The sequence below is a fragment of the Engystomops pustulosus genome, unplaced genomic scaffold (genome assembly GCF_040894005.1).
Source record: "Engystomops pustulosus unplaced genomic scaffold, aEngPut4.maternal MAT_SCAFFOLD_117, whole genome shotgun sequence".
Lineage (NCBI taxonomy): Eukaryota > Metazoa > Chordata > Amphibia > Anura > Leptodactylidae > Engystomops > Engystomops pustulosus.
The window spans coordinates 206,823-351,001 of NW_027284998.1; the positions used below are offsets into that span (position 1 = coordinate 206,823).

At 55.8% G+C, this 144,179-nt stretch overlaps 5 protein-coding genes and 1 non-coding gene across 8 annotated transcripts; 4 read left to right on the forward strand and 2 right to left on the reverse strand.

Annotated features, from left to right (window-relative positions):
- Nucleotides 1-8,671: 8,671 nt before the first annotated feature.
- Nucleotides 8,672-13,107, forward strand: KPNA2 (karyopherin subunit alpha 2). Its single transcript, XM_072131657.1, has 11 exons — nucleotides 8,672-8,762; nucleotides 9,806-9,910; nucleotides 9,985-10,125; nucleotides 10,318-10,406; nucleotides 10,776-11,044; nucleotides 11,163-11,257; nucleotides 11,336-11,599; nucleotides 11,690-11,923; nucleotides 12,140-12,322; nucleotides 12,397-12,546; nucleotides 12,621-13,107. The coding sequence occupies exons 2-11, from the start codon at nucleotides 9,842-9,844 to the stop codon at nucleotides 12,711-12,713; spliced, it is 1,587 nt and encodes a 528-aa protein (XP_071987758.1). The 5' UTR covers nucleotides 8,672-8,762; nucleotides 9,806-9,841; the 3' UTR covers nucleotides 12,714-13,107.
- A 9,946-nt stretch (nucleotides 13,108-23,053) lies between these two features.
- LOC140107116 (E3 ubiquitin-protein ligase SMURF2-like) lies at nucleotides 23,054-61,210 on the forward strand. Its single transcript, XM_072131667.1, is given in 22 exon segments — nucleotides 23,054-23,313; nucleotides 46,797-46,835; nucleotides 47,002-47,110; nucleotides 48,205-48,338; nucleotides 48,419-48,484; nucleotides 48,575-48,659; nucleotides 49,089-49,172; nucleotides 49,262-49,464; nucleotides 49,542-49,626; nucleotides 54,985-55,143; nucleotides 56,572-56,576; nucleotides 56,658-56,756; nucleotides 56,759-56,841; nucleotides 56,843-56,884; nucleotides 56,983-57,086; nucleotides 57,686-57,800; nucleotides 57,885-58,063; nucleotides 58,142-58,279; nucleotides 58,382-58,502; nucleotides 58,604-58,805; nucleotides 58,943-59,018; nucleotides 59,595-61,210. Coding segments are annotated over 22 exon segments (2,280 nt in total). The 5' UTR covers nucleotides 23,054-23,261; the 3' UTR covers nucleotides 59,695-61,210.
- Nucleotides 61,163-79,986, reverse strand: CEP95 (centrosomal protein 95). Of its 3 annotated transcripts, XM_072131663.1 has the most exons (22): nucleotides 79,803-79,986; nucleotides 79,022-79,113; nucleotides 78,774-78,902; nucleotides 78,594-78,701; nucleotides 78,107-78,220; nucleotides 72,932-73,013; nucleotides 72,753-72,859; nucleotides 72,585-72,677; nucleotides 72,362-72,514; nucleotides 72,176-72,243; nucleotides 71,911-72,065; nucleotides 70,982-71,105; nucleotides 70,784-70,901; nucleotides 70,300-70,484; nucleotides 66,386-66,478; nucleotides 65,803-65,938; nucleotides 65,556-65,725; nucleotides 65,039-65,113; nucleotides 64,797-64,949; nucleotides 64,299-64,445; nucleotides 62,074-62,145; nucleotides 61,163-61,990 (listed from the first exon to the last, which is right to left on the reverse strand). In XM_072131663.1, exons 2-22 carry the CDS (start codon nucleotides 79,038-79,040, stop codon nucleotides 61,814-61,816), a joined length of 2,478 nt encoding a protein of 825 aa, XP_071987764.1. In that variant the 5' UTR covers nucleotides 79,041-79,113; nucleotides 79,803-79,986; the 3' UTR covers nucleotides 61,163-61,813. The 3 variants fall into 3 exon arrangements, with proteins under 3 accessions (XP_071987764.1, XP_071987765.1, XP_071987766.1); XM_072131664.1 differs by lacking the exon at nucleotides 79,803-79,986 and having other exon boundaries at nucleotides 72,932-73,010; nucleotides 79,022-79,187; XM_072131665.1 differs by lacking the exon at nucleotides 79,803-79,986 and having other exon boundaries at nucleotides 65,803-65,932; nucleotides 79,022-79,187.
- On the forward strand, nucleotides 79,971-97,543 carry LOC140107115 (uncharacterized). Its single transcript, XM_072131666.1, has 2 exons — nucleotides 79,971-80,125; nucleotides 96,291-97,543. The coding sequence occupies exons 1-2, from the start codon at nucleotides 79,971-79,973 to the stop codon at nucleotides 97,036-97,038; spliced, it is 903 nt and encodes a 300-aa protein (XP_071987767.1). The 3' UTR covers nucleotides 97,039-97,543.
- Nucleotides 97,544-109,350: 11,807 nt separating this feature from the next.
- On the reverse strand, nucleotides 109,351-109,692 carry LOC140107122 (small Cajal body-specific RNA 2). The gene has a single exon (XR_011851006.1). It is a non-coding gene; the product is annotated as a small Cajal body-specific RNA 2 (non-coding RNA).
- Nucleotides 109,693-110,019: 327 nt separating this feature from the next.
- On the forward strand, nucleotides 110,020-122,964 carry DDX5 (DEAD-box helicase 5). The gene is made up of 13 exons (XM_072131668.1): nucleotides 110,020-110,177; nucleotides 113,955-114,114; nucleotides 114,257-114,353; nucleotides 117,720-117,853; nucleotides 117,928-117,993; nucleotides 118,075-118,216; nucleotides 118,293-118,453; nucleotides 118,530-118,702; nucleotides 118,784-118,894; nucleotides 120,630-120,691; nucleotides 120,774-120,833; nucleotides 121,837-122,055; nucleotides 122,297-122,964. The coding sequence occupies exons 1-13, from the start codon at nucleotides 110,137-110,139 to the stop codon at nucleotides 122,665-122,667; spliced, it is 1,797 nt and encodes a 598-aa protein (XP_071987769.1). The 5' UTR covers nucleotides 110,020-110,136; the 3' UTR covers nucleotides 122,668-122,964.
- Nucleotides 122,965-144,179: the final 21,215 nt, after the last annotated feature.

Here is a 144,179-nt window from a genome sequence, read left to right on the forward strand (position 1 = left end):
CCGAATATTTCTGTTTTGCGCCGCTTGTACTTAAATTGCCCCGGGATTTTGGCGCACGCGATCGGATTGTGGCGCATCGGCGCTGGCATGCGCGCGACGGAAATCGGGGGGCGTGGCCGAACGAAAACCCGACGTATTCGGAAAAACCGCCGCATTTAAAAACCGAAAATGTGTCGCATAAGGACCGCTTACCTTCACCTGGTCCAGCTCGGTGCATTCCGGTGCGATGAGTTTACTTTCAGCGCAGCAGCGCCACCTGGTGGACGGCGGAAGAACTACCTTATTAAATCCCGGCCGGACCCGAATCCAGAGCGGAGAAGCCGCCGCTGGAACGCGAATGGGCCGGGTAAGTAAATTTGCCCCATTGTGACAGAATGCAGCAGTGATAGTGCAGGAATGGACGGCGATCAGTCAGGATCTGGTGCAGGAGGTGAGTGAGAGCTGCCAGGGGGAAGTGCAGAGGTCCTGAAGAAGAAGGAGAGGTCCTGCAGATCCTGACCCGCTGCAGTAACTCCTCCCACCTGACAATAAAAGCTTCTGCTCCCCATAATATGATTGCACTTGTATCTCTGTATGTGATACCCCTAGCAGTGATAGGAGGACACACTGCCCCCTGCTGGTGGGATGATGTGGGGGCCATGGTATAGGATAGTCACCCCTAGCAGTGATAGGAGGACACACTGCCCCCTGCTGGTGTGATGATGTGGGGCCATGGTATAGGACAGTCACCCCTAGTAGTGATAGGAGGACACACTGCCCCCTGGTGGTGTGATGATGTGGGGGCCATGGTATAGGACAGTCACCCCTAGTAGTGATAGGAGGACACACTGCCCCCTGCTGGTGTGATGATGTAGGGGCCATGGTATAGGACAGTCACCCCTAGAAGTGATAGGAGGACACTGCCCCCTGCTGGTGTGATGATGTGGGGGCCATGGTATAGGACAGTCACCCCTAGCAGTGATAGGAGGACACACTGCCCCCTGGTGGTGTGATGATGTGGGGGCCATGGTATAGGACAGTCACCCCTAGTAGTGATAGGAGGACACACTGCCCCCTGGTGGTGTGATGATGTGGGGGCCATGGTATAGGACAGTCACCCCTAGCAGTGATAGGAGGACACACTGCCCCCTGCTGGTGTGATGATGTGGGGGCCATGGTATAGGACAGTTACCCCTAGCAGGGATAGGAGGACACACTGCCCCCTGCTGGTGTGATGATGTGGGGACCATGGTATAGGACAGTCACCCCTAGCAGTGATAGGAGGACACTGCCCCCTGCTGGTGTGATGATGTGGGGGCATGGTATAGGACAGTCACCCCTAGTAGTGATAGGAGGACACACTACCCCCTGCTGGTGTGATGATGTGGGGGCATGGTATAGGACAGTCACACCTAGTAGTGATAGGAGGACACACTGCCCCCTGCTGGTGTGATGATGTGGGGCCATGGTATAGGACAGTCGCCCCTAGCAGTGATAGGAGGACACTCTGCCCCCTGCTGGTGTGATGATGTGGGGGCCGTGGTATAGGACAGTCACCCCTAGAAGTGATAGGAGGACACACTGCCCCCTGCTGGTCTGATGATGTGGGGGCCATGGTATAGGACAGTCACCCCTAGCAGTGATAGGAGGACACACTGCCCCCTGCTGGTGTGATGATGTGGGGACCATGGTATAGGACAGTTACCCCTAGCAGGGATAGGAGGACACACTGCCCCCTGCTGGTGTGATGATGTGGGGGTCATGGTATAGGACAGTCACCCCTAGAAGTGATAGGAGGACACACTGCCCCCTGCTGGTGTGATGATGTGGGGGCCATGGTATAGGACAGTCACCCCTAGCAGTGATAGGAGGACACACTGTCCCCTGCTGGTGTGATGATGTGGGGGCCATGGTAGAGGACAGTCACCCCTAGTAGTGATAGGAGGACACACTGCCCCTGCTGGTGTGATGATGTGGGGGCATGGTATAGGACAGTCACCCCTAGTAGTGATAGGAGGACACACTACCCCCTGCTGGTGTGATGATGTGGGGGCATGGCATAGGACAGTCACCCCTAGTAGTGATAGGAGGACACACTGCCCCCTGCTGGTGTGATGATGTGGGGCCATGGTATAGGACAGTCGCCCCTAGCAGTGATAGGAGGACACTCTGCCCCCTGCTGGTGTGATGATGTGGGGGCCGTGGTATAGGACAGTCACCCCTAGAAGTGATAGGAGGACACACTGCCCCCTGCTGGTCTGATGATGTGGGGCCATGGTATAGGACAGTCACCCCTAGCAGTGATAGGAGGACACACTGCCCCCTGGTGGTGTGATGATGTGGGGGCCATGGTATAGGACAGTCACCCCTAACAGTGATAGGAGGACACACTGCCCCCTGCTGGTGGGATGATGTGGGGGCCATGGTATAGGATAGTCACCCCTAGCAGTGATAGGAGGACACACTGCCCCCTGCTGGTGTGATGATGTGGGGGCCATGGTATAGGACAGTCACCCCTAGCAGTGATAGGAGGACACTCTGCCCCCTGCTGGTGTGATGATGTGGGGGCCATGGTATAGGACAGTCACCCCTAGTAGTGATAGGAGGACACACTGCCCCCTGCTGGTGTGATGATGTGGGGACCATGGTATAGGACAGTCACCCCTAGCAGGGATAGGAGGACACACTGTCCCCTGCTGGTGTGATGATGTGGGACCATGGTATAGGACAGTTACCCCTAGTAGTGATAGGAGGACACACTGCCCCCTGCTGGTGTGATGATGTGGGGGTCATGGTATAGGACAGTCACCCCTAGCAGTGATAGGAGGACACACTGCCCCCTGCTGGTGTGATGATGTGGGGGCCATGGTATAGGACAGTCACCCCTAGTAGTGATAGGAGGACACACTGTCCCCTGCTGTTGTGATGATGTGGGGGCCATGGTATAGGACAGTCACCCCTAGTAGTGATAGGAGGACACACTGCCCCCTGCTGGTGTGATGATGTGGGGACCATGGTATAGGACAGTCACCCCTAGCAGTGATAGGAGGACACACTGCCCCCTGCTGGTGTGATGATGTGGGGACCATGGTATAGGACAGTCACCCCTAGCAGTGATAGGAGGACACACTGCCCCCTGCTGGTGTGATGATGTGGGGACCATGGTATAGGACAGTTACCCCTAGCAGGGATAGGAGGACACACTGCCCCCTGCTGGTGTGATGATGTGGGGGCCATGGTATAGAACAGACACCCCTAGCAGTGATAGGAGGACACACTGCCCCCTGCTGGTGTGATGATGTGGGGGCCATGGTATAGGACAGTCACCCCTAGCAGTGATAGGAGGACACACTGCCCCCTGCTGGTGTGATGATGTGGGGACCATGGTATAGGACAGTTACCCCTAGCAGGGATAGGAGGACACACTGCCCCCTGCTGGTGTGATAATGTGGGGGCCATGACATAGGACAGTCACCCCTAGCAGTGATAGGAGGACACACTGCCCCCTGCTGGTGTGATGATGTGGGGCCATGGTATAGGACAGTCACCCCTAGCAGTGATAGGAGGACACACTGCCCCCTGCTGGTGTGATGATGTGGGGCCATGGTATAGGACAGTCACCCCTAGCAGTGATAGGAGGACACTGCCCCCTGCTGGTGTGATGATGTGGGGCCATGGTATAGGACAGTCACCCCTAGAAGTGATAGGAGGACACACTGCCCCCTGCTGGTGTGATGATGTGGGGGTCATGGTATAGGACAGTCACCCCTAGAAGTGATAGGAGGACACACTGCCCCCTGCTGGTGTGATGATGTGGGGACCATGGTATAGGACAGTTACCCCTAGCAGGGATAGGAGGACACACTGCCCCCTGCTGGTGTGATGATGTGGGGGTCATGGTATAGGACAGTCACCCCTAGAAGTGATAGGAGGACACACTGCCCCCTGCTGGTGTGATGATGTGGGGGCCATGGTATAGGACAGTCACCCCTAGCAGTGATAGGAGGACACACTGTCCCCTGCTGGTGTGATGATGTGGGGGCCATGGTATAGGACAGTCACCCCTAGTAGTGATAGGAGGACACACTGCCCCTGCTGGTGTGATGATGTGGGGGCATGGTATAGGACAGTCACCCCTAGTAGTGATAGGAGGACACACTACCCCCTGCTGGTGTGATGATGTGGGGGCATGGTATAGGACAGTCCCCCCTAGTAGTGATAGGAGGACACACTGCCCCCTGCTGGTGTGATGATGTGGGGCCATGGTATAGGACAGTCGCCCCTAGCAGTGATAGGAGGACACTCTGCCCCCTGCTGGTGTGATGATGTGGGGGCCGTGGTATAGGACAGTCACCCCTAGAAGTGATAGGAGGACACACTGCCCCCTGCTGGTCTGATGATGTGGGGCCATGGTATAGGACAGTCACCCCTAGCAGTGATAGGAGGACACACTGTCCCCTGCTGGTGTGATGATGTGGGGACCATGGTATAGGACAGTTACCCTAGCAGGGATAGGAGGACACACTGCCTCCTGCTGGTGTGATGATGTGGGGGTCATGGTATAGGACAGTCACCCCTAGAAGTGATAGGAGGACACACTGCCCCCTGCTGGTGTGATGATGTGGGGGCCATGGTATAGGACAGTCACCCCTAGAAGTGATAGGAGGACACACTGTCCCCTGCTGGTGTGATGATGTGGGGGCCATGGTATAGGACAGTCACCCCTAGTAGTGATAGGAGGACACACTGCCCCCTGCTGGTGTGATGATGTGGGGACCATGGTATAGGACAGTCACCCCTAGCAGTGATAGGAGGACACACTGCCCCCTGCTGGTGTGATGATGTGGGGGCCATGGTATAGGACAGTCACCCCTAGTAGTGATAGGAGGACACACTGCCCCCTGCTGGTGTGATGATGTGGGGGACATGGTATAGGTCAGTCACCCCTAGTAGTGATAGGAGGACACTGCCCCCTGCTGGTGTGATGATGTGGGGGCCATGGTATAGAACAGACACCCCTAGCAGTGATAGGAGGACACACTGCCCCCTGCTGGTGTGATGATGTGGGGGCCATGGTATAGGACAGTCACCCCTAGCAGTGATAGGAGGACACACTGCCCCCTGCTGGTGTGATGATGTGGGGACCATGGTATAGGACAGTCACCCCTAGAAGTGATAGGAGGACACACTGCCCCCTGCTGGTGTGATGATGTGGGGACCATGGTATAGGACAGTCACCCCTAGCAGTGATAGGAGGACACACTGCCCCCTGCTGGTGTGATGATGTGGGGGCCATGGTATAGGACAGTCACCCCTAGCAGTGATAGGAGGACACACTGCCCCCTGCTGATGTGATGATGCGGGGGCCATGGTATAGGACAGTCACCCCTAGAAGTGATAGGAGGACACACTGCCCCCTGCTGGTGTGATGATGTGGGGCCATGGTATAGGACAGTCACCCCTAGCAGTGATAGGAGGACACACTGCCCCCTGCTGGTGTGATGATGAGGGTGCTCATGGTATAGGACAGTCACCCCTAGAAGTGATAGGAGGACACACTGCCCCCTGCTGGTGTGATGATGTGGGGACCATGGTATAGGACTGTCACCCCTAGTAGTGATAGGAGGACACACTGCCCCCTGCTGGTGTGATGATGTGGGGCCATGGTATAGGACAGTCGCCCCTAGCAGTGATAGGAGGACACACTGCCCCCTGCTGGTGTGATGATGTGGGGCCATGGTATAGGACAGTCGCCCCTAGCAGTGATAGGAGGACACACTGCCCCCTGCTGGTGTGATGATGTGGGGGCCATGGTATAGGACAGTCACACCTAGCAGTGATAGGAGGACACACTGCCCCCTGCTGGTGTGATGATGTGGGGACCATGGTATAGGACAGTCACACCTAGCAGTGATAGGAGGACACACTGCCCCCTGCTGGTGTGATGATGTGGGGCCATGGTATAGGACAGTCGCCCCTAGGAGTGATAGGAGGACACACTGCCCCCTGCTGGTGTGATAATGTGGGGCCATGGTATAGGACAGTCACCCCTAGAAGTGATAGGAGGACACACTGCCCCCTGCTGGTGTGATAATGTGGGGACCATGGTATAGGACAGTCACCCCTAGCAGTGATAGGAGGACACACTGCCCCCTGCTGGTGTGATAATGTGGGGCCATGGTATAGCACAGTCACCCCTAGCAGTGATAGGAGGACACACTGCCCCCTGCTGGTGTGATGATGTGGGGGCCATGGTATAGGACAGTCACCCCTAGCAGTGATAGGAGGACACACTGCCCCCTGCTGGTGTGAGGATGTGGGGCCATGGTATAGCACAGTCACCCCTAGCAGTGATAGGAGGACACACTGCCCCCTGCTGGTGTGATGATGTGGGGGCCATGGTATAGGACAGTCACCCCTAGCAGTGATAGGAGGACAAACTGTCCCCTGCTGGTGTGATAATGTGGGGCCATGGTACAGCACAGTCACCCCTAGAAGTGATAGGAGGACACACTGTCCCCTGCTGGTGTGATGATGTGGGGGCCATGGTATAGGACAGTCACCCCTAGTAGTGATAGGAGGACACACTGCCCCCTGCTGGTGTGAGGATGTGGGGCCATGGTATAGCACAGTCACCCCTAGCAGTGATAGGAGGACACACTGCCCCCTGCTGGTGTGATGATGTGGGGGCCATGGTATAGGACAGTCACCCCTAGCAGTGATAGGAGGACAAACTGTCCCCTGCTGGTGTGATAATGTGGGGCCATGGTACAGCACAGTCACCCCTAGAAGTGATAGGAGGACACACTGTCCCCTGCTGGTGTGATGATGTGGGGGCCATGGTATAGGACAGTCACCCCTAGTAGTGATAGGAGGACACACTGCCCCCTGCTGGTGTGATGATGTGGGGCCATGGTATAGGACAGTCTCCCCTAGTAGTGATAGGACACACTGCCCCCTGCTGGTGTGATGATGTGGGGGCCATGGTATAGGACAGTCGCCCCTAGCAGTGATAGGAGGACACACTGCCCCCTGCTGGTGTGATGATGTGGGGGCCATGGTATAGGACAGTCACACCTAGCAGTGATAGGACACACTGCCCCCTGCTGGTGTGATGATGTGGGGCCATGGTATAGGACAGTCGCCCCTAGCAGTGATAGGAGGACACACTGCCCCCTGCTGGTGTGATGATGTGGGGGCCATGGTATAGGACAGTCACCCCTAGCAGTGATAGGAGGACACACTGCCCCCTGCTGGTGTGATGATGTGGGGCCATGGTATAGGACAGTCACCCCTAGAAGTGATAGGAGGACACACTGCCCCCTGCTGGTGTGATGATGTGGGGACCATGGTATAGGACAGTCACCCCTAGCAGTGATAGGAGGACACACTGCCCCCTGCTGGTGTGATGATGTGGGGACCATGGTATAGGACAGTCACCCCTAGTAGTGATAGGAGGACACACTGCCCCTTGCTGGTGTGATGATGTGGGGGCCATGGTATAGGACAGTCACACCTAGCAGTGATAGGACACACTGCCCCCAGCTGGTGTGATGATGTGGGGCCATGGTATAGGACAGTCACCCCTAGTAGTGATAGGAGGACACACTGCCCCCTGCTGGTGTGATGATGTGGGGGCCATGGTATAGGACAGTCACTCCTAGTAGTGATAGGAGGACACACTGCCCCTGCTGGTGTGATGATGTGGGGGCCATGGTATAGGACAGTCACCCCTAGTAGTGATAGGAGGACACTGCCCCCTGCTGGTGTGATGATGTGGGGGCCATGGTATAGGACAGTCGCCCCTAGCAGTGATAGGAGGACACACTGCCCCCTGCTGGTGTGATGATGTGGGGGCCATGGTATAGGACAGTCACCCCTAGCAGTGATAGGAGGACACACTGCCCCCTGCTGGTGTGATGATGTGGGGGTCATGGTATAGGACAGTCACCCCTAGAAGTGATAGGAGGACACACTGCCCCCTGCTGGTGTGATGATGTGGGGACCATGGTATAGGACAGTCACCCCTAGCAGTGATAGGAGGACACACTGCCCCCTGCTGGTGTGATGATGTGGGGGCATGGTATAGGACAGTCACCCCTAGCAGTGATAGGAGGACACACTGCCCCTGCTGGTGTGATGATGTGGGAGGCCATGGTATAGGACAGTCACCCCTAGTAGTGATAGGAGGACACACTGCCCCCTGCTGGTGTGATGATGTGGGGGCATGGTATAGGACAGTCACCCCTAGAAGTGATAGGAGGACACACTGCCCCCTGCTGGTGTGATGATGTGGGGCCATGGTATAGGACAGTCACCCCTAGAAGTGATAGGAGGACACACTGCCCCCTGCTGGTGTGATGATGTGGGGACCATGGTATAGGACAGTCACCCCTAGAAGTGATAGGAGGACACACTGCCCCCTGCTGGTGTGATGATGTGAATGCCACTGATTGTATGGTGATCAGACTCTAACACAGGAGCTGACAATCTGATTGTAGGGTGAGATACAAGAGGTGGATGTGATTGTGTGATGACTAGATAATCGGCTGACGATCTGCTCGTACGACGAGGTCACTTCCTTGTATGACAGTTAGCGCCGCGTGAGCTGCATTTTCGGCCGAGACTCGGGGGGTTAATCTCGCGGGACTCGGGCCGGCTTCTTTTGAAAGGACCAATGAGAGCGCTGCTATTCCACGAACCGTCCAATGAGCGCTCGGCTGCTCCGGACATTTAAACCGCGGTCGCCGGGAGCACGCGACACTCCGCACCGGGAAGAGAAGGTGAGAGGAGCGGCGGAGGTGTGCGGGGCGCCCCGGGGCCTGGAGCACTCCCGAGACCCCCGGGGGACCCCCTGTGCCTGGAGATATAGGGGGGAGATCTGTGGAGACTGGGGGACCCCCTGTGCCTGGAGATGTAGGGGGGGGGGGGGGATATGTGGAGACTGGGGGACCCCCTGTGCCTGGAGATGTAAGGGGGGGGGGGGGAAGCTGTGGAGACTGGGGGACCCCCTGTGCCTGGAGATGTAGGGGGGGGGGGAGCTGTGGAGACTGGGGGACCCCTGTGCCTGGAGATGTAGGGGGGGGAGCTGTGGAGACTGGGGGACCCCCTGTGCCTGGAGATGTAGGGGGGGGGAGATCTGTGGAGACTGGGGGACCCCCTGTGCCTGGAGATGTAGGGGGGGGAGCTGTGGAGACTGGGGGACCCCCTGTGCCTGGAGATGTAGGGGGGGGGGGAGCTGTGGAGACTGGGGGACCCCTGTGCCTGGAGATGTAGGGGGGGGGAGCTGTGGAGACTGGGGGACCCCCTGTGCCTGGAGATGTAGGGGGGGGGGAGCTGTGGAGACTGGGGGACCCCCTGTGCCTGGAGATGTAGGGGGGGGGGGAGCTGTGGAGACTGGGGGACCCCCTGTGCCTGGAGATATGGGGGGGTGGGTCCCTGTAGTTGGGGGATCCCCTGTGCCTGGAGATATGGGGGGGTTGGTCCCTGTAGTTGGGGGATCCCCTGTGGGTGTAGTAAGCCGCTCCACATGTCGTCCTCGCAGCGTCTTTGTGTTATGGGACGGGGAGGCGTCTGCTGATTCCTCCACCGCAGCAGGAAAGGGGGGGAGGTGGACGGTCATAGACTCCAACACTGCTTGCTGTCAGTGGACAGAGCAGTGTAAGGGACTGATCTCACTTCTGCAGCTGAGGGTTTGTTGCAGTGGCCTCCTCTGAGCTGGACACTTTGTGTAGCTTATGACGCTGTAATCTTCCTGGGGGGCAGTGTGCGCCCCTGTATGTCCACAGCTGAGGGTTCGTGTTGACGTCTCCTTCTCCCCTGACAGATCTGTTTCTTGTTGCTGTAACTTCACGCTGTGATCATGTCCAACAATGAGAATGCCGCAGCCGCTCACCTCAACCGCTTCAAGAACAAGGGCAAGGACTCTACGGTAAGTGGCCCCCGCCATGGCGGGTGGGTATGGGGGTCTCCCCGCACCAGGCCTGACTCTGATTCCCTCTCCAGGAGATGAGGCGGAGGAGGGTGGAGGTGAACGTGGAGCTGCGCAAGGCCAAGAAGGACGACCAACTGCTGAAGAGGAGGAACGTCAGCTCCTTCCCCGACGAACCGACGTCCCCCCTGCAGGAGAAGAACCAGAACGGGCAGGTGAGGACGGCTGCACTGACACACTGTACCACACTCCAGATGTGGACAGTCTGCTCCATCATAAGGGGCTGGGGGTCTAGTACACTGCTCTGCTGGGAGGTCAGGGGTCACAGGACCCATAGTGGGGAAATGACCTGGACAAGGGGCTCTGCAGATAAGTGGCTCCCGTCATGACCTGGCTCCTTCTTGCAGACCTCGTCCCAGTGGAGTGTGGAGGAGATTGTCCGCGGAGTGTCCAGTCCCAGCATCGAGGTCCAGCTGCAGGCCACCCAGGCTGCCAGGTGAGTCCAGACCCCTCCGGCCCGGGTTCTGGTGCCGCCCTGCATGTCCAGGGATATAACACCAGGATCCCAGAACTTCCAGATCGCTTAGATCCAGTCCCTGGTGCCACTGCTCCGATCTGATGGGGTAGGGGTCTCTGCCCAACTAATAGACCTTTCAAATCTTCACAACTAATGCTCTGCCCAATTGTGATAGACCCTCCCCCCCCCCCCCCAACCTTTTACTCGGAACTGATGGGGCTCTGCCCAATAGTAATTTTTGTACCTAGTGTGGACCCTCAGTAACTTTGTAGCCCCCCCATGTGGTGGTGCTCTGCTCACAAGGGGTTGATGCACTCCGTCACACTTGCCTATGGTTTCCTCTTGCAGGAAGCTTCTGTCCAGAGAGCGGGAGCCCCCCATTGACCGCATCATCCAGGCCGGCCTGGTCCCCAAGCTGGTGACCTTCCTGGGCATCGCAGACTGCAGCCCCATTCAGTTTGAGGCCTCGTGGGCTCTGACCAACATTGCGTCTGGAAACTCGGATCAGACCCGAGCGGTGGTGGACGGTGGCGCCATCCCAGCCTTCATCTCCCTGCTGGCCTCTCCTCATCTTCATATCAGCGAGCAGGCGCTATGGGCCCTGGGAAACATTGCAGGTGAGAGGTCCTGCTGCAGCGCCCCCACAGGGGATAAGCTGCGTTACACTTCATTCCCTGCACCCATGGGTGCACATGCTCATTCTCGGGGCCACTAACCCTCCTCTTCCTCCTGCAGGTGACGGTTCTGCCTACAGAGACCTGGTAATTAAGCATGGAGCGGTGGAGCCCCTGCTGGCGCTGCTCGCTATCCCGGACCTCTCCTCTCTGCCGGTAAGATTGTCTCCATGTATAGGACTGTAGCGATAAAGGAGACCCTTCCTGGTGTGACCCCTCTCCCTCCATTTATAGACCGGTTACCTGCGCAACGTCACCTGGACTCTGTCCAACCTGTGCCGCAACAAGAACCCCGCTCCCCCCCTGGACGCGGTGCAGCAGATCCTGCCCACCCTGGTCCGGCTTCTGCACTACGATGACCAGGAGGTCCTGGCCGACACCTGCTGGGCCGTCTCCTACCTCACCGATGGCGCCAATGACCGGATTGATGTGGTGGTGCAGACCGGGCTGGTCCCCAGGATTGTGCAGCTGCTGGGGTGCAAGGAACTGACCATTGTGGTAAGTACTGGGCACATCTGAAGGGGTGGGTGACCCCAATAAACACTGGACTGTTCCATCCATGGAGCTCATGGTGGCCTTTTCTTCCAGACTCCTTGTCTCAGGACCGTAGGGAACATTGTGACGGGCACAGACGAGCAGACCCAGGTGGTCCTCGAAGCTGGCGCCTTGTCTGTCTTCCCAGAGCTCCTCATCCACCACAAGAACAACATTCAGAAAGAAGCTGCCTGGACTCTGTCCAACATCACAGCCGGGCGCCAGGATCAGATCCAGGAGGTGGTCAACCACGGGCTGGTCCCCTACCTTGTGGACATCCTCAGGAAGGTGAGTCCTCCATGGCTTCTATAGGGAGGTTGGTGGTGGATCTCGGCTCTGCTGCTTCCATTAGTGGTTACTGTACCTGGATGTGTGTGAGATCCCTGGTGCCACCAGCAGGGGGAGCTCTACAGACCTAATGAAGTGTATGCAGTGAGCGCCCCCTAGTGGCAGCAGAAACAAGTGAATTTTACAAATTGTAACTTTTGGCCCTTTCTGCTTTAGGGTGACTACAAGACACAGAAGGAAGCGGTCTGGGCGGTCACTAACTACACCAGCGGGGGCACCATCGACCAGATCATCTACCTGGTGCAGTCTGGCATCATCGAGCCTCTGTGTAACCTGCTGTCAGCCAAGGACAGTAAGACGGTGCTGGTCATCCTCGACGCCTTCACCAATATCTTTTCGGTAAGGGCGGTGCTCCTTGTTCAAGGGGGGGTTCCCCAGTGGTGGGTCCTGATTAACCCTTCCTCTTCCTGCAGGCGGCCGAGAAGCTCGGGGAGACGGAGAAGCTGTGCGTCATGGTGGAGGAGTGCGGCGGCCTGGACCGCATTGAGGCCTTGCAGTCGCACGAGAACGAGCAGGTGTACAAGGCGTCGGCCGCGCTCATCGAGAAGTACTTTGCTGTGGAGGTAAGTGGCTTCCCACAATGCACTGCTGCCGTCCATGGGGTTAATGGCAGGTGGTAACTCTTTCTTCCTTGCAGGAGGATGAGGAGGAAGCTCTGGCCCCTGAAGTGACGGAGGAAGGCTACAACTTCCAGGTCCCCAGCGGCACGCACACCACATTCAACTTCTGAGCACTTTGCCCCTCGGACTCTGTACAGACTGTGAATCTCTGCGTCTCTGTAAATAACTTGTTATGTCTTTTTCTGAACCCCTCCCCTTTGTATATGTTCTTCCTATCAACCCCTCCCACTTATATTTGTTCTTGCAGACTCCTCCCCTCACACTACGTCTGCGCTCAATTTCGTCATTTTATAAACATTTCAGCCCCGCGCTGACCTCATCACTGAGGGGAATTGGAGCCATAACCCCCACGTTCCTCCTGTAGAGAGGAATGGGTTAATGGCTGGTCCTACTGACTGGGATCCTGACCCCTGGGTGCAGAGCTCTCAGGGGTCACTAAAGTTTACAATGTGACTTAAGGAAGTCCTTTATTAAACGTGAATAATAAAACATTTTGTAACTTAATCAGAATTGTGTCTTATCTGTGGGATGGGTCCTGGGATCAACCCAGATTACAGTGACTGAGCGCAGCTCCGGAGTATAATGCAGGATGTAACTCAGGATCAGTACAGGATAAGTAATGTCATGTATGTACACAGTGACTGCACCAGCAGCAGAATAGTGAGTGCAGCTCTGGAGTATAATACAGGATGTAACTCAGGATCAGTACAGGATAAGTAATGTCATGTATGTACACAGTGACTGCACCAGCAGCAGAATAGTGAGTGCAGCTCTGGGGTATAATAAAGGATGTAACTCAGGATCAGTACAGGATAAGTAATGTCATGTATGTACACAGTGACTGCACCAGCAGCAGAATAGTGAGTGCAGCTCTGGAGTATAATACAGGATGTAACTCAGGATCAGTACAGGATAAGTAATGTCATGTATGTACACAGTGACTGCACCAGCAGCAGAATAGTGAGTGCAGCTCTGGGGAATAATACAGGATGTAACTCAGGATCAGTACAGGATAAGTAATGTCATGTATGTACACAGTGACTACACCAGCAGCAGAATAGTGAGTGCAGCTCTGGAGTATAATACAGGATGTAACTCAGGATCAGTACAGGATAAGTAATGTCATGTATGTACACAGTGACTGCACCAGCAGCAGAATAGTGAGTGCAGCTCTGGGGTATAATACAGGATGTAACTCAGGATCAGTACAGGATAAGTAATGTCATGTATGTACACAGTGACTGCACCAGCAGCAGAATAGTGAGTGCAGCTCTGGGGTATAATACAGGATGTAACTCAGGATCAGTACAGGATAAGTAATGTCATGTATGTACACAGTGACTGCACCAGCAGCAGAATAGTGAGTGCAGCTCTGGGGTATAATACAGGATGTAACTCGGGATCAGTACAGGATAAGTAATGTCATGTATGTACACAGTGACTGCATCAGCAGCAGAATAGTGAGTGCAGCTCTGGGGTATAATACAGGATGTAACTCAGGATCAGTACAGGATAAGTAATGTCATGTATGTACACAGTGACTGCACCAGCAGCAGAATAGTGAGTGCAGCTCTGGAGTATAATACAGGATGTAACTCAGGATCAGTACAGGATAAGTAATGTCATGTATGTACACAGTGACTGCACCAGCAGCAGAGTAGTGAGTGCAGCTCTGGAGTATAATACAGGATGGTAATACCCCAGCAGCTACTATGGGTTGGGCACAATGTTGCAGGGTTAGGCTCTGGTGGAGTGTATCCTCGGGTGTTTGGGGCTGCACTCACTGCTTTGTGCTGTGTAAGAGCTAAAGCTCCAGTGAATGATTCAGCTGCAGGATGGTCATCAATACAACCTCCCCCAACATCTAGTCCAGCAGCCATACAGGCCATGTTACCTGTGCTGTGTGCAGCCAGCAGAGGGTGCTCCAGTCACATCGAGTACAGGTAGGTATGTGCAGTCCTTACACTCAGTGTGTCCCTGGCTCCATCCTGTGGAGTCACAGGTCGTCTCCTCCTCAGCTCATCAGTGTAATGGTCTGATAGAGGCAGGACGGAGCCCATGGTGGTGGGGACTGCACCCACAGGACGCAGCAGAGGGAAACTCCTCTAACTACTTTATATTGGAAGAAACAGTTTTATTATAGTTTTACAATGTGCACACTTCTCTATGGAGATGCTGAGGCTGATGACAGGTTCCCTTTGAAGCCCTGGTTGCCTCCACCTGTATAAGACTGTAGTGTGCACAACCCTTGTACAGTAGTAGGGATCGCTCCAATCCTCCTGGATAATGATGTGGCCACCGAGAACAAGGTTATAAATGAAATCTGGTTTGGGCCTCGGGCTCACACGCAGCGTTTGTGCCACAAGGAGAAGACCCCGGATAGGACATTGTGTGATTGGATCGAGGGTTATCCTGATTACAGAAGCCTCGAGGAATAGAAGAACTGAAGACAAACTAATTTCTTGGTGTCTTTCATGGAAACCGCAGCATCTGTAGAAGTCCTAGCGATGGCCGGGGGTCCCACACGTGTCACGGCTGAAGATCTCGTCTCCTTCCTGGGTAGTTGGTGACTTTGAGCATCTTCTTCCTTGTGTAGGACCCTGCGGTGCTGGGAGCAGTGGTACATCAGGACGGGCTGGACGTATCTTCTCCTCAGGAGATCCCGATGCCTCCTACATGGACGCCCAAGGACGATACATCCGGTTACTGGATGAGGAATCTGCGTTCCCGATGTGAATCCTTGGGACCGTTTCCCATCTCTTCTAGTACGAGGGAGCGAGAGATAATTCCCTACAAGAAGAGACTGCTAATTCCATCTAGAGAGGAGATGTCCTCCAGCCGGACCAGCGCACCCATTATACAGGGTCAGTGGAGTATTAACCCTTACCCCAAGACCTTAGACTTGTGGACAAGAACCTGTGGTCCTTCAATGTTCCCGGGATAACTCGAAGGTGAAGATTCAGAACTTCTCTGGAAGTGACAGTCATCAGGTCTGGAGCCATCAATGATCACTGTGTATAATCGGCCGATGTGAGGACCCCCAGGATTGTCCCAGATATCACACGGTGGGACCGGCGGTGCTGAAGCGCTTATCTTTTCTACATGTTCTGAATAAAGAGAATGATTTTGGACCCTGCTGCTGCTGGGCGAGAGCCGCCCTATCCTCTACAGTACAGGAGTCGCGGGGTTATGTACACCAGACGTTCCGGAGGTTTGTACTATATATTTTATAATTGTTACTCCAGTCAAATTTTTTTTTTTTGTCCCAGTGACAATTGGATTTTCAAAGTTTTTTTGCTGTAATGGGACCAAGGATTGTCAATAAAGCTTCATTACAGACACCTTACAGCTGATCACTGCAGCCTGGGAGCAGAGGGGTCTGTAACTAGGGGTCGTCTCTATGTTGGGGACCACCTGTATTTTGATTTGAGCCTTGCTGCCATTGCCTTTGAAGCTCAGATGACCACGACTTGTAGATGAGACTATCCTGCGCCTAGTTGGCTGATGTTTGTGTTGGGCCTATATTATTGTGATACGAGCGCTGTCCTGGGGGTAGGATGGAAATATGCGGATAGCCGTCTGGAAAGTCAATCCAGCGAGCAGATCACTGGTCGGGATGTGTATACTCCATGACTGAGGACATCCAGGACTATGATGAAGTCCATGGCCAACTAGAAGACGTCTTATGTCTAGTGCATCAGGACCTCTTGTCCTCATTCTGGAGCTGGTCCATAGAGCTCCATGGCTTCAGACGAGCTCTTGATGATGTTGATTAGGAATGTTACCCTGGAAGGTCCTCTAGGTGCGCCATAGTCTAAGCCGCCAGGACGCTTTACTGGAGGAGCAATGGTGAAAGGTCTCAGAGCTGCGTCTCCTTTAGGCCATCAGATCCCTTTCCCATGTGCCATATATTCTCCCTATAAATGGATAGTCCGCTGTAAGTGCTTCACATGCGTATCGAGAAAACGGTGGACAAGTCCCGCACATCAGGGGAAATTACTTAGTAAACGCAAACCTTCCACAAAAAGCTAAATCCTATAATTTCAGCACAATACACTTCACAAAAACCATCTCACACCCCCCGGCCGTCCCATAGTAGCGTCTGCAGACGCTTATAAATACTGGTACAGTGTATACCTATAGTATATATAACTAAAAATACTCCAAAAATCTTCTCTACTTGATACCACAGAATCCCCGGGGTCTTATCCTTGAGGCAAACAATGCGGCGCGTGAGCCCGAGGCCCAAACCAGATTTCATTTATAACCTTGTTCATCATCCAGGAGGATTGGAGCGATCCCTACTCTGCCCAGAATCACAGGAACTCGTCCTGACACATTTTTGGTCACTCTTGATGTTATTAGTCTCAAAGCCGGTGAACAATTATGACACAACCATGAGCAGCAGGGATCGGATTTTGTCGTGAACTTCTCCCCATTGTACTCACAGAATTTTTTTTTTCTATTCCAACAGGGGACAGCAATGGGGTGCAATGTAGCCCCTCCATATGTGAACTCATCCACGTCTTATTTCAGGGACAACTATGTATAGTGCAACAACCTTTACATTGTATCATGTGGAAACGTTACATAGATGATGTATTCTGCATGTGGGGGGCTCAGGAGACCCCCCCCCCCCCTCCTTGTGTTTCTCTCTGACCTCAATCCCATCCGGCAAGAACTACAATTCATGATAAAATACAGTCACAGGGAAATAGACTTTCGTGATACCAAGGAACAAGACGTCAGTGTATGGTCAGACACAGCCAGCGGCTAGAAACAATCCATCACAGGATCTATCATCCACACGCTGCGAGATATTCTCTCCCCACATAACAATAGAGAGAATTATAAGGGGGACGGAAAACCAAATCCTACTGCCCCAGCGACACCCCAAGAGAGACAATCAATTCCACCTGTGCCTGTGCACCATTACCATCCCTTACAGGAGGGGATTGCGGCCGAACACTACAATGAGGGGAATCATTCTGGACACGCACCTTACAAACCCCTCATCCGTATGGGATGAACCATGAACACAACACACAATGGGGCACATTTACTTACCCGGTCCTGTCATGATCCAGCGGCGCGTTCTCCGGTGCTGATTCGGGTCTTCCAGCAATTCACTAAGATTGTGCGCCCGATGTCCACCAGGTGTCGCTGCTGCGCCGAGGTCCGCCGGAGTTCACTATTCCTGGAGCATGTAAGTGCGTGTTAAGCGACACATCCCCAATTTCCGTCGCATGCAAGCCGGCGCCGATGCACCACAATCCGATCACGTGCACCAAAAACCCGGGGCTATTCGGCGCAAAACGGTAATTTTCGGGAGACCCGACGAAAATGAGCAATTCGGGCCCTTAGTTAATGAGCCCCATTGTTTTGTCATTTTGCTTTCTTGAGAAACAGTGATCCGAATTGTCTCCCGACCCGTGACCCGAATCCTCGGATGTTACAGTCCATCTCATCCCCTTCGGGTTTCTCCATTTACACTCATTTCCGTCTATCTATAGCGTGCTTATAGTACTTTCATGTGTATATCTACTGTGTCTCCATGATCTGACTTACTGGATCGCAGACACCAGCAGCTGCCTCTTCCCTGAATAGTTCTGCAGTTTGGAGCTTTGGGTCATTGTCTTTTTGTAAGATGAAATTGGCTCCAACCAGGTGCTGCCCACAGGGTACGGCCTGGCCCTGCGGAGGGATAGCCTTCTTTATCCATAATCCCTCTGACCTTGTACAGATCTCCCCCTTACCCCAGACTGTCACATGACCTCCTAATCACATGATCTCCCCCATCATTGGTTTTCCCCATAGAGACTGTAATGCACTTGTCTTGTTGCTTAGTCGTGCAGCGGGGCCTCTGCTTCTCTTTCTACTCTGGTTACAGCCGGCTTGTGCTCTCCTCTGATGGGAGCAGTACTCACCGTTGTAGGGAATCTTCAGTTTCTTGGTGATTTGTTGCATGGAATGGCCTTCAATTCTAAGAACAAATGTGATGCTCCAGATTCTCATCCAGCTCAAAGGAAGGTGAGTTTTATAGTTTCTCTAATCAGCCAAACTGTTTTCAGCTGTGCTAGCAAACTGGGACAAGGGTTTTCTAAATATCCATTAGCGTCTTACACAGAGAGCAAACACATTGGGGCAGATTTACTTACTCGGTCCAGTCGCGATCCAGCGGCGCGTTTTCCGATGCTGATTCGGGTTCTGCCGGGATTCACGAAGGTCGTGCGCCCGATGTCCACTAGGTATCGCTGCTGCGCTGAAGTCCGTCGGAATTTACCTCCTCTGTCTCGGTGCATGTGAGTGCTATTTTTGGGACACATTTTTTTTTTAAAATTCCGCAGTTTTTCCGAATCCGTCAGGTTTTCCGATGGCCACGCCCCCGATTTCTGACGTGTGAAAGCTAATGTGCCACAATCCGATCGCGTGCGCCAAAATGCCGGGCCAATTCAGAAAAACGCGATTCGGGCCCTTAGTAAATGACCCCCAGTGTACCATTATACCACTGGAGCGCTGGATGTTGGGGCCTATGTACATCTATATAGATATGGCATTAGAATCCAGACGTTTGCAGCTAGAATCGTCAGGCACCACATTATCAGTGTACAGAGGGGACTTGTCACCCCCCGCTCTCCTCCCGTACACCCGTCCATACACCCCCCGCTCTCCTCCTGTACACCCCCCACTCTCCTCCCGTACACCTGTCCATACACCCCCCCGCTCTCCTCCTGTACACCCCCCACTCTCCTCCCGTACACCTGTCCATACACCCCCCCGCTCTCCTCCCGTACACCCGTCCATAACACCCCGCGCTCCTCCTGTACACCCCCCGCTCTCCTCCTGTACACCTCCGCTCTCCTCCTGTACACCGCCCCGCTCTCCTCCCGTACACCCGTCCATAACACCCCGCGCTCCTCCTGTACACCCCCCGCTCTCCTCCCGTACACCCGTCCGTACACCCCCCGCTCTCCTCCCATACACCCATCCATACACCCCCCGCTCTCCTCCCGTACACCCATCCCTACACCCCCCCGCTCTCCTCCCGTACACCTCTCTCTCTCCTCCTGTACATCCCCCGCTCTCCTCCCGTACACCCGTCCATACACCCCCCGCTCTCCTCCCGTACACCCGTCCGTACACCCCCCGCTCTCCTCCCGTACACCCGTCCATAACCCCCCGCTCTCCTCCCGTACACCCGTCCATACACCCCCCGCTCTCCTCCCGTACACCCGTCCATACACCCCCCGCTCTCCTCCCGTACACCCGTCCATACACCCCCCGCTCTCCTCCCGTACACCCGTCCATACACCCCCCGCTCTCCTCCCGTACACCCGTCCATACACCCCCCGCTCTCCTCCCGTACACCCGTCCATACACCCCCCGCTCTCCTCCCGTACACCCGTCCATACACCCCCCGCTCTCCTCCCGTACACCCGTCCATACACCCCCCGCTCTTCTCCCGTACACCCGTCCATACACCCCCCGCTCTCCTCCTGTACACCCCCCGCTCTCCTCCCGTACACCCGTCCATAACCCCCCGCTCTCCTCCCGTACACCCGTCCGTACACCCCCCGCTCTCCTCCAGTACACCCGTCCGTACACCCCCCCGCTCTCCTCCCGTACACCCCCCGCTCTCCCCCCGTACACCCGTCCGTACACCCCCCGCTCTCCTCCCGTACACCCGTCCGTACACCCCCCGCACTCCTCCCGTACACCCGCCCATACACCCCCCGCTCTCCTCCCGTACACCCGTCCATACACCCCCCGCTCTCCTCCCGTACACCCGTCCATAACCCCCCGCTCTCCTCCCGTACACCCGTCCATACACCCCCCGCTCTCCTCCCGTACACCCGTCCATAACACCCCGCGCTCCTCCTGTACACCCCCCGCTCTCCTCCCGTACACCCGTCCGTACACCCCCCGCTCTCCTCCCATACACCCATCCATACACCCCCCGCTCTCCTCCCGTACACCCATCCCTACACCCCCCCGCTCTCCTCCCGTACACCTCTCTCTCTCCTCCTGTACATCCCCCGCTCTCCTCCCGTACACCCGTCCATACACCCCCCGCTCTCCTCCAGTACACCCGTCCGTACACCCCCCCGCTCTCCTCCCGTACACCCCCCGCTCTCCCCCCGTACACCCGTCCATACACCCCCCGCTCTCCTCCCGTACACCCGTCCATAACCCCCCGCTCTCCTCCCGTACACCCGTCCATACACCCCCCGCTCTCCTCCCGTACACCCGTCCATAACACCCCGCGCTCCTCCTGTACACCCCCCGCTCTCCTCCCGTACACCCGTCCGTACACCCCCCGCTCTCCTCCCATACACCCATCCATACACCCCCCGCTCTCCTCCCGTACACCCATCCCTACACCCCCCCGCTCTCCTCCCGTACACCTCTCTCTCTCCTCCTGTACATCCCCCGCTCTCCTCCCGTACACCCGTCCATACACCCCCCGCTCTCCTCCCGTACACCCGTCCGTACACCCCCCGCTCTCCTCCCGTACACCCGTCCATAACCCCCCGCTCTCCTCCCGTACACCCGTCCATACACCCCCCGCTCTCCTCCCGTACACCCGTCCATACACCCCCCCGCTCTCCTCCCGTACACCCGTCCATACACCCCCCGCTCTCCTCCCGTACACCCGTCCATACACCCCCCGCTCTCCTCCCGTACACCCGTCCATACACCCCCCGCTCTCCTCCCGTTCACCCGTCCATACACCCCCCGCTCTCCTCCCGTACACCCGTCCATACACCCCCCCGCTCTCCACCCGTCCATACACCCCCCGCTCTCCTCCCGTACACCCGTCCATACACCCCCCGCTCTCCTCCCGTACACCCGTCCATACACCCCCCGCTCTCCTCCCGTACACCCGTCCATACACCCCCCGCTCTCCTCCCGTACACCCGTCCATACACCCCCCGCTCTCCTCCCGTACACCAGTCCATACACCCCCCGCTCTCCTCCCGTACACCCGTCCATACACCCCCCGCTCTCCTCCCGTACACCCCCCGCTCTCCTCCCGTACACCCGTCCATACACCCCCCGCTCTCCTCCCGTACACCCGTCCATACACCCCCCGCTCTCCTCCCGTACACCCGTCCATACACCCCCCGCTCTCCTCCTGTACACCCGTCCATACACCCCCCGCTCTCCTCCCGTACACCCGTCCATACACCCCCCGCTCTCCTCCCGTACACCCCCCCGCTCTCCTCCTGTACACCCCCCGCTCTCCTCCTGTACACCCGTCCATACACCACCCCGCTCTCCTCCCGTACACCCGTCCATACACACCCCGCTCTCCTCCCGTACACCGGTCCATACACCCCCCCGCTCTCCTCCTGTACACCCCCCCGCTCTCCTCCTGTACACCCCCCGCTCTCCTCCCGTACACCCGTCCATACACCACCCCGCTCTCCTCCCGTACACCCGTCCATACACCCCCCTCGCTCTCCTCCCGTACACCCCCCGCTCTCCTCCCGTACACCCCCCGCTCTCCTCCCGTACACCCGTCCATACACCACCCCGCTCTCCTCCCGTACACCCGTCCATACACACCCCGCTCTCCTCCCGTACACCGGTCCATACACCCCCCCGCTCTCCTCCTGTACACCCCCCCGCTCTCCTCCCGTACACCCCCCGCTCTCCTCCCGTACACCCGTCCATACACCCCCCCGCTCTCCTCCCGTACACCCGTCCATACACCCCCCCGCTCTCCTCCCGTACACCCGTCCATACACCCCCCGCTCTCCTCCTGTACACCCCCCGCTCTCCTCCCATACACCCCCCCGCTCTCCTCCCGTACACCCCCCGCTCTCCTCCCGTACACCCGTCCATACACCCCCGCTCTCCTCCCGTACACCCCCCGCTCTCCTCCTGTACACCCGTCCATAACCCCCCGCTCTCCTCCCGTACACCCCCCGCTATCCTCCCGTACACCCGTCCGTACACCCCCCGCTCTCCTCCCGTACACCCGTCCATACACCCCCCCGCTCTCCTCCCGTACACCCCCCGCTCTCCTCCCGTACACCCGTCCATACACCCCCCGCTATCCTCCCGTACACCCCCCGCTCTCCTCCCGTACACCCGTCCGTACACCCCCCGCTCTCCTCCCGTACACCCGTCCATACACCCCCCGCTATCCTCCCGTACACCCGTCCGTACACCCCCCGCTCTCCTCCCGTACACCCGTCCATACACCCCCCGCTCTCCTCCCGTACACCCGTCCATACACCCCCCGCTCTCCTCCCGTACACCCGTCCATACACCCCCCGCTCTCCTCCCGTACACCCGTCCATACACCCCCCCGCTCTCCTCCCGTACACCTCTCTCTCTCTCTCTCTCTCTCTCTTCCCCGGGCTGTGTCCCGCCCTCAGCCCGCCTCCTCCCCCAGGCTCCTCCCCCGGCCGGGTGTCTCCTCCCTCTGCTTCCCTGTGCCCCGCCTCGGCGCTGGCTCCTCCCCCGGCCGGGTGTCTCCTCCCTCAGTCTGCTCCGTCTCCTCTCATGGCGCCGCTCTGGAGCTCCGGGCCTCGGGTCTGATTGTCGGCCGCTCCGCGCTCTTCTCCTGCCCGGCTCCTCCGCACTCCACACCGCGGCTCCGGCCCGGGCCTAGCGCCTGCCCCGGACTACAGCGCGGGCCCGGGGCCATGTCCAACCAGGGATCCCGGAGGAACGGACCCGTGAAGCTGCGCCTGACCGGTAAGAGGCCCGGGGACGGCGGGCGGGGGCTCCGGGGCCTGACTCACCCGCCCGGGCTCTCCGCCAGCACAGGCCGGGGCTCCGGGACAGACTAGGCCGCAGGGGCCCCACCGCCCGCCCGGGAAGTCCTGCAGGGGGAGGAGCCACGGGACACCCGAGCACTGATCACCCCTGGAATGTGTCCCCCGGATGTGGCCCTAGTGATGACCCGTGACCCCAGTAATCAGCTGGAATGTCTGACACCCGCAAATAGTCATCTCCCCAGTCACAGTGACCCCCTAAACCACTGTGTACCCCAATATACAGGTCACAGCTGACAGGAGACCCCCTAAACCACTGTGTACCCCAATATACTGGTCACAGCTGACAGGAGACCCCCTATACCACTGTGTACCCCAATATACTGGTCACAGCTGACAGGAGACCCCCTATACCACTGTGTACCCCAATATACTGGTCACAGCTGACAGGAGACCCCCTATACCACTGTGTACCCCAATATACTGGTCACAGCTGACAGGAGACCCCCTATACCACTGTGTACCCCAATATACAGGTCACAGCTGACAGGAGACCCCCTAAACCACTGTGTACCCCAATATACAGGGCACAGCTGGCAGGAGACCCCCCTATACCACTGTGTACCCCAATATACTGGGCACAACTGACAGGAGACCCCCTATACCACTGTGTACCCCAATATACAGGTCACAGCTGACAGGAGACCCCCTAAACCACTGTGTACCCCAATATACAGGTCACACCTGACAGGAGACTCCCTATACCACTGTGTACCCCAATATACAGGTCACAGCTGACAGGAGACCCCCTATACCACTGTGTACCCCATTATACAGGTCACAGCTGACAGGAGACCCCCTAAACCACTGTGTACCCCAATATTCAGGTCACAGCTGACAGGGAGACCCCCTATACCTCTGTGTACCCCAATATACAGGTCACAGCTGACAGGAGACCCCCTATACCTCTGTGTACCCCAATATACAGGTCACAACTGACAGGAGACCCCCTAAACCACTGTGTACCCCAATATACAGGTCACAGCTGACAGGAGACCCCCTATACCACTGTGTACCCCAATATACAGGTCACAGCTGACAGGGAGACCCCCTAAACCACTGTGTACCCCAATATACAGCTCACAGCTGACAGGAGACCCCCTATACCTCTGTGTACCCCAATATACTGGTCACAGCTGACAGGAGACCCCCTATACCTCTGTGTACCCCAATATACTGGTCACAGCTGACAGGAGACCCCCCTATACCACTGTGTACCCCAATATACAGGTCACAGCTGACAGGAGACCCCCCTATACCACTGTGTACCCCAATATACAGGTCACAGCTGACAGGGAGACCCCCTAAACCACTGTGTACCCCAATATACAGGTCACAGCTGACAGGAGACCCCCTATACCTCTGTGTACCCCAATATACTGGTCACAGCTGACAGGAGACCCCCCTATACCACTGTGTACCCCAATATACAGGTCACAGCTGACAGGAGACCCCCCTATACCGCTGTGTACCCCAATATACAGGTCACAGCTGACAGGAGACCCCCTATACCACTGTGTACCCCAATATACAGGTCACAGCTGACAGGAGACCCCCCTATACCACTGTGTACCCCAATATACTGGTCACAGCTGACAGGAGACCCCCCTATACCACTGTGTACCCCAATATACAGGTCACAGCTGACAGGAGACCTCCTATACCGCTGTGTACCCCAATATACAGGTCACAGCTGACAGGAGACCCCCTATACCACTGTGTACCCCAATATACAGGTCACAACTGACAGGAGACCCCCTATACCACTGTACCCCAATATACAGGTCACAGCTGACAGGAGACCCCCTATACCACTGTGTACCCCAATATACAGGTCACAGCTGACAGGAGACCCCCTATACCACTGTGTACCCCAATATACAGGTCACAACTGACAGGAGACCCCCTAAACCACTGTGTACCCCAATATACAGGTCACAGCTGACAGGAGACCCCCCTATACCACTGTGTACCCCAATATACAGGTCACAGCTGACAGGAGACCCCCTAAACCACTGTGTACCCCAATATACTGGGCACAACTGACAGGAGACCCCCCTATACCACTGTGTACCCCAATATACTGGTCACAGCTGACAGGAGACCCCCTATACCACTGTGTACCCCAATATACTGGGCACAACTGACAGGAGACCCCCTATACCACTGTGTACCCCAATATACTGGTCACAGCTGACAGGAGACCCCCTATACCACTGTGTACCCCAATATACAGGTCACAGCTGACAGGAGACCCCCTATACCACTGTGTACCCCAATATACAGGTCACAGCTGACAGGAGACCCCCCTATACCACTGTACCCCAATATACAGGTCACAGCTGACAGGAGACCCCCTATACCACTGTACCCCAATATACAGGTCACAGCTGGCAGGAGACCCCCCTATACCACTGTGTACCCCAATATACAGGTCACAGCTGGCAGGAGACCCCCCCCTATACCACTGTGTACCCCAATATACAGGTCACAGCTGGCAGGAGACCCCCCTATACCACTGTGTACCCCAATATACAGGTCACAGCTGGCAGGGAGACCCCCTAAACCACTGTGTACCCCAATATAGACATTGAATAGTGACCCCCCCCCCCCCCCCCCGTGTATTATACAGAGGTATGGGGACAGTATAGCATCACAGTGAAGCTACAATGTGGGGAACATTTGGGGTCACATGATTTGGGGGTGCGATGGTTGAGGTGTTGGGGGGTGATGGGTGCAGAGCGGGTGCTCTCTGGTGATGTAGGGGGGACACGTTGTGCAGCTGCGGACCGCCAATGTTATATCTGATTCTGGAAAAGCTGGGTGCTCCCCCACCTCTGCGGCTGCGCTGGTTATGGGGGTGACCCTCCGGGGCCCTGGCAGTGAGTGTGAGTGCAGGTGCTCCCCCCACCTCTGCGGCTGCACTGGTTATATGGGGGTGACCCTCCGGGGCCCTGACAGTGAGTGTGAGTGCAGGTGCTCCCCCACCTCTGCGGCTGCGCTGGTTATGGGGGTGACCCTCCGGGGCCCTGACAGTGAGTGTGAGTGCAGGTGCTCCCCCCACCTCTGCGGCTGCGCTGGTTATGGGGGTGACCGTCCGGGGCCCTGGCAGTGAGTGTGAGTGCAGGTGCTCCCCCCACCTCTGCGGCTGCACTGGTTATATGGGGGTGACCCTCCGGGGCCCTGACAGTGAGTGTGAGTGCAGGTGCTCCCCCACCTCTGCGGCTGCGCTGGTTATGGGGGTGACCCTCCGGGGCCCTGGCAGTGAGTGTGAGTGCAGGTGCTCCCCCCACCTCTGCGGCTGCACTGGTTATGGGGGTGACCCTCCGGGGCCCTGGCAGTGAGTGTGAGTGCAGGTGCTCCCCCCACCTCTGCGGCTGCACTGGTTATGGGGGTGACCCTCCGGGGCCCTGACAGTGAGTGTGAGTGCAGGTGCTCCCCCCACCTCTGCGGCTGCACTGGTTATATGGGGGTGACCCTCCGGGCCCTGACAGTGAGTGTGAGTGCAGGTGCTCCCCCACCTCTGCGGCTGCGCTGGTAATGGGGGTGACCCTCCGGGGCCCTGACAGTGAGTGTGAGTGCAGGTGCTCCCCCACCTCTGCGGCTGCACTGGTTATATGGGGGTGACCCTCCGGGCCCTGACAGTGAGTGTGAGTGCAGGTGCTCCCCCACCTCTGCGGCTGCACTGGTTATGGGGGTGACCCTCCGGGGCCCTGACAGTGAGTGTGAGTGCAGGTGCTCCCCCCACCTCTGCGGCTGCACTGGTTATATGGGGGTGACCCTCCGGGCCCTGACAGTGAGTGTGAGTGCAGGTGCTCCCCCACCTCTGCGGCTGCGCTGGTAATGGGGGTGACCCTCCGGGGCCCTGACAGTGAGTGTGAGTGCAGGTGCTCCCCCACCTCTGCGGCTGCACTGGTTATATGGGGGTGACCCTCCGGGGCCCTGGCAGTGAGTGTGAGTGCAGGTGCTCCCCCCACCTCTGCGGCTGCGCTGGTTATATGGGGGTGACCCTCCGGGGCCCTGACAGTGAGTGTGAGTGCAGGTGCTCCCCCACCTCTGCGGCTGCACTGGTTATATGGGGGTGACCCTCCGGGGCCCTGACAGTGAGTGTGAGTGCAGGTGCTCCCCCCACCTCTGCGGCTGCACTGATTATATGGGGGTGACCCTCCGGGGCCCTGACAGTGAGTGTGAGTGCAGGTGCTCCCCCACCTCTGCGGCTGCACTGGTTATATGGGGGTGACCCTCCGGGGCCCTGACAGTGAGTGCAGGTGCTCCCCCACCTCTGCGGCTGCGCTGGTTATGGGGGTGACCCTCCGGGGCCCTGGCAGTGAGTGTGAGTGCAGGTGCTCCCCCCACCTCTGCGGCTGCGCTGGTTATATGGGGGTGACCCTCCGGGCCCTGACAGTGAGTGTGAGTGCAGGTGCTCCCCCCACCTCTGCGGCTGTGCTGGTTATATGGGGGTGACCCTCCGGGGCCCTGACAGTGAGTGTGAGTGCAGGTGCTCCCCCCACCTCTGCGGCTGCGCTGGTTATATGGGGGTGACCCTCCGGGGCCCTGACAGTGAGTGTGAGTGCAGGTGCTCCCCCACCTCTGCGGCTGCGCTGGTTATGGGGGTGACCCTCCGGGGCCCTGACAGTGAGTGTGAGTGCAGGTGCTCCCCCCACCTCTGCGGCTGCGCTGGTTATATGGGGGTGACCCTCCGGGGCCCTGACAGTGAGTGTGAGTGCAGGTGCTCCCCCCACCTCTGCGGCTGCGCTGGTTATATGGGGGTGACCCTCCGGGCCCTGACAGTGAGTGTGAGTGCAGGTGCTCCCCCCACCTCTGCGGCTGCGCTGGTTATGGGGGTGACCCTCCGGGGCCCTGACAGTGAGTGTGAGTGCAGGTGCTCCCCCCACCTCTGCGGCTGCGCTGGTTATATGGGGGTGACCCTCCGGGCCCTGACAGTGAGTGTGAGTGCAGGTGCTCCCCCCACCTCTGCGGCTGCGCTGGTTATATGGGGGTGACCCTCCGGGGCCCTGACAGTGAGTGTGAGTGCAGGTGCTCCCCCCACCTCTGCGGCTGCGCTGGTTATATGGGGGTGACCCTCCGGGGCCCTGACAGTGAGTGTGAGTGCAGGTGCTCCCCCCACCTCTGCGGCTGCGCTGGTTATATGGGGGTGACCCTCCGGGGCCCTGGCAGTGAGTGTGAGTGCAGGTGCTCCCCCCACCTCTGCGGCTGCACTGATTATATGGGGGTGACCCTCCGGGGCCCTGACAGTGAGTGTGAGTGCAGGTGCTCCCCCACCTCTGCGGCTGCACTGGTTATATGGGGGTGACCCTCCGGGGCCCTGGCAGTGAGTGTGAGTGCAGGTGCTCCCCCCACCTCTGCGGCTGCACTGATTATATGGGGGTGACCCTCCGGGGCCCTGACAGTGAGTGTGAGTGCAGGTGCTCCCCCCACCTCTGCGGCTGCACTGATTATATGGGGGTGACCCTCCGGGGCCCTGACAGTGAGTGTGAGTGCAGGTGCTCCCCCACCTCTGCGGCTGCGCTGGTTATATGGGGGTGACCCTCCGGGGCCCTGACAGTGAGTGTGAGTGCAGGTGCTCCCCCACCTCTGCGGCTGCGCTGGTTATATGGGGGTGACCCTCCGGGGCCCTGACAGTGAGTGTGAGTGCAGGTGCTCCCCCCACCTCTGCGGCTGCGCTGGTTATATGGGGGTGACCCTCCGGGGCCCTGACAGTGAGTGTGAGTGCAGGTGCTCCCCCACCTCTGCGGCTGCGCTGGTTATATGGGGGTGACCCTCCGGGGCCCTGACAGTGAGTGTGAGTGCAGGTGCTCCCCCCACCTCTGCGGCTGCACTGGTTATATGGGGGTGACCCTCCGGGCCCTGACAGTGAGTGTGAGTGCAGGTGCTCCCCCACCTCTGCGGCTGTGCTGGTTATATGGGGGTGACCCTCCGGGGCCCTGACAGTGAGTGTGAGTGCAGGTGCTCCCCCACCTCTGCGGCTGCACTGGTTATATGGGGGTGACCCTCCGGGGCCCTGACAGTGAGTGTGAGTGCAGGTGCTCCCCCCACCTCTGTGGCTGCACTGGTTATATGGGGGTGACCCTCCGGGGCCCTGACAGTGAGTGTGAGTGCAGGTGCTCCCCCACCTCTGCGGCTGCGCTGGTTATATGGGGGTGACCCTCCGGGGCCCTGACAGTGAGTGTGAGTGCAGGTGCTCCCCCCACCTCTGCGGCTGCACTGGTTATGGGGGTGACCCTCCCGGGCCCTGGCACTGAGTGTGAGTGCAGGTGCTCCCCCCACCTCTGCGGCTGCGCTGGTTATGGGGGTGACCCTCCCGGGCCCTGGCACTGAGTGTGAGTGCAGGTGCTCCCCCACCTCTGCGGCTGCGCTGGTTATATGGGGGTGACCCTCCGGGGCCCTGACAGTGAGTGCAGGTGCTCCCCCCACCTCTGCGGCTGCACTGGTTATATGGGGGTGCCCCTCCGGGGCCCTGGCAGTGAGTGTGAGTGCAGGTGCTCCCCCACCTCTGCGGCTGCGCTGGTTATATGGGGGTGACCCTTCGGGGCCCTGGCAGTGAGTGTGAGTGCAGGTGCTCCCCCACCTCTGCGGCTGCGCTGGTTATGGGGGTGACCCTCCGGGCCCTGACAGTGAGTGTGAGTGCAGGTGCTCCCCCCACCTCTGCGGCTGCGCTGGTTATGGGGGTGACCCTCCGGGGCCCTGGCAGTGAGTGTGAGTGCAGGTGCTCCCCCACCTCTGCGGCTGTGCTGGTTATATGGGGGTGACCCTCTGGGGCCCTGACAGTGAGTGTGAGTGCAGGTGCTCCCCCACCTCTGCGGCTGCACTGGTTATATGGGGGTGACCCTCCGGGGCCCTGACAGTGAGTGTGAGTGCAGGTGCTCCCCCACCTCTGCGGCTGCGCTGGTTATATGGGGGTGACCCTCCGGGGCCCTGACAGTGAGTGTGAGTGCAGGTGCTCCCCCACCTCTGCGGCTGCACTGGTTATGGGGGTGACCCTCCGGGGCCCTGGCAGTGAGTGCAGGTGCTCCCCCACCTCTGCGGCTGCGCTGGTTATATGGGGGTGACCCTCCGGGGCCCTGACAGTGAGTGTGAGTGCAGGTGCTCCCCCCACCTCTGCGGCTGCGCTGGTTATGGGGGTGACCCTCCGGGGCCCTGGCAGTGAGTGCAGGTGCTCCCCCCACCTCTGCGGCTGCGCTGGTTATGGGGGTGACCCTCCGGGGCCCTGGCAGTGAGTGCAGGTGCTCCCCCACCTCTGCGGCTGCGCTGGTTATGGGGGTGACCCTCCGGGGCCCTGGCAGTGAGTGCAGGTGCTCCCCCCACCTCTGCGGCTGCGCTGGTTATGGGGGTGACCCTCCGGGCCCTGACAGTGAGTGTGAGTGCAGGTGCTCCCCCACCTCTGCGGCTGCGCTGGTTATATGGGGGTGACCCTCCGGGGCCCTGACAGTGAGTGTGAGTGCAGGTGCTCCCCCCACCTCTGCGGCTGCGCTGGTTATGGGGGTGACCCTCCGGGGCCCTGGCAGTGAGTGCAGGTGCTCCCCCCACCTCTGCGGCTGCGCTGGTTATGGGGGTGACCCTCCGGGGCCCTGACAGTGAGTGTGAGTGCAGGTGCTCCCCCCACCTCTGCGGCTGCGCTGGTTATGGGGGTGACCCTCCGGGGCCCTGGCAGTGAGTGCAGGTGCTCCCCCACCTCTGCGGCTGCGCTGGTTATGGGGGTGACCCTCCGGGGCCCTGGCAGTGAGTGCAGGTGCTCCCCCCACCTCTGCGGCTGCGCTGGTTATGGGGGTGACCCTCCGGGCCCTGACAGTGAGTGTGAGTGCAGGTGCTCCCCCCACCTCTGCGGCTGCGCTGGTTATGGGGGTGACCCTCCGGGCCCTGACAGTGAGTGTGAGTGCAGGTGCTCCCCCCACCTCTGCGGCTGCGCTGGTTATATGGGGGTGACCCTCCGGGCCCTGGCAGTGAGTGTGAGTGCAGGTGCTCCCCCCACCTCTGCGGCTGCGCTGGTTATATGGGGGTGACCCTCCGGGGCCCTGACAGTGAGTGTGAGTGCAGGTGCTCCCCCACCTCTGCGGCTGCGCTGGTTATATGGGGGTGACCCTCCGGGGCCCTGACAGTGAGTGTGAGTGCAGGTGCTCCCCCCACCTCTGCGGCTGTGCTGGTTATATGGGGGTGACTCTCCGGGGCCCTGACAGTGAGTGTGAGTGCAGGTGCTCCCCCCCACCTCTGCGGCTGCGCTGGTTATATGGGGGTGACCCTCCGGGCCCTGGCAGTGAGTGTGAGTGCAGGTGCTCCCCCCACCTCTGCGGCTGCGCTGGTTATATGGGGGTGACCCTCCGGGGCCCTGACAGTGAGTGTGAGTGCAGGTGCTCCCCCCACCTCTGCGGCTGCACTGGTTATGGGGGTGACCCTCCGGGGCCCTGACAGTGAGTGTGAGTGCAGGTGCTCCCCCCACCTCTGCGGCTGCACTGGTTATGGGGGTGACCCTCCGGGGCCCTGGCAGTGAGTGTGAGTGCAGGTGCTCCCCCCACCTCTGCGGCTGCGCTGGTTATATGGGGGTGACCCTCCGGGGCCCTGGCAGTGAGTGTGAGTGCAGGTGCTCCCCCACCTCTGCGGCTGCGCTGATTATGGGGGTGACCCTCCGGGGCCCTGACAGTGAGTGTGAGTGCAGGTGCTCCCCCCACCTCTGCGGCTGTGCTGGTTATATGGGGGTGACTCTCCGGGGCCCTGACAGTGAGTGTGAGTGCAGGTGCTCCCCCACCTCTGCGGCTGCGCTGGTTATATGGGGGTGACCCTCCGGGGCCCTGGCACTGAGTGTGAGTGCAGGTGCTCCCCCCACCTCTGCGGCTGCACTGGTTATATGGGGGTGACCCTCCGGGGCCCTGGCAGTGAGTGTGAGTGCAGGTGCTCCCCCACCTCTGCGGCTGCGCTGGTTATATGGGGGTGACCCTCCGGGGCCCTGGCACTGAGTGTGAGTGCAGGTGCTCCCCCCACCTCTGCGGCTGCACTGGTTATATGGGGGTGACCCTCCGGGGCCCTGACAGTGAGTGTGAGTGCAGGTGCTCCCCCCACCTCTGCGGCTGCACTGGTTATATGGGGGTGACCCTCCGGGGCCCTGACAGTGAGTGTGAGTGCAGGTGCTCCCCCACCTCTGCGGCTGCGCTGGTTATATGGGGGTGACTCTCCGGGGCCCTGACAGTGAGTGTGAGTGCAGGTGCTCCCCCCACCTCTGCGGCTGCACTGGTTATATGGGGGTGACCCTCCGGGGCCCTGACAGTCAGTGTGAGTGCAGGTGCTCCCCCACCTCTGCGGCTGCGCTGGTTATGGGGGTGACCCTCCGGGGCCCTGACAGTGAGTGTGAGTGCAGGTGCTCCCCCCACCTCTGCGGCTGCACTGGTTATATGGGGGTGACCCTCCGGGGCCCTGACAGTGAGTGCAGGTGCTCCCCCCACCTCTGCGGCTGCGCTGGTTATATGGGGGTGACCCTCCGGGGCCCTGACAGTGAGTGTGAGTGCAGGTGCTCCCCCCACCTCTGCGGCTGCGCTGGTTATGGGGGTGACCCTCCGGGGCCCTGGCAGTGAGTGTGAGTGCAGGTGCTCCCCCACCTCTGCGGCTGCGCTGGTTTTATGGGGGTGACCCTCCGGGGCCCTGGCAGTGAGTGTGAGTGCAGGTGCTCCCCCCACCTCTGCGGCTGCGCTGGTTATATGGGGGTGACCCTCCGGGGCCCTGGCACTGAGTGTGAGTGCAGGTGCTCCCCCCACCTCTGCGGCTGCGCTGGTTATATGGGGGTGACCCTCCGGGGCCCTGACAGTGAGTGTGAGTGCAGGTGCTCCCCCACCTCTGCGGCTGCACTGGTTATATGGGGGTGACCCTCCGGGGCCCTGGCAGTGAGTGTGAGTGCAGGTGCTCCCCCACCTCTGCGGCTGCACTGGTTATATGGGGGTGACCCTCCGGGGCCCTGGCAGTGAGTGTGAGTGCAGGTGCTCCCCCCACCTCTGCGGCTGCACTGGTTATATGGGGGTGACCCTCCGGGGCCCTGGCAGTGAGTGTGAGTGCAGGTGCTCCCCCAGGGATAATGTGTGCGGAGCTGTTACCCCGGGGTGAGTAATGAGGAGGCTGCGGTCACCCCAGATACCTGCCGCCTCCCAGGCCCTGGAATCTGTGCCGCCCGAGGTATGCGGCCGCTATGCGTCAGCTGAGAAAACAAGGGCTTTTGTTGTGGATTCCTCTGCCGCCCTGCAAGGGTTAACAGGAACTGCGGCCGACATTCCTGCTGCCCCCAGCGCCCGGGCAACATCTGGGCGGGAGCCTGGCAGCGCAGGGGTTAATGGCACCTTCTGGGGCTGGCGGGGGGCTCTGGCACGTGACGCGGCTCCTCTGATGGCGCGGGTGTAGATTTGGCGCTGTGGTGGTCCGGTCCAGTCCGGTTCTCCCTCTGCTGTCAGTGACTGATGTGAGGTCCTGCTGTTACACCTACAGTCACTGCTGAGGGTCTGTTACACTGTGTAGACTGGACTGATCAGGAGGCTCCTGTGTCTCTCCAGTGCTGCTGCTTTGTTACAGTGTGTCAGTGCAGATATGACCTAGTTCTCCTGAGATGCTACACTGTGACAGTCCTGCAGCTGTGTGGGTGTTGTGTAATGGGTGACGGGCAGACTGGTCCCGCAGGTTTCGGTGGCAGCTGATTGGTTTCCTCTTGTGTGATGATGTGCCAGGTCCGGTGTGCTGACTATGGGGGCTCTGCGGAGGACCCCCCATCACCAGTCCTCGCCCGCCAGTGTCCCCCTGAGATGTCCACATGGGGCCACGCGTGGCAATCACATCCCTGGCGTCCGTCTCCAGCGGGTGCCACGTATCCTGCCCATACAGCACATACAGGTTATGTGGCGCCCTGACCCCGGGTCTGGTGCTTGTGACCCGAGAGTCACCGCCCCCCCCCCCCCCCCCCTCGGCCTCTGCGGTTCCGTCCGGGGGTCCGTCCAGGCCGCTGCCAAGGGTGATATTTGCTGTTCTGCAGACCTTGGAAGGATCTAACTTGGCAGCCGCTTATGAGGATGAGGGGTTGTTGCTCTCTGTTGTCAGCCATGTTCCAGTAAGGTCCAGGTGTAATACACGGTCACATCCAGAGCTGCAGTCCTGTGGTGGAGCTTTGCAGCTTTAGGTGTGACTGGAGGAGGTCTTGATCCTGTGGCAGTGAGGGGGTTAATGGCTGCAGTGTGAAGGGTCTTGGATATTACCCCTCCCCCTAGACCCCCCTCATGTACACAGGACACCTGCACAGGACGTTGTCAGGTCTTCCCGTAGATTCTGTGGTCACTTCCATGTCCTTGTTACTGCAGAGATCACAGCCCCCAGGACCCCACTGTGCTCCGCCGAGCCCCCGTAGTCAGGACCCCCCTCCCTGTGCTCCGCCGAGCCCCCGTAGTCAGGACCCCCCCTGTGCTCCGCCGAGCCCCCATAGTCAGGACCCCCCCCTGTGCTCCGCCGAGCCCCCATAGTCGGGACCCCCCTGTGCTCCGTCGAGCCCCCATAGTCAGGACCCCGCTGTGCTCCGCCGAGCCCCCATAGTCGGGACCCCCCCCTGTGCTCCGCCGAGCCCCCATAGTCAGGACCCCCCCCTGTGCTCCGCCGAGCCCCCATAGTCAGGACCCCCCCCTGTGCTCCGCCGAGCCCCCATAGTCGGGACCCCGCTGTGCTCCGCCGAGCCCCCATAGTCAGGACCCCGCTGTGCTCTGCCGAGCCCCCATAGTCGGGACCCCCCCCTGTGCTCCGCCGAGCCCCCATAGTCGGGACCCCCCGCTGTGCTCCGCCGAGCCCCCGTAGTCAGGACCCCGCTGTGCTCCGCCGAGCCCCCGTAGTCAGGACCCCGCTGTGCTCCGCCGAGCCCCCGTAGTCAGGACCCCGCTGTGCTCCGCCGAGCCCCCGTAGTCAGGACCCCGCTGTGCTCCGCCGAGCCCCCGTAGTCAGGACCCCCCCTGTGCTCCGCCGAGCCCCCGTAGTCAGGACCCCCCCTGTGCTCCGCCGAGCCCCCGTAGTCAGGACCCCCCCTGTGCTCCGCCGAGCCCCCGTAGTCAGGACCCCGCTGTGCTCCGCCGAGCCCCCATAGTCGGGACCCCCCCTGTGCTCCGCCGAGCCCCCATAGTCGGGACCCCCCCCCCCCCCCCGTGCTCCGCCGAGCCTCCATAGTCGGGACCCCCCCCTGTGCTCCGCCGAGCCCCCATAGTCAGGACCCCCCTGTGCTCCGCCGAGCCCCCATAGTCAGGACCCCCCTGTGCTCCGCCGAGCCCCCATAGTCAGGACCCCCCTGTGCTCCGCCGAGCCCCCATAGTCAGGACCCCCCTGTGCTCCGCCGAGCCCCCATAGTCGGGACCCCCCCCCCCCCCGTGCTCCGCCGAGCCCCCATAGTCGGGACCCCCCCCTGTGCTCCGCCGAGCCCCCATAGTCAGGACCCCCCTGTGCTCCGCCGAGCCCCCATAGTCAGGACCCCCCTGTGCTCCGCCGAGCCCCCATAGTCGGGACCCCCCCCCCCCCCTGTGCTCCGCCGAGCCCCCATAGTCAGGACCCCCCCCTGTGCTCCGCCGAGCCCCCATAGTCGGGACCCCCCCCTGTGCTCCGCCGAGCCCCCATAGTCGGGACCCCCCCCTGTGCTCGGCCGAGCCCCCATAGTCAGGACCCCCCCCTGTGCTCGGCCGAGCCCCCATAGTCAGGACCCCCCCCCGTGCTCGGCCGAGCCCCCATAGTCAGGACCCCCCCCTGTGCTCGGCCGAGCCCCCATAGTCAGGACCCCCCCTGTGCTCCGCCGAGCCCCCATAGTCGGGACCCCCCCCCCCCCCCTGTGCTCCGCCGAGCCCCCATAGTCGGGACCCCCCCCCTGTGCTCCGCCGAGCCCCCATAGTCGGGACCCCCCCCCCCCTGTGCTCCGCCGAGCCCCCATAGTCGGGGACCCCCCTCCCTGTGCTCCGCCGAGCCCCCATAGTCGGGACCCCCCCTGTAGGCAGGACCCGGGCCAAATGGGAAATGATTCATCGTCTCTGAATGAGGAGAGAGCGGAGGGAGACGCTTCCTGCCCCACCAGACGCTGCCGCCTCCTGCTGCAAGGAGCGCTCTGCCGGACCCCCACGTAACCCGGACCCCTGCCCCACCAGACGCTGCCGCCTCCTGCTGCAAGGAGCGCTCTGCCGGACCCCCACGTAACCCGGACCCCCTACCCCACCAGACGCTGCCGCCTCCTGCTGCAAGGAGCGCTCTGCCGGACCCCCACGTAACCCACCAGACGCTGCCGCCTCCTGCTGCAAGGAGCGCTCTGCCGGACCCCCACGTAACCCGGACCCCTGCCCCACCAGACGCTGCCGCCTCCTGCTGCAAGGAGCGCTCTGCCGGACCCCCATGTAACCCGCACCCCTGCCCCACCAGACGTAGCCGCCTCCTGCTGCAAGGAGCGCTCTGCCGGACCCCCACGTAACCCGGACCCCCTGCCCCACCAGACGCTGCCGCCTCCCGCTGCAAGGAGCGCTCTGCCGGACCCCCACGTAACCCGGACCCCTGCCCCACCAGATGCTGCCGCCTGCCGCAAGGAGCGCTCTGCCGGACCCCCACGTAACCCGGACCCCTGCCCCACCAGACGCTGCCGCCTCCTGCTGCAAGGAGCGCTCTGCCGGACCCCCACGTAACCCGCACCCCCTGCCCCACCAGACGCTGCCGCCTGCCGCAAGGAGCGCTCTGCCGGACCCCCACGTAACCCGGACTCCTGCCCCACCAGACGCTGCCGCCTCCTGCTGCAAGGAGCGCTCTGCCGGACCCCCACGTAACCCGCACCCCCTGCCCCACCAGATGCTGCCGCCTGCCGCAAGGAGCGCTCTGCCGGACCCCCACGTAACCCGGACTCCTGCCCCACCAGACGCTGCCGCCTCCTGCTGCAAGGAGCGCTCTGCCGGACCCCCACGTAACCCGGACCCCTGCCCCACCAGACGCTGCCGCCTCCTGCTGCAAGGAGCGCTCTGCCGGACCCCCACGTAACCCGGACCCCTGCCCCACCAGATGCTGCCGCCTGCCGCAAGGAGCGCTCTGCCGGACCCCCACGTAACCCGGCCCCCCTACCCCATCAGACGCTGCCGCCTCCTGCTGCAAGGAGCGCTCTGCCGGACCCCCACGTAACCCGGACCCCTGCCCCACCAGACGCTGCCGCCTCCTGCTGCACGGAGCGCTCTGCCGGACCCCCACGTAACCCGGACCCCCTGCCCCGCCAGACGCTGCCGCGGCCTGCTGCAAGGAGCGCTCTGCCGGACCCCCACGTAACCCGGACTCCTGCCCCACCAGACGCTGCCGCCTCCTGCTGCAAGGAGCGCTCTGCCGGACCCCCACATAACACTGCCTCCTGCCCCACCAGACGCTGCCGCCTCCTGCTGCAAGGAGCGCTCTGCCGGACCCCCACGTAACCCGGACTCCTGCCCCACCAGACGCTGCCGCTTCCTGCTGCAAGGAGCGCTCTGCCGGACCCCCACGTAACCCGGACCCCTGCCCCACCAGACGCTGCCGCCTCCTGCTGCAAGGAGCGCTCTGCCGGACCCCCACGTAACCCGGACCCCTGCCCCACCAGATGCTGCCGCCTGCCGCAAGGAGCGCTCTGCCGGACCCCCACGTAACCCGGCCCCCCTACCCCATCAGACGCTGCCGCCTCCTGCTGCAAGGAGCGCTCTGCCGGACCCCCACGTAACCCGGACCCCTGCCCCACCAGACGCTGCCGCCTCCTGCTGCACGGAGCGCTCTGCCGGACCCCCACGTAACCCGGACCCCCTGCCCCGCCAGACGCTGCCGCGGCCTGCTGCAAGGAGCGCTCCTGCCGGACCCCCACGTAACCGGACTCCTGCCCCACCAGACGCTGCTGCCTCCTGCTGCAAGGAGCGCTCTGCCGGACCCCCACACAACCCGCACCCCCTGCCCCACCAGACGCTGCCGCCTCCTGCTGCAAGGAGCGCTCTGCCGGACCCCACGTAACCCGGACCCCTGCCCCACCAGACGCTGCCGCCTGCTGCTGCAGGGGCGCTCTGCCGGACCCCCACGTAACCCGGACCCCTGCCCCACCAGACGCTGCCGCCTCCTGCTGCAAGGAGCGCTCTGCCGGACCCCCACGTAACCCGGACCCCTGCCCCACCAGACGCTGCCGCCTCCTGCTGCAAGGAGCGCTCTGCCGGACCCCCACATAACCCGCACCCCTGCCCCGCCAGACGCTGCCGCCTCCTGCTGCAAGGAGCGCTCTGCCGGACCCCCACGTAACCCGGACCCCCTGCCCCGCCAGACGCTGCCGCGGCCTGCTGCAAGGAGCGCTCTGCCGGACCCCCACGTAACCCGGACTCCTGCCCCACCAGACGCTGCTGCCTCCTGCTGCAAGGAGCGCTCTGCCGGACCCCCACACAACCCGCACCCCCTGCCCCACCAGACGCTGCCGCCTCCTGCTGCAAGGAGCGCTCTGCCGGACCCCCACGTAACCCGGACCCCTGCCCCACCAGACGCTGCCGCCTGCTGCTGCAGGGGCGCTCTGCCGGACCCCCACGTAACCCGGACCCCTGCCCCACCAGACGCTGCCGCCTCCTGCTGCAAGGAGCGCTCTGCCGGACCCCCACGTAACCCGGACCCCTGCCCCACCAGACGCTGCCGCCTCCTGCTGCAAGGAGCGCTCTGCCGGACCCCCACATAACCCGCACCCCTGCCCCACCAGATGCTGCCGCCTGCCGCAAGGAGCGCTCTGCCGGACCCCACGTAACCCGGACCCCTGCCCCACCAGACGCTGCCGCCTCCTGCTGCAAGGAGCGCTCTGCCGGACCCCCACACAACCCGCACCCCCTGCCCCACCAGACGCTGCCGCCTCCTGCTGCAAGGAGCGCTCTGCCGGACCCCCACGTAACCCGGACCCCTGCCCCACCAGACGCTGCCGCCTGCTGCTGCAGGGGCGCTCTGCCGGACCCCCACGTAACCCGGACCCCTGCCCCACCAGACGCTGCCGCCTCCTGCTGCAAGGAGCGCTCTGCCGGACCCCCACGTAACCCGGACCCCTGCCCCACCAGACGCTGCCGCCTCCTGCTGCAAGGAGCGCTCTGCCGGACCCCCACATAACCCGCACCCCTGCCCCGCCAGACGCTGCCGCCTCCTGCTGCAAGGAGCGCTCTGCCGGACCCCCACGTAACCCGGACCCCTGCCCCACCATTCATGAACGCTGATGGGCCCCGGTTGCGCTGTGCGGTGCTGCTGCCGCTACTCTGCAGTCGCCTTCACCCTGAGACTCCGGAGGGGGCCCCCCACTTCCTCAGGCCCCAATGTCTCCTAAAAATGGGCCTACATGAAGGGTTAACTCTGTGCCCGGATGGAGGGGGATGGGCTGTCATCAGGACACATGACCCGGCGGCCGCCTCCCATCTGTCACCCTGTAACCAGAGCCGCCGTCATGTGCCTGACACCCCTCAATTATTCATGGGGTGTCATAAGCCACTCAGGACCCCAGGAAAGCTGAGTGTATGGAGAGACCTGCAAGATCCTGGGAAAGCTGAGTGTCATGTAGTACTGTGTATGGAGAGACCTGCAAGATCCTGGGAAAGCTGAGTGTCATGTAGTACTGTGTATGGAGAGACCTGCAAGATCCTGGGAAAGCTGAGTGTCATGTAGTACTGTGTATGGAGAGACCTGCAAGATCCTGGGAAAGCTGAGTGTCATGTAGTACTGTGTATGGAGAGACCTGCAAGATCCTGGGAAAGCTGAGTGTCATGTAGTACAGTGTGTAAGGGAGACCTGCAGGACTCGGGAAAGCTGAGTGTCCAGACAGGAACATCCGAGCCCCTGCTGTATCCGAGCCGGACTGTGTCATATAGGGTTATTGGGGGGGGGGGGCATATATAGCCCCCCATATATGAGGTTATGGGGTGTGAAGCTGCTGTATATAAGGTTATGGGGGGGCAGGCCCCTGTATATAAGGTTATTGGGGGGGGGGCAGGCCCCTGTATATAAGGTTATGGGGGGGGGCAGGCCCCTGTATATAAGGTTATTGGGGGGGGGGGCAGGCCCCTGTATATAAGGTTATTGGGGGGGGGGGCAGGCCCCTGTATATAAGGTTATTGGGGGGGGGGGCAGGCCCCTGTATATAAGGTTATTGGGGGGGGGGGCAGGCCCCTGTATATAAGGTTATTGGGGGGGGGGCAGGCCCCTGTATATAAGGTTATTGGGGGGGGGGGGGCAGGCCCCTGTATATAAGGTTATTGGGGGGGGGCAGGCCCCTGTATATAAGGTTATTGGGGGGGGGCAGGCCCCTGTATATAAGGTTATTGGGGGGGGCAGGCCCCTGTATATAAGGTTATTGGGGGGGGGGCAGGCCCCTGTATATAAGGTTATTGGGGGGGGGCAGGCCCCTGTATATAAGGTTATTGGGGGGGGGCAGGCCCCTGTATATAAGGTTATTGGGGGGGGGGCAGGCCCCTGTATATAAGGTTATTGGGGGGGGGGCAGGCCCCTGTATATAAGGTTATTGGGGGGGGGGCAGGCCCCTGTATATAAGGTTATTGGGGGGGGGGCAGGCCCCTGTATATAAGGTTATTGGGGGGGGGGCAGGCCCCTGTATATAAGGTTATTGGGGGGGGGGGCAGGCCCCTGTATATAAGGTTATTGGGGGGGGGGCAGGCCCCTGTATATAAGGTTATTGGGGGGGGGGGGGGCAGGCCCCTGTATATAAGGTTATTGGGGGGGGGGGGGGGGCAGGCCCCTGTATATAAGGTTATTGGGGGGGGGGGGGCAGGCCCCTGTATATAAGGTTATTGGGGGGGGGGGCAGGCCCCTGTATATAAGGTTATTGGGGGGGGGGGGCAGGCCCCTGTATATAAGGTTATTGGGGGGGGGGGGGCAGGCCCCTGTATATAAGGTTATTGGGGGGGGGGGGGCAGGCCCCTGTATATAAGGTTATTGGGGGGGGGGCAGGCCCCTGTATATAAGGTTATTGGGGGGGGGCAGGCCCCTGTATATAAGGTTATTGGGGGGGGGGCAGGCCCCTGTATATAAGGTTATTGGGGGGGAGGGCAGGCCCCTGTATATAAGGTTATTGGGGGGGGGGGCAGGCCCCTGTATATAAGGTTATTGGGGGGGGGGGGGCAGGCCCCTGTATATAAGGTTATGGGGGGGCAGGCCCCTGTATATAAGGTTATGGGGGGGGGCAGGCCCCTGTATATAAGGGGGGAGGGGGGCACCTGTATATAAGGGGGGGCTCCGTATACTGACGGTTTTCTCTTGTCTCCTCAGTTCTCTCCTGTATATAGGGGGGGGGGGGGCTCCTGTATATAGGGGGTGGGGCTCCTGTATATAAGGGGTGGGGGCTGTATATAGGGGAGGGGGGGCTCCGTATACTGACGGTTTCTCTTGTCTCCTCAGTTCTCTCCTGTATATAGGGGGGGGGGGCTCCTGTATATAAGGGGTGGGGGCTGTATATAGGGGAGGGGTGGGCTCCGTATACTGACGGTTTCTCTTGTCTCCTCAGTTCTCTCCTGTATATAAGGGGGTGGGGGGGCTCCTGTATATAGGGGGTGGGGGGCTCCTGTATATAGGGGGTGGGGGGGCTCCTGTATATAGGGGGTGGGGGGGCTCCTGTATATAGGGGGTGGGGGGGGGCTCCTGTATATAGGGGGTGGGGGGGGCTCCTGTATATAGGGGGTGGGGGGGCTCCTGTATATAGGGGGTGGGGGGGCTCCTGTATATAGGGGGGGGGGCTCCTGTATATAGGGGGGGGGGGCTCCTGTATATAAGGGGGGGGGCTCCTGTATATAAGGGGGGGGGCTCCTGTATATAAGGGGGGGGCTCCTGTATATAAGGGGGGGGGGGGCTCCTGTATATAAGGGGGGGGGGCTCCTGTATATAAGGGGGGGGGGCTCCTGTATATAAGGGGGGGGGGCTCCTGTATATAAGGGGGGGGCTCCTGTATATAAGGGGGGGGCTCCTCTGTATATAAGGGGGGGGGCTCCTGTATATAAGGGGGGGCTCCTGTATATAAGGGGGAGCGGCTGCTGACGGTTTCTGTTGTCTCCTCAGTTCTCTCCTGTATATACGGTTATAGGGGGGGGCTCCTGTATATAAGGGGTGGGGGCTGTATATAGGGGGAGGGGGGCTCCGTATACTGACTGTTTCTCTTGTCTCCTCAGTTCTCTCCTGTATATAGGGGGTGGGGGGGGCCTCCTGTATATAAGGTTATGGGGGGGTCCTGTATATTAGGGGGGCCTCCTGTATATTAGGGGGGGGGGTCCTGTATATAAGGGGGGGCTCCGTATACTGACGGTTTCTCTTGTCTCCTCAGTTCTTTCCTGTATATAGGGGGGGGGGGCTCCTGTATATAGGGGGGGGGCTCCTGTATATAGGGGGGGGGCTCCTGTATATAAGGGGGGCTCCGTATACTGACGGTTTCTCTTGTCTCCTCAGTTCTCTCCTGTATATAAGGGGGGGGGGCTCCTGTATATAAGGGGGGGCTCCGTATACTGACGGTTTCTCTTGTCTCCTCAGTTCTCTCCTGTATATAAGGGGGGGGGGCTCCTGTATATAAGGGGGGGGGGCTCCTGTATATAAGGGGGGGGGGCTCCTGTATATTAGGGGGGGGGGCCTCCTGTATATTAGGGGGGGGGGCTCCTGTATATAAGGGGGGGGGCTCCTGTATATAAGGGGGGGGGGCTCCTGTATATAAGGGGGGGGTTCCTGTATATAAGGGGGGGGGTTCCTGTATATAAGGGGGGGGCTCCTGTATATAAGGGGGGGGCTCCTGTATATAAGGGGGGGGGGCTCCTGTATATTAGGGGGGGCTCCGTATACTGACGGTTTCTCTTGTCTCCTCAGTTCTCTCCTATATATAAGGGGGGGCTCCTGTATATAGGGGGTGGGGGGGGGGGCTCCTGTATATAAGGGGGGCTCCTGTATATAAGGGGGGCTCAGTATACTGACGGTTTTCTCTTGTCTCCTCAGTTCTCTCCTGTATATAGGGGGGGGGCTCCTGTATATAGGGGGTGGGGGGGGGCTCTGTATATAAGGGGGGCTCCGTATACTGACGGTTTCTCTTGTCTCCTCAGTTCTCTCCTGTATATAAGGGGGGGCTCCTGTATATAAGGGGGGGCTCCTGTATATAGGGGTGTGGGGGGGGGGCTCCTGTATATAAGGGGGACTCCTGTATATAAGGGGGGCTCAGTATACTGACGGTTTCTCTTGTCTCCTCAGTTCTCTCCTGTATATAGGGGGGGGGGGCTCCTGTATATAGGGGGTGGGGGGGGCTCCTGTATATAAGGGGGACTCCTGTATATAAGGGGGGGCTCCGTATACTGACGGTTTCTTTGTCTCCTCAGTTCTCTCCTGTATATAGGGGGGTGGGGGGGGGCTCCTGTATATAAGGGGGGGGGGGCTCCTGTATATAAGGGGGGGGGGCTCCTGTATATAAGGTTATGGGGGGGGATCCTGTATATAAGGGGGGATCCTGTATATAGGGGGAGGGGGGCTCCTGTATATAAGGGGGGGGGGCTCCTGTATATAAGGGGGGGGGCTCCTGTATATAAGGTTATGGGGGGGGATCCTGTATATAAGGTTATGGGGGGGGATCCTGTATATAAGGGGGGATCCTGTATATAAGGGGTGGGGGCTGTATATAGGGGGTGGGGGGGGCTCCGTATACTGACGGTTTCTCTTGTCTCCTCAGTTCTCTCCTGTATATAAAGGGGGGGGGGGCTCCTGTATATAAGGGGAGGGGGGGGCTCCTGTATATTAGGGGGGGGGGCTCCTGTATATTAGGGGGGGGGGCTCCTGTATACTGACTGTTTCTCTTGTCTCCTCAGTTCTCTCCTGTATATAGGGGGTGGGGGGGGCTCCTGTATATAAGGGGGGGGGGGCTCCTGTATATAAGGGGGGGCTCCGTATACTGACTGTTTCTCTTGTCTCCTCAGTTCTCTCCTGTATATAGGGGGTGGGGGGGCTCCTGTATATAAGGGGGGGGGGCTCCTGTATATAAGGTTATGGGGGGGGATCCTGTATATAAGGGGGGATCCTGTATATAGGGGAGGGGGGCTCCTGTATATAAGGGGGGGCTCCTGTATATAAGGTTATGGGGGGGGGCTCCTGTATATAAGGGGGGGGGGCTCCTGTATATAAGGGGGGGCTCCGTATACTGACTGTTTCTCTTGTCTCCTCAGTTCTCTCCTGTATATAGGGGGGGGGGGGGGCTCCTGTATATAGGGGGTGGGGGGGGGCTCCTGTATATAAGGGGGGGGCTCCTGTATATAAGGTTATGGGGGGGGATCCTGTATATAAGGGGGGATCCTGTATATAGGGGGAGGGGGGCTCCTGTATATAAGGGGGGGGGCTCCTGTATATAAGGTTATGGGGGGGGATCCTGTATATAAGGGGTGGGGGCTGTATATAGGGGGAGGGGGGCTCCGTATACTGACGGTTTCTCTTGTCTCCTCAGTTCTCTCCTGTATATTAGGGGGGGGGGGCTCCTGTATATTAGGGGGGGGGCTCCTGTATATAAGGGGTGGGGGGGCTCCGTATACTGACGGTTTCTCTTGTCTCCTCAGTTCTCTCCTGTATATAGGGGGGGGGGGCTCCTGTATATAAGGGGTGGGGGCTGTATATAGGGGAGGGGGGGCTCCTGTATATAAGGGGGGGCTCCTGTATATAAGGGTGGGGGCTGTATATAGGGGAGGGGGGGCTCCGTATACTGACGGTTTCTCTTGTCTCCTCAGTTCTCTCCTGTATATTAGGGGGGGGGGGGGGGCTCCTGTATATTAGGGGGGGGGCTCCTGTATATAAGGGGTGGGGGGGCTCCGTATACTGACGGTTTCTCTTGTCTCCTCAGTTCTCTCCTGTATATAGGGGGTGGGGCTCCTGTATATAAGGGGGGGGGCTGTATATAGGGGGAGGGGGGCTCCTGTATATAAGGGGGGGCTCCTGTATATAAGGGGTGGGGGCTGTATATAGGGGGTGGTCGGGCTCCTGTATATAAGGGGTGGGGGCTGTATATAAGGGGAGGGGGGCTCCGTATACTGACGGTTTCTCTTGTCTCCTCAGTTCTCTCCTGTATATAGGGGGGGGGGGGGATCCTGTATATAAGGGGGGCTCCTGTATATAAGGGGTGGGGGCTCCGTATACTGACGGTTTCTCTTGTCTCCTCAGTTCTCTCCTGTATATAGGGGGTGGGGGGCTCCTGTATATAAGGGGGGGGGCTCCTGTATATTAGGGGGGGCTCCTGTATATAAGGGGTGGGGGCTGTATATAGGGGGTGGGGGGCTCCGTATACTGACGGTTTCTCTTGTCTCCTCAGTTCTCTCCTGTATATAGGGGGTGGGGGTGGGGATCCTGTATATAAGGGGGGGCTCCTGTATATAAGGGGTGGGGGCTGTATATAGGGGGAGGGGGGGCTCCGTATACTGACGGTTTCTCTTGTCTCCTCAGTTCTCTCCTGTATATAGGGGGTGGGGGTTGGGATCCTGTATATTAGGGGGGCCTCCTGTATATAAGGGGGTGGGGATCCTGTATATTAGGGGGGCCTCCTGTATATAGGGGGTGGGGGGGGCTCCGTATACTGACGGTTTCTCTTGTCTCCTCAGTTCTCTCCTGTATATAAGGGGTGGGGGCTGTATATAGGGGGTGGGGGGGGCTCCGTATACTGACGGTTTCTCTTGTCTCCTCAGTTCTCTCCTGTATATAGGGGGTGGGGGTTGGGATCCTGTATATTAGGGGGGCCTCCTGTATATAAGGGGGTGGGGATCCTGTATATTAGGGGGGCCTCCTGTATATAGGGGGTGGGGGGGGCTCCGTATACTGACGGTTTCTCTTGTCTCCTCAGTTCTCTCCTGTATATAAGGGGTGGGGGCTGTATATAGGGGGTGGGGGGGCTCCGTATACTGACGGTTTCTCTTGTCTCCTCAGTTCTCTCCTGTATATAGGGGGTGGGGATCCTGTATATAAAGGGGGGCTCCTGTATATAAGGGGTGGGGGCTCCTGTATATAGGGGGGGGGGCTCCTGTATATAGGGGAGGGGGGGCTCCGTATACTGACGGTTTCTCTTGTCTCCTCAGTTCTCTCCTGTATATAGGGGGGGGGCTCCTGTATATAAGGGGGGAGGGGCTCCTGTATATAAGGGGGGGGGTCCTGTATATAGGGGGGGGGCTCCTGTATATAAGGGGGGGCTCCTGTGTATAAGGGGTGGGGGCTGTATATAGGGGGGGGGCTCCGTATACTGACGGTTTCTCTTGTCTCCTCAGTTCTCTCCTGTATATAAGGGGGGGGGTCCTGTATATAGGGGGGGGGCTCCTGTATATAAGGGGGGGCTCCTGTGTATAAGGGGTGGGGGCTGTATATAGGGGGTGGGGGGGCTCCGTATACTGACGGTTTCTCTTGTCTCCTCAGTTCTCTGCGCTAAGAATCTGGTGAAGAAGGATTTTTTCAGTGAGTATTACTGGAGAATGTGTGTGATCCCTGCTCCAGTCACATCCAGAGCTGCGGAGGCGCTGGCAGGGGGCAGCTCTGGCTGTGGCTGGAGTACAGGCTCCAGGACGGGGCCCCGGGGCCCGGAGGCGGCTGCGTTATCTCTTGTGTTTTGCCACAACTGCAGGACTCCCGGATCCCTTTGCCAAGGTGGTGGTGGACGGGTCCGGGCAATGTCACTCCACAGACACGGTGAAGAACACGCTGGACCCCAAGTGGAACCAACACTATGACCTGTGAGTGATACGCCGTATCTAAGCCTGTGTATCTAAGCCTGCGTGTCCCCACCGCTGGGTATCTAAGCCTGCGTGTCCCCACCGCTGGGTATCTAAGCCTGCGTGTCCCCACCGCTGGGTATCTAAGCCTGCGTGTCCCCACCGCTGGGTATCTAAGCCTGCGTGTCCCCACCGCTGGGTATCTAAGCCTGCGTGTCCCCACCGCTGGGTATCTAAGCCTGCGTGTCCCCACCGCTGGGTATCTAAGCCTGCGTGTCCCCACCGCTGGGTATCTAAGCCTGCGTGTCCCCACCGCTGGGTATCTAAGCCTGCGTGTCCCCACCGCTGGGTATCTAAGCCTGCGTGTCCCCACCGCTGGGTATCTAAGCCTGCGTGTCCCCACCGCTGGGTATCTAAGCCTGCGTGTCCCCACCGCTGGGTATCTAAGCCTGCGTGTCCCCACCGCTGGGTATCTAAGCCTGCGTGTCCCCACCGCTGGGTATCTAAGCCTGCGTGTCCCCACCGCTGGGTATCTAAGCCTGCGTGTCCCCACCGCTGGGTATCTAAGCCTGCGTGTCCCCACCGCTGGGTATCTAAGCCTGCGTGTCCCCACCGCTGGGTATCTAAGCCTGCGTGTCCCCACCGCTGGGTATCTAAGCCTGCGTGTCCCCACCGCTGGGTATCTAAGCCTGCGTGTCCCCACCGCTGGGTATCTAAGCCTGCCTTGTGGGGATACGGTCTGTGCTCATGTCCGCTGCTGTGTTAGGTTTGTGCACAGGATTGTTATGAGCAGAACCTCCCAGCTCCGTAACCCTGCAGCAACCCATAACTGATGAGTATATTTCTAGGAGCGCAGTGTGGGCCGACCACACAGCCGGTGACTATAATGCTAGGAGCGCGGTGTGGGCCGACCACACAGCCGGTGACTATAATGCTAGGAGCGCGGTGTGGGCCGACCACACAGCCGGTGACTATAATGCTAGGAGCGCGGTGTGGGCCGACCACACAGCCGGTGACTATAATGCTAGGAGCGCAGTGTGGACCGACCACACAGCCGGTGACTATAATGCTAGGAGCGCAGTGTGGGCTGACACTGATAATTTCCTACTCCACAGATACATTGGGAAGTCGGACTCCATCACCATCAGTGTGTGGAACCACAAGAAGATCCACAAAAAGCAGGGGGCGGGTTTCCTGGGCTGCGTCCGCCTCCTGTCCAACGCCATCAACCGCCTGAAGGACACGGGCTGTGAGTACAGGCTCCGCCTCCCAGCCCCCTATAATGTATCCCCCTCCCCTATACAGACCCTCTCCCCCTCTCTCCTGCAGACCAGCGCCTGGACCTATGCAAGCTCGGCCCGAACGACAATGACACTGTGCGGGGGCAGATAGTAGGTAAGTGACCCCAGCTTCCTCAGCCAGCGCCATGGGGTGGGGGTATGGAAGGTGACATCCGTCGTTAACCCTTTCCCTTCCGCTCTGCAGTCAGCCTCCAGTCCCGGGATCGGATCGGCACCGGGGGGCAGGTGGTGGACTGCAGCCGACTGTTTGACAACGACTTACCAGATGGGTGAGAGAAACGCGCTGGGCGTGGCCTTGCTGTGTTCCATCTATGAGCCCCCCCATAACACCTTGTACATCTTCTGGGGTGACGGGGGTCGCGGCCCCCGTCACCCCCACCCTGTGTCCTCCCCCTAACCCTGCGCTCTGTCTGCTGCACGTTGTGTCGTCTTGTGTTCTCAGCTTCTGTGTTGATGAAGGTCAGAGGTCAGAGTACGAGTACAGTCCCCTGTAACCTCGCTATAAGGGGTCACCGGTGGGGTGTAGGGTCGGCGGCTCTGACCTCTGACCTTCCAGCCGAGCGGCGCCCCCCGTCTACTCGTGTGATTCATACTCGGCTACTTATTCTCTCCCCTGTCTTGCGGCCACATATAAGGCCGGGCCTCGGGTTCCTGGAAATAGCACTGACTGCTTTATCTCTCCCGTGTCTGGACCGTAGCTGGGAGGAGAGGAGGACGGCCTCGGGGCGCATCCAATACCTCAACCACATCACCCGGACCACCCAGTGGGAGCGGCCCACCCGGTAAGGACCCCTGATACCAGACGGTTACAGTGTAACAAAGCACCAGCGAGCTGCAGCACTGACTCCCCCGTACCCCACTTCTCCTCCAGACCCGCCTCTGAGTACTCCAGTCCTGGGCGGCCTCTCAGCTGCTTCGTAGATGAGAACACGCCCATCACGGGAAGCAATGGCGCCAGCAGCGGGCAGACCTCGGACCCCCGGCTCGCAGAGAGGAGGGTCCGCTCACAGCGCCACAGGAACTACATGAGCAGAACACATCTACACACCCCACCCGACCTACCCGAGGGATATGGTGAGTACCGCTGTACCTCAGGGGTGGGGCCACGGATCAGGGGGTGGAGATTAACTTTCCTCTCTTCCCGCCCACAGAGCAGAGGACCACACAGCAGGGGCAGGTCTACTTCCTCCACACACAGACTGGCGTCAGCACCTGGCACGATCCCAGGGTGCCCAGGTAAGACAGAGAGAAGGCCGTGCACAGCACTATAGTGAGCGCAGCTCTGGGGTATAATACAGCACTATAGTGAGTGCAGCTCTGGGGTATAATACAGCAGAATAGTGAGTGCAGCTCTGGGGTATAATACAGCAGAATAGTGAGTGCAGCTCTGGGGTATAATACAGGATGTAACTCAGGATCAGTACAGGATAAGTAATGTCATGTATGTACACAGTGACTGCACCAGCGGCAGAATAGTGAGTGCAGCTCTGGAGTATAATACAGGATGTAACTCAGGATCAGTACAGGATAAGTAATGTCATGTATGTACACAGTGACTACACCAGCAGCAGAATAGTGAGTGCAGCTCTGGGGTATAATACAGGATGTAACTCAGGATCAGTACAGGATAAGTAATGTCATGTATGTACACAGTGACTGCACCAGCAGCAGAATAGTGAGTGCAGCTCTGGAGAATAATACAGGATGTAACTCAGGATCAGTACAGGATAAGTAATGTCATGTATGTACAGTGACTGCACCAGCAGCAGAATAGTGAGTGCAGCTCCGGAGTATAATACAGGATGTAACTCAGGATCAGTACAGGATAAGTAATGTCATGTATGTACACAGTGACTGCACCAGCAGCAGAATAGTGAGTGCAGCTCTGGAGTATAATACAGGATGTAACTCAGGATCAGTACAGGATAAGTAATGTCATGTATGTACACAGTGACTGCACCAGCGGCAGAATAGTGAGTGCAGCTCTGGAGTATAATACAGGATGTAACTCAGGATCAGTACAGGATAAGTAATGTCATGTATGTACACAGTGACTGCACCAGCAGCAGAATAGTGAGTGCAGCTCTGGGGTATAATACAGGATGTAACTCAGGATCAGTACAGGATAAGTAATGTCATGTATGTACACAGTGACGGCACCAGCAGTAGAATAGTGAGTGCAGCTCTGGGGTATAATACAGGATGTAACTCAGGATCAGTACAGGATAAGTAATGTCATGTATGTACACAGTGACTGCACCAGCAGCAGAATAGTGAGTGCAGCTCTGAGGTATAATACAGGATGTAACTCAGGATCAGTACAGGATAAGTAATGTCATGTATGTACACAGTGACTGCACCAGCAGCAGAATAGTGAGTGCAGCTCTGGAGTATAATACAGGATGTAACTCAGGATCAGTACAGGATAAGTAATGTCATGTATGTACACAGTGACTGCACCAGCAGCAGAATAGTGAGTGCAGCTCTGGGGTATAATACAGGATGTAACTCAGGATCAGTACAGGATAAGTAATGTCATATATGTACACAGTGACTGCACCAGCAGCAGAATAGTGAGTGCAGCTCTGGGGTATAATACAGGATGTAACTCAGGATCAGTACAGGATAAGTAATGTCATGTATGTACACAGTGACTGCACCAGCAGCAGAATAGTGAGTGCAGCTCTGGGGTATAATACAGGATGTAACTCAGGATCAGTACAGGATAAGTAATGTCATGTATGTACACAGTGACTGCACCAGCAGCAGAATAGTGAGTGCAGCTCTGGAGTATAATACAGGATGTAACTCAGGATCAGTACATGATAAGTAATGTCATGTATGTACACAGTGACTGCACCAGCGGCAGAATAGTGAGTGCAGCTCTGGAGTATAATACAGGATGTAACTCAGGATCAGTACATGATAAGTAATGTCATGTATGTACACAGTGACTGCACCAGCAGCAGAATAGTGAGTGCAGCTCTGGAGTATAATACAGGATGTAACTCAGGATCAGGACAGGATAAGTAATGTCATGTATGTACACAGTGACTGCACCAGCAGCAGAATAGTGAGTGCAGCTCTGGAGTATAATACAGGATGTAACTCAGGATCAGTACAGGATAAGTAATGTCATGTATGTACACAGTGACTGCACCAGCAGCAGAATAGTGAGTGCAGCTCTGGTGTATAATACAGGATGTAACTCAGGATCAGTACAGGATAAGTAATGTCATGTATGTACACAGTGACTGCACCAGCAGCAGAATAGTGAGTGCAGCTCTGGAGTATAATACAGGATGTAACTCAGGATCAGTACAGGATAAGTAATGTCATGTATGTACACAGTGACTGCACCAGCAGCAGAATAGTGAGTGCAGCTCTGGAGTATAATACAGGATGTAACTCAGGATCAGTACAGGATAAGTAATGTCATGTATGTACAGTGACTGCACCAGCAGCAGAATAGTGAGTGGAGCTCTGGGGTATAATACAGGCTGTAACTCAGGATCAGTACAGAATAAGTAATGTCATGTATGTACACAGTGACTGCACCAGCAGCAGAATAGTGAGTGCAGCTCTGGGGTATAATACAGGATGTAACTCAGGATCAGTACAGGATAAGTAATGTCATGTATGTACACAGTGACTGCACCAGCAGCAGAATAGTGAGTGCAGCTCTGGGGTATAATACAGGATGTAACTCAGGATCAGTGCAGGATAAGTAATGTCATGTATGTACACAGTGACTGCACCAGCAGCAGAATAGTGAGTGCAGCTCTGGGGTATAATACAGGATGTAACTCAGGATCAGTACAGGATAAGTAATGTCATGTATGTACACAGTGACTGCACCAGCAGCAGAATAGTGAGTGCAGCTCTGGGGTATAATACAGGATGTAACTCAGGATCAGTACAGGATAAGTAATGTCATGTATGTACACAGTGACTGCACCAGCAGCAGAATAGTGAGTGCAGCTCTGGAGTATAATACAGGATGTAACTCAGGATCAGTACAGGATAAGTAATGTCATGTATGTACACAGTGACTGCACCAGCAGCAGAATAGTGAGTGCAGCTCTGGAGTATAATACAGGATGTAACTCAGGATCAGTACAGGATAAGTAATGTCATGTATGTACACAGTGACTGCACCAGCAGCAGAATAGTGAGTGCAGCTCTGGGGTATAATACAGGATGTAACTCAGGATCAGTACAGGATAAGTAATGTCATGTATGTACACAGTGACTGTACCAGCAGCAGAATAGTGAGTGCAGCTCTGGGGTATAATACAGGATGTAACTCAGGATCAGTACAGGATAAGTAATGTCATGTATGTACAGTGACTGCACCAGCAGCAGAATAGTGAGTGCAGCTCTGGGGTATAATACAGGATGTAACTCAGGATCAGTACAGGATAAGTAATGTCATGTATGTACACAGTGACTGCACCAGCAGCAGAATAGTGAGTGCAGCTCTGGAGTATAATACAGCAGAATAGTGAGTACAGCTCTGGGGTATAATACAGCAGAATAGTGAGTGCAGCTCTGGAGTATAATACAGGATGTAACTCAGGATCAGTACAGGATAAGTAATGTCATGTATGTACACAGTGACTGCACCAGCAGCAGAATAGTGAGTGCAGCTCTGGAGTATAATACAGGATGTAACTCAGGATCAGTACAGGATAAGTAATGTCATGTATGTACACAGTGACTGCACCAGCAGCAGAATAGTGAGTGCAGCTCTGGGGTATAATACAGGATGTAACTCAGGATCAGTACAGGATAAGTAATGTCATGTATGTACACAGTGACTGCACCAGCAGCAGAATAGTGAGTGCAGCTCTGGAGTATAATACAGGATGTAACTCAGGATCAGTACAGGATAAGTAATGTCATGTATGTACACAGTGACTGCACCAGCAGCAGAATAGTGAGTGCAGCTCTGGAGTATAATACAGGATGCAACTCAGGATCAGTACAGGATAAGTAATGTCATGTATGTACACAGTGACTGCACCAGCAGCAGAATAGTGAGTGCAGCTCTGGAGTATAATACAGGATGTAACTCAGGATCAGTACAGGATAAGTAATGTCATGTATGTACACAGTGACTGCACCATCAGCAGAATAGTGAGTGCAGCTCTGGGGTATAATACAGGATGTAACTCAGGATCAGTACAGGATAAGTAATGTCATGTATGTACACAGTGACTGCACCAGCAGCAGAATAGTGAGTGCAGCTCTGGGGTATAATACAGGATGTAACTCAGGATCAGTACAGGATAAGTAATGTCATGTATGTACACAGTGACTGCACCAGCAGCAGAATAGTGAGTGCAGCTCTGGGGTATAATACAGGATGTAACTCAGGATCAGTACAGGATAAGTAATGTCATGTATGTACACAGTGACTGCACCAGCAGCAGAATAGTGAGTGCAGCTCTGGGGTATAATACAGGATGTAACTCAGGATCAGTACAGGATAAGTAATGTCATGTATGTACACAGTGACTGCACCAGCGGCAGAATAGTGAGTGCAGCTCTGGAGTATAATACAGGATGTAACTCAGGATCAGTACAGGATAAGTAATGTCATGTATGTACACAGTGACTGCACCAGCAGCAGAATAGTGAGTGCAGCTCTGGGGTATAATACAGGATGTAACTCAGGATCAGTACAGGATAAGTAATGTCATGTATGTACACAGTGACTGCACCAGCAGCAGAATAGTGAGTGCAGCTCTGGAGTATAATACAGCAGAATAGTGAGTACAGCTCTGGGGTATAATACAGCAGAATAGTGAGTGCAGCTCTGGAGTATAATACAGGATGTAACTCAGGATCAGTACAGGATAAGTAATGTCATGTATGTACAGTGACTGCACCAGCAGCAGAATAGTGAGTGCAGCTCTGGAGTATAATACAGGATGTAACTCAGGATCAGTACAGGATAAGTAATGTCATGTATGTACACAGTGACTGCACCAGCAGCAGAATAGTGAGTGCAGCTCTGGAGTATAATACAGGATGTAACTCAGGATCAGTACAGGATAAGTAATGTCATGTATGTACACAGTGACTGCACCAGCAGCAGAATAGTGAGTGCAGCTCTGGAGTATAATACAGGATGTAACTCAGGATCAGTACAGGATAAGTAATGTCATGTATGTACACAGTGACTGCACCAGCAGCAGAATAGTGAGTGCAGCTCTGGGGTATAATACAGGATGTAACTCAGGATCAGTACAGGATAAGTAATGTCATGTATGTACACAGTGACTGCACCAGCAGTAGAATAGTGAGTGCTGCTCTGGGGTATAATACAGGATGTAACTCAGGATCAGTACAGGATAAGTAATGTCATGTATGTACACAGTGACTGCACCATCAGCAGAATAGTGAGTGCAGCTCTGGGGTATAATACAGGATGTAACTCAGGATCAGTACAGGATAAGTAATGTCATGTATGTACACAGTGACTGCACCAGCAGCAGAATAGTGAGTGCAGCTCTGGGGTATAATGCAGGCGGTGTCTCCGCCCTCCTGTCTTGTGGCTCCTCCCCTTATGTTTCTTATTGCTTTCAGGGATCTCAGTAACATTAATTGTGAGGAGTTGGGGCCCCTCCCTCCGGGCTGGGAGATCCGTAATACGGCTACGGGGAGGGTCTACTTTGTGGATCACAATAACCGGACCACGCAGTTTACTGACCCCCGGCTGTCGGCCAACCTTCACCTCGTACTCAAGTAAGTAATGGGGGGGGGGGGATTCTGTGGCGGCAGAGCGTGGCGGGGCTCATTCACATATTTTCTGAAACGCTTTTTCCTGGATATGAGACGCGCAGGACTGCAGCTCCTGCAGATAATCCGTATCCAGGGCGGTTTCTATGCGGATTTGTCTATTTCGTGTTGCGTTGTGTGTTATGCGCATCAATTTACACTGAGCGACTTTTGCATGAAAACCGCGGCTTTACTTTAACGCCGCAAGATCTGCGCCTATCCGTGTGCAATCCACAACGTGCGACAGAAGACCCCAAACACTCAGGCGATTCTCACGCTCCAGTCTTATTGGATGGTACATGGTGCAGGGTCTGCAGGACTCCAGGTTGTAGGACCAGGTGTTATACAGTGACCTGGAGTCCTGCTCCTCCCCCCTGACCCTGCACCAGGTGTTATACAGTGACCTGGAGTCCTGCTCCTCCCCCCTGACCCTGCACCAGGTGTTATACAGTGACCTGGAGTCCTGCTCCTCCCCCCTGACCCTGCACCAGGTGTTATACAGTGACCGGGAGTCCTGCTCCTCCCCCCTGACCCTGCACCAGGTGTTATACAGTTACCAGGAGTCCTGCTCCTCCCCCCCAGACCCTGCACCAGGTGTTATACAGTGACCGGGAGTCCTGCTCCTCCCCCCTGACCCTGCACCAGGTGTTATACAGTGACCGGGAGTCCTGCTCCTCCCCCCTGACCCTGCACCAGGTGTTATACAGTTACCAGGAGTCCTGCTCCTCCCCCCCAGACCCTGCACCAGGTGTTATACAGTGACCGGGAGTCCTGCTCCTCCCCCCAGACCCTGCACGAGGTGTTATACAGTGACCGGGAGTCCTGCTCCTCCCCCCAGACCCTGCACCAGGTGTTATACAGTGACCGGGAGTCCTGCTCCTCCCCCCAGACCCTGCACGAGGTGTTATACAGTGACCGGGAGTCCTGCTCCTCCCCCCAGACCCTGCACCAGGTGTTATACAGTGACCGGGAGTCCTGCTCCTCCCCCCTGACCCTGCACCAGGTGTTATACAGTGACCGGGAGTCCTGCTCCTCCCCCCAGACCCTGCACGAGGTGTTATACAGTGACCGGGAGTCCTGCTCCTCCCCCCAGACCCTGCACCAGGTGTTATACAGTGACCGGGAGTCCTGCTCCTCCCCCCTGACCCTGCACCAGGTGTTATACAGTGACCGGGAGTCCTGCTCCTCCCCCCTGACCCTGCACCAGGTGTTATACAGTGACCGGGAGTCCTGCTCCTCCCCCCTGACCCTGCACCAGGTGTTACTTATATATGTATTACTTCCCGGCGTCGCTCTGCACCGGGGTTACTTGGGGATCTCGGCGTCGCTCTGCATTAGGGTTACTAGGGATCCCGGCATCGCTCTGCACCAGGGCCACTCGAGGATCCCTTTAAGCCGTCGTCTGATCTTTACCTCTTGCTGTGATCAGTTTTTCTGTAGACTTTGCTCATTGAGGGTCTTGTCTCCTGTGCAGCCGCCAGAACAGCTAAAAGACCACCAGCAGCAACAACAACAACAGCTGCAGCAGCCGCCCCCACCCCCGGTGGTGCCCCTGTGCCAGCTCCCCGACGACGTGGACTGCTGACCGTCCCCCGATACAAGAGGGACCTGGTGCAGAAACTGAAGATCCTGCGGCAGGAGCTCTCCCAGCAACAGCCGCAGGCCGGGGCACTGCCGCATAGAGGTGTCACGAGAGGAGATCTTTGAGGTACCTCCCCTTTGTCACCTCCAGCCACACCCCTCTGTCCATCTGTATGCATCGTCACTGCCCCAACAATGACAAATCCTTTGTTTTCTATCCCTCAGGAATCCTACCGGCAGGTGATGAAGATGAGGCCGAAGGATCTGTGGAAGAGGCTGATGATCAAATTTCGCGGAGAGGAAGGGTTGGACTATGGAGGAGTCGCCAGGTAATAACTTGTATCATCAGACTGTCCGGGGCCCCACATACTCTCTGTACATGGCTGCAGTCTGGAAAGATGATGGCCCATACATTGCCGCCTTATCCGACTGAGATAAATGCATTTACAGCTCCTCGGGGGTGGGATCAGATGATGTGAAGGAGGTTCAGAGGCGTGGCTTAATATGCAGAGGAAGTTTGGATGATACATATTAACTACTCGGAATTTCCAAATTTGAAAGGGATGGTTTAAATTTTGGAAGGGTGAAGGAAATGTAACTATATGCAACTGTGTAAGACCCTTGGGGGCGGGGACTTGGTGATAAAGCTGCTGGTGTGGGCTGGGTAATAGGATGTGACATTTACAGATCCTTGGGGGTGGGGATAAAGCTGCTGGGTAATAGGATGTGGACTGTTTTTATGATGGATTATTAGGAATTTACAGATCCTCGGGGCGGGCTTTGTGTGTGATGCAGGGGTGGATGAAGCTTCGGGGGTGGGATCTGATATGTTGTGGAAAGTTTTTCACTGTTCGACCTACGTTGTTGGTTCAATATTAGTCCTACGTGATGATACAAGCCCCTCCCCCTTGTCGGTTTCCTCCTCCAGGGAGTGGCTTTACCTGTTGTCTCATGAGATGTTGAATCCATATTACGGCCTCTTCCAATATTCGCGTGATGACATCTACACACTACAGATTAACCCCGACTCTGCCGTCAACCCGGTAGGTGCCTGCGCTGGTGTCATGGCGGAGGGTGTCCTGCGTGTGGCGCAGTTTCTCTCCTCCTAACCTGCGGCTTTCCTATAGGAACACCTCTCGTACTTCCACTTTGTGGGGCGGATCATGGGGATGGCGGTATTTCACGGCCACTACATAGACGGAGGCTTCACCCTCCCCTTCTACAAGCAGCTGCTGGGGAAGCCCATCACCCTGGACGACATGGAGTCTGTGGACCCCGACCTCCACAACAGCCTCGTCTGGATCCTGTGAGTCCTGGGGGAGGAGTTAGTAGTAGACCCTGGGGGTGTGGCCTCACTCTTATGACTCCACCCACTTGTTTGCAGAGAGAATGACATCACGGCGGTGCTGGACCACACGTTCTGCGTGGAGCACAGCGCGTATGGAGAACTCATCCAGCACGAGCTGAAACCCAACGGCAAGACCATCCCCGTCACCGAGGAGACCAAAAAGGAGTATGTCAGGTGCGTCACAGCTGAGGGTTTGTCACTGTATCCACACCAGGCTGATACATTGTAACAGGAGACTGGATTCTGCCCGCTCCTCATTGCTGTCTTTGGCTTCAGGCTTTACGTGAACTGGAGGTTCCTGCGAGGCATCGAGGCGCAGTTCCTGGCCCTGCAGAAGGGGTTCAATGAGGTCATCCCCCAACATCTGCTCAAGACGTTTGACGAGAAGGAGCTGGAGGTGAGTGAGGTCCCCGGTCACATGACTGTGCAGGGGGAGTGTACTACTGTGCAGCCAGAGCCTCCTGGTACCTGCTCATCCCAGGTGTCCTGTATTTCCAGCTCATAGTCTGTGGACTGGGGAAGATCGACGTGAACGACTGGAAGTCCAATACGCGGTTAAAGCACTGCACCGCCGACAGTAACATCGTCAAGTGGTTCTGGAAAGCCGTGGAGTCGTTCGATGAGGAGCGGAGGGCGCGGCTGCTGCAGTTTGTCACCGGATCCTCTAGGGTTCCCCTGCAAGGCTTCAAGGCGCTGCAAGGTGAGGGGCGCAGTACCTGCCCGCTGCACTGGGGGGCGCCATTACAAGCTGTGCCATTAGCTCACAATCCATGTGTACAGCACCGTGTGTGTATGTATGTATATGTGTGAGCACATCCCGTGTCTCTCTCTCCCCAGGTGCTGCCGGACCTCGGCTCTTCACCATCCATCAGATCGACGCAAACACCAACAACCTGCCCAAGGCGCACACCTGGTGAGTCTCTCCTCTCCACCCTCCTCCTCGTCTTGCCTCTGCCCTGCCTCCTCCCCCTCCTCCTTTTCCTCCTGCCTCTGCTTCGCCTCCTTTTCTTCCTCTTTTTCTTGCTTCTGCCCCGCCTCCTCTTCCTCTTTTTTTTGCTTCTGCCCCGCCTCCTCTTCCTCTTTTTTCTTGCCTCTGCCCCGCCTCCTCTTTTTCTTGCCCCGCCTCTTATTTCCTCACGTTTTTCCTCGCCTCTTGCCCTGCCTCCTTTTCCTGCCCCGCCTCCTCTTCTTGCCTCTGCCCCACCTCCTCTACCTCCTCCTCTTCTTGCCCCGCCTCTTATTTCCTCACGTTTTTCCTCGCCTCTTGCCCCGCCTCCTCTTCCTCCTCTTCTTGCCTCTGCCCCACCTCCTCTACCACCTCCTCTTCTTGCTCCGCCTCTTATTTCCTCCCGTTTTTCCTCGCCTCTTGCCCCGCCTCCTCTTCTTGCCTCTGCCCCGCCTCCTCTTCCTCCTCTTCTTGCCTCTGCCCCGCCTCCTCTTCCTCCTCTTCTTGCTCCGCCTCTTATTTCCTCCCGTTTTTCCTCCTCAGCTTTAACCGCATAGACATCCCTCCCTACGAGAGCTACGAGAAACTCTCTGAGAAGCTCCTGACGGCCATCGAGGAGACGTGCGGTTTTGCGGTGGAATGAGGCTCGGAGCTCGGACTCTTGTCATTGATCCCTTGGACCCTCCTTCCAGTGTCGGAGCCGGCGCTGCGCACCAGGAGGATAACGGACACTTTGGATTCTATAAATATTATATATAAATATATTTTTTTCCATTATGAAGAAGTCGTCCGCCGCTCGCGACTTTAGCTGCTATTTAAAGAAATACAAAGTATCTTGAACGTTGGACGGAGCCGCGACCTTCCTGCGACCGCGGCGTCCGGCCATTATATAAAGACTACTATTATTTTTATACAGAAAGGGTTAACGATTACATTCCCTCTTCCCGGATCTCACAGCGAGAAGCAAAAGATTCAGCCACGGCCGGCGCCGCCAGGGGGAGGGGCTCTGTTACCGCGGTCGCCATGTTACGCTCCACATCCCGTCTACGCCACTTATTTTATTTAATATTCGCCTTTTTTACGTTCCGCTCGTCACCGTTCAGGTGTCTGCGTCTTCATCACTTCATCATCCGGGAGCTTAGCGGTGGCGGCCATTGTGGGTGGAGACAAGATGGCCGCCACCATCGCGCTGGAGGATTTCGGGAACATTTTATCGCTACGTCCGGTCCACAAGTGACATTTGTAGATCTTTCTCCATAAACCTGATGTCAAACCACTGTCTCCGCCCTCTTATGTCTCCGCCCACCCCGGCGCCATGTTTTTACTATTTCGGCATTACCCCCCCCACCCCACCCCCTCCTCTCGTCTCCCAGTTTTCATCTGTAAATAGAATAAAGTAAAAAAAAGGGAATTTTCTGTGAAAATTCTTTGCCTCCCGTGGCGGCCGTGGTTTTCGTGTTGAGGCTTTTTATCTATTTTTCTGTGGACCTGAATCTCATCAGGGAAAGGACACGGAGCGTTGGGCGGAGAATGTGTCCTGCTGCAGCAGGAAAAGGTGGATCTTACTAAGTGTGGGTGGGGCCAGGGGAGGAGCCTCACACAGTGACCCGCCCTGCAGGAACATTGGTGCTCTCTAGATGCTTCATGCAGGGTCTCAGCTGTTTGTAGGGGACCCCTGGGTTGTCTGATCGTTAGCAGTCGCCCCCTAGTGTTCACCCCCCCACAAGCCTCCGGCCTCTATTTCCGGTGCTTCTAGGGTTTTTTTAATGATGGGAAGGGCCGACGCTCAAGTGTTGATCCATTAGACTGTAGTTACCACCTGTGACCACTGGGGGAGTGGCGCATCATGTAGCAGATTATCCTTGTAACTGTCCCTGCCCTCTAAGGATCTTATTGGTTACATTCAGCAGGGGGTGCCCCCCCCCCCTACACTAACAGTTTTGGCCCCTTTTCCTGCTGCAACTTTGAGGCTTCTGTTACTGTATAGAGAGGTAAGCTTCCCCTCCCCCGCCTGAGGGTGACCCAGCTCCTTAGTGCCTGTCCCGGGGGGTGGTCTGTGACCCAACGCTCCCCCCATCACTAACTCCGGCACCAGCATGTTACCCGACATAATATTTGCTTCAATTTATAGCTGATCATTAAAAGGAAAAGTATTTTCAGATCTTGTTGTGTCTTTCCTTTATCTGGGGGGAGGGGCTTATGGTTCTGGCTCTAGTCACACCCAAAGCTGCCCGCACTGAGGCTCTGCCCTGTGCTGTCCAGGCCGGTCACTTGTAATATTCATGAGCTGCAGGGTCAGGCTCCCATACATCAAATACACAAGTGTCCAGCGCGGGGAGGTTCTGCACATACATGGACCCGGCCCGATCTACGCAGGTAGGTGGCCTGTAATAGTTACCTGCAGTTTCTACAGATCAGGTCCAGACCCCTTTGAGTAATCATGGACCTGTCCCTCTGGGGTGGGGCCAGGGGCAGGACCTCCCCTGAGCTGCTCTCCTGGAGCTCCACATGACTCACACACATGACCCTGCTGCAGGACGGCTCTGAGCTGCACCGGGGAGGTAAATTATCAGTCACTTACATGACAAAGGATTTTTACTTTTCATTTTTCAAAATAAAAAAATTAAAAATTAAATAAGTTAAAAACCCAATAAATAATCATGAGAATCGCTCGTCATTGGTGGGGGAGGGGTAAGGCACAGGCTCTTGGCACAGCAGTTATACATTCAGGGTGGTCAGTGTCGCCCCCCGGTGGCCGCGGATCACAGGCAGTGGCTCTTGCTGTACTGGAAGGAGGCCAGGTGCAGTCTCCTCTTGAGGCGCTCGGCCTCCAGCTCCCTGAAGAAGGCGTCCTCATCCGTGCGGAGGATCAGCTCCTGCAGATCCTGGATCTCCTTCTCCATCTTGGCTCGCAGCTCTCGCTTTACCTTCTGCAGAGTCTGGGGGGAGGAGGAGATGCTGGCTGTTACCTGACTACACGACTACACAGCCGGGGGGGAGGGGGGATGTGAGGGACACTCACCTTGGCCTGAGTCTTCTCCCGCACTTGGATCTCCTGTTGCTCTTGGCTCACAGCTTCAGCCAACATGGAGAACTAGGGGGAGGAGTGAGATTAGGGGAGTAGTACTGCATGATGGGAGTGACTTACCTGCTCCTGGTATAGTATCACGAGGAGCAGGGCTCTGGCTGAGCACTTGCCTGCTCCTGGTATAGTATCGCGAGGAGCAGGGCTCTGGCTGAGCACTTGCCTGCTCCTGGTATAGTATCGCGAGGAGCAGGGCTCTGGCTGAGCACTTGCCTGCTCCTGGTATAGTATCACGAGGAGCAGGGCTCTGGCTGAGCACTTGCCTGCTCCTGGTATAGTATCACGAGGAGCAGGGCTCTGGCTGAGCACTTGCCTGCTCCTGGTATAGTATCACGAGGAGCAGGGCTCTGGCTGAGCACTTGCCTGCTCCTGGTATAGTATCACGAGGAGCAGGGCTCTGGCTGAGCACTTGCCTGCTCCTGGTATAGTATCACGAGGAGCAGGGCTCTGGCTGAGCACTTGCCTGCTCCTGGTATAGTATCGCGAGGAGCAGGGCTCTGGCTGAGCACTTGCCTGCTCCTGGTATAGTATCGCGAGGAGCAGGGCTCTGGCTGAGCACTTGCCTGCTCCTGGTATAGTATCGCGAGGAGCAGGGCTCTGGCTGAGCACTTGCCTGCTCCTGGTATAGTATCGCGAGGAGCAGGGCTCTGGCTGAGCACTTGCCTGCTCCTGGTATAGTATCGCGAGGAGCAGGGCTCTGGCTGAGCACTTGCCTGCTCCTGGTATAGTATCGCGAGGAGCAGGGCTCTGGCTGAGCACTTGCCTGCTCCTGGTATAGTATCGCGAGGAGCAGGGCTCTGGCTGAGCACTTGCCTGCTCCTGGTATAGTATCGCGAGGAGCAGGGCTCTGGCTGAGCACTTGCCTGCTCCTGGTATAGTATCGCGAGGAGCAGGGCTCTGGCTGAGCACTTGCCTGCTCCTGGTATAGTATCGCGAGGAGCAGGGCTCTGGCTGAGCACTTGCCTGCTCCTGGTATAGTATCGCGAGGAGCAGGGCTCTGGCTGAGCACTTGCCTGCTCCTGGTATAGTATCACGAGGAGCAGGGCTCTGGCTGAGCACTTGCCTGCTCCTGGTATAGTATCACGAGGAGCAGGGCTCTGGCTGAGCACTTGCCTGCTCCTGGTATAGTATCACGAGGAGCAGGGCTCTGGCTGAGCACTTGCCTGCTCCTGGTATAGTATCACGAGGAGCAGGGCTGTGGCTGAGCACTTACCTGCTCCTGGTATAGTATCACGAGGAGCAGGCTGTGGCTGAGCACTTACCTGCTCCTGGTATAGTATCACGAGGAGCAGGGCTCTGGCTGAGCACTTACCTGCTCCTGGTATTGTATCACGAGGAGCAGGGCTCTGGCTGAGCACTTGCCTGCTCCTGGTATAGTATCACGAGGAGCAGGGCTCTGGCTGAGCACTTGCCTGCTCCTGGTATAGTATCACGAGGAGCAGGGCTCTGGCTGAGCACTTGCCTGCTCCTGGTATAGTATCACGAGGAGCAGGGCTCTGGCTGAGCACTTGCCTGCTCCTGGTATAGTATCACGAGGAGCAGGGCTCTGGCTGAGCACTTGCCTGCTCCTGGTATAGTATCACGAGGAGCAGGGCTCTGGCTGAGCACTTGCCTGCTCCTGGTATAGTATCACGAGGAGCAGGGCTCTGGCTGAGCACCTACCTGCTCCTGGTATAGTATCACGAGGAGCAGGGCTGTGGCTGAGCACTTACCTGCTCCTGGTATTGTATCACGAGGAGCAGGGCTCTGGCTGAGCACTTGCCTGCTCCTGGTATAGTATCACGAGGAGCAGGGCTCTGGCTGAGCACTTACCTGCTCCTGGTATAGTATCACGAGGAGCAGGGCTCTGGCTGAGCACTTGCCTGCTCCTGGTATAGTATCACGAGGAGCAGGGCTCTGGCTGAGCACTTGCCTGCTCCTGGTATAGTATCACGAGGAGCAGGGCTCTGGCTGAGCACTTGCCTGCTCCTGGTATAGTATCAGGAGGAGCAGGGCTCTGGCTGAGCACTTGCCTGCTCCTGGTATAGTATCAGGAGGAGCAGGGCTCTGGCTGAGCACTTGCCTGCTCCTGGTATAGTATCACGAGGAGCAGGGCTGTGGCTGAGCACTTGCCTGCTCCTGGTATAGTATCACGAGGAGCAGGGCTGTGGCTGAGCACTTACCTGGTCCTTGTAGTAGTTCTCCATGGACTCCAGCTCGTCCTTGTGCCTCTTCCTCTGCTCCTCGCGCTGCTCCTTGGCGTAGGATCTCATCTCCTGCAGCCGCTGCTTCTGCAGGTCCAGTCCCTCCTCAAACAAGTTCTTGAAGATCTAGAGCAGAAGGAAGAAAGCCTGAAACCCCTGGACCCTGCGCACAGCTGAGGCTTTGTTGCAATGCTTCAGTGTAGTTTATTCTTTTTGATACCATCACTGTCCCCGAGTGTAAGAAAAACGTATTTTTTTTTTTTTTTTTTAACAGTTTTAGGGAAAGATCTCTGCTGCCTGTCAGTAACACAGCTGAAGATTTGTTACAGTTGCATTGTTGGTTACTTTCTCTGCACTGATACGTCTCATAGCTGACCGCTTGTTACATTGTATCAGACCAGCGAGACCTGCGAGTAGTATTGGCGGGGCTGAGGGGAGGGACCAGTCCATAAACCCCGCCTCCTCCCTGTCACTCACCCTCTCCTCCCGGGTTCTCGCCCTCATCAGTTTGGCGCGGAGCTGCACGTGGTAGTCGTCGTAGTATCTCTTTGCTCGGGCCGCCTGCTGTCGGGTCTCTCGCATCCGGTTCTGTGCCGATTTCTGGAGACGGATCCGGTCCTTAAAGTCTTTCTGGAAAAGATGAGGATCCGGAGAGGTGAATGATGATACGATGTAACGAGCCCGCAGAGGAGTGATGCATGATGGGAAGTGCTGCTCACCAGCCGCTGCTTGTGGTTCTGCTCGCGCTGGATCAGCTGCACCAGGAGATCGCGCTTCCTATGCGCCTCCTCCACCTGCAGAGACAGCGACTCAAGGGTTAAAGGACATCACCACATTACTGGGGGTAGAGTCCCCAAACACAAGGGGGGGGGCTCCTGGATCTGCTTGCCCCCCGCTGCCGGCCGGTGACGTCAGAGCCTGGGCGTGGAGCCATGTGCTGACAGTGTGCTTAGATTAGCAGGGTCCAGGGTTATATACACTCTCATTCCCCAGTATGACACATAGATGGACACTGTCAGCACTGCTACATCTCTCTTCTCACCATGTGATGTGTACGGGCTGGCAGCGAGGACCCTGCAGGGAGCAGCAGCAGACAGAAAAGCAAGATGTCTGCCCGGACCCAAGTCACAGCTCCAGGGGCTGATGGGTCGGTGGGATTATACCCGGATTACCAGCAGTGAATTAGAGATTACAGACTGCAGTGCTGTGGTGGTAGATGTCCCCTCAGTGTCTCACCTCCTTCTGGAGATGGCGCTGGCTCCGCTCGTCTTCCTGGCTAGACCTGGCGAGCTGCTCCACCTGCGCCATCTGCCCCTTCCACATGGAGCGCAGCGCGTGGGGCGACACCTGGAGGTGCGGGAAATCCTCCAATAGGAGCGGCAGCAGCTCGTTCTCCTTCACCGTCACTGCAGGGAGACACAACCAGACGTGTGTGAGGGGCCCGGGCCGGCGGCTCAGGAGGGGGCACCATCCTGGGACTTACCTCTGCTGCTCTTCTGTAGGGTGGGGGTCCACTGCGCGGGTTTAGGGGGCGGCCGCGCCGGCTTCCTCCCGTAAACCTTCTCTGGGTGAGATTTTTTTGGAACATTTTTGAAGATATTCTCCTTAAATTCCTGCTCCTGCAAGAGAACAAAAAATGACAACATAAATCGTGTGGGTCACAGCGCCCCCCCCCCCGGCAGAGCACAAGCAGCGGCACCGCGCCGCCCCCCCCCCCCCAGCAGAGCACAAGCAGCGGCACCGCCCCCCCCCCCCCAGCAGAGCACAAGCAGCGGCTCCGCCCCCCCCAGCAGAGCACAAGCAGCGCTACACCCCCCCCCCCCCCAGCAGAGCACAAGCAGCGCTACTACACCCCCCCCCCCCCCAGCAGAGCACAAGCAGCGCTACTACACCCCCCCCCCCCCCCCAGCAGAGCACAAGCAGCGCTACTACACCCCCCCCCCCCCCAGCAGAGCACAAGCAGCGCTACTACACCCCCCCCCCCCCCCAGCAGAGCACAAGCAGCGGCACCGCGCTACACCCCCCGCCCCCAATATAAACCAGCCGAGACCCCAACCCCCCCTCACCTCCTCCCGCAGCTTTTCCTTCATCTTCACCAGTTTCTGTTTCTCTGTTTCCTCAAGGTCCTTAAATTCTTCCTCATAAGCGCAAAACAGGAGCTGAGGAGAGAGAGGTGAGAGCTACTGCTCCCTGGTATCAGCCATTACATCCCGGGAGAGGAGACTGTACAGAGGGGGGGATACAATCTATTACTCTCTGTTATCAGCCATTACACCCCGGGGAGAGGAGACTGTACAGGGGGATACAATCTATTACTCTCTGTTATCAGCCATTACATCCCGGGGAGAGGAGACTGTACAGGGGGGATACAATCTATTACTCTCTGTTATCAGCCATTACACCCCGGGGAGAGGAGACTGTACAGGGGGGATACAATCTATTACTCTCTGTTATCAGCCATTACATCCCGGGGAGAGGAGACTGTACAGGGGGGATACAATCTATTACTCTCTGTTATCAGCCATTACATCCCGGGGAGAGGAGACTGTACAGGGGAGGATACAATCTATTACTCTCTGTTATCAGCCATTACACCCCGGGGAGAGGAGACTGTACAGGGGGGGATACAATCTATTACTCTCTGTTATCAGCCATTACACCCCGGGGAGAGGAGACTGTACAGGGGGGGATACAATCTATTACTCTCTGTTATCAGCCATTACACCCCGGGGAGAGGAGACTGTGCAGGGGGATACAATCTATTACTCTCTGTTATCAGCCATTACACCCCGGGGAGAGGAGACTGTACAGGGGGGATACAATCTATTACTCTCTGTTATCAGCCATTACACCCCGGGGAGAGGAGACTGTACAGGGGGGATACAATCTATTACTCTCTGTTATCAGCCACTACATCCCGGGGAGAGGAGACTGTACAGGGGGATACAATCTATTACTCTCTGTTATCAGCCATTACATCCCGGGGAGAGGAGACTGTACAGGGGGGATACAATCTATTACTCTCTGTTATCAGCCATTACACCCCGGGGAGAGGAGACTGTACAGGGGGGATACAATCTATTACTCTCTGTTATCAGCCATTACACCCCGGGGAGAGGAGACTGTACAGGGGGGATACAATCTATTACTCTCTGTTATCAGCCATTACATCCCGGGGAGAGGAGACTGTACAGGGGGGGGATACAATCTATTACTCTCTGTTATCAGCCATTACACCCCAGGGAGAGGAGACTGTACAGGGGGGATACAATCTATTACTCTCTGTTATCAGCCATTACACCCCGGGGAGAGGAGACTGTACAGGGGGGGATACAATCTATTACTCTCTGTTATCAGCCATTACACCATGGGGAGAGGAGACTGTACAGGGGGGATACAATCTATTACTCTCTGTTATCAGCCATTACACCCCGGGGAGAGGAGACTGTACAGGGGGGATACAATCTATTACTCTCTGTTATCAGCCATTACACCCCGGGGAGAGGAGACTGTACAGGGGGGATACAATCTATTACTCTCTGTTATCAGCCATTACACCATGGGGAGAGGAGACTGTACAGGGGGGATACAATCTATTACTCTCTGTTATCAGCCATTACACCCCGGGGAGAGGAGACTGTACAGGGGGATACAATCTATTACTCTCTGTTATCAGCCATTACACCCCAGGGAGAGGAGACTGTACAGGGGGGGGGGGGGGGGGATACAATCTATTACTCTCTGTTATCAGCCATTACACCCCGGGGAGAGGAGACTGTACAGGGGGGGATACAATCTATTACTCTCTGTTATCAGCCATTACACCCCGGGGGAGAGGAGACTGTACAGGGGGGGGGGGGGGGATACAATCTATTACTCTCTGTTATCAGCCATTACATCCCGGGGAGAGGAGACTGTACAGGGGAGGATACAATCTATTACTCTCTGTTATCAGCCATTACACCCCAGGGAGAGGAGACTGTACAGGGGGGATACAATCTATTACTCTCTGTTATCAGCCATTACACCCCGGGGAGAGGAGACTGTACAGGGGGGATACAATCTATTACTCTCTGTTATCAGCCATTACATCCCGGGGAGAGGAGACTGTACAGGGGGGGGATACAATCTATTACTCTCTGTTATCAGCCATTACATCCCGGGGAGAGGAGACTGTACAGGGGGGATACAATCTATTACTCTCTGTTATCAGCCATTACACCCCGGGGAGAGGAGACTGTACAGGGGGGGATACAATCTATTACTCTCTGTTATCAGCCATTACATCCCGGGGAGAGGAGACTGTACAGGGGGGATACAATCTATTACTCTCTGTTATCAGCCATTACATCCCGGGAGAGGAGACTGTACAGGGGGGGATACAATCTATTACTCTCTGTTATCAGCCATTACATCCCGGGGAGAGGAGACTGTACAGGGGGGGATACAATCTATTACTCTCTGTTATCAGCCATTACACCCCGGGGAGAGGAGACTGTACAGGGGGGATACAATCTATTACTCTCTGTTATCAGCCACTACACCCCGGGGGGAGGAGACTGTACAGGGGGGATACAATCTATTACTCTCTGTTATCAGCCACTACACCCCGGGGAGAGGAGACTGTACAGGTACAATCTATTACTCTCTGTTATCAGCCATTACATCCCGGGGAGAGGAGACTGTACAGGGGTGATACAATCTATTACTCTCTGTTATCAGCCATTACACCCCGGGGAGAGGAGACTGTACAGGGGGGATACAATCTATTACTCTCTGTTATCAGCCATTACATCCCGGGGAGAGGAGACTGTACAGGGGGATACAATCTATTACTCTCTGTTATCAGCCATTACATCCCGGGGAGAGGAGACTGTACAGGGGGATACAATCTATTACTCTCTGTTATCAGCCATTACACCCCGGGGAGAGGAGACTGTACAGGGGGATACAATCTATTACTCTCTGTTATCAGCCATTACATCCCGGGGAGAGGAGACTGTACAGGGGGATACAATCTATTACTCTCTGTTATCAGCCATTACACCCCGGGGAGAGGAGACTGTACAGGGGGGGGATACAATCTATTACTCTCTGTTATCAGCCATTACACCCCGGGGAGAGGAGACTGTACAGGGGGATACAATCTATTACTCTCTGTTATCAGCCATTACATCCCGGGGAGAGGAGACTGTACAGGGGGGGATACAATCTATTACTCTCTGTTATCAGCCATTACACCCCGGGGAGAGGAGACTGTACAGGGGGGATACAATCTATTACTCTCTGTTATCAGCCATTACACCCCGGGGAGAGGAGACTGTACAGGGGGGGATACAATCTATTACTCTCTGTTATCAGCCATTACACCCCGGGGAGAGGAGACTGTACAGGGGGGATACAATCTATTACTCTCTGTTATCAGCCATTACATCCCGGGGAGAGGAGACTGTACAGGGGGGATACAATCTATTACTCTCTGTTATCAGCCATTACATCCCGGGGAGAGGAGACTGTACAGGGGGGATACAATCTATTACTCTCTGTTATCAGCCATTACATCCCGGGGAGAGGAGACTGTACAGGGGGGATATAATCTATTACTCTCTGTTATCAGCCATTACACCCCGGGGAGAGGAGACTGTACAGGGGGGATACAATCTATTACTCTCTGTTATCAGCCATTACATCCCGGGGAGAGGAGACTGTACAGGGGGGAGAAACAATTACTCTCTGTTATCAGCCATTACATCCTGGGGAGAGGAGACTGTACAGGGGGGGGATACAATCTATTACTCTCTGTTATCAGCCATTACACCCCGGGGAGAGGAGACTGTACAGGGGGGATACAATCTATTACTCTCTGTTATCAGCCATTACATCCCGGGGAGAGGAGACTGTACAGGGGGGAGAAACAATTACTCTCTGTTATCAGCCATTACACCCTAGGGCAGTAGCTTTCAGCATAACCCAGACATACCTGAGACTTGAGCCTCTGAAGGTCCAGTTCCTTCTGCAGGTCTCTGCGGATCTTCCCGATGTCTCCTTTCGCCTCCTTGTTCAGGAGGTCCTCAAACTGAGCCGAGAGCGTCCGTCCAGTAGGGGGCAGCGGGGAGGAGGAGAGGGAGCGCGGCCGGGCACTGGGGGGCTTTGTGTGTTGGGGGGCTGCAGGGTGGAAGGGGAGGTTATATGGTGTCTGTACAGCAGGCGTCCATCTTGTTGGACCCCTAGAACCTGTAATGCGGAGGAACCTGAAATATTTTATTAATCTAACAATCCCTTAATCTCCGGTGACTTTATGATGACAGGTCGTTCCCCTGTAAGAAGCCGGAGCCTCTCCCTGCGTCGTGCATTTATGATGCAGAGTGAATCACTTGTCAGTATTACCAGTGCAGCTCCGGGTGTGACTAGAGTACATAGGCTGAGTAGAGGGGTGCGCTCTGTACTGCCCCCCATGTTCTCACCGTGCTGCCGCGTCTTCCGGCGGATCTCCATGATGCTGTCGCTGTGCTGGGAGAGTTTGTCGTCCTCCTTGGTCTCGCTGCTGCTCCGGGTCTGATCCCCCAGCGCCTTCTTCAGCATCTGTAGGTGTATGACAAGAGGTGAGTGACAGGACTGTACCCCAGGGGGCGCTAGACTCTACACTGCACCCCCAAACTCACCCGGTCCAGCTCATCCAGCCGGCGGGACAGCTTCTCCGACATCTCCTGCAGCTCCAGCTCCGACAGGCGATTGCGGGCTCTCTGTACCGACAGGGGCTCATCCACCAGCGACCGGGGCTGGGAGCTGCCAAATCAAGCGTGCATTGTGGGTAAGAGTGGAACTCACCGATAGCGGTGCACCCCGCGCCCCCTGAGCACACAGCACCCCTGGCACGCACACACGCCTCTCCCCGCACCCCCTGAGCACAGCCCCCCCCCCCCCCTGGCCACACACACACACACACACACACACACCTCCCCCCGCACCCCCTGAGCACAGCCCCCCCCAGGCCACACACACACACACACACACCTCCCCCCGCACCCCCTGAGCACGCAGCACCCCCGGCACACACACACACACAACTCCCCCCGCACCCCCTGAGCACGCAGCACCCCCGGCACACACACACACACCTCCCCCGCACCCCCTGAGCACAGCCCCCCCCAGGCCACACACACACACACACACACACACACACACACCTCCCCCCGCACCCCCTGAGCACACAGCACCCCCGGCACACACACACACACCTCCCCCGCACCCCCTGAGCACAGCCCCCCCCAGGCCACACACACACACACACCTCCCCCCGCACCCCCTGAGCACGCAGCACCCCCGGCACACACACACACCTCCCCCCGCACCCCCTGAGCACAGCCCCCCCCAGGCCACACACACACACACCTCCCCCCGCACCCCCTGAGCACACAGCACCCCCTGAGCACACAGCACCCCCTGAGCACACAGCACCCCCCGCACCCCCTGAGCACACCGTGCCTCCTCTGTACACCAGGGCTGGCTGCCACCAGTACGGACCATCCTACAATCAGAGGAAGGCTGTGGCTGGTCCTACGCTGCCTGCACCATCCTCACACATACTCACCCCAGCAGTGAATACTCTCTCCCTCCAGAGCTGCGCTCATCTATCTCTGCTGCCGTCTCCTTGCTGCAGGTCGCTGACCCATTGCTCCAGGTCTCCAGCGAGTTCTGCTGCGTCATCAGCCTCACATCCGGCAACGTGCGGAACGCAACTTTCTTCTGTCATAAAGAAAATCCAGATACATTCACCAGATAAGCCCCGACAGTTCTATGCGCCCCCCCCCCAATACTTCCCACAGCCCCCCCTACCGCCGCCCGTCAGCACTCGCCTCCTTTGGGCTCCTCCTCTCCGGTGACTTCACCGATTTTGATCCCCCATGGAGAATGTCTGACGTTACTATAGAAAGGTAATGAAGCATTATGGGTACGCGGCAGCATCAGAGGAGGGACGGGCAGAACTATGATGGAAGCTCCGCAGTGAGGGTACGCTGAATAATCGTATGGTAAGACCTCACCTCCATGTGTGCTGCGGGGTGCGGGGGAGCGCGCCTCTCTGGTCACAGCACGCGGCTGGTACGGGGGTTTTAGAAGAACGGCGGTCGGGGTCTGCTGCAGGATCGGGGTCCCTTCCCGCTCATCTACTGGATGACCCTCCACTACAAGGGTGCCTGCAAAAAAACAGCTGCACTGAGCGCCAATGCCACAGGGACCACAGCGGCCCCTGGTGGAGACTCTTACCATTGTCTCCTGTGACAGCAGAAACCAGCGTCTCCTCCTCCTCTGCGGGCCGGGGGGTCACTGTCCGCCCCCGCAGGGTCTCCACGTCCAGACCTGAAAGGACACATGACATTAGGAACCATGAAAAATCCTGGAGAGCTGCAGACAGGACGAAGCCCCCACAGTCACCTCTCAGCGTGAAGGTGTGCGCCGTGTCCCCCAGCCGGATCAGCTCTGCCGTGGATTCTGATCCATCTACTCCCAAAGACGGAGGGTGAAGGTCCGAGGAGAGAGACCTGAGGAGGAGTCATGTGATCAGCGCCAGAAACATGTCTAGACCCCCCCCCCCACCGGTGACTGTAACTTACCCTATAGATGGAGGCGGTCGCAGGCAGGGGGGGGCTTCCACGTGTAGCCCCCTCACATGTGCTTCCTTATATTCCAAGTCTTCTAGAAAGGAGAAGAGACTTATACTCCAGAGCTGCACTCACTATTCTGCTGCTGGTGCAGTCACTGTGTACATACATGACATTACTTATCCTGTACTGATCCTGAGTTACATCCTGTATTATACTCCAGAGCTGCACTCACTATTCTGCTGCTGGTGCAGTCACTGTGTACATACATGACATTACTTATCCTGTACTGATCCTGAGTTACATCCTGTATTATACCCCAGAGCTACACTCACTATTCTGCTGCTGGTGCAGTCACTGTGTACATATATGACATTACTTATCCTGTACTGATCCTGAGTTACATCCTGTATTATACTCCAGAGCTGCACTCACTATTCTGCTGCTGGTGCAGTCACTGTGTACATACATGACATTACTTATCCTGTACTGATCCTGAGTTACATCCTGTATTATACTCCAGAGCTGCACTCACTATTCTGCTGCTGGTGCAGTCACTGTGTACATACATGACATTACTTATCCTGTACTGATCCTGAGTTACATCCTGTATTATACTCCAGAGCTGCACTCACTATTCTGCTGCTGGTGCAGTCACTGTGTACATACATGACATTACTTATCCTGTACTGATCCTGAGTTACATCCTGTATTATACCCCAGAGCTGCACTCACTATTCTGCTGCTGGTGCAGTCACTGTGTACATACATGACATTACTTATCCTGTACTGATCCTGAGTTACATCCTGTATTATACCCCAGAGCTGCACTCACTATTCTGCTGCTGGTGCAGTCACTGTGTACATACATGACATTACTTATCCTGTACTGATCCTGAGTTACATCCTGTATTATACACCAGAGCTGCACTCACTATTCTGCTGCTGGTGCAGTCACTGTACATACATGACATTACTGATCCTGAGTTACATCCTGTATTATACTCCAGAGCTGCACTCACTATTCTGCTGCTGGTGCAGTCACTGTGTACATACATGACATTACTTATCCTGTACTGATCCTGAGTTACATCCTGTATTATACCCCAGAGCTGCACTCACTATTCTGCTGCTGGTGCAGTCACTGTGTACATACATGACATTACTTATCCTGTACTGATCCTGAGTTACATCCTGTATTATACCCCAGAGCTGCACTCACTATTCTGCTGCTGGTGCAGTCACTGTGTACATACATGACATTACTTATCCTGTACTGATCCTGAGTTACATCCTGTATTATACACCAGAGCTGCACTCACTATTCTGCTGCTGGTGCAGTCACTGTGTACATACATGACATTACTTATCCTGAGTTACATCCTGTATTATACTCCAGAGCTGCACTCACTATTCTGCTGCTGGTGCAGTCACTGTGTACATACATGACATTACTTATCCTGTACTGATCCTGAGTTACATCCTGTATTATACTCCAGAGCTGCACTCACTATTCTGCTGCTGGTGCAGTCACTGTGTACATACATGACATTACTTATCCTGTACTGATCCTGAGTTACATCCTGTATTATACTCCAGAGCTGCACTCACTATTCTGCTGCTGGTGCAGTCACTGTGTACATACATGACATTACTTATCCTGTACTGATCCTGAGTTACATCCTGTATTATACTCCAGAGCTGCACTCACTATTCTGCTGCTGGTGCAGTCACTGTGTACATACATGACATTACTTCTCCTGTACTGATCCTGAGTTACATCCTGTATTATACCCCAGAGCTGCACTCACTATTCTGCTGCTGGTGCAGTCACTGTGTACATACATGACATTACTTATCCTGTACTGATCCTGAGTTACATCCTGTATTATACCCCAGAGCTGCACTCACTATTCTGCTGCTGGTGCAGTCACTGTGTACATACATGACATTACTTATCCTGTACTGATCCTGAGTTACATCCTGTATTATACTCCAGAGCTGCACTCACTATTCTGCTGCTGGTGCAGTCACTGTGTACATACATGACATTACTTCTCCTGTACTGATCCTGAGTTACATCCTGTATTATACCCCAGAGCTGCACTCACTATTCTGCTGCTGGTGCAGTCACTGTGTACATACATGACATTACTTATCCTGTACTGATCCTGAGTTACATCCTGTATTATACACAGAGCTGCACTCACTATTCTGCTGCTGGTGCAGTCACTGTGTACATACATGACATTACTTATCCTGCACTGATCCTGAGTTACATCCTGTATTATACTCCAGAGCTGCACTCACTATTCTGCTGCTGGTGCAGTCACTGTGTACATACATGACATTACTTATCCTGTACTGATCCTGAGTTACATCCTGTATTATACTCCAGAGCTGCACTCACTATTCTGCTGCTGGTGCTGTCACTGTGTACATACATGACATTACTTATCCTGTACTGATCCTGAGTTACATCCTGTATTATACCCCAGAGCTGCACTCACTATTCTGCTGCTGGTGCAGTCACTGTGTACATACATGACATTACTTATCCTGTACTGATCCTGAGTTACATCCTGTATTATACCCCAGAGCTGCACTCACTATTCTGCTGCTGGTGCAGTCACTGTGTACATACATGACATTACTTATCCTGTACTGATCCTGAGTTACATCCTGTATTATACCCCAGAGCTGCACTCACTATTCTGCTGCTGGTGCAGTCACTGTGTACATACATGACATTACTTATCCTGTACTGATCCTGAGTTACATCCTGTATTATACCCCAGAGCTGCACTCACTATTCTGCTGCTGGTGCAGTCACTGTGTACATACAAGACATTACTTATCCTGTACTGATCCTGAGTTACATCCTGTATTATACACCAGAGCTGCACTCACTATTCTGCTGCTGGTGCAGTCACTGTACATACATGACATTACTGATCCTGAGTTACATCCTGTATTATACTCCAGAGCTGCACTCACTATTCTGCTGCTGGTGCAGTCACTGTGTACATACATGACATTACTTATCCTGTACTGATCCTGAGTTACATCCTGTATTATACCCCAGAGCTGCACTCACTATTCTGCTGCTGGTGCAGTCACTGTGTACATACATGACATTACTTATCCTGTACTGATCCTGAGTTACATCCTGTATTATACACCAGAGCTGCACTCACTATTCTGCTGCTGGTGCAGTCACTGTGTACATACATGACATTACTTATCCTGAGTTACATCCTGTATTATACTCCAGAGCTGCACTCACTATTCTGCTGCTGGTGCAGTCACTGTGTACATACATGACATTACTTATCCTGTACTGATCCTGAGTTACATCCTGTATTATACTCCAGAGCTGCACTCACTATTCTGCTGCTGGTGCAGTCACTGTGTACATATATGACATTACTTATCCTGTACTGATCCTGAGTTACATCCTGTATTATACCCCAGAGCTGCACTCACTATTCTGCTGCTGGTGCAGTCACTGTGTACATACATGACATTACTTATCCTGTACTGATCCTGAGTTACATCCTGTATTATACCCCAGAGCTGCACTCACTATTCTGCTGCTGGTGCAGTCACTGTGTACATACATGACATTACTTATCCTGTACTGATCCTGAGTTACATCCTGTATTATACTCCAGAGCTGCACTCACTATTCTGCTGCTGGTGCAGTCACTGTGTACATACATGACATTACTTCTCCTGTACTGATCCTGAGTTACATCCTGTATTATACCCCAGAGCTGCACTCACTATTCTGCTGCTGGTGCAGTCACTGTGTACATACATGACATTACTTATCCTGTACTGATCCTGAGTTACATCCTGTATTATACACAGAGCTGCACTCACTATTCTGCTGCTGGTGCAGTCACTGTGTACATACATGACATTACTTATCCTGCACTGATCCTGAGTTACATCCTGTATTATACTCCAGAGCTGCACTCACTATTCTGCTGCTGGTGCAGTCACTGTGTACATACATGACATTACTTATCCTGTACTGATCCTGAGTTACATCCTGTATTATACTCCAGAGCTGCACTCACTATTCTGCTGCTGGTGCTGTCACTGTGTACATACATGACATTACTTATCCTGTACTGATCCTGAGTTACATCCTGTATTATACCCCAGAGCTGCACTCACTATTCTGCTGCTGGTGCAGTCACTGTGTACATACATGACATTACTTATCCTGTACTGATCCTGAGTTACATCCTGTATTATACTCCAGAGCTGCACTCACTATTCTGCTGCTGGTGCAGTCACTGTGTACATACATGACATTACTTATCCTGTACTGATCCTGAGTTACATCCTGTATTATACTCCAGAGCTGCACTCACTATTCTGCTGCTGGTGCAGTCACTGTGTACATACATGACATTACTTATCCTGTACTGATCCTGAGTTACATCCTGTATTATACTCCAGAGCTGCACTCACTATTCTGCTGCTGGTGCAGTCACTGTGTACATACATGACATTACTTATCCTGTACTGATCCTGAGTTACATCCTGTATTATACTCCAGAGCTGCACTCACTATTCTGCTGCTGGTGCAGTCACTGTGTACATACATGACATTACTTCTCCTGTACTGATCCTGAGTTACATCCTGTATTATACCCCAGAGCTGCACTCACTATTCTGCTGCTGGTGCAGTCACTGTGTACATACATGACATTACTTATCCTGTACTGATCCTGAGTTACATCCTGTATTATACTCCAGAGCTGCACTCACTATTCTGCTGCTGGTGCAGTCACTGTGTACATACATGACATCACTTATCCTGTACTGATCCTGAGTTACATCCTGTATTATACCCCAGAGCTGCACTCACTATTCTGCTGCTGGTGCAGTCACTGTGTACATACATGGCATTACTTATCCTGTACTGATCCTGAGTTACATCCTGTATTATACCCCAGAGCTGCACTCACTATTCTGCTGCTGGTGCAGTCACTGTGTACATACATGACATTACTTATCCTGTACTCATCCTGAGTTACATCCTGTATTATACCCCAGAGCTGCACTCACTATTCTGCTGCTGGTGCAGTCACTGTGTACATACATGACATTACTTATCCTGTACTGATCCTGAGTTACATCCTGTATTATACCCCAGAGCTGCACTCCTACCTCCGTTCTGTGATGACGCCTCACTGATTTGCTCTGTCAGATACTCCAGTAATCCGTCGAATATCTCCAGGAGGTTCCTGATGGACTCTGTGTCTCCTCGGACCACGTTCTCTCCTGTGGAGAAGGATGCAGGAGGGGGTGACCCTGGGGGCATTGGCAGGCCCGAAGGAGAACGCGGGAGGAGGAAGTGGTTGGGGGAGATGACCCCGGGGGCGGGGGCAGGATGGAGGTGACCCCAGGGGCGGGGGCAGGATGGAGGTGACCCCGGGGGCGGGGGCAGGATGGAGGTGACCCCGGGGGCGGGGGCAGGATGGAGGTGACCCCGGGGGCGGGGGCAGGATGGAGGTGACCCCGGGGGCGGGGGCAGGATGGAGGTGACCCCGGGGGCGGGGGCAGGATGGAGGTGACCCCGGGGGCGGGGGCAGGATGGAGGTGACCCCGGGGGCGGGGGCAGGATGGGGCGCTCTCTCTCTTCCTGTGATCTCACCTGTGATATGGGACAGGCTGACTTGCAGATAATCCAGGGCCAGCGAGTCGATGACAGATTGCACATTGTGGGCGTCGTCCTCGGCTGTGTGTGAATCGGTGATGTAATCTGTGGGGAGGGGCATGTACATTATTGGGGGCACGCTATCATGTGATGTGGCGCCCCCCGCTGGCTACATACCTGGCACCTTTTCTCCTAGAATGGCTTCATACAGGGCGGAAAAGAAGCGGGCGTCACATTGCGTCAGGTCGCTGACCAGGAGGGACACGTGGCACCTGCTCAGCAGGGAGTTGGCAACGGTCACCCAGTCTGTAAGGAAAGAGGGTGAAACACAGCGCCACCTCTGGAGGGTACACACAGGCATGGGGGGTAGTGAGGAAGTATTACCCCCAGGAGGGGCAGATTACAGATCTAACACATATACTGACCCGTTTCCTGCGTACCCATCACCTCTTCTGGTCTGTCCGCAGTCACCCCCAGGTCCTGGTGGGATGGAGCAACCTCTAGTTACCCCCGGGTCCTGGTGGGATGGAGCAACCTCTAGTTACCCCCGGGTCCTGGTGGGATGGAGCAACCTCTAGTTACCCCCGGGTCCTGGTGGGAAAGAGCCGCCTCTAGTTACCCCCGGGTCCTGGTGGGATGGAGCCGCCTCTAGTTACCCCCAGGTCCTGGTGGGATGGAGCAACCTCTAGTTACCCCCGGGTTCTGGTGGGACAGAGCCGCCTCTAGTTACCCCAGGGTCCTGGTGGGACAGAGCCGCCTCTAGTTACCCCAGGGTCCTGGTGGGACAGAGCCGCCTCTAGTTACCCCAGGGTCCTGGTGGGATGGAGCTGTCTCTAGTTACCCCCGGGTCCTGGTGGGATGGAGCCGCCTCTAGTTACCCCAGGGTCCTGGTGGGATGGAGCTGTCTCTAGTTACCCCCGGGTCCTGGTTGAATGGAGCAACCTCTAGTTACCCCAGGGTCCTGGTGGGATGGAGCCGCCTCTAGTTACCCCCGGGTCCTGGTGGGATGGAGCAACCTCTAGTTACCCCCGGGTTCTGGTGGGACAGAGCCGCCTCTAGTTACCCCAGGGTCCTGGTGGGATGGAGCTGTCTCTAGTTACCCCCGGGTCCTGGTGGGATGGAGCCGCCTCTAGTTACCCCCGGGTCCTGGTGGGATCTGTAGTTGCCCCCCGGTCCTCTAGTTTTACCCCCGGCTCCTCTAGTTACCGCAGCTCCAGCACTCAGTTTCTCAGGAGTTTGGGGCATTTAAACCGCCACTGCGCTCTGATTGGTCGCCGCGGACCCGGCTGTAGCTTCCGGATATGACGTCACTCCTCTAGTTGATTACGATATAATTATATTTGGCTTCTGTGGCTCCGGGCCCGGAACTGACCAATGAAACCCGAACCGGCACCGCGCAGGGAAATAACACCGGGAACCGAGATCAGAGCCGCGCGCATCCGCCGCCATGTAGTCCCGGCAGTGACGTCACCAGCGGGCGGGGCCGGAAGTGCTCAACCCTCCTGTTACCATGGAAATAGACGGAAAGTGTACGGAGAACAACGGCCAAACCGCATCCGTATCGCAAGAGGCTTAGATACAGCGGGGAGTATCACACAGGAGAGGATGAGATACAGCGCAGAGGATTAGATACAGCGGGGAGTATCACACAAGAGAGGATGAGATACAGCGGGGAGTATCACACAGGAGAGGATTAGATACAGCGGGGAGTATCACACAGGAGAGGATTAGATACAGCGAGGAGTATCACAGCGGAGAGGATTAGATACAGCGAGGAGTATCACAGCGGAGAGGATTAGATACAGCGAGGAGTATCACACAGGAGAGGATGAGATACAGCAAGGAGTATCACACAGGAGAGGATTAGATACAGCAAGGAGTATCACACAGGAGAGGATTAGATACAGCGGGGAGTATCACACAGGAGAGGATTACATACAGCGAGGAGTATCACACAGGAGAGGATGAGATACAGCAAGGAGTATCACACAGGAGAGGATTAGATACAGCGAGGAGTATCACACAGGAGAGGATTAGATACAGCGGGGAGTATCACACAGGAGAGGATTAGATACAGCGGGGAGTATCACACAGGAGAGGATGAGATACAGCGCAGAGGATTAGATACAGCGGGGAGTATCACACAAGAGAGGATGAGATACAGCGGGGAGTATCACACAGGAGAGGATTAGATACAGCGGGGAGTATCACACAGGAGAGGATGAGATACAGCGGGGAGTATCACAGCGGAGAGGATTAGATACAGCGGGGAGTATCACACAGGAGAGGATTAGATACAGCGGGGAGTATCACACAGGAGAGGATTAGATACAGCGGGGAGTATCACACAGGAGAGGATTAGATACAGCGGGGAGTATCACACAGGAGAGGATTAGATACAGCGAGGAGTATCACAGCGGAGAGGATTAGATACAGCGGGGAGTATCACACAGGAGAGGATTACATACAGCGAGGAGTATCACACAGGAGAGGATTACATACAGCGGGGAGTATCACACAGGGGAGGATTAGATACAGCGGGGAGTATCACACAGGGGAGGATTAGATACAGCGGGGAGTATCACACAGGAGAGGATTACATACAGCGAGGAGTATCACACAGGAGAGGATTACATACAGCGGGGAGTATCACACAGGGGAGGATTAGATACAGCGGGGAGTATCACACAGGAGAGGATTACATACAGCGAGGAGTATCACACAGGAGAGGATTACATACAGCGGGGAGTATCACTAGGAGAGGATTAGATACAGCGAGGAGTATCACACAGGAGAGGATTACATACAGCGGGGAGTATCACACAGGAGAGGATTACATACAGCGAGGAGTATCACACAGGAGAGGATTACATACAGCGCAGAGGATTAGATACAGCGGGGAGTATCACACAGGAGAGGATGAGATACAGCGCAGAGGATTAGATACAGCGGGGAGTATCACAAAGGAGAGGATTAGATACAGCGCAGAGGATTAGATACAGCGGGGAGTATCACACAGAAAAGGATTAGATACAGCAGGGAGGATTAGATACAGCGGGGAGTATCACAAAGGAGAGGATTAGATACAGCGGGGAGTATCACACAGGAGAGGATTAGATACAGCGGGGAGTATCACACAGGAGAGGATTACATACAGCGAGGAGTATCACACAGGAGAGGATTACATACAGCGGGGAGTATCACACAGGAGAGGATTAGATACAGCGGGGAGTATCACACAGGAGAGGATTACATACAGCGGGGAGTATCACACAGGAGAGGATTACATACAGCGGGGAGTATCACAAAGGAGAGGATTAGATACAGCGGGGAGTATCACACAGGAGAGGATTAGATACAGCGGGGAGTATCACACAGGAGAGGATTACATACAGCGAGGAGTATCACACAGGAGAGGATTACATACAGCGGGGAGTATCACACAGGAGAGGATTAGATACAGCGGGGAGTATCACACAGGAGAGGATTACATACAGCGGGGAGTATCACACAGGAGAGGATTACATACAGCGAGGAGTATCACACAGGAGAGGATTACATACAGCGCAGAGGATTAGATACAGCGGGGAGTATCACACAGGAGAGGATGAGATACAGCGCAGAGGATTAGATACAGCGGGGAGTATCACAAAGGAGAGGATTAGATACAGCGCAGAGGATTAGATACAGCGGGGAGTATCACACAGAAAAGGATTAGATACAGCAGGGAGGATTAGATACAGCGGGGAGTATCACAAAGGAGAGGATTAGATACAGCGGGGAGTATCACACAGGAGAGGATTAGATACAGCGGGGAGTATCACACAGGAGAGGATGAGATACAGCGCAGAGGATTAGATACAGCGGGGAGTATCACACAAGAGAGGATGAGATACAGCGGGGAGTATCACACAGGAGAGGATTAGATACAGCGGGGAGTATCACACAGGAGAGGATGAGATACAGCGGGGAGTATCACACAGGAGAGGATTAGATACAGCGGGGAGTATCACACAGGAGAGGATTAGATACAGCGGGGAGTATCACACAGGAGAGGATTAGATACAGCGGGGAGTATCACACAGGAGAGGATTAGATACAGCGGGGAGTATCACACAGGAGAGGATGAGATACAGCGCAGAGGATTAGATACAGCGGGGAGTATCACACAGAAAAGGATTAGATACAGCAGGGAGGATTAGATACAGCGGGGAGTATCACAAAGGGGAGGATTAGATACAGCGGGGAGTATCACAAAGGAGAGGATTAGATACAGCGGGGAGTATCACACAGGAGAGGATTAGATACAGCGGGGAGTATCACACAGGAGAGGATGAGAAACAGCGCAGAGGATTAGATACAGCGGGGAGTATCACACAGAAGAGGATTAGATACAGCAGGGAGGATTAGATACAACGCAGAGGATTAGATACAGCGGGGAGTATCACACAGTGAGGATGACATACAGCGGGGAGTAGCACAGCGGAGAGGATTAGATACAGCGAGGAGTATCACACAGGAGAGGATTAGATACAGCGAGGAGTATCACACAGGAGAGGATTAGATACAGCGAGGAGTATCACAGTGGAGAGGATTAGATACAGCGAGGGGTATCACACAGGAGAGGATTAGATACAGCGGGGAGTATCACAGCGGAGAGGATTAGATACAGTGAGGAGTATCACACAGGAGAGGATTAGATACAGCGGGGAGTAGCACAGCGGAGAGGATTAGATACAGCGAGGAGTATCACACAGGAGAGGATTAGATACAGCGGGGAGTAGCACAGCGGAGAGGATTAGATACAGCGAGGAGTATCACACGAGAGGTTGACATACAGCGGGGAGTATCACACAGGGGAGGATTAGATACAGCGAGGAGTATCACAGCGGAGAGGATTAGATACAGCGGGGAGTATCACACAGGAGAGGATTAGATACAGCGAGAAGTATCACAGCGGAGAGGATTAGATACAGCGAGGAGTATCACAGCAGAGAGGATTAGATACAGCGAGGAGTATCACACAGGAGAGGATTAGATACAGCGGGGAGTATCACACAGGAGAGGATTAGATACAGCGAGGAGTATCACACAGGAGAGGATTAGATACAGCGAGGAGTATCACACAGGAGAGTATTAGATACAGCGAGGAGTATCACAGCGGAGAGGATGAGATACAGCAAGGAGTATCACACAGGAGAGGATTGGATACAGCGGGGAGTATCACAGCAGAGAGGATTAGATACAGCGGGGAGTATCACACAGAAGAGGATTAGATACAGCGGGGAGTATCACACAGAAGAGGATTAGATACAGCGGGGAGTATCACACAGGAGAGGATTAGATACAGCGGGGAGTATCACACAGGAGAGGATTAGATACAGCGAGGAGTATCACACAGGAGAGGATTAGATACAGCGGGGAGTATCACACAGGAGAGGATTAGATACAGCGAGGAGTATCACAGCGGACAGGATGACATACAGCGGGGAGTATCACACAAGGGAGGATTAGATACAGCGGGGAGTATCACACAGGAGAGGATTAGATACATCAAGCAGTATCACACAGGAGAGGATTAGATACAGCGAGGAGTATCACACAGGAGAGGATTAGATACAGCGGGGAGTATCAAACAGGAGATGATTAGATACAGCGGGGAGTATCACAGCGGATAGGATGACATACAGCGGGGAGTATCACACAGGAGAGGATTAGATACAGCGAGGAGTATCACAGCGGAGAGGATTAGATACAGCGGGGAGTATCACAGCGGAGAGGATTAGATACAGCGGGGAGTATCACACAGGAGAGGATTAGATACAGCGGGGAGTATCACACAGGAGAGGATTAGATACAGCGGGGAGTATCACAGCGGAGAGGATTAGATACAGCGGGGAGTATCACACAGGAGAGGATTAGATACAGCGGGGAGTATCACACAGTAGAGGATTAGATACAGCGGGGAGTATCACACAAGAGAGGATTAGATACAGCGGGGAGTATCACACAGGAGAGGATTAGATACAGCGGGGAGTATCACACAGGAGAGGATTAGATACAGCGGGGAGTATCACACAGGAGAGGATTAGATACAGCGGGGAGTATCACACAGGAGAGGATTAGATACAGCGGGGAGTATCACACAGTAGAGGATTAGATACAGCGGGGAGTATCACACAAGAGAGGATTAGATAGAGCGAGGAGTATCACACAAGAGAGGATTAGATAGAGCGAGGAGTATCACAGCGGATAGGATGACATACAGCGGGGAGTATCACACAGGGGAGGAATAGATACATCAAGGAGTATCACACAGGAGAGGATTAGATACAGCGGGGAGTATCACACAGGAGAGGATTAGATACAGCGGGGAGTAACACACAGTAGAGGATTAGATACAGCGAGGAGGATCGCACAGGAGAGGATTAGATACAGCGGGGAGTATCACACAAGAGAGGATTAGATACAGCGGGAAGTATCACACAGGAGAGGATGAGATACAGCGGGGAGTATCACACAGGAGAGGATTAGATACAGCGGGGAGTATCACGCAGAACAGGATTAGATACAGTATGTAGTATTACGGAGAAGATTAGATACAGCAGGGGTATCACAAATGAGAGGATTAGATACAGCGGGGAGTATCACACAGGAGAGGATGAGATACAGCAAGGAGTATCACACAGGAGAGGATTAGATACACAGCTCAGCAGACTGTATCACACAGGATGGGATTAGATACACAGCTCAGCAGACAGTATCACACAGGACAGGATTAGATACACAGCTCAGCAGGCAGTATCACACAGGACAGGATTAGATACACAGCTCAGCAGACAGTATCACACAGGACAGGATTAGATACACGGCTCAGCAGTCAGTATCACACAGGACAGGATTAGATACACAGCTCAGCAGACTGTATCACACAGGATGGGATTAGATACACAGCTCAGCAGACAGTATCACACAGGACAGGATTAGATACACAGCTCAGCAGGCAGTATCACACAGGAGAGGATTAGATACAGCGGGGAGTATCACAGCGGAGAGGATTAGATACAGCGGGGAGTATCACACAGGAGAGGATTAGATACAGCGGGGAGTATCACACAGGAGAGGATTAGATACAGCGGGGAGTATCACAGCGGAGAGGATTAGATACAGCGGGGAGTATCACACAGGAGAGGATTAGATACAGCGGGGAGTATCACACAGTAGAGGATTAGATACAGCGGGGAGTATCACACAAGAGAGGATTAGATACAGCGGGGAGTATCACACAGGAGAGGATTAGATACAGCGGGGAGTATCACACAGGAGAGGATTAGATACAGCGGGGAGTATCACACAGGAGAGGATTAGATACAGCGGGGAGTATCACACAGTAGAGGATTAGATACAGCGGGGAGTATCACACAAGAGAGGATTAGATAGAGCGAGGAGTATCACACAAGAGAGGATTAGATAGAGCGAGGAGTATCACAGCGGATAGGATGACATACAGCGGGGAGTATCACACAGGGGAGGAATAGATACAGCGGGGAGTATCACACAGGAGAGGATTAGATACAGCGGGGAGTATCACACAGGAGAGGATTAGATACAGCAGGGAGTATCACAGCGGAGAAGATTGCACAGGGGAGGATGAGATACAGCGGGAGTATCACACAGGAGAGGATTAGATACAGCGCAGAGGATTAGATACATCAAGGAGTATCACACAGGAGAGGATTAGATACAGCGGGGAGTATCACACAGGAGAGGATTAGATACAGCGGGGAGTAACACACAGTAGAGGATTAGATACAGCGAGGAGGATCGCACAGGAGAGGATTAGATACAGCGGGGAGTATCACACAAGAGAGGATTAGATACAGCGGGAAGTATCACACAGGAGAGGATGAGATACAGCGGGGAGTATCACACAGGAGAGGATTAGATACAGCGGGGAGTATCACGCAGAACAGGATTAGATACAGTATGTAGTATTACGGAGAAGATTAGATACAGCAGGGGTATCACAAATGAGAGGATTAGATACAGCGGGGAGTATCACACAGGAGAGGATGAGATACAGCAAGGAGTATCACACAGGAGAGGATTAGATACACAGCTCAGCAGACTGTATCACACAGGATGGGATTAGATACACAGCTCAGCAGACAGTATCACACAGGACAGGATTAGATACACAGCTCAGCAGGCAGTATCACACAGGACAGGATTAGATACACAGCTCAGCAGACAGTATCACACAGGACAGGATTAGATACACGGCTCAGCAGTCAGTATCACACAGGACAGGATTAGATACACAGCTCAGCAGACTGTATCACACAGGATGGGATTAGATACACAGCTCAGCAGACAGTATCACACAGGACAGGATTAGATACACAGCTCAGCAGGCAGTATCACACAGGACAGGATTAGATACACAGCTCAGCAGACAGTATCACACAGGACAGGATTAGATACACGGCTCAGCAGGCAGTATCACACACCATGGGATGAGATACACTGCTCAGCAGTCAGTATCACACAAGATAGGATTAGATACACAGCTCAACAGATTGTATCACACTGGAGAGGATTAGATACACTGCTCAGCAGACAGTATCACACAGGAGAGGATTAGATACAGCTCAGCAGACAGTATCACACAGGAGAGGATGAGATACACAGCTCAGCAGACAGTATCACACAGCATAGGATTAGATACACAGCTCAGAAGACAGTATCACACAGGAGAGGATTAGATACACAGCTCAGCAGACTGTATCACACAGCATAGGATTAGATACACAGCTCAGAAGACAGTATCACACAGGAAAGGATTAGATACACAGCTCAGCAGTCAGTATCTCGCAGGATAGGATTAGATACACAGCTCAGCAGACAGAATCACACAGGAGAGGATTAGATACATGGCTCAGCAGACAGTATCACACAGGAGAGGATGAGATACACAGCTCAGCAGACAGTATCACACAGGAAAGGATTAGATACACAGCTCAGCAGACAGTATCACACAGGATAGGATTAGATACACTGCTCAGCAGACAGTATCACAGAGGATAGGATTAGATACACAGCTCAGCAGACAGTATCACACAGGACAGGATTAGATACACGGCTCAGCAGGCAGTATCACACACCATGGGATGAGATACACTGCTCAGCAGTCAGTATCACACAAGATAGGATTAGATACACAGCTCAACAGATTGTATCACACTGGAGAGGATTAGATACACTGCTCAGCAGACAGTATCACACAGGAGAGGATTAGATACAGCTCAGCAGACAGTATCACACAGGAGAGGATGAGATACACAGCTCAGCAGACAGTATCACACAGCATAGGATTAGATACACAGCTCAGAAGACAGTATCACACAGGAGAGGATTAGATACACAGCTCAGCAGACTGTATCACACAGCATAGGATTAGATAAACAGCTCAGAAGACAGTATCACACAGGAAAGGATTAGATACACAGCTCAGCAGTCAGTATCTCGCAGGATAGGATTAGATACACAGCTCAGCAGACAGAATCACACAGGAGAGGATTAGATACATGGCTCAGCAGACAGTATCACACAGGAGAGGATGAGATACACAGCTCAGCAGACAGTATCACACAGGAAAGGATTAGATACACAGCTCAGCAGACAGTATCACACAGGATAGGATTAGATACACTGCTCAGCAGACAGTATCACACAGGAGAGGATTAGATAGAGCTCAGCAGACAGTATCACACAGGAGAGGATTAGATACACAGCTCAGCATCCAGTATCACACAGGAGGATTAGATACACAGCTCAGCAGACAGTATCACACAGGATAGGATTAGATACACAGCTCAGCAGTCAGTATCACACAGGAGAGGATGAGATACACAGCTCAGCAGTCAGTATCACACAGGAGAGGATTAGATACACAGCTCAGCAGTCAGTATCACACAGGATAGGATTAGATACACAGCTCAGTAGAGAGTATCACACAGGATAGGATTAGATACACAGCTCAGCAGGCAGTATCACACAGGGGAGGATTAGATACACAGCTCAGCAGACAGTATCACACAGGATAGGATTAGATACACAGCTCAGCAGTCTGTATCACACAGGAGAGGATGAGATACACAGCTCAGCAGTCAGTATAACACAGGAGAGGATTAGATACACAGCTCAGCAGACTCTATCACACAGGATAGGATTAGATACACAGCTCAGCAGACTCTATCACACAGGAGAGGATTAGATACACAGCTCAGCAGACAGTATCACACAGGAGAGGATTAGATACACAGCTCAGCAGACTGTATCACACAGGATAGGATGAGATACACAGCTCAGCAGACAGTATCACACAGCATAGGATTAGATACACTGCTCAGCAGACAGTATCACACAGGAGAGGATTAGATACACAGCTCAGCAGACAGTATCACACAGGATAGGATTAGATACACAGCTCAGCAGACAGTATCACACAGGAAAGGATTAGATACACAGCTCAGCAGACAGTATCACACAGGATAGGATTAGATACACTGCTCAGCAGACAGTATCACACAGGAAAGGATTAGATACACAGCTCAGCAGACTATCATACAGGAGAGGATTAGATACACAGCTCAGCAGTCAGTATCACACAGGAAAGGATTAGATACACAGCTCAGCAGGCAGTATCACCCAGGAGAGGATTAGATACACAGCTCAGCAGGCAGTATCACACAGGATAGGATTAGATACACAGCTCAGCTGACAGTATCACACAGGATTAGATACACAGCTCAGCAGGCAGTATCACACAGGATGGGATTAGATACACAGCTCAGCAGACAGAATCACACAGGAGAGGATTAGATACACTGCTCAGCAGTCAGTATCACACAGGAGAGGATTAGATACACAGCTCAGCAGTCAGTATCACACAGGAGAGGGCTAGATACACAGCTCAGCAGACAGTATCACACAGGAAAGGATTAGATACACAGCTCAGCAGACAGAATCACACAGGAGAGGATTAGATACACTGCTCAGCAGTCAGTATCACACAGGAGAGGATTAGATACACAGCTCAGCAGACAGTATCACACAGGATAGGATTAGATACACTGCTCAGCAGACTGTATCACACAGGATGGGATTAGATACACAGCTCAGCAGACAGTATCACACAGGATAGGATTAGATACACAGCTCAGCAGACAGTATCACACAGGAGAGGATTAGATACACGGCTCAGCAGGCAGTATCACACAGGATAGGATTAGATACACAGCTCAGCAGGCAGTATCACACAGGATAGGATTAGATACACAGCTCAGCAGGCAGTATCACACAGGAGAGGATTAGATACACTGCTCAGCAGGCAGGATCACACAGGAGAGGATTAGATACACAGCTCAGCAGACAGTATCACACAGGATAGGATGAGATACACTGCTCAGCAGACAGTATCACACAGGATAGGATTAGATACACAGCTCAGCAGACTGTATCACACAGGAGAGGATTAGATACACAGCTCAGCAGACAGTATCACACAGGATAGGATGAGATACACTACTCAGCAGACAGTATCACACAGGATAGGATTAGATACACAGCTCAGCATTCAGTATCACACAGGAGAGGATTAGATATACAGCTCAGCAGACTATCACACAGGATAGGATTAGATACACTGCTCAGCAGACAGTATCACACAGGATAGGATTAGATACACAGCTCAGCAGACTGTATCATACAGGAAAGGATTTAATACACTGCTCAGCAGACAGTATCACACAGGATAGGATTAGATACACAGCTCAGCAGACTGTATCACACAGGAGAGGATTAGATACACAGCTCAGCAGTCAGTATCACACAGGATAGGATTAGATACACAGCTCAGCAGTCAGTATCACACAGGATAGGATTAGATACACAGCTCAGCAGACTGTATCACACAGGATAGGATTAGATACACTGCTCAGCAGACAGTATCACACAGGATAGGATTAGATACACAGCTCAGCAGACTGTATCATACAGGAAAGGATTAGATACACAGCTCAGCAGTCAGTATCACACAGGAAAGGATTAGATACACAGCAGTCAGTATCACACAGGAGAGGATTAGATACATAGCAGTCAGTATCACACAGGAGAGGATTAGATACACAGCTCAGCAGACAGTATCACACAGGAGAGGATGAGATACACAGCAGGCAGTATCACACAGCATGGGCTTAGATACACAGCAGTCGGTATCACACAGGATAGTATTAGATACACAGCAGTCAGTATCACACAGGGGAGGATTAGATACACAACAGTCAGTATCACACAGGACAGGATGAGATACACAGCAGACAGTATCACACAGGAAAGGATTAGATACTTAGCAGTCAGTATCACACAGGAGAGGATTAGATACTTAGCAGTCAGTATCACACAGGAGAGGATTAGATACTTAGCAGTCAGTATCACACAGGAGAGGATTAGATACACAGCAGTCAGTATCACACAGGAGAGGATTAGATACACAGCAGTCAATATCATACAGGATAGGATTAGATACACAGCAGTCAGTATCACACAGGAGAGGATGAGATACACAGCAGACAGTATCACACAGGAGAGGATTAGATACTTAGCAGTCAGTATCACACAGGAGAGGATAAGATACACATCAGTCAGTATCACACAGGAGAGGATTAGATACACAGCAGTCAGTATCACACAGGAGATGATTAGATACACAGCAGGCAGTATCACACAGGAGAGGATGAGATACACAGCAGTCAGTATCACACAGGAGAGGATTAGATACACAGCAGTCAGTATCACACAGGAGAGGATTAGATACACAGCAGTCAGTATCACACAGGAGAGGATTAGATACGCAGCAGTCAGTATCACACAGGATAGGATTAGATACACAGCAGACAGTATCACACAGGATAAGATTAGATACACAGCAGTCAGTATCACACAGGAGAGGATGAGATACACAGCAGACAGTATCACACAGGAGAGGATTAGATACTTAGCAGTCAGTATCACACAGGAGATGATTAGATACACAGCAGGCAGTATCACACAGGAGAGGATGAGATACACAGCAGTCAGTATCACACAGGAGAGGATTAGATACACAGCAGTCAGTATCACACAGGAGAGGATTAGATACACAGCAGTCAGTATCACACAGGAGAGGATTAGATACGCAGCAGTCAGTATCACACAGGATAGGATTAGATACACAGCAGACAGTATCACACAGGATAAGATTAGATACACAGCAGTCAGTATCACACAGGAGAGGATGAGATACACAGCAGACAGTATCACACAGGAGAGGATTAGATACTTAGCAGTCAGTATCACACAGGAGATGATTAGATACACAGCAGGCAGTATCACACAGGAGAGGATTAGATACACAGCAGTCAGTATCACACAGGAGATGATTAGATACGCAGCAGTCAGTATCACACAGGAGAGGATTAGATACACAGCAGGCATAATCACACAGGAGAGGATGAGATACACAGCAGGCAGTATCACACAGCATGGGCTTAGATACACAGCAGTCGTTATCACACAGGATAGTATTAGATACACAGCAGTCAATATCACACAGGAGAGGATTAGATACACAGCAAACAGTATCACACAGGAGAGGATGAGATACACAGCAGACAGTATCACACAGGAGAGGATTAGATACTTAGCAGTCAGTATCACACAGGAGAGGATTGGATACACAGCAGTCAGTATCACACAGGAGAGGATTAGATACACAGCAGGCAGTATCACACAGGGGAGGATTAGATACACAGCAGTCAGTATCACACAGGAGAGGATTAGATACACAGCAGTCAGTATCACACAGGAGAGGATTAGATACACAGCAGTCAGTATCACACAGGAGAGGATTAGATACACAGCAGTCAGTATCACACAGGAGAGGATTAGATACACAGCAGGCAGTATCACACAGGAGAGGATTAGATACACAGCAGACAGTATCACACAGGAGAGGATTAGATACTTAGCAGTCAGTATCACACAGGAGAGGATTGGATACACAGCAGTCAGTATCACACAGGAGAGGATTAGATACTTAGCAGTCAGTATCACACAGGAGAGGATTGGATACACAGCAGTCAGTATCACACAGGATAGGATTGGATACACAGCAGTCAGTATCACACAGGAGAGGATGAGATACACAGCAGGCAGTATCACACAGGAGAGGATTAGATACACAGCAAACAGTATCACACAGGAGAGGATTAGATACACAGCAGTCAGTATCATACAGGATAAGATTAGATACACAGCAGTCAGTATCACACAGGAGAGGATGAGATACACAGCAGTCAGTATCATACAGGAGAGGATTAGATACACAGCAGTCAGTATCACACAGGAGAGGATTAGATACTTAGCAGTCAGTATCACACATGAGAGGATTAGATACACAGCAGTCAGTATCACACAGGAGAGGATTAGATACGCAGCAGTCAGTATCACACAGGATAGGATTAGATACACAGCAGACAGTATCACACAGGATAAGATTAGATACACAGCAGTCAGTATCACACAGGAGAGGATGAGATACACAGCAGTCAGTATCACACAGGAGAGGATTAGATACTTAGCAGTCAGTATCACACAGGAGATGATTAGATACACAGCAGGCAGTATCACACAGGAGAGGATGAGATACACAGCAGTCAGTATCACACAGGAGAGGATTAGATACACAGCAGTCAGTATCACACAGGAGAGGATTAGATACGCAGCAGTCAGTATCACACAGGATAGGATTAGATACACAGCAGACAGTATCACACAGGATAAGATTAGATACACAGCAGTCAGTATCACACAGGAGAGGATGAGATACACAGCAGACAGTATCACACAGGAGAGGATTAGATACTTAGCAGTCAGTATCACACAGGAGATGATTAGATACACAGCAGGCAGTATCACACAGGAGAGGATTAGATACACAGCAGTCAGTATCACACAGGAGAGGATTAGATACACAGCAGTCAGTATCACACAGGAGAGGATTAGATACACAGCAGGCAGTATCACACAGGAGAGGATTAGATACACAGCAGACAGTATCACACAGGAGAGGATTAGATACTTAGCAGTCAGTATCACACAGGAGAGGATTGGATACACAGCAGTCAGTATCACACAGGAGAGGATTAGATACTTAGCAGTCAGTATCACACAGGAGAGGATTGGATACACAGCAGTCAGTATCACACAGGATAGGATTGGATACACAGCAGTCAGTATCACACAGGAGAGGATGAGATACACAGCAGGCAGTATCACACAGGAGAGGATTAGATACACAGCAAACAGTATCACACAGGAGAGGATTAGATACACAGCAGTCAGTATCATACAGGATAAGATTAGATACACAGCAGTCAGTATCACACAGGAGAGGATGAGATACACAGCAGTCAGTATCATACAGGAGAGGATTAGATACACAGCAGTCAGTATCACACAGGAGAGGATTAGATACTTAGCAGTCAGTATCACACATGAGAGGATTAGATACACAGCAGTCAGTATCACACAGGAGAGGATGAGATACACAGCAGGCAGTATCACACAGGAGAGGATTAGATACTTAGCAGTCAGTATCACACAGGAGAGGATTAGATACTTAGCAGTCAGTATCACACAGGAGAGGATTAGATACACAGCAGTCAGTATCACACAGGAGAGGATTAGATACACAGCTCAGCAGTCAGTATCACACAGGAGAGGATTAGATACACAGCAGTCAGTATCATACAGGATAAGATTAGATACACAGCAGTCAGTATCACACAGGAGAGGATGAGATACACAGCAGACAGTATCACACAGGAGAGGATTAGATACTTAGCAGTCAGTATCACACAGGAGAGGATTAGATACACAGCAGTCAGTATCACACAGGAGAGGATTAGATACACAGCAGTCAGTATCACACAGGAGAGGATTAGATACACAGCAGTCAGTATCATACAGGATAGGATTAGATACACAGCAGTCAGTATCATACAGGATAAGATTAGATACACAGCAGTCAGTATCACACAGGAGAGGATGAGATACACAGCAGACAGTATCACACAGGAGAGGATTAGATACTTAGCAGTCAGTATCACACAGGAGAGGATTAGATACACATCAGTCAGTATCACACAGGAGAGGATTAGATACGCAGCAGTCAGTATCACACAGGAGAGGATTAGATACACAGCAGTCAGTATCACACAGGAGAGGATTAGATACACAGCAGGCAGTATCACACAGGAGAGGATGAGATACACAGCAGGCAGTATCACACAGGAGAGGATTAGATACTTAGCAGTCAGTATCACACAGGAGAGGATTAGATACTTAGCAGTCAGTATCACACAGGAGAGGATTAGATACGCAGCAGTCAGTATCACACAGGAGAGGATTAGATACACAGCAGGCAGTATCACACAGGAGAGGATGAGATACACAGCAGGCAGTATCACACAGCATGGGCTTAGATACACAGCAGTCGTTATCACACAGGATAGTATTAGATACACAGCAGTCAGTATCACACAGGGGAGGATTAGATACACAGCAGTCAATATCACACAGGAGAGGATGAGATACACAACAGACAGTATCACACAGGAGAGGATTAGATACTTAGCAGTCAGTATCACACAGGAGAGGATTAGATACACAGAAGTCAGTATCACACAGGAGAGGATGAGATACACAGCAGACAGTATCACACAGGAGAGGATTAGATACTTAGCAGTCAGTATCACACAGGAGAGGATTGGATACACAGCAGTCAGTATCACACAGGAGAGGATGAGATACACAGCAGGCAGTATCACACAGGAGAGGATTAGATACACAGCAGTCAGTATCACACAGGAGAGGATTAGATACTTAGCAGTCAGTATCACACAGGAGAGGATTAGATACACAGCAGTCAGTATCACACAGGAGAGGATGAGATACACAGCAGGCAGTATTACACAGGAGAGGATTAGATAGTTAGCAGTCAGTATCACACAGGAGAGGATTAGATACACAGCAGGCAGTATCACACAGGAGAGGATGAGATACACGGCTCAGATACATGTATCAGTAGTGCAGTCTGTAGGGCAGTAATGGCGAACCTTTTAGAGACCGAGTGTCCAAACTACAACAAAGACCCGCTTATTTATCACAAAGTGCCAGCACAGAAATGTAATTTGTGATTTATACTCCCTTCTCTGTCACTGTTTTATTGATATCAGCCCCTGAGGCACCAATAAAGCAGAAAATAGTCCCAGGTAGCGCTGTCACTTTATAATACCTCTGTGCACAGCAAGTCCTGGGCTGTCTGGGACTGCAGGAAGATACCTGGAGTCATCTCTGGTGATGCCTGAGTGCCCACAGAAAGGGCTCTGAGTGCCACCTCTGGCACCAGTGCCATAGGTTAGCCATCACTGCTGTAGGGTGTGTAGGGGTATCTGGCGCCTCCTGCTGCTCGGGTTGTGGCGCTGTGTATTTTTGCTGCGCTGTTGATGCTGCAGGGTCAGTAATAAATGTGGCGCGGGGTCGGACTAAGAGGTCACAGCCGCTTTATGTGACACTATTTTGTTTTGTCAGACACCGGAGAAGCCGCGACACAAAACTGGCGCAGACACTTTATAAATACAAGATCCAAAGACGTCCTGTGCAGCGCACAGTACCAGAGAACTGGCGCAGACAAGATCCAAAGACGTCCTGTGCAGCGCACAGTACCAGAGAACTGGCGCAGACAAGATCCAAAGACGTCCTGTGCAGCGCACAGTACCAGAGAACTGGCGCAGACAAGATCCAAAGACGTCCTGTGCAGCGCACAGTACCAGAGAACTGGCGCAGACAAGATCCAAAGACGTCCTGTGCAGCGCACAGTACCAGAGAACTGGCGCAGACAAGATCCAAAGACGTCCTGTGCAGCGCACAGTACCAGAGAACTGGCGCAGACAAGATCCAAAGACGTCCTGTGCAGCGCACAGTACCAGAGAACTGGCGCAGACAAGATCCAAAGACGTCCTGTGCAGCGCACAGTACCAGAGAACTGGCGCAGACAAGATCCAAAGACGTCCTGTGCAGCGCACAGTACCAGAGAACTGGCGCAGACAAGATCCAAAGACGTCCTGTGCAGCGCACAGTACCAGAGAACTGGCGCAGACAAGATCCAAAGACGTCCTGTGCAGCGCACAGTACCAGAGAACTGGCGCAGACAAGATCCAAAGACGTCCTGTGCAGCGCACAGTACCAGAGAACTGGCGCAGGCGCAGTGATAGATCTGGGCCTTGGCGTCACTTCTCTGTGTTTCTTTTCAGTAACTTTCTCCAGATTTATCATGTGAAGAGGGAAGTCCCAAATTTAGGTGGTGTGGTCAGCGCCCGTGTCCTGCAGACAGACACAGATGTGACCGGCCACGGCCCAGTGCCTTCTGATTCTGTTACAGAACCGAACCGCGAACACGTGACAGCACCAGAGTTTGCCGTGCGGCGCCTGATTTGCCTGTAAGAGTTGCAAACTTTTGCGCCAATGACCTTCAGTCTGGAGCAGGCGGAGGTCATAGGTCATAGAAGTCTGAGCAGGTGAAACTTTCCTAACAAAAGTCTCATTAAACCGACAGACGCATAACAATAGGACAAATCAGACCCTAAACAATACAAAAGACCCCAAAAGATAGACGCTCCTTCCCAGACTAATAATATCCTGTCCCAGGTATCAGGTGTAATACACTCCCAGCATCAGCACCGCACCCAGGTATTATAATGCTAAAGAGCGCCCCCTGTGTGCACTGTCACATGCGGGACCCACCCCGCCCGAAATACACATCCACAGTGCCCCCCAGTGTGATACCGGCTGCTGTATCTCATCTCCCCAGTGTGATACCGGCTGCTGTATCTCATCTCCCCTGTGTGATACCGGCTGCTGTATCTCATCTCCCCGGTGTGATACCGGCTGCTGTATCTCATCCCCCAGTGTGATAGCGGCTGCTGTATCTCATCTCCCCTGTGTGATACCGGCTGCTGTATCTCATCTCCCCTGTGTGATACCGGCTGCTGTATCTCATCTCCCCGGTGTGATACCGGCTGCTGTATCTCATCTCCCCTGTGTGATACCGGCTGCTGTATCTCATCTCCCCTGTGTGATACCGGCTGCTGTATCTCATCTCCCCTGTGTGATACCGGCTGCTGTATCTCATCTCCCCTGTGTGATACCGGCTGCTGTATCTCATCTCCCCTGTGTGATACCGGCTGCTGTATCTCATCTCCCCGGTGTGATACCGGCTGCTGTATCTCATCCCCCCTGTGTGATACCGGCTGCTGTATCTCATCCCCCCTGTGTGATACCGGCTGCTGTATCTCATCCCCCCAGTGTGATACTGGCTGCTGTATCTCATCCCCCCTGTGTGATACCGACTGCTGTATCTCATCCCCCCAGTGTGATACCGGCTGCTGTATCTCATCCCCCCTGTGTGATACCGGCTGCTGTATCTCATCTCCCCTGTGTGATACCGGCTGCTGTATCTCATCTCCCCTGTGTGATACCGGCTGCTGTATCTCATCTCCCCTGTGTGATACCGGCTCCTGTATCTCATCTCCCCTGTGTGATACCGGCTGCTGTATCTCATCCCCCCGGTGTGATACCGGCTGCTGTATCTCATCACCCCTGTGTGATACCGGCTGCTGTATCTCATCCCCCCTGTGTGATACCGGCTGCTGTATCTCATCCCCCCTGTGTGATACCGGCTGCTGTATCTCATCTCCCCTGTGTGATACCGACTGCTGTATCTCATCCCCCCTGTGTGATACCGGCTGCTGTATCTCATCCCCCCTGTGTGATACCGACTGCTGTATCTCATCCCCCCTGTGTGATTCCGGCTGCTGTATCTCATCTCCCCTGTGTGATACCGGCTGCTGTATCTAATCTCCCCAGTGTGATACCGGCTGCTGTATCTCATCCCCCCAGTGTGATACCGGCTGCTGTATCTCATCCCCCTTGTGTGATACCGGCTGCTGTATCTCATCCCCCCTGTGTGATACCGGCTGCTGTATCTCATCCCCCCTGTGTGATACCGGCTGCTGTATCTCATCCCCCCGGTGTGATACCGGCTGCTGTATCTCATCTCCCCTGTGTGATACCGACTGCTGTATCTCATCCCCCCTGTGTGATACCGGCTCCTGTATCTCATCCCCCCTGTATGATACCGGCTCCTGTATCTCATCCCCCCTGTGTGATACCGGCTGCTGTATCTCATCCCCCCTGTGTGATACCGGCTGCTGTATCTCATCTCCCTGGTGTGATACCGGCTGCTGTATCTCATCTCCCCTGTGTGTTACCGGCTGCTGTATCTCATCTCCCCTGTGTGATACCGGCTGCTGTATCTCATCTCCCCTGTGTGATACCGGCTGCTGTATCTCATCCCCCCGGTGTGATACCGGCTGCTGTATCTCATCTCCCCGGTGTGATACCGGCTGCTGTATCTCATCACCCCTGTGTGATACCGGCTGCTGTATCTCATCTCCCCGGTGTGATACCGGCTGCTGTATCTCATCTCCCCTGTGTGATACCGGCTCCTGTATCTCATCCCCCCGGTGTGATACCGGCTGCTGTATCTCATCACCCCTGTGTGATACCGGCTGCTGTATCTCATCCCCCCTGTGTGATACCGGCTGCTGTATCTCATCTCCCCTGTGTGATACCGGCTGCTGTATCTCATCTCCCCTGTGTGATACCGGCTGCTGTATCTCATCCCCCAGTGTGATACCGGCTCCTGTATCTCATCCCCCCTGTGTGATACCGGCTGCTGTATCTCATCCCCCCTGTGTGATACCGGCTGCTGTATCTCATCCCCCCTGTGTGATACCGGCTGCTGTATCTCATCCCCCCTGTGTGATACCGGCTGCTGTATCTCATCACCCCTGTGTGATACCGGCTGCTGTATCTCATCCCCCCTGTGTGATACCGGCTGCTGTATCTCATCCCCCCTGTGTGATACCGGCTGCTGTATCTCATCTCCCCTGTGTGATACCGACTGCTGTATCTCATCCCCCCTGTGTGATACCGGCTGCTGTATCTCATCCCCCCTGTGTGATACCGGCTGCTGTATCTCATCACCCCTGTGTGATACCGGCTGCTGTATCTCATCCCCCCTGTGTGATACCGGCTGCTGTATCTCATCTCCCCTGTGTGATACCGGCTGCTGTATCTCATCCCCCAGTGTGATACCGGCTCCTGTATCTCATCCCCCCTGTGTGATACCGGCTGCTGTATCTCATCCCCCCTGTGTGATACCGGCTGCTGTATCTCATCCCCCCTGTGTGATACCGGCTGCTGTATCTCATCCCCCCTGTGTGATACCGGCTGCTGTATCTCATCCCCCCTGTGTGATACCGGCTGCTGTATCTCATCTCCCCTGTGTGATACCGGCTGCTGTATCTCATCTCCCCTGTGTGATACCGGCTGCTGTATCTCATCTCCCCTGTGTGATACCGGCTCCTGTATCTCATCCCCCCTGTGTGATACCGGCTGCTGTATCTCATCCCCCCTGTGTGATACCGGCTGCTGTATCTCATCCCCCCTGTGTGATACCGCCTGCTGTATCCAATCCCCCCGGGGTGATACAGCCTCCTGTATCTAATCCTCTCCTGTGTGATACTCCACGCTGTATCTAATCCTCTCCTGTGTGATACAGCCTCCTGTATCTAATCCTCTGGTGTGTGATACTCCACGCTGTATCTAATCCTCTGGTGTGTGATACTGACTGCTAAGTATCTAATCCTCTGGTGTGTGATACAGCCTCCTGTATCTAATCCTCTCCTGTGTGATACTCCACGCTGTATCTAATCCTCTGGTGTGTGATACACGTCCCGGCTCGCAGTTATGGCTGTGAGGAGCGGTTACATACAGACAATGGCCGCTCTCGCCCTCCTCCGGTCTCCATCATCAATCGCTCGGCTTTATGAGGTAACTGCCGTGACAGGAAGTGGAGCCCAAAAGCCACCAATAGCAGCGCAGCTTTCATGCTCAGACTCGCTGTCAATCCATGTAAGCTGCTCTGTGATTGGTTGTCCATCATGAACCTACTGCCATGGTGTAACTACAGGAGCAACGTGCTGCAGATACACCGGGGCCCCAGGAGGGATGTGCTGCAGATACACCGGGGCCTCAGGAGGGATGTGCTGCAGATACACCGGGGCCCCAGGAGGGATGTGCTGCAGATACACCGGGGCCTCAGGAGGGATGTGCTGCAGATACACCGGGGCCCTCAGGAGGGATGTGCTGCAGATACACCGGGGCCCTGAGGAGGGATGTGCTGCAGATACACCGGGGCCTCAGGAGGGATGTGCTGCAGATACACCGGGGCCCTCAGGAGGGATGTGCTGCAGATACACCAGGGCCTCAGGAGGGATGTGCTGCAGATACACCGGGGCCCTCAGGAGGGATGTGCTGCAGATACACCGGGGCCCTCAGGAGGGATGTGCTGCAGATACACCGGGGCCCCAGGAGGGATGTGCTGCAGATACACCAGGGCCCTGAGGAGGGATGTGCTGCAGATACACCAGGGCCTCAGGAGGGATGTGCTGCAGATACACCGGGGCCCCAGGAGGGATGTGCTGCAGATACACCGGGGCCTCAGGAGGGATGCGCTGCAGATACACCGGGGCCCTCAGGAGGGATGTGCTGCAGATACACCGGGGCCTCAGGAGGGATGTGCTGCAGATACACCGGGGCCCTCGGGAGGGATGTGCTGCAGATACACCGGGGCCCTCAGGAGGGATGTGCTGCAGATACACCGGGGCCCCAGGAGGGATGTGCTGCAGATACACCGGGGCCTCAGGAGGGATGTGCTGCAGATACACCGGGGCCCTCGGGAGGGATGTGCTGCAGATACACCGGGCCCTCGGGAGGGATGTGCTGCAGATACACCGGGGCCTCGGGAGGGATGTGCTGCACATACACCGGGGCCCTCGGGAGGGATGTGCTGCACATACACCGGGGCCCTCAGGAGGGATGTGCTGCAGATACACCGGGGCCCTGAGGAGGGATGTGCTGCAGATACACCGGGGCCCCAGGAGGGATGTGCTGCAGATACACCGGGCCCTCAGGAGGGATGTGCTGCAGATACACCGGGGCCTCAGGAGGGATGTGCTGCAGATACACCGGGGCCCCAGGAGGGATGTGCTGCAGATACACCGGGGCCCTGAGGAGGGATGTGCTGCAGATACACCGGGGGCCTCAGGAGGGATGTGCTGCAGATACACCGGGGCCTCAGGAGGGATGTGCTGCAGATACACCGGGGCCCTCAGGAGGGATGTGCTGCAGATACACCGGGGTCCTGAGGAGGGTTGTGCTGCAGATACACCGGGGCCTCAGGAGGGATGTGCTGCAGATACACCGGGGCCCTGAGGAGGGATGTGCTGCAGATACACCGGGGCCCTCAGGAGGGATGTGCTGCAGATACACCGGGGCCCCAGGAGGGATGTGCTGCAGATACACCGGGGCCCCTGGAGGGATGTGCTGCAGATACACCGGGGCCCTCAGGAGGGATGTGCTGCAGATACACCGGGGCCTCGGGAGGGATGTGCTGCAGATACACCGGGGCCCTGAGGAGGGATGTGCTGCAGATACACCGGGGCCCTCAGGAGGGATGTGCTGCAGATACACCGGGGCCCCAGGAGGGATGTGCTGCAGATACACCAGGGCCCTGAGGAGGGATGTGCTGCAGATACACCAGGGCCTCAGGAGGGATGTGCTGCAGATACACCGGGGCCCTGAGGAGGGATGTGCTGCAGATACACCGGGGCCCCAGGAGGGATGTGCTGCAGATACACCGGGGCCCTGAGGAGGGATGTGCTGCAGATACACCGGGGCCTCAGGAGCAACGTGCTGCAGATACACCGGGGCCCTCAGGAGGGATGTGCTGCAGATACTCCGGGGCCTCAGGAGGGATGTGCTGCAGATACACCGGGGCCCTGAGGAGGGATGTGCTGCAGATACACCGGGGCCTCAGGAGGGATGTGCTGCAGATACACCGGGGCCCTCAGGAGGGATGTGCTGCAGATACACCAGGGCCTCAGGAGGGATGTGCTGCAGATACACCGGGGCCCCAGGAGGGATGTGCTGCAGATACACCGGGGCCCCAGGAGGGATGTGCTGCAGATACACCGGGGCCCTCAGGAGGGATGTGCTGCAGATACACCGGGGCCCTCGGGAGGGATGTGCTGCAGATACACCGGGGCCTCAGGAGGGATGTGCTGCAGATACACCGGGGCCTCAGGAGGGATGTGCTGCAGATACACCGGGGCCTCAGGAGGGATGTGCTGCAGATACACCGGGGCCCTGAGGAGGGATGTGCTGCAGATACACCGGGCCCTCGGGAGGGATGTGCTGCAGATACACCGGGGCCTCAGGAGGGATGTGCTGCACATACACCGGGGCCCCAGGAGGGATGTGCTGCAGATACACCGGGGCCCTCAGGAGGGATGTGCTGCAGATACACCGGGGCCCTCAGGAGGGATGTGCTGCAGATACACCGGGGCCCTCAGGAGGGATGTGCTGCAGATACACCGGGGCCCTGAGGAGGGATGTGCTGCAGATACACCGGGGCCCTGAGGAGGGATGTGCTGCAGATACACCGGGGCCTCAGGAGGGATGTGCTGCAGATACACCGGGGCCTCAGGAGGGATGTGCTGCAGATACACCGGGGCCCTCAGGAGGGATGTGCTGCAGATACACCGGGGCCTCAGGAGGGATGTGCTGCAGATACACCGGGGCCCCGGGAGGGATGTGCTGCAGATACACCGGGGCCTCGGGAGGGATGTGCTGCAGATACACCGGGGCCCTGAGGAGGGATGTGCTGCAGATACACCGGGGCCCTCAGGAGGGATGTGCTGCAGATACACCGGGGCCCTCAGGAGGGATGTGCTGCAGATACACCGGGGCCTCAGGAGGGATGTGCTGCAGATACACCGGGGCCTCAGGAGGGATGTGCTGCAGATACACCGGGGCCCTCAGGAGGGATGTGCTGCAGATACACCGGGGCCCTCAGGAGGGATGTGCTGCAGATACACCGGGGCCTCAGGAGGGATGTGCTGCAGATACACCGGGGCCCCAGGAGGGATGTGCTGCAGATACACCGGGGCCTCAGGAGGGATGTGCTGCAGATACACCGGGGCCCTCAGGAGGGATGTGCTGCACATACACCGGGGCCCCAGGAGGGATGTGCTGCAGATACACCGGGGCCTCAGGAGGGATGTGCTGCAGATACACCGGGGCCCTCAGGAGGGATGTGCTGCAGATACACCGGGGCCTCAGGAGGGATGTGCTGCAGATACACCGGGGCCCTGAGGAGGGATGTGCTGCAGATGCACCGGGGCCCTCAGGAGGGATGTGCTGCAGATACACCGGGGCCCTCGGGAGGGATGTGCTGCAGATACACCGGGGCCTCAGGAGGGATGTGCTGCAGATACACCGGGGCCCTCAGGAGGGATGTGCTGCAGATACACCGGGGCCCTCAGGAGGGATGTGCTGCAGATACACCGGGGCCCTCAGGAGGGATGTGCTGCAGATACACCGGGGCCTCAGGAGGGATGTGCTGCAGATACACCGGGGCCCCAGGAGGGATGTGCTGCAGATACACCGGGTCCTCAGGAGGGATGTGCTGCAGATACACCGGGGCCTCAGGAGGGATGTGCTGCACATACACCGGGGCCCCAGGAGGGATGTGCTGCAGATACACCGGGGCCCTCAGGAGGGATGTGCTGCAGATACACCGGGGCCCTCAGGAGGGATGTGCTGCAGATACACCGGGAACTTCAGGAGGGATGTGCTGCAGATACACCGGGGCCCTGAGGAGGGATGTGCTGCAGATACACCGGGGCCCTGAGGAGGGATGTGCTGCAGATACACCGGGGCCCTCAGGAGGGATGTGCTGCAGATACACCGGGGCCCCAGGAGGGATGTGCTGCAGATACACCGGGGCCCTCAGGAGGGATGCGCTGCAGATACACCGGGGCCTCAGGAGGGATGCGCTGCAGATACACCGGGGCCCCAGGAGGGATGTGCTGCAGATACACCGGGGCCCTGAGGAGGGATGTGCTGCAGATACACCGGGGCCCTGAGGAGGGATGTGCTGCAGATACACCGGGGCCCTCAGGAGGGATGTGCTGCAGATACACCGGGCCCTCAGGAGGGATGTGCTGCAGATACACCGGGGCCCTCAGGAGGGATGCGCTGCAGATACACCGGGGCCCTCAGGAGGGATGTGCTGCAGATACACCGGGGCCTCAGGAGGGATGTGCTGCAGATACATCGGGGCCCTCAGGAGGGATGTGCTGCAGATACACCGGGGCCCTCAGGAGGGATGTGCTGCAGATACACTGGGGCCCTCAGGAGGGATGTGCTGCAGATACACCGGGGCCCCAGGAGGGATGTGCTGCAGATACACCGGGCCCTCAGGAGGGATGTGCTGCAGATACACCGGGGCCCTCAGGAGGGATGCGCTGCAGATACACCGGGGCCTCAGGAGGGATGCGCTGCAGATACACCGGGGCCCCAGGAGGGATGTGCTGCAGATACACTGGGGCCCTGAGGAGGGATGTGCTGCAGATACACCGGGGCCCTGAGGAGGGATGTGCTGCAGATACACCGGGGCCCTGAGGAGGGATGTGCTGCAGATACACCGGGGCCCTGAGGAGGGATGTGCTGCAGATACACCGGGGCCCTGAGGAGGGATGTGCTGCAGATACACCGGGCCCTCAGGAGGGATGTGCTGCAGATATACCGGGGCCCTCAGGAGGGATGCGCTGCAGATACACCGGGGCCTCAGGAGGGATGTGCTGCAGATACACCGGGGCCTCAGGAGGGATGTGCTGCAGATACAACGGGGCCTCAGGAGGGATGTGCTGCAGATACACCGGGGCCTCAGGAGGGATGTGCTGCAGATACACCGGGGCCCTCGGGAGGGATGTGCTGCAGATACATCGGGGCCCCAGGAGGGATGTGCTGCAGATACACCGGGGCCCTCAGGAGGGATGTGCTGCAGATACACCGGGGCCTCAGGAGGGATGTGCTGCAGATACACCGGGGCCCTCAGGAGGGATGTGCTGCAGATACACCGGGGCCCTCAGGAGGGATGTGCTGCAGATACACCGGGGCCCTCAGGAGGGATGTGCTGCAGATACACCGGGGCCTCAGGAGGGATGTGCTGCAGATACACCGGGGCCTCAGGAGGGATGTGCTGCAGATACACCGGGGCCCTCAGGAGGGATGTGCTGCAGATACACCGGGGCCCTCAGGAGGGATGTGCTGCAGATACACCGGGGCCCTGAGGAGGGATGTGCTGCAGATACACCGGGGCCTCAGGAGGGATGTGCTGCAGATACACCGGGGCCCTCAGGAGGGATGTGCTGCACATACACCGGGGCCCTGAGGAGGGATATGCTGCAGATACACCGGGGCCCTGAGGAGGGATGTGCTGCAGATACACCGGGGCCCTCAGGAGGGATGTGCTGCAGATACACCGGGGCCTCAGGAGGGATGTGCTGCAGATACACCGGGGCCTCAGGAGGGATGTGCTGCAGATACACCGGGGCCCTCAGGAGGGATGTGCTGCAGATACACCGGGGCCCTCAGGAGGGATGTGCTGCAGATACACCGGGGCCCTGAGGAGGGATGTGCTGCAGATACACCGGGGCCTCAGGAGGGATGTGCTGCAGATACACCGGGGCCCTCAGGAGGGATGTGCTGCACATACACCGGGGCCCTGAGGAGGGATATGCTGCAGATACACCGGGGCCCCAGGAGGGATGTGCTGCAGATACACCGGGGCCCCAGGAGGGATGTGCTGCAGATACACCGGGGCCCTCGGGAGGGATGTGCTGCAGATACACCGGGGCCTCAGGAGGGATGTGCTGCAGATACACCGGGGCCCTCAGGAGGGATGTGCTGCAGATACACCGGGGCCCTCAGGAGGGATGTGCTGCACATACACCGGGGCCCTGAGGAGGGATATGCTGCAGATACACCGGGGCCCTGAGGAGGGATGTGCTGCAGATATACCGGGGCCTCGGGAGGGATGTGCTGCAGATACACCGGGGCCCTGAGGAGGGATGTGCTGCAGATACACCGGGGCCTCAGGAGGGATGTGCTGCAGATACACCGGGGCCCTCGGGAGGGATGTGCTGCAGATACACCGGGCCCTCAGGAGGGATATGCTGCAGATACACCGGGGCCCTCAGGAGGGATGTGCTGCAGATACACCGGGGCCTCAGGAGGGATGTGCTGCAGATACACCGGGGCCCTGAGGAGGGATGTGCTGCAGATACACCGGGGCCCTCAGGAGGGATGTGCTGCAGATACACCGGGGCCCCAGGAGGGATGTGCTGCAGATACACCGGGGCCCCAGGAGGGATGTGCTGCAGATACACCGGGGCCCTCAGGAGGGATGTGCTGCAGATACACCGGGGCCCCAGGAGGGATGTGCTGCAGATACACCGGGGCCCCCAGGAGGGATGTGCTGCAGATACACCGGGGCCTCAGGAGGGATGTGCTGCAGATACACCGGGGCCTCAGGAGGGATGTGCTGCAGATACACCGGGGCCCCAGGAGGGATGTGCTGCAGATACACCGGGGCCTCAGGAGGGATGTGCTGCAGATACACCGGGGCCTCAGGAGGGATGTGCTGCAGATACACCGGGGCCCCAGGAGGGATGTGCTGCAGATACACCGGGGCCCTGAGGAGGGATGTGCTGCAGATACACCGGGGCCCCAGCATTACATACGGCTGTGTTCACACTCGGTACAATATAATAAAACTTTATTTATCACTTTCAGGTAATCGCAGTGCGATCCGGGATTACACATCGGAGGGTAATAACTAACGGCCATGACGTGTAACGGGGGCGGCGGGATGAGGCCGCTGCTGATTATCTTATTGTAGGGATCAGTAAGCGATGGAATGGAGGAGTCCGGAGTGTTTCCGGTAATTTGGTGCCGACTGAATGCGCTCCATGGGTGCCATGTGTATCATGTGATTGTGGCAAACCTGTTGATGCATCTACCCCCCTCCCCTCTCCAGACCGGGGGGGGGGGGAGTGCTTTACCCTGTGTGTGTGGGGGACTTTACCCCATGTGGAGGGGACATTACCCTGTGTTGGGGGGAAGGGAGGCCATTACCCTGTGTGAGGGGGTGGGGGGCTGTTGCACATTACCCTATGTCGGGGGGGGCACATTACCCTATGTCGGGGGGGGCACATTACCCTATGTCGGGGGGGGGGGCACATTACCCTATGTCGGGGGGGGGGGGCACATTACCCTATGTCGGGGGGGGGGGGGGGGCACATTACCCTATGTCGGGGGGGGGGGGCACATTACCCTATGTCGGGGGGGGCACATTACCCTATGTCGGGGGGGGGGGCACATTACCCTATGTCGGGGGGGGGGGGGCACATTACCCTATGTCGGGGGGGGGGGGGGGGGGGCACATTACCCTATGTCGGGGGGGGGGGGGGGCACATTACCCTATGTCGGGGGGGGGGGGGGCACATTACCCTATGTTGGGGGGGGGGCACATTACCCTATGTTGGGGGGGGGGGCACATTACCCTATGTTGGGGGGGGGGGCACATTACCCTATGTTGGGGGGGGGGGGCACATTACCCTGTGTTGGGGGGGGGGGCACATTACCCTATGTCGGGGGGGGGGGGGGGCACATTACCCTATGTCGGGGGGGGGGGGCACATTACCCTATGTCGGGGGGGGCACATTACCCTATGTCGGGGGGGGGGGCACATTACCCTATGTCGGGGGGGGGGGGGGGCACATTACCCTATGTCGGGGGGGGGGGGGGGGCACATTACCCTATGTCGGGGGGGGGGGGGGGCACATTACCCTATGTCGGGGGGGGGGGGGGGGCACATTACCCTATGTTGGGGGGGGGGCACATTACCCTATGTTGGGGGGGGGGGGCACATTACCCTATGTTGGGGGGGGGGGGCACATTACCCTATGTTGGGGGGGGGGGGCACATTACCCTGTGTTGGGGGGGGGGGCACATTACCCTATGTTGGGGGGGGGGGGGGCACATTACCCTATGTTGGGGGGGGGCCCCTCTGATGATTTTCTATGTAACTCTCAGTCTCTTATGTTGCAGGTAACTTATATCTGAGGATTTTCCCTATATAGAAAGCTGCGGCCTCGCTGTGCGGTGTGAACACGGCCTTATTCCCGCTTCTATCTGCTGATGTATAAGAAGGGACGTCCTCGGTGCAGGATCAGCCCCTTCCCTCCATGATGCCAGGCGCACAGGGGAAGGGGTTTGGGGACCACATTCATGTTATCGGGAGGCGCAGGTTACTGCAGGTTTGTGTCTCCCCCATAAAGGATCCTGTCCCCAGATTTCTCTCAGGGAAGCTCCTTCCTGGAATTCCCTCCTCTATAGGAAATCGCACCCTTTACCTATAAAATCATAACGAGAGACGAGTCAAGTATAGAGGCTGCAGGGTCATCATTAGTCACATAGCACCTAGAAACCTGCTGCTGGTGCCATAGTACAGCTAAGACTCGTCTCTCCAATGACACCAGGATTGTGGAGGCAGCGGCAGGTGAGGGGGCGCCCGGCTCTGTACCGCACAGTGTGAACACGTCCTGTAGGAGCCGCCTGGGATCAGAATCGCTTCTATACTCACAAACCACCGGAGCGGTTTAGTATATCTGATCAATTCATCACATCCTGAGCGGCGGCCTGAGGAGCCTTGTCCGGGCACACGGCCCCAGCACGGGGCATAGCCGGGAGGGGGTCATCACATCACCGCCGGGCGCAGGCGCCGACACCCGGGGCCATCAGATAAGATCAATGTGTATAGAGGATAGGACCCGCACACTCACCCGCACACTCACCCGCACACTCACCCGCACACTCACCCGCACACTCACCCGCACACTCACCCGCACACTCACCCGCACACTCACCCGCACACTCACCCGCACACTCACCCGCACACTCACCCGCACACTCACCCGCACACTCTACTAAACGCGTTTCCGCCGTCTTTTTTATCCTTCTCCGATTCCGTCGCCCCGCCCACATGGTCGCGGCTGCGTCCTCCGCCGCCATCTTTGTCAGGGGCACTACTTTCTCTCGCAGATCGTCTCTATTCCCCGTAATGTTCCGTTTCCTCGGTGAACGCGTCGCATAGAGTACAGCGGCATCTGGCGAACCATTCTACGTCCTGCCAGGCTGTTAGAGGGTGTTAGAGGCCGTTTGCCCACACATGAGATGGCGGCAGTGGGCGGGGCAGTGGCGGCGGAGGGATACGTGACGTCACGGTGCGGCGCTGTCTTGTGGGCGGGCTCTGGCGGCGGATCTCTCCCTTTATAACCGGCAGCCGAGGCTCGCACATCTTCCCGCGCCTCCTCCGCTCCAGCTCTGCACACACAGCAGCATCATGCCAGGATTCAACGACCGAGACCGCGGCCGCGACAGAGGGTAAGTCCCGGGGTGCGGGGAGTCTTGGGGTTGTGACCCGCGGGTGTTTCATGTGGATGTTTTTTGTTGTTTCCCGGGATCCTCCGTGTTGCTCCCGGCTGTGTCCGGTGCCGCCTTCTCCTCGGGTTGGGCTGTGAGGGGAAGCCCCGGCCCCGCCATGCGGCGCGCACACAAAATGCCGGCTCTTTGTCTCCACACAAGATGGCGGCGGCGGGAGGTGGGGGAGGGGCGGCATGCGGTACCGCCGGCGCCTAAACCCTGTCTGGACCGGGCCATAGACCATACATGACATCACAGCACCGGCCACGGCACCGGAATTACTGGTCACAGCCCCAGAGTAACGGAATATACCGGCCACGGCACCGGGATTACTGGTCACAGCCCGAGAGTAACGGCCCCGGAGCCGGGAAATGGCGGAATATACCGGGGACGGCGGGGATGCTAATATATACCGGTATAACGGCCCCGGAGGGAAATGGCTCTTTGGATTATGACGTCATTGTGATATTTTAGGATTTTGTTAGGTTTTCCTAAATTCTGGCCTGTTACACTGTAGCGGCTCCTCGGCTGGGCTGTTGTTGTCCTGTTACACTGTAGCGGCTCCTCAGCTGGGCTCTGGCTCTGGCCTGTTACACTGTAGCAGTTCCTCAGCTGGGCTCTGGCTCTGGCCTGTTACACTGTAGCGGCTCCTCAGCTGGGCTCTGGCTTTGGCCTGTTACACTGTAGCGGCTCCTCAGCTGGGCTCTGGCTTTGGCCTGTTACACTGTAGCGGCTCCTCAGCTGGGCTCTGGCTCTGGCCTGTTACACTGTAGCAGCTCCTCAGCTGGGCTCTGGCCTGTTACACTGTAGCAGCTCCTCAGCTGGGCTCTGGCCTGTTACACTGTAGCAGCTCCTCAGCTGGGCTCTGGCCTGTTACACTGTAGCAGCTCCTCAGCTGGGCTCTGGCCTGTTACACTGTAGCGGCTCCTCAGCTGGGCTCTGGCCTGTTACACTGTAGCGGCTCCTCAGCTGGGCTCTAGTTGTCCTGGCACACTGTAGCGGCTCCTCGGCCGGGCTCTATTTGTCCTGGCACACTGTAGCGGCTCCTCAGCTGGGCTCTGGCCTGTTACACTGTAGCGGCTCCTCAGCTGGGCTCTGGCCTGTTACACTGTAGCAGCTCCTCAGCTGGGCTCTGGCCTGTTACACTGTAGCGGCTCCTCGGCCGGGCTCTAGTTGTCCTGTTACACTGTAGCGGCTCCTCGGCCGGGCTCTATTTGTCCTGGCACACTGTAGCGGCTCCTCAGCTGGGCTCTGGCCTGTTACACTGTAGCGGCTCCTCAGCTGGGCTCAGGTTCTGGCCTGGCACACTGTAGCGGCTCTTCAGCTGGGCTCTGGCCTGTTACACTGTAGCGGCTCCTCAGCTGGGCTCTGGCTCTTGCCTGTTACACTGTAGCGGCTCCTCAGCTGGGCTCTGGCTCTGGCCTGTTACACTGTAGCGGCTCCTCAGCTGGCAGCAGGGATGTAGCGCTGTGTAAGGAGTCATGTGAGTCACAGCCGGTGATGTGCGTCATGTGTACAAGATGGCCGCCCGCGTGGTGCGCTCAGGGTGAGTCATCGGGGTTAACCCTTACCTGAGGCGGCCGGTATCCCCATGTCTATTACTCCCTGTTATCAGCCTCCGCAGCCTGGGGGCAGGTGACGTGTATTGCCCCGCACTGTGGGGTGTGAGGCTGCCCTGTGGCCCCTTTAAGACCAGGGGTTAGGCCCCTGCAGTGGGGGGGAGGGGGTGTGTGGCCCCTTTAAGGCCGGGGTGGGGCCGCGGCTCCTGGTGACGCTCAGTACAGCGTGTACTCGGCTTCCTGGAAATGATGATGAGCGGCCACTTGTTGTGTCATGGTCCTTCCGGCACACTGTGACGCCCCTGCAGCTGATGGTCGCTCCTCCTGTACACTGTGCTGCCCCTGCAGCTGTGATAGTCTGGCCTCTGGCACACTGTGCTGCCCCTGCAGCTGTGATAGTCTGGCCTCTGGCACATTGTGCTGCCCCTGCAGCTGTGAGTCTCTCCTCCTGCACACTGTACTGCCCCTGCAGCTGTGATAGTCTGGCCTCTGACACACTGTGCTGCCCCTGCAGCTGTGATAGTCTGGCCTCTGACACACTGTGCTGCCCCTGCAGCTGTGATAGTCTGGCCTCTGGCACACTGTGCTGCCCCTGCAGCTGTGATAGTCTGGCCTCTGGCACACTGTGCTGCCCCTGCAGCTGTGATAGTCTCTCCTCCTGCACACTGTGCTGCCCCTGCAGCTGTGATAGTCTCTCCTCCTGCACACTGTGCTGCCCCTGCAGCTGTGATAGTCTCTCCTCCTGCACACTGTGCTGCCCCTGCAGCTGTGATAGTCTCTCCTCCGGCACACTGTGCTGCCCCTGCAGCTGTGATAGTCTCTCCTCCTGCACACTGTGCTGCCCCTGCAGCTGTGATAGTCGCTCCTCCGGCACACTGTGCTGCCTCTGCAGCTGTGATGGTCGCTCCTCCGGCACACTGTGACGCCCCTGCAGCTGTGATGGTCGCTCCTCCGGCACACTGTGACGCCCCTGCAGCTGTGATAGTCTGGCCTCTGGCACACTGTGCTGCCCCTGCAGCTGTGATAGTCTCTCCTCCTGTACACTGTGCTGCCCCTGCAGCTGTGATAGTCTCTCCTCCTGCACACTGTGCTGCCCCTGCAGCTGTGATGGTCGCTCCTCCTGCACACTGTGCTGCCCCTGCAGCTGTGATAGTTTGGCCTCTGGCACACTGTGACGCCCCTGCAGCTGTGATAGTCTGGCCTCTGGCACACTGTGCTGCCCCTGCAGCTGTGATGGTCGCTCCTCCGGCACACTGTGACGCCCCTGCAGCTGTGATGGTCGCTCCTCCGGCACACTGTGACGCCCCTGCAGCTGTGATAGTCTGGCCTCTGGCACACTGTGCTGCCCCTGCAGCTGTGATGGTCGCTCCTCCGGCACACTGTGACGCCCCTGCAGCTGTGATAGTCTGGCCTCTGGCACACTGTGCTGCCCCTGCAGCTGTGATGGTCGCTCCTCCTGCACACTGTGACGCCCCTGCAGCTGTGATAGTCTGGCCTCTGGCACACTGTGCTGCCCCTGCAGCTGTGATAGTCTGGCCTCTGGCACACTGTGCTGCCCCTGCAGCTGTGATAGTCTGGCCTCTGGCACACTGTGCTGCCCCTGCAGCTGTGATAGTCTGGCCTCTGGCACACTGTGCTGCCCCTGCAGCTGTGATAGTCTGGCCTCTGGCACACTGTGCTGCCCCTGCAGCTGTGATAGTCGCTCCTCCGGCACACTGTGCTGCCTCTGCAGCTGTGATGGTCTCTCCTCCTGCACACTGTGACGCCCCTGCAGCTGTGATAGTCTCTCCTCCTGCACACTGTGACGCCCCTGCAGCTGTGATAGTCTCTCCTCCTGCACACTGTGACGCCCCTGCAGCTGTGATAGTCTGGCCTCTGGCACACTGTGACGCCCCTGCAGCTGTGATAGTCTGGCCTCCTGCACACTGTCACGCCCCTGCAGCTGTGATAGTCTCTCCTCCTGCACACTGTGACGCCCCTGCAGCTGTGATAGTCTGGCCTCTGGCACACTGTGCTGCCCCTGCAGCTGTGATAGTCTGGCCTCTGGCACACTGTGACGCCCCTGCAGCTGTGATAGTCTGGCCTCTGGCACACTGTGCTGCCCCTGCAGCTGTGATAGTCTGGCCTCTGGCACACTGTGACGCCCCTGCAGCTGTGATAGTCTCTCCTCCTCTTACAGATTTGGCGGAGGTCCCCGCTTTGGAGGAAACAGAGGAACATCTGGAAAGTACGGAAACCCCGGGGAGCGGCTGGTGAAGAAGAAATGGAACCTGGAGCAGCTCCCAAAATTTGAGAAGAATTTCTACCAAGAGACCCCGGAGGTGGCGCTCAGGACCCCGGTGAGTGCGGCCCCCCTGCCCCCCACACTGAGGGGCTTCTGTCTCCTGTATAAGGTTACCCGGCCTTTGGGGTTCCCCATTCTGTATATTTGGGGTCCCCCTGGTCTCCCTCTTCTCATGTCGTGTTGTTTGTTCCTTGCAGCAAGAGTGTGAGCAGTATCGCAGGAGTAAGGAGATCACCGTGCGGGGCCACAACGTCCCCAAACCCATCCTCAGCTTCCATGATGCCAACTTCCCAGGTGCGTCCCCCCGTCCCTGTGGTGCGGTCCTGTGTCACGTCCTGTCCCCCTCTCCTCCCCATCCCTGTGGTGCGGTCCTGTGTCACCTCCTCTCCTCCCTCTCCTCCCCATCCCTGTGGTGCGGTTCTGTGTCCCCCCCCTCTCCTCCCCATCCCTGTGGTGCGGTCCTGTGTCCCCCTCCTCTCCTCCCCATCCCTGTGGTGCGGTCCTGTGTCCCCCTCTCCTCCCCATCCCTGTGGTGCGGTCCTGTGTCCCCCTCCTCTCCTCCCCATCCCTGTGGTGCGGTTCTGTGTCCCCCCTCTCCTCCCCATCCCTGTGGTGCGGTCCTGTGTCCCCCCCCTCTCCCTCCCCATCCCTGTGGTGCGGTCCTGTGTCCCCCTCCTCTCCTCCCCATCCCTGTGGTGCGGTTCTGTGTCCCCCCTCTCCTCCCCATCCCTGTGGTGCGGTCCTGTTCCCCCTCTCCCTCCCCATCCCTGTGGTGCGGTTCTGTGTCCCCCCCTCTCCTCCCCATCCCTGTGGTGCGGTCCTGTGTCCCCCCCCTCTCCTCCCCATCCCTGTGGTGCGGTCCTGTGTCCCCCTCCTCTCCTCCCCATCCCTGTGGTGCGGTCCTGTTTCCCCCTCTCCTCCCCATCCCTGTGGTGCGGTCCTGTTTCCCCCTCTCCTCCCCATCCCTGTGGTGCGGTCCTGTGTCCCCCTCTCCTCCCCATCCCTGTGGTGCGGTCCCCCTCTTCCCCATCCCTGTGGTGCGGTCCTGTGTCCCCCCCTCCTCTCCCTCCCCATCCCTGTGGTGCGGTCCTGTGTCCCCCCCTCCTCTCCCTCCCCATCCCTGTGGTGCGGTCCTGTGTCCCCCCCTCCTCTCCCTCCCCATCCCTGTGGTGCGGTCCTGTTCCCCCTCTCCCTCCCCATCCCTGTGGTGCGGTCCTGTGTCCCCCCCTCCTCTCCCTCCCCATCCCTGTGGTGCGGTCCTGTGTCCCCCCCTCCTCTCCCTCCCCATCCCTGTGGTGCGGTCCTGTGTCCCCCTCCTCTCCCTCCCCATCCCTGTGGTGCGGTCCTGTGTCCCCCCTCCTCTCCCTCCCCATCCCTGTGGTGCGGTCCTGTGTCCCCCCCTCCTCTCCCTCCCCATCCCTGTGGTGCGGTCCTGTGTCACCTCCTCTCCCTCCTCTCCCTCCCCATCCCTGTGGTGCGGTCCTGTGTCACCTCCTCCTCCCCATCCCTGTGGTGCGGTCCTGTGTCACGTCCTGTCCCCCCTCTCCTCCCCATCCCTGTGGTGCGGTCCTGTGTCACCTCCTCTCCCCCCTCTCCTCCCCATCCCTGTGGTGCGGTCCTGTCCCCCCTCTCCTCCCCATCCCTGTGGTGCGGTCCTGTGTCCCCCTCCTCTCCCTCCCCATCCCTGTGGTGCGGTCCTGTGTCACCTCCTCTCCCCCCTCTCCCTCCCCATCCCTGTGGTGCGGTCCTGTGTCCCCCTCCTCTCCCTCCCCATCCCTGTGGTGCGGTCCTGTTCCCCCTCTCCCTCCCCATCCCTGTGGTGCGGTCCTGTGTCCCCCTCCTCTCCCTCCCCATCCCTGTGGTGCGGTCCTGTGTCCCCCTCCTCTCCCTCCCCATCCCTGTGGTGCGGTCCTGTGTCCCCCTCCTCTCCCTCCCCATCCCTGTGGTGCGGTCCTGTGTCCCCCTCCTCTCCCTCGCTCCCTGCTCACTCTCCTCTCCCCATCCCCTCCCCACCCTCGCTGCCTGCTCACTCTCCTCTCCCCATCCCCTCCCCACCCTCGCTGCCTGCTCACTCTCCTCTCCCCCATCCCCTCGCTGCCTGCTCACTCTCCTCTCCCCCATCCCCTCCCCCCTCGCTGCCTGCTCACTCTCCTCTCCCCCATCCCCTCGCTACCCTCGCTGCCTGCTCACTCTCCTCTCCCCCATCCCCTCGCTACCCTCGCTGCCTGCTCACTCTCCTCTCCCCCATCCCCTCGCTGCCTGCTCACTCTCCTCTCCCCCATCCCCTCGCTACCCTCGCTGCCTGCTCACTCTCCTCTCCCCCATCCCCTCCCCACCCTCGCTGCCTGCTCACTCTCCTCTCCCCCATCCCCTCCCCACCCTCGCTGCCTGCTCACTCTCCTCTCCCCCATCCCCTCCCCACCCTCGCTGCCTGCTCACTCTCCTCTCCCCCATCCCCTCCCCACCCTCGCTGCCTGCTCACTCTCCTCTCCCCCATCCCCTCCCCACCCTCGCTGCCTGCTCACTCTCCTCTCCCCCATCCCCTCCCCACCCTCGCTGCCTGCTCACTCTCCTCTCCCCCATCCCCTCCCCACCCTCGCTGCCTGCTCACTCTCCTCTCCCCCATCCCCTCCCCACCCTCGCTGCCTGCTCACTCTCCTCTCCCCCATCCCCTCCCCACCCTCGCTGCCTGCTCACTCTCCTCTCCCCCATCCCCTCCCCACCCTCGCTGCCTGCTCACTCTCCTCTCCCCCATCCCCTCCCCACCCTCGCTGCCTGCTCACTCTCCTCTCCCCCATCCCCTCCCCACCCTCGCTGCCTGCTCACTCTCCTCTCCCCCATCCCCTCCCCACCCTCGCTGCCTGCTCACTCTCCTCTCCCCCATCCCCTCCCCACCCTCGCTGCCTGCTCACTCTCCTCTCCCCCATCCCCTCCCCACCCTCGCTGCCTGCTCACTCTCCTCTCCCCCATCCCCTCCCCACCCTCGCTGCCTGCTCACTCTCCTCTCCCCCATCCCCTCCCCACCCTCGCTGCCTGCTCACTCTCCTCTCCCCCATCCCCTCCCCACCCTCGCTGCCTGCTCACTCTCCTCTCCCCCATCCCCTCCCCACCCTCGCTGCCTGCTCACTCTCCTCTCCCCCATCCCCTCCCCACCCTCGCTGCCTGCTCACTCTCCTCTCCCCCATCCCCTCCCCACCCTCGCTGCCTGCTCACTCTCCTCTCCCCCATCCCCTCCCCACCCTCGCTGCCTGCTCACTCTCCTCTCCCCCATCCCCTCCCCACCCTCGCTGCCTGCTCACTCTCCTCTCCCCCATCCCCTCCCCACCCTCGCTGCCTGCTCACTCTCCTCTCCCCCATCCCCTCCCCACCCTCGCTGCCTGCTCACTCTCCTCTCCCCCATCCCCTCCCCACCCTCGCTGCCTGCTCACTCTCCTCTCCCCCATCCCCTCCCCACCCTCGCTGCCTGCTCACTCTCCTCTCCCCCATCCCCTCCCCACCCTCGCTGCCTGCTCACTCTCCTCTCCCCCATCCCCTCCCCACCCTCGCTGCCTGCTCACTCTCCTTTCCCCCATCCCCTCCCCACCCTCGCTGCCTGCTCACTCTCCTTTCCCCCATCCCCTCCCCACCCTCGCTCCCTGCTCACTCTCCTCTCCCCCGCAGCTACTATCATGGAGGCCGTGCAGCGGCAGAACTTCACGGAGCCGACCCCCATCCAGAGCCAGGGGTGGCCGGTGGCCCTCAGCGGAATGGACATGGTGGGCGTGGCCATGACCGGCTCTGGTAAAACCCTCTCTGTAAGTATTGGGGTGACCCTTGTGTTGGGGGGGGTGTGGGGTGCAGGGCGCAGCTGACTGTCCCCTCTCCGCAGTATCTTCTCCCTGGGATCGTCCACATCAACCACCAGCCCTTCCTGCAGCGAGGAGACGGACCCATTGTAAGTATCGGGGCCTGGGGGGCGGGGCTAGGGGAGCCCTACACCGGGGGCGGCGGTTTCTTACAGCGATTGTCTTTCTAGCTCCTGGTGCTGGCGCCGACTCGAGAATTGGCTCAACAAGTGCAGCAAGTGGCGGCAGAATACGGGCGCGCCTGCCGCCTGAAGTCCACCTGCATCTATGGAGGGGCCCCCAAGGGGCCACAGCTGCGGGACCTGGAGAGAGGTAAGTGCCCGGCACATGCTGGGGGGGTGGGGGCTGCTCTGTGCGGTCAGTGTCACTCACCCGCTCCCTCCTGCAGGTGTAGAGATCTGCATCGCAACGCCCGGCCGTCTCATCGACTTCCTGGAGGCCGGAAAGACCAACCTGAACAGGTGCACCTACCTGGTGCTGGACGAGGCCGACAGGATGCTGGACATGGGCTTCGAGCCCCAGATCAGGAAGATTGTGGACCAGATCCGGGTGAGTAGAGGTGCTGCCCCCTGCAGTCAGGTGCCCTGTATGACAGCACCGTGTAACATGTGACCTCCGTCCACAGCCCGACAGACAGACCCTGATGTGGAGCGCCACCTGGCCCAAAGAGGTGCGCCAGCTCGCCGAGGACTTCCTCAAGGACTACGTGCACATCAACATCGGAGCCCTGGAGCTCAGCGCTAACCACAACATCCTGCAGATAGTGGACGTGTGCAACGACGGGGAGAAGGACGACAAGTATGTGACCCCCCATAGTATAATCCTGCCCCCCATAGTGCAGAACACCCATCACTCACCTACTGCTCCCCCCCCCCCCAGGCTGGTGCGGCTGATGGAGGAAATCATGAGCGAGAAGGAGAACAAGACCATAGTGTTCGTGGAGACCAAGAGGCGATGTGACGAACTCACCCGCAGGTTACGCAGAGATGGGTAAGTGATGCCGCCAGGAGTGCAGCTCTGGAGTATAATGCAGCATAACTAATGTCATGTATGTACACAGTGACTGCACCACCAGCAGAATAGTGAGTGCAGCTCTGGAGTATAACACAGGATGTAACTCAGGATCAGTACAGGATAAGTAATGTCATGTATGTACACAGTGACTGCACCAGCAGCAGAATAGTGAGTGCAGCTCTGGGGTATAATACAGGATGTAACTCAGGATCAGTACAGGATAAGTAATGTCATGTATGTACACAGTGACTGCACCAGCAGCAGAATAGTGAGTGCAGCTCTGGAGTATAATACAGGATGTAACTCAGGATCAGTACAGGATAAGTAATGCCATGTATGTACACAGTGACTGCACCAGCAGCAGAATAGTGAGTGCAGCTCTGGGGTATAATACAGGATGTAACTCAGGATCAGTACAGGATTAGTAATGTCATGTATGTACACAGTGACTGCACCAGCAGCAGAATAGTGAGTGCAGCTCTGGAGTATAATACAGGATGTAACTCGGGATCAGTACAGGATTAGTAATGTCATGTATGTACACAGTGACTGCACCAGCAGCAGAATAGTGAGTGCAGCTCTGGGGTATAATACAGGATGTAACTCAGGATCAGTACAGGATAAGTAATGTCATGTATGTACACAGTGACTGCACCAGCAGCAGAATAGTGAGTGCAGCTCTGGGGTATAATACAGGATGTAACTCAGGATCAGTACAGGATAAGTAATATCATGTATGTACACAGTGACTGCACCAGCAGCAGAATAGTGAGTGCAGCTCTGGGGTATAATACAGGGTGTAACTCAGGATCAGTACAGGATAAGTAATGTCATGTATGTACACAGTGACTGCACCAGCAGCAGAATAGTGAGTGCAGCTCTGGGGTATAATACAGGATGTAACTCAGGATCAGTACAGGATAAGTAATGTCATGTATGTATACAGTGACTGCACCAGCAGCAGAATAGTGAGTGCAGCTCTGGAGTATAATACAGGATGTAACTCAGGATCAGTACAGGATAAGTAATGTCATGTATGTACACAGTGACTGCACCAGCAGCAGAATAGTGAGTGCAGCTCTGGGGTATAATACAGGATGTAACTCAGGATCAGTACAGGATAAGTAATGTCATGTATGTACAGAGTGACTGCACCAGCAGCAGAATAGTGAGTGCAGCTCTGGGGTATAATACAGGATGTAACTCAGGATCAGTACAGGATAAGTAATGTCATGTATGTACACAGTGACTGCACCAGCAGCAGAATAGTGAGTGCAGCTCTGGGGTATAATACAGGATGTAACTCAGGATCAGTACAGGATAAGTAATGCCATGTATGTACACAGTGACTGCACCAGTAGCAGAATAGTGAGTGCAGCTCTGGGGTATAATACAGGATGTAACTCAGGATCAGTACAGGATAAGTAATGTCATGTATGTACACAGTGACTGCACCAGCAGCAGAATAGTGAGTGCAGCTCTGGGGTATAATACAGGATGTAACTCAGGATCAGTACAGGATAAGTAATGTCATGTATGTACACAGTGACTGCACCAGCAGCAGAATAGTGAGTGCAGCTCTGGGGTATAATACAGGATGTAACTCAGGATCAGTACAGGATAAGTAATGTCATGTATGTACACAGTGACTGCACCAGCAGCAGAATAGTGAGTGCAGCTCTGGAGTATAATACTGGGTGTTGTGTTGCAGGTGGCCGGCTATGGGTATCCATGGTGATAAGAGTCAGCAGGAGCGTGACTGGGTGCTGAATGGTGAGTATCTTCCTGTGTTTTGGGTCTCGTGAGATGTTTTTTTCCTTTTACCCTTCTCTGATTTTGATCTTTGTCTCTGCAGAATTCAAACATGGCAAATCCCCCATCCTGATTGCCACAGACGTGGCCTCCCGTGGTCTAGGTCAGTATAGCGCCCTCCCCGGGGCCCGCGCTGTCTGTACTTGTATGTTTTTATATTTGTATAGAAGGTGGACTCCGTTCTTTAACCTGTGCCATTCTCCTGAGTTTTGTTTTTCACAAGGTGCGGTCTGTATGGCATGGCTAGGCATGACGTCCGGAGGACTCGAGGGGGACGGAGGACTAGTGGATAATTCGGTTGGCTGCTCCCAGCCGGGTAGAGATGGAATAAAGCAGAGAGCATTGTGTGCCAGTATCTTCAAAAGGCGGAGACGTTATTAATGTGCAGCCACCACGTGCACGCTCGCCGCTCAGCGCTGTCACTCGGGAGCCGTGCGCTCCGCGATGAGGCGAGGATCCGGCCATGACGTGCCGGGGGGAGGGAGCAGGCGTCCTGGTGGTCATGAAATTGTCGCTTCTAAGCCTTTTGTAGACTTGTTGGTGAGTACTGGCACATGAGTGTAGACGGAGCAGCACTCAAAGATTTCACGATCCTCCCTCGCCTGTAGCGTAGTCGTCATGCTGAGACCTGCCTGAGGGCAACAAATTTCTCTCAAGTGAACCCCGGGGCTTCTTGGGAGCTCTTGCCGAGACGGGTGAACCACCAAAAAAATCCAAAGCTCTGCCCTGCGATCCCGGCACTCCCCATATTGCTTCATGCGGGAGTCGTGGTTGTTGGGTCTTGGCAAGTGTTGAGCTTCTTATGAGTGTGTGAGGACCTCGTGCAGTTCTCTCCTGGGTCCTCTGTTGGCGCACATGAGGAGGCTACTGCCACGTTTGGTGGCCGTACCGCGCAGAAGCTGTGAGATGTCACTTGATATTGGCTGGGAGTCGGGTGATGTCACGGTTGGAGCCCCTGGCTCGGTGCTTTGGTAACGCTTGTTGTTTGCAGCTGCGCCCCCCTCTTGTAGAGCGCCCCCTCTAACGTGTCTTTCTGGTCTGGCTGTTGTTGTGTGCAAATCCTTCCCCTTGCTCCTTCCTCTTTGCCACACTGCAACCCTTTACAGATGTCGAAGACGTCAAATTTGTCATCAACTATGACTACCCCAACTCCTCCGAGGACTATATCCACCGCATCGGCCGAACCGCCCGCAGCACCAAGACGGGCACCGCCTACACCTTCTTCACCCCCAACAACGCCAAGCAAGTCAACGACCTGATCTCCGTGCTCCGCGAAGCCAACCAGACAATCAACCCCAAGCTGCTGCAGCTGGTGGAGGACAGAGGTGAGTGCGCTCTAGTCACACCCAGAGCTGCAGTGCCTCTCCAAGGCTTGTGGCTAGAAGGTCCTTGTACAGTCCTAGTCTTGTACTCTAGTCACACCCAGAGCTGCAGTGTCCATAGCTTGTGGCTTTAAGGTCCTGTGTCTTATCCTTGCACAGTCCTGGTCTTGTACTCTAGTCACACCCAGAGCTGCAGCCCAGGCTTGTCCTATGCCCTGGTTCTCACTGTGTCTTCCCTTTGCAGGACGCTTCCGCGGCAGAGGAGGAATGAACGACCGTCGTGACCGCTTCTCTTCAGGCAAGAGGGGCTGGGGGGATCGGGAGAATTACAACCGAGGTTTTGGTGCTAAGAGAGACTTTGGAAACAAACCCCAGAACGGATTTGGGGCTCAGTCATACAACAGCAGCGCCTACAGCAATGGCTACGGAGCGCAGGCCATGGCGAGCGCCTACCAGAACGGAACCTACACCAACGGCTACGACGCCAGCCAGTATGCAGCCGCCATGCAGAACGGGATGGCCCAGCAGGCGTACACCTACCCGACAGCAGCCACGGCCACGGCAGCCACGCCCTCCATGCTGGGATACGCCATGGCCGGAGCCTACCCGCAGTGAGGGGCCGCACAGCGCCAGGCATGGGGGTTTTTAAGTTTCTTTGGTTTCATACTTGCTCTTTGTATTGTTATTTTGGACGCCAGTTATTTAAGTCTGGAGGGGACGTGCGGGGGCTGCCGGCAGTGACTGTAGTGCACTTCTCACTATTTAAGTTGACCGTTTCTCTACATTCCTGAAGACGTTTTAGTTTATTTTTTTGTACTAGAAGATGCAGCCAGTGTGTTCACCGTCGATGTACAGTGATTGAAGTACAGTCCGGGGGCGACGCATGGCCCTCAATAAAGACCATTCAACTCACACGCTGTCTGTGCTGATTGTAGGGGGAAGGGGGGGGACATGCTGTGGCTTCAGGGGAAGGGGGGGGACATGCTGTGGCTTCAGGGGAGGGGGGGGACATGCTGTGGCCTCAGGGGAGGGGGGGACACGTGCTGTGGCCTCAGGGGAGGGGGGGACACGTGCTGTGGCCTCAAAGGAGGGGGGGGGACACGTGCTGTGGCCTCAGGGGAGGGGGGGGACACGTGCTGTGGCCTCAGGGGAGGGGGGGGGACACGTGCTGTGGCCTCAGGGGAGGGGGGGGGACACGTGCTGTGGCCTCAGGGGAGGGGGGGGGACACGTGCTGTGGCCTCAGGGGAGGGGGGGGGACACGTGCTGTGGCCTCAGGGGAGGGGGGGGGACACGTGCTGTGGCCTCAGGGGAGGGGGGGGACACGTGCTGTGGCCTCAGGGGAGGGGGGGGGACACGTGCTGTGGCCTCAGGGGAGGGGGGGGGACACGTGCTGTGGCCTCAGGGGAGGGGGGGGGACACGTGCTGTGGCCTCAGGGGAGGGGGGGGGGACACGTGCTGTGGCCTCAGGGGAGGGGGGGGCGACACGTGCTGTGGCCTCAGGGGAGGGGGGGGCGACACGTGCTGTGGCCTCAGGGGAGGGGGGGGCGACACGTGCTGTGGCCTCAGGGGAGGGGGGGGGGACACGTGCTGTGGCCTCAGGGGAGGGGGGGGCATGCTCTGGTAGAGGATGAGGGGGGGACACTATCACATAGATAATACTCTGGTAGAGGATGAGCTTTTGCCCCCCAATGGGGGGGGCAACAAGCTGTTGCCTCATGCAAGCAGGGCCAGATTAAGGGTCCCAGCGTTATGGAGCACCTCATTTAGGATGGGGGCCCCCCCAGCTCAGCAGCCAATGCGGGGCCCCCTCCCATAATATATGTAAAAGATATTACATACAGTTTCAAAGCTCTAGAGATTATAGAAACAATGGTATCTTTCGTTTTAGATAAATTCCTACTTTTACTAAATGATTTCCAATTTTGGTCCATGACAAACTAAAAAATACTCCCGCCATATTACCGAATAATACCACAATACTGTTACCAAAAGAACTAACATAATTCCAATATTCCAAACAATAGCGCTACAATTTGCAAGTGATCCCTTGAAACTGACCCACAGGATCACCACAACATGACCGGTATTACCAATAATTTACCAACTATAAACTCCATTTACTGATGATCCTTACAGCCATATTGTTATAATACAAACACCACGAGCAGAGAACAATATCACTACTGACACCTCTGTACAAGCCCAAATACTAACATTACATCAGGATTATCACCACTACATAATGACTACAATACTAAATGATAATCTACACACACAGACCAGTATCTACCAGCATATAGTGACCATATAGTAGTATATACCAGTCCTGCACAGAGGCCGCAGTGTCATCCAATCACTTACAGGTGACGTCCCTCATGTTGTCTCTTCCCTTCTGTCTGATCTTCCAGGAGACTTCTTCCATCCATGACTCTGTGTGGGTTTATCATATGTACCCCTCACACCACAACTGACCACACTGTGCCCCCACATATATCATATATACCCCTCACACCACAACTGACCACACTGTGCCCCCACATATATCATATATACCCCTCACACCACAACTGACCACACTATACCCCCGCATATATTTTATATACCCCTCACACCACAACTGACCACACTGTGCCCCCACATATATCATATATACCCCTCACACCACAACTGACCACACTGTGCCCCCACATATATCATATATACCCCTCACACCACAACTGACCACACTGTACCCCACATATATCATATATACCCCTCACACCACAACTGACCACACTGTACCCCCACATATATCATATATACCCCTCACACCACAACTGACCACACTGTGCCCCCACATATATCATATATACCCCTCACACCACAACTGACCACACTGTGCCCCCACATATATCATATATACCCCTCACACCACAACTGACCACACTGTACCCCCACATATATCATATATACCCCTCACACCACAACTGACCACACTGTGCCCCCACATATATCATATATACCCCTCACACCACAACTGACCACACTGTACCCCACATATATCATATATATCCCTCACACCACAACTGACCACACTGTACCCCCACATATATCATATATACCCCTCACACCACAACTGTACACACTGTGCCCCCACATATATCATATATAACCCTCACACCACAACTGACCACACTGTACCCCCCACATATATCATATATACCCCTCACACCACAACTGACCACACTGTGCCCCCACATATATCATATATACCCCTCACACCACAACTGACCACTGTGCCCCACATATATCATATATACCCCTCACACCACAACTGACCGCACTGTACCCCACATATATCATATATACCCCTCATACCACAACTGACCACTGTGCCCCACATATATCATATATACCCCTCATACCACAACTGACCACTGTGCCCTCACATATATCATATATACCCCTCACACCACAACTGACCACTGTGCCCCACATATATCATATATACCCCTCACACCACAACTGATCACACTGTACCCCCACATATATCATATATACCCCTCACACCACAACTGCCCACACTGTGCCCTCACATATATCATATATACCCCTCACACCACAACTGACCACACTGTGCCCCCACATATATCATATATACCCCTCACACCACAACTGACCACACTGTGCCCCCACATATCATATATACCCTCACACCACAACTGACCACACTGTACCCCCACATATATCATATATACCCCTCACACCACAACTGAGCACACTGTACCCCCACATATATCATATATACCCCTCACACCACAACTGAGCACACTGTGCTCCACATATATCATATATATCCCTCACACCACAACTGACCACACTGTACCCCCACATATATCATATATACCCTCACACCACAACTGACCACACTGTACCCCCACATATATCATATATACCCCTCACACCACAACTGACCACACTGTGCCCCCACATATATCATATATACCCCGCACATCACAACTGCCCACACTGTGCCCCCACATATATCATATATACCCCGCACATCACAACTGACCACACTGTGCCCCCACATATATCATATATACCCCTCACACCACAACTGACCACACTGTACTCCACATATATCATATATAACCCTCACACCACAACTGACCACACTGTACCCTCACATATATCATATATACCCCTCACACCACAACTGACCACATTGTACCCCACATATATCATATATACCCCTCACACCACAACTGACCACACTGTGCTCCCACATATATCATATATACCCCTCACACCACAACTGACCACACTGTGCTCCACATATATCATATATATCCCTCACACCACAACTGACCACACTGTACCCCCACATATATCATATATACCCCTCACACCACAACTGACCACACTGTACCCCACATATATCATATATACCCCTCACACCACAACTGACCACACTGTACCCCCACATATATCATATATACCCCTCACACCACAACTGTACACACTGTGCCCCCACATATATCATATATACCCCTCACACCACAACTGACCACACTGTGCCCCCACATATCATATATACCCTCACACCACAACTGACCACACTGTACCCCCACATATATCATATATACCCCTCACACCATAACTGACCACACTGTACCCCCACATATATCATATATACCCCTCACACCACAACTGACCACACTGTGCCCCCACATATCATATATACCCTCACACCACAACTGACCACACTGTACCCCACATATATCATATATACCCCTCACACCACAACTGACCACACTGTGCTCCCACATATATCATATATACCCCTCACACCACAACTGACCACACTGTACCCCCACATATATCATATATACCCCTCACACCATAACTGACCACACTGTACCCCCCACATATATCATATATACCCCTCACACCACAACTGACCACACTGTACCCCACATATATCATATATACCCCTCACACCACAACTGACCACACTGTACCTCCACATATATCATATATACCCCTCACACCACAACTGACCACACTGTGCCCCCACATATATCATATATACCCCTCACACCACAACTGACCACACTGTACCCCACATATATCATATATACCCCTCACACCACAACTGACCGCACTGTACCTCCACATATATCATATATACCCCTCACACCACGCCTGACCACACCGTGCCCCCACATATATCATATATACCCCCTCACACCACAACTGACCACACTGTACCCCACATATATCATATATACCCTCACACCACAACTGACCACACTGTACCCCCACATATATCATATATACCCCTCACACCACAACTGACCACACTGTACCCCACATATATCATATATACCCCTCACACCACAACTGACCGCACTGTACCTCCACATATATCATATATACCCCTCACACCACACTGTGCCCCACATATATCATATATATCCCTCACACCACAACTGACCACACTGTACCCCCACATATATCAGATATACCCCTCACACCACAACTGACCACACTGTGCCCCCACATATATCATATATACCCCTCACACCACAACTGACCACACTGTAGCCCACATATACCATATATACCCCTCACACCACAACTGACCACACTGTGCTCCACATATATCATATATACCCCTCACACCACAACGGACCACACTGTACCCTCACATATATCATATATACCCCTCACACCACAACTGACCACACTGTAGCCCACATATACCCCTCACACCACAACTGACCACACTGTGCCCCACATATATCATATATACCCCTCACACCACAACTGACCACACTGTGCCCCCACATATATCATATATACCCCTCACACCACAACTGACCACACTGTGCCCCCACATATATCATATATATCCCTCACACCACAACTGACCACACTGTACCCCCACATATATCATATATACCCCTCACACCACAACTGACCACACTGTGCCCCCACACCACAACTGACCACACTGTGCCCCCACATATATCATATATACCCCTCACACCACAACTGTTCACAGTGTACCCCAATATATATCATATATACTCCTAACACCACAACTGTTCACACTGTACCCACACATATACCCACCACACTGTACCCCTGACCAGTGTTAATACACACACAGTGATGTCACAGGACAGAGGGTTAATACACACACACAGATGTCACAGAACAGGGGGTATTACAGTGAAGTCACAGCACCAACATTATCAATAAGATAAAACCATAACAATAACTGATGACAATAACCCCTCACCCCAATGCTGCCTCACTATAGACACTAGGAATATAACAGGACATGTACAGTACAGGCTGAGAGCTATCTCACACTAGAAGGTTAGTCAGTGAGTACAATACTGATCTGACACAGGCAGAAGTGCGCTCTAGTACCTCACAGGTGACATATCTTCTCCTTCAGGGCCAGAATCGGCGTAACTTATGGCTGAAGAATCTTCCACCAGATGTCTCCAGCTCCCGACAGCACATGCCCCACACTGTGCACCTAAAAATACCACAGTTACTCACAGTACAATGCCACCTGGATAACAGAAATATGCCCCCCCCCCCCAAATATAGCCCATAATAAAACCTGTGTTCCCTGCATATATTACTATAGTACAGACCCTGAGTAATACTGCACCCCTAATTATATGTCACCTCCCAATTACACAATAAATGGTTCCCCCATGACTTAATTTATACATTGATCCCTTTAATGAATTAATTTCCCTATTTATGGCCCTTTCTAATATACTGGGGCGCCACATGAATTTTAGAGGCTGGCCCCCTCAAGTAATTATTTAATATACTGCCCCCCCCCATTTAGTTATTTAATATACTGCCTCCCCCACCCTTTGAACTATTTTACATACTGGGCCTCACCCCCAATACATTTCATACACTGGGCTCCTCTGTAAATTATTTTATATTCTGCTCCCTCCATTAATTATACTGGGCACCCAAATGAATTTTGTACCCTTCACTCTTTGGGTCAGTAAGATCAGAGGGATACTAAATTTATGCAGGTTTTATGGTTTTATTGAGTTAAATTAAAACCTCATCACGAAAAAAGGGGGTTTTGTCATCTTCTGACGCTAATAACTTTTTCATCCATATGTACTTGAGTATAAGCTAAGCTTTTCGTCTTATACTCGAGTCAAGAAAAAAAAAAAGAAAGTCAAAACTCACCTTTCCGACCTGAGCAGGTCTTCTCTTGTTCCGTCGGCAGCGTATACAGACCTGCCGCTGCTGATGGAAAGGTGGCGTCGGAAAGGTGAGTTTTGACTTTCTTTTTTTAAGTGCTACCGAGGGCAGGAGCTGGCTATATATGGGGTCAGGTGCAGGCTATATACCAGGGCAGGAGCTGGCTATATCGGGGGCAGGTGCAAGCTTTATACCAGGGCAGGAGCTGTCTATATCGGGGGCAGGTGCAAGCTTTATACCAGGGCAGGAGCTGGCTATATATGGGGTCAGGTGCAGGCTATATACCAGGGCAGGAGCTGGCTATATACAGGGGCAGGAGCTTGGCTATATCGGGGGCAGGTGCAAGCTTTATACCAGGGCAGGAGCTGGCTATATCAGGGGCAGGAGCTGGCTATATCAGGGGCAGGTGCAAGCTATATACCAGGACAGGAGCTGGCTATATACAGGGGCAGGAGCTGGCTATATCAGGGGCAGGAGCTGGCTATATATGGGGTCAGGTGCAGGCTATATACCAGGGCAGGAGCTGGCTATATACAGGGGCAGGAGCTGGCTATATCAGGGGCAGGTGCAAGCTATATACCAGGGCAGGAGCTGGCTATATCGTGGGCAGATGCAAGCTATATACCAGGACAGGAGCTGGCTATATCGGGGGCAGGTGCAAGCTTTATACCAGGGCAGGAGCTGTCTATATCGGGGGCAGGTGCAAGCTTTATACCAGGGCAGGAGCTGGCTATATATGGGGTCAGGTGCAGGCTATATACCAGGGCAGGAGCTGGCTATATACAGGGGCAGGAGCTTGGCTATATCGGGGGCAGGTGCAAGCTTTATACCAGGGCAGGAGCTGGCTATATCAGGGGCAGGAGCTGGCTATATCAGGGGCAGGTGCAAGCTATATACCAGGACAGGAGCTGGCTATATACAGGGGCAGGAGCTGGCTATATATGGGGTCAGGTGCAGGCTATATACCAGGGCAGGAGCTGGCTATATACAGGGGCAGGAGCTGGCTATATCAGGGGCAGGTGCAAGCTATATACCAGGGCAGGAGCTGGCTATATCGTGGGCAGATGCAAGCTATATACCAGGACAGGAGCTGGCTATATCAGGGGCAGGTGCAAGCTTTATACCAGGGCAGGAGCTGGCTATATCGGGGGCAGGTGCAAGCTTTATACCAGGGCAGGAGCTGGCTATATCGGGGGCAGGTGCAAGCTTTATACCAGGGCAGGAGCTGGCTATATCAGGGGCAGGTGCAAGCTTTATACCAGGGCAGGAGCTGTCTATATCGGGGGCAGGTGCAAGCTTTATACCAGGGCAGGAGCTGGCTATATATGGGGTCAGGTGCAGGCTATATACCAGGGCAGGAGCTGGCTATATACAGGGGCAGGAGCTTGGCTATATCGGGGGCAGGTGCAAGCTTTATACCAGGGCAGGAGCTGGCTATATCAGGGGCAGGAGCTGGCTATATCAGGGGCAGGTGCAAACTATATACCAGGACAGGAGCTGGCTATATACAGGGGCAGGAGCTGGCTATATCAGGGGCAGGAGCTGGCTATATATGGGGTCAGGTGCAGGCTATATACCAGGGCAGGAGTTGGCTATATACAGGGGCAGGAGCTGGCTATATCAGGGGCAGGTGCAAGCTATATACCAGGGCAGGAGCTGGCTATATCGTGGGCAGATGCAAGCTATATACCAGGACAGGAGCTGGCTATATCAGGGGCAGGTGCAAGCTTTATACCAGGGCAGGAGCTGGCTATATCGGGGGCAGGTGCAAGCTTTATACCAGGGCAGGAGCTGGCTATATCAGGGGCAGGTGCAAGCTATATACCAGGGCAGGAGCTGGCTATATCGTGGGCAGATGCAAGCTATATACCAGGACAGGAGCTGGCTATATCAGGGGCAGGTGCAAGCTTTATACCAGGGCAGGAGCTGGCTATATCGGGGGCAGGTGCAAGCTTTATACCAGGGCAGGAGCTGGCTATATCGGGGGCAGGTGCAAGCTTTATACCAGGGCAGGAGCTGGCTATATCAGGGGCAGGTGCAAGCTATATACCAGGACAGGAGCTGGCTATATACAGGGACAGGAGCTGGCTATATCAGGGGCAGGTGCAAGCTATATACCAGGGCAGGAGCTGGCTGTATACGGGGGCAGGGGCTGACTATATCAGGAGCAGGTGCTGTGTATATATGGGGACTGGCTGGCTATATATGGGGCAGGAGGAGAGCTATATCAGGGGCAGGTGCAAGCTTTATAGCACAGCAGGAGCTGGCTATATAGGGGGGCAGGCTACATCAGGGGCAGGACCTGGGTGTATATGGGGACTGGCTGGCTATATAGGGGCTGGAGGGAGGCTATATACAGGTGCAGGAGGAGAGCTATATCAGGGGCAGGTGCTGGCTATATAAAGGTTGGCTTATACTTGAGTATATAAGGTACTGAGATGTGTGAGGAGTCATTTTTTTGCCGGGATGAGCTGAAGTTTTCTTTGCTACCATTTTGAGGACTGCGAGACCTTTTTATCAGTTTTTATTACATTATTTATGTTATGTAAAATGGTGTAAAAGTCACATCTCGGACATTTGGGCGCTATTTTCAGCAATGTGGTTCAACATCAGCAATAACCGTTTTTATATTTTGAAAGACCAGACATTTTGAGACACGGCGATACCTAACGTGTTTGTGATTTTTACTGTTTAATAAATTTAATATCAGTTCTAGGGAAAGGGGGGGGGGGGGTTGTTTTTTTAAACTTTTTTTTTTTACTATTTTTTAGACCCGTTTCTACCATATACTGCAATACTACTGCTATACAACTGTATTGCAGTATATGCCACTGGCACATTGTAACGAATCTGCAGAAACCATGCAGCCTTGGGTCTGACAAAGACCCAAGGCTGTCATGGCAACCGATCGCTGCCCCGATGACGTCGTACGGTGACGTTGTAAGATGATTGCTCCAACGTGCCACCATCCTTTAAATGTTGGCGCCGGCATCAGACCGGTTAATACCCGCGGTTGGTGCTAGCACCAATCACGGTTATTAGCAGTGGGTCTTTGCTGCAATATGCAGAAAACCATACCTCTGTTTGAAGAGGGCTCAGCCCGTGAGCCCTCTTCATACAGCCCCCGTACCGCTACGCCGCACACGTATGCTGAAGAGGGTGAAGGAGTTAATAGTTAATATTCTAACCCCCACACACACAATTTATTATTAAATATGATGTTCCTCCCAGAATTATTTATTTAATATGCGGCTGCCCCTCAAATAAATAGTTAATATGCTGCTGCCCCCCCAAATAAATAGTTAATATGCTGCTGCCCCCCCAAATAAATAGTTAATATGCTGCTGCCTCCTTAATTCATTAATTAATATGTTGCCGCCCCCCCCCCTCCAATTGATTGGTTTATATGCTGATGCCCCCCCCCCCCCCCAATTGATTGGTTAATATGCTGATGCCCCCCTTAATTAGTTGATATGCTGCTGCCCGCCCCCCAATTAACTATTTAATATTCAGCCCCACCCCCAATTAATTATTTTATATATTTAGGGCCCCCACCATCTTTTACTGCTGTTCTATTAAAAAAATAAAACCTTATACTCACCTCTGGCTCCGCATCTTGTTTCTTCTTGCCGCGTCTGGGCAGAAAAGGGTGCACGGCCGCGTGATGACGTCATCACGCGGCCGCGCATCCTAGTGCATGGAGCCATGTGCGCCGCGGTTGTCTTCCGGCCACATCGCTCCAGTAATAGTGCTCGAGCGGCCGGAAACGGCCGCATCGAGCACTATACAGTGACGGGCAGGAGCTTCCGGTCCGGACGGACGGAGGCCCCTGCCCGACTGCCGATGTGTCCGGCGGGAGCCCCAGCAGGAGCTTAATCATTGGCTCTATTGGAGTGCCAGGCCGGGGGCCCCTAAGCAATAAATCTGGATCCGGGGGCCCGGCGCTGGCACTCCAAGAGCGCCAATGAGGATCCGGCTCTGCATGCAAGGGGTTAGTATAGAAGCTGCTGCTGTAAGATGACCCCCAGGGGGTATAGGTGACCCCTGCATTACATTTGGGCAGCTGCTTGTACTGATCCCTAAGTAATGCATCTGCAGCAGAGGGGGGTAGGTACCCCATTATCCAACAATGATTAAAGGGCTTTCCCCATGGAAACCTCTCCGCCCCCTGGTGATAACACACGTGTACTGTGTGCTGACAATGTGCTTAGATTATCAGGGTCCAGGGTTATATACTCATTTCCCTCCTGGACATTGCACCCGTATCTGACACATGGAGATGAGATCCATGAGATTCCTGGTAATGGCAAACCAAACATGGAGTAAAGATACAACGTGTCTGCTCTAGAAAAGACCACGAAACCAAATCAGTATGGCTGAGCCTCTAAGTGACACATTGTTACCCTCATTTGGCACTTGGGTATTAAAGGGAACCTAACACAGTTTAACTTTAGACCACAAAAAAGATTTCTTTTGCAAAAGTGTTTATATCGTTCAAAAACACATACAACGGTACATTAGGCATAAGTACTTCACCCCTCTTCGGTTGATGTATGCCGTAGTCTTATTAGAAAAGTCCACACTCAATCTTCCATGGCTTCACTGAGACCTCGAACGCCAGGTGAGTCAAATGACGTTTCGGAGGGGAATCCCTCCTTCCTCAGACAGGAGGGAAGGAGGGATTCCCCTCCGAAACGTCATTTGACTCACCTGGCGTTCGAGGTCTCAGTGAAGCCATGGAAGATTGAGTGTGGACTTTTCTAATAAGACTACGGCATACATCAACCGAAGAGGGGTGAAGTACTTATGCCTAATGTACCGTTGTATGTGTTTTTGAACGATATAAACACTTTTGCAAAAGAAATCTTTTTTGTGGTCTAAAGTTAAACTGTGTTACGTTGAATACTAGGAGTGTGAGAGACTCCGAAATATAGACCAGTGTACACACTCAAGTAAAAAGACGGAGCTACATATGTGTTAAAAAGTTTGGTATTAAAGGGAACCTACCACCACAAATCTACCTATAAAGGTAGATCGGGTGGTAGGTGGATCAATGGGACGTGAGGAGAGACCTTTTAAGGGCTAATCCTCACGTCCCCGCACTTTCAAATTTACTTATGCGGCTACTGGGGCGTGGAGTCGCCGCATCTGAGGTTACTCACCCATCTTCGGCGCGCAGCTCTCCACGCCCCAGTAGCCTCTTTACCTCTCCTACTCACCATCTTCGGCGCGCAGCTCTCCACGCCCCGGTAGCCTCTTTTCTCCTCCTACTCACCCATCTTCGGCGCGCAGCTCTCCACGCCCCGGTAGCCGCATAACTAAATTTGAATATATGTCTAATAAAAGTTAACAAAAAAGTGTGGGGACGTGAGGATTAGCCCTTAGAAGGTCTCTCCTCACGTCCTTTATAGGTAGATTTGTGGTGGTAGGTTCCCTTTAAGCACCTGCTGGGATGTGTCTTGCAGTGATTGGCCACTTTCATGTGAAGCATTAGGAGGATGACACAGGTGCAGACATTGGGTATAAATCCTCCGTACTGTCACCTGGCGGGGGATGTGAGTGTAGAGAGCTATTGGCTGATGCTGCACAGCTCAGGACTTGTGGGACCCCTCAGGACCTGTTAGTGGTCATTCTACTGCTTGGTGATGGTCTGTGAAGACCCCGACCTGCCGGACCCTCAGCAGTGATGCTGGACAGTGGTAAGATAAGTCCATGAAGATCTGTGCCGGACCCTCAGCAGTGATGCTGGACAGTGGTAAGTTGATAAGTCCATGAAGATCTGTGCCGGAGCTCCGCAGTGATGCTGGACAGTGCGAGTGACATTTGGTATTTAACTCTTTCTATACTTTTGTATTACAATAAATCTTTTAAATATTGACTAATTTCCATTGTTCTATAACACAAAATCCAAAGAACCTGTCACTCAGTAATGCATGCCCATCACACAGTCAGCTCTGCTATTCCACAACACACAGCCAGCCCTGCTATTCCACAACACACAGCCAGCTCTGCTATTCCACAACACACAGCCAGCTCTGCTATTCCACAACACACAGCCAGCCCTGCTATTCCACAACACACAGCCAGCTCTGCTATTCCACAACACACAGCCAGCTCTGCTATTCCACAACACACAGCCAGCTCTGCTATTCCACAACACACAGCCAGCCCTGCTATTCCACAACACACAGCCAGCCCTGCTATTCCACAACACACAGCCAGCCCTGCTATTCCACAACACACAGCCAGCCCTGCTATTCCACAACACACAGCCAGCTCTGCTATTCCACAACACACAGCCAGCCCTGCTATTCCACAACACACAGCCAGCCCTGCTATTCCACAACACACAGCCAGCTCTGCTATTCCACATCACACAGCCAGCTCTGCTATTCCACAACACACAGCCAGCCCTGCTATTCCACAACACACAGCCAGCCCTGCTATTCCACAACACACAGCCAGCCCTGCTATTCCACAACACACAGCCAGCCCTGCTATTCCACAACACACAGCCAGCCCTGCTATTCCACAACACACAGCCAGCCCTGCTATTCCACAACACACAGCCAGCTCTGCTATTCCACAACACACAGCCAGCCCTGCTATTCCACAACACACAGCCAGCTCTGCTATTCCACAACACACAGCCAGCCCTGCTATTCCACAACACACAGCCAGCCCTGCTATTCCACAACACACAGCCAGCCCTGCTATTCCACAACACACAGCCAGCCCTGCTATTCCACAACACACAGCCAGCTCTGCTATTCCACAACACACAGCCAGCTCTGCTATTCCACAACACACAGCCAGCCCTGCTATTCCACAACACACAGCCAGCCCTGCTATTCCACAACACACAGCCAGCCCTGCTATTCCACAACACACAGCCAGCTCTGCTATTCCACAACACACAGCCAGCTCTGCTATTCCACAACACACAGCCAGCCCTGCTATTCCACAACACACAGCCAGCTCTGCTATTCCACAACACACAGCCAGCCCTGCTATTCCACAACACACAGCCAGCCCTGCTATTCCACAACACACAGCCAGCCCTGCTATTCCACAACACACAGCCAGCTCTGCTATTCCACAACACACAGCCAGCTCTGCTATTCCACAACACACAGCCAGCCCTGCTATTCCACAACACACAGCCAGCTCTGCTATTCCACAACACACAGCCAGCCCTGCTATTCCACAACACACAGCCAGCCCTGCTATTCCACAACACACAGCCAGCCCTGCTATTCCACAACACACAGCCAGCCCTGCTATTCCACAACACACAGCCAGCCCTGCTATTCCACAACACACAGCCAGCCCTGCTATTCCACAACACACAGCCAGCCCTGCTATTCCACAACACACAGCCAGCCCTGCTATTCCACAACACACAGCCAGCCCTGCTATTCCACAACACACAGCCAGCTCTGCTATTCCACAACACACAGCCAGCCCTGCTATTCCACAACACACAGCCAGCTCTGCTATTCCACAACACACAGCCAGCTCTGCTATTCCACAACACACAGCCAGCCCTGCTATTCCACAACACACAGCCAGCCCTGCTATTCCACAACACACAGCCAGCCCTGCTATTCCACAACACACAGCCAGCCCTGCTATTCCACAACACACAGCCAGCTCTGCTATTCCACAACACACAGCCAGCCCTGCTATTCCACAACACACAGCCAGCCCTGCTATTCCACAACACACAGCCAGCTCTGCTATTCCACAACACACAGCCAGCCCTGCTATTCCACAACACACAGCCAGCTCTGCTATTCCACAACACACAGCCAGCCCTGCTATTCCACAACACACAGCCAGCCCTGCTATTCCACAACACACAGCCAGCCCTGCTATTCCACAACACACAGCCAGCCCTGCTATTCCACAACACACAGCCAGCTCTGCTATTCCACAACACACAGCCAGCACTGCTATTCCACAACACACAGCCAGCCCTGCTATTCCACAACACACAGCCAGCCCTGCTATTCCACAACACACAGCCAGCCCTGCTATTCCACAACACACAGCCAGCCCTGCTATTCCACAACACACAGCCAGCTCTGCTATTCCACAACACACAGCCAGCCCTGCTATTCCACAACACACAGCCAGCCCTGCTATTCCACAACACACAGCCAGCTCTGCTATTCCACAACACACAGCCAGCCCTGCTATTCCACAACACACAGCCAGCCCTGCTATTCCACAACACACAGCCAGCTCTGCTATTCCACAACACACAGCCAGCTCTGCTATTCCACAACACACAGCCAGCTCTGCTATTCCACAACACACAGCCAGCTCTGCTATTCCACAACACCCAGCCAGCTCTGCTATTCCACAACACACTAGATCAGCTGTGCCTTCCTCCCCAATACATAACTTATCTGTCTGTAGCTTGTAGCCGCCTCAGGCTGCTGCCGGCAGGAACTCGGATTCTGTGTCAGTGTGAGCTCCGCCCTTGACTGCAGGGGGCGGCGCTAGAGTGCAGGAGGAGGGGCTAGAGTGCAGGGAGAAACTGCTCCCCAGCCATCACACACATATCACAGCTGTCTGCCCTGACCCTCGGTCAGAAGTTACAGGGTCGTGTCCAAGGGCAGCTGAATTGTGCACGGAAGGGCTGATAGGAGGAATAATAACAAGAATCCAGCATTTCCGTGATATTTTATCCTGATGACATAAAAGATTCTTGTCTTTGTGGGAATGTCCCTTTTAACCCTTCAAGCCCGGACGTGCAGTGTAAGATTGAGGAGGGACACGTGGGCGCCCCCTCCTGTCACACCGGAGCACTGCACTGATACTGATACTGACAGTGAGAGGAGAATTATTATTGTGTGGAGCCACTGAATACAATGCAAGTCCCTGACACCAGTGTCACAAGAGTGAGTGAGGCCTCACACCCTGCTAATACAGCCCAGGCAGGGGGAGGAGTCACCAGCTGCAGCTCCACCCCACAATGTCACTGCCGCCTCCTCCTCACACTCAGTCACTGCCGCCTCCTCATACTCAGTCACTGCCCCCTCCTCCTCACACTCAGTCACTGCCCCCTCCTCCTCCTCCTCACACTCAGTCACTGCCTCCTCCTCCTCACACTCCGTCACTGCCGCCTCCTCCTCCTCACACTCAGTCACTGCCCCTCCTCCTCCTCCTCACACTCAGTCACTGCCCCCTCCTCCTCCTCACACTCCGTCACTGCCGCCTCCTCCTCCTCACACTCAGTCACTGCCCCCTCCTCCTCCTCCTCACACTCAGTCACTGCCTCCTCCTCACACTCAGTCACTGCCCCCTTCCTCCTCCTCCTCACACTCAGTCACTGCCCCCTCCTCCTCCTCCTCACACTCAGTCACTGCCCCCTCCTCCTCCTCACACTCAGTCACTGCCTCCTCCTCCTCCTCACACTCAGTCACTGCCCCCTCCTCCTCCTCCTCACACTCAGTCACTGCCCCCTCCTCCTCACACTCAGTCACTGCCCCCTCCTCCTCCTCCTCACACTCCGTCACTGCCCCCTCCTCCTCCTCACACTCAGTCACTGCCCCCTCCTCCTCCTCACACTCAGTCACTGCCTCCTCCTCCTCACACTCAGTCACTGCCCCTCCTCCTCCTCACACTCAGTCACTGCCTCCTCCTCCTCCTCACACTCAGTCACTGCCCCCTCCTCCTCCTCCTCACACTCAGTCACTGCCCCCTCCTCCTCCTCACACTCAGTCACTGCCCCCTCCTCCTCCTCCTCACACTCCGTCACTGCCCCCTCCTCCTCCTCACACTCAGTCACTGCCCCCTCCTCCTCCTCACACTCAGTCACTGCCTCCTCCTCCTCACACTCAGTCACTGCCCCCTCCTCCTCCTCACACTCAGTCACTGCCCCCTCCTCCTCCTCACACTCAGTCACTGCTCCTCCTCCTCCTCACACTCAGTCACTGCCTCCTCCTCCTCCTCACACTCAGTCACTGCCTCCTCCTCCTCCTCACACTCAGTCACTGCCCCCCTCCTCCTCACACTCAGTCACTGCCCCCTCCTCCTCCTCACACTCAGTCACTGCCCCCTCCTCCTCCTCACACTCAGTCACTGCCCCCGCCTCCTCACACTCAGTCACTGCCTCCTCCTCCTCACACTCAGTCACTGCCTCCTCCTCACACTCAGTCACTGCCTCCTCCTCCTCCTCACACTCAGTCACTGCCCCCTCCTCCTCCTCACACTCAGTCACTGCCCCCTCCTCCTCCTCACACTCAGTCACTGCCCCCTCCTCCTCCTCACACTCAGTCACTGCCTCCTCCTCCTCCTCACACTCAGTCACTGCCCCATCCTCCTCCTCCTCACACTCAGTCACTGCCCCCTCCTCCTCCTCCTCACACTCAGTCACTGCCCCCTCCTCCTCCTCCTCACACTCAGTCACTGCCCCCTCCTCCTCACACTCAGTCACTGCCCCTCCTCCCCTCCTCACACTCAGTCACTGCCCCCTCCTCCTCCTCACACTCAGTCACTGCCTCCTCCTCCTCCTCACACTCAGTCACTGCCCCCTCCTCCTCCTCCCACACTCAGTCACTGCCCCCTCCTCCTCCTCCTCACACTCAGTCACTGCCCCCTCCTCCTCACACTCCGTCACTGCCGCCTCCTCCTCCTCACACTCAGTCACTGCCTCCTCCTCCTCACACTCAGTCACTGCCTCCTCCTCCTCCTCACACTCAGTCACTGCCCCCTCCTCCTCACACTCAGTCACTGCCCCCTCCTCCTCCTCACACTCAGTCACTGCCCCCTCCTCCTCCTCACACTCAGTCACTGCCCCCTCCTCCTCCTCACACTCAGTCACTGCCCCCTCCTCCTCCTCACACTCAGTCACTGCCCCCTCCTCCTCCTCACACTCAGTCACTGCCTCCTCCTCCTCACACTCAGTCACTGCCTCCTCCTCACACTCAGTCACTGCTTCCTCCTCCTCCTCACACTCAGTCACTGCCCCCTCCTCACACTCAGTCACTGCGCCTCCTCCTCCTCACACTCAGTCACTGCCCCCTCCTCCTCCTCACACTCAGTCACTGCCCCCTCCTCCTCCTCACACTCAGTCACTGCCTCCTCCCACTCAGTCACTGCCTCCTCCTCACACTCAGTCACTGCCGCCTCCTCCTCCTCACACTCAGTCACTGCCCCCTCCTCCTCCTCACACTCAGTCACTGCCTCCTCCTCCTCCTCACACTCAGTCACTGCCTCCTCCTCCTCACACTCAGTCACTGCCCCCTCCTCCTCCTCACACTCAGTCACTGCCCCCTCCTCCTCCTCACACTCAGTCACTGCCGCCTCCTCCTCCTCACACTCAGTCACTGCCCCTTCCTCCTCCTCACACTCAGTCACTGCCCCCTCCTCCTCCTCACACTCAGTCACTGCCCCCTCCTCCTCCTCACACTCAGTCACTGCCTCCTCCTCCTCCTCACACTCAGTCACTGCCCCCTCCTCCTCCTCACACTCAGTCACTGCCCCCTCCTCCTCCTCACACTCAGTCACTGCCCCCTCCTCCTCCTCCTCACACTCAGTCACTGCCCCCTCCTCCTCCTCCTCACACTCAGTCACTGCCCCCTCCTCCTCCTCACACTCAGTCACTGCCGCCTCCTCCTCCTCCTCACACTCAGTCACTGCCCCCTCCTCCTCACACTCAGTCACTGCCTCCTCCTCCTCACACTCAGTCACTGCCCCCTCCTTCTCCTCCTCACACTCAGTCACTGCCTCCTCCTTCTCCTCCTCACACTCAGTCGCTGCCTCCTCCTCCTCCTCACATTCAGTAGCTGCCGCCTCCTCCTCACACTCAGTCACTGCCTCCTCCTCCTCACACTCAGTCACAGCCCCCCTCCTCCTCACACTCAGTCACTGCCTCCTCCTCCTCACACTCAGTCACTGCCTCCTCCTCACATTCAGTCGCTGCCCCCTCCTCCTCACACTCAGTCACTGCCTCCTCCTCCTCACACTCAGTCACTGCCTCCTCCTCCTCACACTCAGTCACTGCCTCCTCCTCCTCACACTCAGTCACTGCCTCCTCCTCCTCACACTCAGTCACTGCCTCCTCCTCCTCACACTCAGTCACTGCCTCCTCCTCCTCCTCACACTCAGTCACTGCCTCCTCCTCCTCCTCACACTCAGTCACTGCCTCCTCCTCCTCCTCACACTCAGTCACTGCCTCCTCCTCCTCCTCACACTCAGTCACTGCACCCTCCTCCTCACACTCAGTCACTGCCTCCTCCTCACACTCAGTCACTGCCTCCTCCTCCTCACACTCAGTCACTGCCACCTCCTCACACTCAGTCACTGCCTCCTCCTCCTCCTCACACTCAGTCACTGCCCCCTCCTCCTCCTCACACTCAGTCACTGCCTCCTCCTCCTCCTCACACTCAGTCACTGCCCCTCCTCCTCCTCACACTCAGTCACTGCCTCCTCCTCCTCACACTCAGTCACTGCCACCTCCTCACACTCAGTCACTGCCTCCTCCTCCTCCTCACACTCAGTCACTGCCCCCTCCTCCTCCTCACACTCAGTCACTGCCTCCTCCTCCTCCTCACACTCAGTCACTGCCTCCTCCTCCTCCTCACACTCAGTCACTGCCTCCTCCTCACACTCAGTCACTGCCTCCTCCTCCTCACACTCAGTCACTGCCTCCTCCTCCTCACACTCAGTCACTGCCTCCTCCTCCTCACACTCAGTCACTGCCTCCTCCTCACACTCAGTCACTGCCCCCTCCTCCTCCTCCTCCTCACACTCAGTCACTGCCCCTCCTCCTCCTCACACTCAGTCACTGCCCCCTCCTCCTCACACTCAGTCACTGCCCCCTCCTCCTCCTCCTCACACTCAGTCACTGCCCCTCCTTCTCCTCCTCACACTCCGTCACTGCCCCTCCTTCTCCTCCTCACACTCAGTCACTGCCGCCCCCTCCTCCTCACACCCCCTCAGTCACTGCCCCCTCCTCCTCACACTCAGTTACTGCCTCCTCCTCCTCCTCACACTCAGTCACTGCCTCCTCCTCCTCACACTCAGTCACTGCCTCCTCCTCCTCCTTACACTCAGTCACTGCCTCCTCCTCCTCACACTCAGTCACTGCCCCCTCCTCCTCCTCACACTCAGTCACTGCCCCCTCCTCCTCCTCACACTCAGTCACTGCCCCCTCCTCCTCCTCACACTCAGTCACTGCCTCCTCCTCACATTCAGTCACTGCCTCCTCCTCCTCACACTCAGTCACTGCCTCCTCCTCCTCACACTCAGTCACTGCCTCCTCCTCCTCACACTCAGTCACTGCCTCCTCCTCACACTCAGTCACTGCCCCCTCCTCCTCCTCACACTCAGTCACTGCCCCCTCCTTCTCCTCCTCACACTCAGTCACTGCCTCCTTCTCCTCCTCACACTCGTCACTGCCCCCTCCTTCTCCTCCTCACACTCAGTCACTGCCCCCTCCTCCTCACACTCAGTTACTGCCTCCTCCTCCTCACACTCAGTCACTGCCTCCTCCTCCTCACACTCAGTCACTGCCCCCTCCTTCTCCTCCTCACACTCCGTCACTGCCCCCTCCTTCTCCTCCTCCTCACACTCAGTCACTGCCTCCTCCTCCTCACACTCAGTCACTGCCCCCTCCTCTCCTCCTCCTCACACTCCGTCACTGCCCCCTCCTTCTCCTCCTCCTCACACTCAGTCACTGCCTCCCTCCTCCTCACACTCAGTCACTGCCTCCTCCTCCTCCTCACACTCCGTCACTGCCCCCTCCTCCTCCTCTCCTCACACTCAGTCACTGCCTCCTCCTCCTCCTCACACTCAGTCACTGGCCCCTCCTCCTCACACTCAGTCACTGCCCCCTCCTCCTCACACTCAGTTACTGCCTCCTCCTCCACCTCACACTCAGTCACTGCCTCCTCCTCCTCACACTCAGTCACTGCCTCCTCCTCCTCCTTACACTCAGTCACTGCCCCTCCTCCTCCTCACACTCAGTCACTGCCTCCCCTCCTCACACTCAGTCACTGCCCCCTCCTCCTCCTCACACTCAGTCACTGCCCCCTCCTCCTCCTCACACTCAGTCACTGCCCCCTCCTCCTCCTCACACTCAGTCACTGCCTCCTCCTCCTCACACTCAGTCACTGCCCCTCCTCCTCCTCACACTCAGTCACTGCCTCCTCCTCCTCACACTCAGTCACTGCCTCCTCCTCACACTCAGTCACTGCCTCCTCCTCCTCACACTCAGTCACTGCCCCCTCCTCCCTCCTCTACACTCAGTCACTGCCTCCTCCTTCTCCTCCTCACACTCAGTCACTGCCTCCTCCTCTCCTCACACTCAGTCACTGCCTCCTCCTCCTCCTCCTCACACTCAGTCACTGCCTCCTCCTCCTCACACTCAGTCACTGCCTCCTTCTCCTCCCTCACACTCAGTCACTGCCCCCTCCTCCTCCTCCTCACACTCAGTCACTGCCCCCTCCTCCTCCCACTCAGTTACTGCCTCCTCCTCCTCACACTCAGTCACTGCCTCCTCCTCCTCACACTCAGTCACTGCCCTCTCCTCCTCCTTCACACTCAGTCACTGCCTCCTCCTCCTCCTTACACTCAGTCACTGCCTCCTCCTCCTCCTCACACTCAGTCACTGCCTCCTCCTCCTCACACTCAGTCACTGCCTCCTCCTCCTCACACTCAGTCACTGCCTCCTCCTCCTCACACTCAGTCACTGCCTCCTCCTCCTCACACTCAGTCACTGCCTCCTCCTCCTCACACTCAGTCACTGCCTCCTCCTCCTCACACTCAGTCACTGCCTCCTCCTCCTCACACTCAGTCACTGCCCCCTCCTCCTCCTCACACTCAGTCACTGCCCCCTCCTCCTCACGCTCAGTCACTGCCCCCTCCTCCTCACACT

What these genes read in the sequence shown, in the direction of transcription:
- KPNA2 (XM_072131657.1), top strand. Translation starts at nt 9,842, where the DNA reads ATGTCCAACAATGAGAATGCCGCAGCCGCTCACCTCAACCGCTTCAAG. An exon ending in AGAAGAACCAGAACGGGCAG is followed by an intron (nt 10,126 to 10,317) that starts GTGAGGACGGCT and finishes TCCTTCTTGCAG; the next exon opens with ACCTCGTCCCAGTGGAGTGT. An exon ending in CAGGCCACCCAGGCTGCCAG is followed by an intron (nt 10,407 to 10,775) that starts GTGAGTCCAGAC and finishes TTCCTCTTGCAG; the next exon opens with GAAGCTTCTGTCCAGAGAGC.
- CEP95 (XM_072131663.1), bottom strand. An exon ending in GGCTGGATGAGCTGGACCGG is followed by an intron (nt 70,902 to 70,981) that starts GTGAGTTTGGGG and finishes ATACACCTACAG; the next exon opens with ATGCTGAAGAAGGCGCTGGG. An exon ending in AGAACTACTACAAGGACCAG is followed by an intron (nt 62,146 to 64,298) that starts GTAAGTGCTCAG and finishes TCCTCCCCCTAG; the next exon opens with TTCTCCATGTTGGCTGAAGC.
- LOC140107115 (XM_072131666.1), top strand. Translation starts at nt 79,971, where the DNA reads ATGAAACCCGAACCGGCACCGCGCAGGGAAATAACACCGGGAACCGAG. An exon ending in CATGGAAATAGACGGAAAGT is followed by an intron (nt 80,126 to 96,290) that starts GTACGGAGAACA and finishes TTGTTTTGTCAG; the next exon opens with ACACCGGAGAAGCCGCGACA.
- DDX5 (XM_072131668.1), top strand. Translation starts at nt 110,137, where the DNA reads ATGCCAGGATTCAACGACCGAGACCGCGGCCGCGACAGAGG. An exon ending in GACCGCGGCCGCGACAGAGG is followed by an intron (nt 110,178 to 113,954) that starts GTAAGTCCCGGG and finishes CTCCTCTTACAG; the next exon opens with ATTTGGCGGAGGTCCCCGCT. An exon ending in AGATTGTGGACCAGATCCGG is followed by an intron (nt 118,454 to 118,529) that starts GTGAGTAGAGGT and finishes CTCCGTCCACAG; the next exon opens with CCCGACAGACAGACCCTGAT.